The 144,179-nt window shown below is 40.8% G+C and overlaps 2 protein-coding genes across 6 annotated transcripts; one reads left to right on the top strand and one right to left on the bottom strand.

The window, feature by feature from the left end:
• Positions 1-16,605: 16,605 nt before the first annotated feature.
• Positions 16,606-59,599, bottom strand: SEL1L3 (SEL1L family member 3). Of its 2 annotated transcripts, none has more exons than XM_074904617.1 (24): positions 59,400-59,599; positions 54,676-55,243; positions 53,008-53,134; positions 50,079-50,200; positions 48,578-48,693; positions 45,804-45,859; positions 44,655-44,787; positions 43,937-44,069; positions 43,069-43,215; positions 42,438-42,640; positions 40,701-40,880; positions 39,461-39,580; positions 38,686-38,826; positions 31,505-31,567; positions 29,046-29,222; positions 27,306-27,433; positions 26,606-26,689; positions 24,748-24,838; positions 24,557-24,641; positions 22,609-22,718; positions 21,200-21,327; positions 19,340-19,442; positions 19,173-19,245; positions 16,606-17,866 (listed from the first exon to the last, which is right to left on the bottom strand). In XM_074904617.1, the coding sequence occupies exons 1-24, from the start codon at positions 59,466-59,468 to the stop codon at positions 17,700-17,702; spliced, it is 3,324 nt and encodes a 1,107-aa protein (XP_074760718.1). In that variant the 5' UTR covers positions 59,469-59,599; the 3' UTR covers positions 16,606-17,699. The 2 variants fall into 2 exon arrangements, with proteins under 2 accessions (XP_074760718.1, XP_074760717.1); XM_074904616.1 differs by having other exon boundaries at positions 42,438-42,643.
• On the top strand, positions 59,505-93,849 carry SMIM20 (small integral membrane protein 20). Of its 4 annotated transcripts, none has more exons than XM_074904618.1 (4): positions 59,505-59,608; positions 64,139-64,195; positions 91,251-91,349; positions 93,328-93,849. In XM_074904618.1, the coding sequence occupies exons 1-4, from the start codon at positions 59,532-59,534 to the stop codon at positions 93,455-93,457; spliced, it is 363 nt and encodes a 120-aa protein (XP_074760719.1). In that variant the 5' UTR covers positions 59,505-59,531; the 3' UTR covers positions 93,458-93,849. The 4 variants fall into 4 exon arrangements, with proteins under 4 accessions (XP_074760719.1, XP_074760720.1, XP_074760723.1 ...); XM_074904619.1 differs by having other exon boundaries at positions 93,638-93,849; XM_074904620.1 differs by lacking the exons at positions 59,505-59,608; positions 91,251-91,349; positions 93,328-93,849 and adding exons at positions 60,154-60,324; positions 65,499-66,013.
• The last annotated feature ends 50,330 nt before the right edge of the window (positions 93,850-144,179 follow it).

The raw sequence follows: 144,179 nt of genomic DNA on the forward strand, positions 1-144,179 counted from the left end.
TTTCACATAGAGAAAAATAAAAGGAATTGCTCAGTGCAATTGTGTGGGTCAAGGTATTTTCTGGAAGGGTTCTGCAGTGAAGGTGAGCATGGGAGAGCAAAGCCAGGGCTGTTGTAACAGCAGGCTGCGTGATGAATTATAACAAATGATCTGTGTCACTGTGTTAGGCTCAGATTCTCTCTTCCGCATGAAAGATGGCAAACAGGATATTTCCAAAATGCTCCTTATAACCCGTGACCTGAGAGACGTCCGGCCTGTAACTGGGCAAAAATATCCATCTTACTCTGTTTTTAATCACACATGACCTATGGAGCTTAAAATTAAACAGACACAGAGAAATAAAAAGTACTCCTTAAATACCTTAAGGATTCTTTAAAAAGGTTACTAGACTTCCTAACTATGATCTCGACAGTAACTGAGGAACAAGCCCCAAAAGCAACTGTCACTTTCAACTATGTCATATTTTAGTGAAACGAAAATAGCAGAAGTATTTCTTATAACACAAATATTTGTGCACTACAGTGTAAACTGCCTTATTCTGAAAATGCAGTAAGCATCCTCAGCCCATAATTTAAAATTTATAGCTTCTTGCACCCATGCAAAAATACTGTGATTCTACTTGCCATCACCCTCCATGACTCACTGTCCATCAGGAATCAAAACGCATCCAGGAAACATGCACAGGTTGTGCCATCCACCTCTCCATTTCCAAACCCTTTGCAGAGCTGCCTAGGGCAAAGTTCAGCAATGTCTGCAGGTATTTAACAGCAGGTATGTCATGAAGTGCTGCACTGATCAGAAGCCTTCGAAACATTCAAATAATACTTCAGCTAATAGCCTAGCTGATCCTGCAACTGGTCTCAGTCCTCTTCCTCTCTGCCTGTGACTTAACCACGTCATCCACAGCTCCTTCTGGTGCTCCTGTGCTTTTTTACCCTCTGCTGAAGTTTCACATTCACTTCCCCCAGTTTCAAATTCTTGATAACACTGCATTTAACTGCACCAGGCCTATCACTATGAAGATTCTCATTAATCAGAAATGCAGGTTAGATGCTTCAGCTTATTATGTAGTGAGGGCACCCAGTTAGGTCCCCAAGACAGCCACTGGCCATGCCACTGAGAAAGGCTGTTCTCTGATTTACAGCAAATTATTTGAGGGTGTAGACTGATGTGGTACCATTGGCAGTAGCTTAACCAACACACAATAGCAAAGGATCTGATCCGGTCAAAAATAAACAGTGAGCAGTACTGAGCAAAAATCCACTAGTTCAAGAGCTGCAAAGGGAGGATATACTCTATACACATACCAGGGAATGACAGGCAACACTTCAGTTGCATAATTTCAATAGGCTGTGCTTTCATGCAAGCGCTTTATCTGCATTTGGATGTTTTTTTCTCTAGCTAATGGCCAATCCTGGTGTTGCCACATGCCAAAGGCATGACACTGTATGTGTAAACCCACTCGTGGTATTTTTACGGTGAATACTTTGTAGATCTTAGTCCTTTTATTACAATTCTGCTACAAAGGAAACATGATTCATACAAGAGAGCTGAGTGTTCACTTTGCATATTGGATAGTAATTATACTGATTTCCACTGAGCTGTCCCTAAGCAGGTTTCCCCTAACAACTGAGATCTGAGTGTTTCAACAAGACAGACAAACAGCGTGAAGGCTAGCATTAAGGTGTCACAAACATTCCATCTTACTCAACACCTGATGAAATTCCCTAATTGCCATTTACACTTTTGGGGTGTATCAATCTTTTTACACAGCTCAATGTCTAAGGACACATTAGCATGGCATAAACAATCAGAGCAATTACAGCAGAAGATATTTTGCAACCAACACCACAGTTGATAGATTGGGTTTTTTTACACAATGCAAAAAGCAAAAATTACAGGACATGCAAACAATTTATGGACCAAATGCTGCCCTTGGTTAGGCAATATGCAACCGTAATTGACATTAGGAAAACTAGTGCAGTGTGAACCAGGATAGCATTAAGCCCTATTTTAACTGACTAATGCAATGGCCTCAGGCACCGGATCTCAAATGGTTGCTAGCAGAAGGCTAGCTCTGGTGTTGCTGAATGTAAATTCACATGTGTACAAACATGTGGAATTGACTCTTGCTTGTTGCTTCCAGCTGTTATATTGCCTGAAAAGATGCACTTAAAGGTACCTATCAGTGTAATTTTTCCGTCTTCCTCAAAGCCTGCTAGAACACAGCCTCAAACACTCCCCAGCGGAGCAGGAAGCATATAGCTATTCCTGCCCACTCGGCACAGAGCATCCTTTGGCCTGTGCTTGAGGACAGATGTGACACAAGGAACATTTCTGATGAAAATGGCAGCACAATGGCTTAGGTTATGGGCTCGTATGCTGGAAGTTGAAAGAAACTTAGGAGGTTTAGGTGTGTTCTCGAAAAATCTGCTTACCCTGGCTGCTGCCTTTGGCCAGGCTGGGCATGTCCTCACTGGCCTCAGAGCTGACACCTCTCTCACAGAAAGGGGAAAGAGAAAAGGAGCAGGAAAAAATCACAAGCAGCTCATTGTGACTCAGATGAGATCCCATCTCTGCTTTCAGTCCTGTGAGCTTGGGACAGCTCTTGCCCTTCACCTCAAACATGCCAATGCTGCCAAACCAAGGAACCCTTCAAGCTGATGTTCACCCAACTTGGGAAAAATAGGGGCAGGGAATAATATTTTGTTTTGTCCCCTCCCTCCCCCTCCCTCCCTCCCATTCAAGGGATGCTGGGTGTTGATGAATCACAGACAGAGCAGGACTGAGGATGGAGGAAAAGGTCTCCAAAATAGGCAGGACATCTGAGGGTCAAATGAGGTGAATTGGTACCTGGGCTGGGTGACAGGTTGGACCTGGTCATTAAATGACTGCATGTGCATCACAGCAGGCAGAGATCACTTTGGCTTCACCATCAGCAATTTCAACACTAGGCTGAAATGCAGGGAAAGGAATCTGTTTTACTTCCTTTGGAGTAAAACAAAACACGTGGTGAGCCCAGGGAGGCATCCTAAGCCTGGGCTAATGAAGCTGGCAGTCCTTCTCTAGATACCTCATGGTGATGGATGTGATGTAGCACCTCCTGTCCACACCTCCTAGTCAGGTAGGAGACCACCAGCTGTGCATTCACAGTCTCAACAAAGCCATCAATAAAGTGGACTCAATGCTTTCACTAAGGTTGCTGAGAAGAGAAAGCACTCTGGTGTTCAGGGGCACCCCATCACAGGGCTTCATCTTGGGCACTGCTTGCAGAGGGATGGAGGAGACCTCTCTCCCCCTGCAGGATGGCAGCTAGGCCATCTCTTCTCCAGTGTACACACACAGAAGGGTGCTGATGTGGTGGGTACAAGCACTGCATATTGGTGCATTTAGGATATGTATCTGCAGCTGGAAGAATGACCCACGTGTAAAAGGAGCCAGGCACCAGTGGCTATAAAGCTGAGATATATAAATCTAGGAAAACAACACTGTTGAAATCAGTAACTGAAAAACAGTCAGACAGATTAATTGTGTGCGTCATTAATGGTTGTCATTAGTCCCTCCAGAGAATGAGAGGTCTGGTTCCTGTGAATTTGGAGATTCTGTTTGTTAAGTGGTCTTCTACTGTTGCAACTACTTGTCCTATGATGGATATGGATATTGCCTAAGAGCAGCATGAACACTCCTCCTCTGTAGCAAAACTAACTTGTTCCCAAGCCATACTCAGCTGCCCCTCTTGAATGTGAGTCAGAGAAGTATAAGCCCCGAGTGGCAACTTTTAAAGCTGTTCAGATGTCTCAGCCACGTGTAACAGGTGGCAGGGATGAATTACAGCACATAGCAGTTTAGTGTAAAGCTCTGGGGCTTTCTCACATTGTACCAGCTTGTTGTGCAGTGGTGCCTTGCAGGGCAAGACCTGTAGTGCTGTGCTGGGAGGTATGTTTGAAGTTACATTTACTCAGCCATTGTCACAATTAATTGTCTGTTTCAGGACACACCACAGGGTAATTTTTGAATAAGAGTAATGAATGTGAGGTTCAGTTAATGAAAAATCTTACTACAAGGACAGTATAGATAACACTGCAGAAGCTGCTATGAGCTGTCAAGAGCTGGAAGGATCAGTCAGCTAGAGCATCCACAAAGGCAAAACATAACCCCTGTTGTGTGTTAGGGGCTTGTAAGTGGTGAAGATTCAGAAGATATGGCAGGATGCATCAGGCAGGTACATTCTGAGGGGGTTCCCCATACTCACTTCACCAGCACAGTGGAGCTGTCAGGTCCCAAGCACAACCTGGTGCCTGGGGATTTGGCCACCAGGGCTCGAGGTCTGGGGCTGGTGCAGGCACGGGGCAGCACATGGAGAGACCTCAGAGGGGGCTCCCCCCATCTTTTGCTCAGGAGCAGATTTAAGCCAAAATGTCAGATAGATCAGTTTTGCAAAATACCTGACTAGAGAACGAACACTTAGTGCCTTCACATCAAATTTAGCTTTTAAAAGGTTTAGCAATCTTTTAAAAGATGACAAGGGAGACTGGATGGCAGAATTCCTTCAGCATATGTACAGCATCTTCAATAAAGCAGAATATGGTTAATGGAAAATATCACAGTGCTGAGAACGAATTTCCCATCTAACCAGTAGAAAGGGCCATTTCAGCACCATGTGTTGACATATCCTGGCAGTTTTCCTAGATGCAAATCTCAGAGGAATTTAATATTGCTTCACCTGGGCCAGGTGCCTTGCTCACCTCGGGAACAGGCACTGACATTGGCCTCTGTAGGACACAATTTTCAGAATGTGCCTATGCCTGGACGTGCATGTTTTACAACAGGTGTTTCTTAGTCTTAGGTCTGCAAATGACTAGTAGGATAACTGATGCTGTGTAAGATATCACAAGCAGTCATAACTGTTTGTTGGGTTTTTTTTTAATAACCACATGTATTTCCACACATGCAAATAAGCAACTGAAGTAGAAATGAAAAATAATAAATAAACACTCAAAATGCTACCTAATATCTTTTGGGTTACAGATGAACACCATTCAAGATGGACTGGGGAATTTTTTTTTTCCCCTAAAAGTTTCAAGCAGCTTTTCAGCTTAGAAAAGATGAGGAAAACTGCCCTAGAGAGATAAAGTATTTCAAATAGCTGAATCAGGGCTTCTAGGGCACAGCTGGTGATGCTTTAAAGCAAAAAGAAGTGATTAAAAACAGCTGAAAAGTGACTGAAGGTTTAAGGGTATGAGCCAGAAACTGCTATGTATTTAAGTGTCTGAAGATTAGCTTGTGGTAGGCAAGGATGGTAGTCTAAGACTGTGGCTGTTTAATGAGGAGGTAAATGTTTAGGTTTTTTTATAATTTAGTACTAGTTAGTTGGTTTGAGTCTGTTGTACTACAGCAGAAGGGAATGATGTTTCTTGAGCCAGGAGAGTTTTGGGTGAAGGGGAGGATATTTTTTCTTGGGCATATCAGTGATGTTCTGAAAGAGGTACTCAGTGAGGATCTTTTTGTTGATTTTTATTGCAGGGGTGTTATTCTTTTCTCTCTCTTCCCTAGTTATGAGCTAATTTCTGTGGAGGTTTTATGTACAATCTAAGCTTGCTCTGCTAGCTGTGTAGTGGACCTGATGGATAAATGTTAGTTAAGACTTTATTTTGCCTGTAGGAGAGAAAAGGAAAAAAAATTGGGCAATAGATATCATGTACTTATTGCTCATTATTGCTATAACACTGTAGGAGGGATGGATCAGATTTTTTGTGCTTTGAATGCTACTAAATACAGACCAGAATTCTTGTCCTTCTGAAGAAAGCTTTACTTCTTGTTTGGGGGGGGGGGGGGGGAAAGAAGGCATAAAATGTGGCTAATCATCACTACACAACATGGAAAATTTATCTAAAACAACGCTGGAGGAACTGAGGTGCTGAGAGTTTTAGTTGAGACTGGATAGAGAATCATAGGATCATTTAGGTTGGAAAAGACCTTTAATATCATAGAGTCCAACTGTAAACTTAACACTGACAAGTGCATCACTAAACCCTGTCCCTAAGTGCCACGTCTACGCATCTTTTAAATACTTCCAGGGAAGAGATCAAGTGCACACTCTGTAAGTTTGTAGATTACACCAATCTGGGCAGGAGTGTTGATCTGCTTGAGGGTAGAAAGGCTCTTCAGAGGGATGGATGGGCTGTAGCCAACTGTATGAGATTCAGCAAGGCTAAGTGCTGGGTCTTGCAGTTGGCTTTGTGTGTTTGCACTTGTTCCATCATCATCCACCCCTCAACAGTACTTGTGTCTGTAGAAGAGGGAAGCACCTGAATGAGGAAAACCATGAGGAAATACCATCCCAAATCATCCTGATGCAGGTCTATTTCTTAGCTGCCTCTTGTCTTTGCTTAGGACCACCAACTAAAACCGACCCAGCTTATTCTCACCAGACCCAACTTGTGCTGTGCCAGAAGAGGGGATCTGAACCAAGCCAGTGTCACCTAGGACTCTGCAAGTCCATAAAAAGCAATGGAAATTGAACAAGCTTTGCAGTATTATCATGTAATAAAATGCTTAAAAAGATTGCAGCTTTCTCAGTGTGGAGCAGTTAAGAGAGTGATGTTTTCTCCAATGGATTGAAATGGATATGAGCCTTAACTGAGGTTGCAAAGCAGTCTTTAAAACCTAGTTTAGGTTTTAAGTTTAAAACCTTTAGTCTAAGGTTTTAATTTTAAAACCTTTAGACTCTCTCTGCTTGGGTGGAGCTCTGGGTGGATTGGTTTGGGGCTGTGCCATTCAGGGCTGATATCTGGCAAGACAGCCCACAAACAGACTAGGAAAACTGTTGGATAACAGTGATATGAGTAAATGGCCAAAAGTACTTTGCTGACAGGGGATTAGACCACTTGAGAATCAGATAGTCACCTACTGACGCTACTGGTCTCAGCAAATTACACTCCAAGATAAATGTGCAGAAAATATTACTGTAGCAAAGGTCTTGCTGTGCTGGAGGATCATAACCTGTTACTTATTACCTGAAAGCCTTTTCACTAAAAATATTATATGCAGTATACTGGATTACAGAAATAAAATGGAGTTGACAAACACTACATTAATATGGTTAACTTGAGTTTGTGAGGCAATACAGTGTTTAATATAGCAAAAATCCCACTTGTTTTGCTTTGCCTTGAATGGGAAAATTCCTGTCCTGGAAGAAAAGCTGAAGCACCACAGTTTTTGACATTAACTGCCTAGCTTCAGACATTTGAACACCTCTGTGCAAAGGAAGGAAAGTTAGGCAGCTGAGAGAGGAATCATGACATGGCATGGCAAGGTATCCATTGGAGAGGACAATGAGGTGAGGGTTAGTGCAATGTGATGCTGAGGTCCTCCAGCCTGGCGACAGGCAGCTCTGATAATCCCTACAAGTGGTGTAGTCTATATACTGGCAATACTGTGTGCATGGATTGTCACTTCCATTCTGATGTGAGGTGGCAATACTGCTTTGGGGACTTGAGGTTACTGTGAGCTAGCCTGGGTGTCTTCAGCTCGGGGCTGGCTCAAAGGCTCTATTAGAGCTTTTAGATTTAGGCAGCTGAAGTTAGGAGCTATTGGCATAAGAGTCAGGTGGTGGCTGCTTTTTTTCCTGTTAGTCTTTTGAGAAGAGCATTAAGTGCATGTGTCCCAGATCAGGCACCACCAGTAAAGAAAACCCCCCAAAACAAAAAAAAAACCACCAACCACCATCCCACCCCATTCCCCAAAACTAAACCAAACCCCCAAAAATGGGAAGTAATCCTGTTGAGGTGTCTGTTAGCCTGGGCATCCTTGCACGTTCCCTTGGCACTTTCAGCAAGCTGATGATTCTGCCTGGAGCTGCCTGTACAAAGCCCTGCGGTGGTTTCTACAGGACTAGGTAGCAACCAAGAAAACCACTCATGAATACCAGCAGTACCCAAGACACTGGTTCTGGGTTAGAATAGGACTGGAGTGTAATCTGACTCCTGAGAATGCTTATGGACTAGGAGCATTATGAAGCCAAGCTCCCATTCATATCTCCTGTGGCACAAATAGAAGTGATGTTGACAGGACTTTTGCATTTCTCTCTGACGTATTGCTAATTTATAGGGGCAGGGCAGTTTTCTACGGAGTGAGAAATGTAGACATGAACCTCCTTGGACTAAGAGGCTGTTGAGTGCTGTTGCATCCTGGGTAGGTTCTCCACTCACAAAGCTGTCTTTAGTAATAAAAAAGCTGCCTTTTTATACAAAGACAGTAGTATAATCACACAGCCCTATCAGTATATTAGGTATACATATTTTATTTTTCTCTCTATATGTAAAAAAAGGCAAAAGTAGAGTAGCAGATTCTTGAACATACTAGGCACTGGGGCACCTTCGCATAGTTTTTTGGCATTTACAGTAACCAGAAGCTGTAATCAAAGCTAGTCAGAAAGATATACCACAAGTATCTCTGACTTTTGAGTTCCTTATTGCTATTTCTCTGAGTCTTAAAGAGTGCTGGAACAAATTAGGCAAAAATAAGGAAAAATTTCAAATGGATTGGAGGGTTTATAATTGCAGACATTAGCAAAAATTAGGTTCTAAATTTCAGTTTGTGAGGCAGGAAAAGGCTTGGACTGAGAATTGAACTATTCTGAATTTGTAAAAATCAACTACCTGAGTGTTACCTTCATGTGGAAGAAAATATCAGAAATATTAATTTTTAATGAAGTTGGACACTCAGGTCCAGAATTTGACATTTAGCTCCTGAATACTCACACTTGCAAAGGCCTGTGGGCCTTTCTCCCATGGTCTTTGAATAGGACAAAGATTCTGTCAAGGCTCATATTTACAGTCAGGTCTAGCAAAGTAATTCAGTTTTCTGTCATAAAACACAAGGACAGTCATGTGATATTTCTTTCTATGGTGAGGGGAACTGCTCTGGAGCACTGTTTTATTTGCTTGGTGGGCTAAAGTTCAGTCTTTCTGCAACAATAAGCCATTTCTATGGGAAACTGTCCTGCTGAATGTGTACAATATTTCATCTGGAAGTCAAATGTCAAATCTAATTCAATATTCTTATTGGTGAGAGACAAATCCTCAGGACAACTCTTATGTTTGCTTCTAATAAGCAGAAGCTTGAAGGAGGACATCGTGAAAGGCACTCGATGTTCTTAATCTGTTGGAGAAAAATTAAATTTGTCTTGCAATGTAGATTATGGACCTCACGAATTTACTTCATCTGTATCAATATATGTATGTTGGCATGGACTATCCTCAAGTGGTTGAGATGTATGCTGGGGCCGGTGGAACAGAAACTATGGTAAGGACAACAGTATGGAAAGCTTACAGGGTACATGCCCCAGATCACAGTTCAGCCATACCATGGAGCAATTACGGGTGTCCAAACTCTGTGCTGCATTACCACTCAACATCAGCAATCTAACATGGCTTATAAACTCAAGCAGGGTTCAAGTACTGTTGCTGTCTGGAACTTTGCCCAGTACTGTTGGCTGAAAAGGGACAGTTATCTCTGCATTGAAGAGCAAGTAGAGGTTAATTTGCTGATAGCACCTGGGATTGCCCATGCAAGGAACTACCCCGATGAATCATCCTTGAACTACTCTGTCTTGACTTGTGCTACACATAGACTTCCATGAGAATATTCTAAGCCCTTCCGTGGCTGTTGTAAACAAAGTCACTATATTTATCAGAAAACTGCAGTAAAGACCCAGAGAACTGCTCTTTTTTTTTTTTTTTCTGGATAGAAGAGTGATGGAGACTGTAAAAGGCTGTGGAAGACTCTAAGGACTCCAGTGATTGTGGGGTTTGGGGTTGGTTTTGTGTGTTCTTCTCCCTTCTTCTTTTCCCCTTGCTTCAATTTATTCACAGCCAAATGAAAAATGCCTTTCTTTTTCAGCTGGCCTCACTTTAAAATATGAGACTCCGGCATGATGGTTTTGTGTGTTGTGCTGGTTTTGGCTGGGATACAGTTAATTTTCCTCATAGTGGCTAGTATGGGGTTATGTTTTGGATTTATGCCGAAAACTGTTAATTCAGGTATTTTTTCATTATTGCTCAGTAGTGCTGACATAGTATCAAGGCCTTTTCTGCTTCTCACCTCACCCCACCCCACCAGCGAGTAGGCTGGGGGTGCATAAGAAGTTGGGAGGGAACACAACTGAGACAGCTGATCCCAACTGACCAAAGGGATATTCTATACCATATGATGTCATGCTCAGCATATAAAGCTGGGGAAGAAGAAGGAAGAGGGGGGACACACACATTCGTAGTGATGGTGTTTGTCTTCCCAAGTAATTGCTACATGTGATGGAGCCCTGCTGTCCTGGAGATGGCTGAGCCTGCTGATGGGAAGTGGTGAATGAATTCCTTGTTTTGCTTTGCTTGTGTGCACAGCTTTTGCTTTACTTGTTGAACTGTCTTTATCTCAATACACAAGTTTTCTCACTTTTACTCTTCCGATTCTCTCCCCCATCCCACCGCGGGGGGAGTGAGAAAGCAGCTCTGTGGTGCTTAGTTGCTGGCTGGGCTTCAACAACAACATGTGTGGAGGAGATCAAGGGTGAGACAAATATCTGAGTTTTTAGATTAATTATTCTTCTCGTAAGTAGAATTGATATCGTGTCTTCAAAAGTTACATTTTACAAGTTGAACTTTTCTTTGTCCTAGGTGTGTGGTTGTTAACACTAACACAGTTTTTTAGATGTTACAAAGAAAATCCTTTTATTGGATTCAGTGAAAGAATCGATTGTATGTATCTCTACGTATTTGCAGAAGGGGCCTTTGTTAAAGCCAGCCTCCTATCTTCAGACTTTCAAATAGTTCTGGAATTATGAGAGGCAGGTACACAAAGCAGTGGGTAGATACCTAAATTTCTGCTTTCATCTGCTAGTGGTGGTGGGTGCCTGAGGAATTACCTGTTAGGGTTTTTATAGGCAGACTTAGGACGATAAAAATTTTTCCAACTGAAAGAGGGATCTTATTTTGTGCACATACCCTTAACAAGCATTTAATGCATCACAAGAGAATCTAAATATTCCCAGGATAATGGTATTGGGGCACAAGGTATATAGGCATGAAGTAGGGGTTTAGAGAGTAGCCTGATTTTTTTATTATTTTTTCCTGCTGCTAACTGAATTAGCACATGGGGTAGTAAAGGTTTCTCAGAAAGGTACATAGTTGTCTTATGACTCAAAATGCTGAACAAGGTTTTTCCTATCCCTGATATCAGCATCAGTGTAACTGACTATCATATGTTGTTCCTCTGCACAAACCCATGTGGAGCTGATGGTATCCAAGCACCAAGGATCTCCTGTGTATTCTCATCAGATATGCAAGACATGAAAGTGAAGCTTTTTATCTGCTTTTAACACTGGAAAGGCACAGAGGGTATGTTTGCAGAGCACACTAATGCAGTGCCATGTGGGATAGAAGAGTTTGCCCTACAAGAGCCCGAGAAACAGGCTGTGCAGCAACACCACGCTGCTAAACTGCCTCTGGACCCTGTCCCCAAGAGCCTCTGAGGGCGCATCTGCACTTGCCAAGGTTATCTCTGTGTGGCTGTCACTTCTATTGTGGAATTCTGCCTTTCTTAGAACATCTGCATTGTTTCAATGAGTGTAGATCACCACTTTTAATTCTGTTAGTCCAAGTTGGGTATGTGAAGAATGTGGACAGAATTACTCTAGGCTATGGAATATTTGGATTCATGTCTCTATTTTATGGCAGCTTTTCAGGTCAGTAAATTAACTCCTAAATATTGGCCTATTGGTGCTTCTGAAGGCTGCTGGTGATTTTAATATGTAACTTATTTTTGCTTGGGATCAGGCACAGATGAGCAGTAGAGATTTAAAAATATCTAGAGGAAAGATTTCTGATACTCTACAACTTCTCATATTTGTTTAATGTAGAAAACTCTAGGCTATTTTCATTAGAGTAGGTGTATCTAGAATTCCCCTATTGGTACTGTAACCAACAGAATCTAAATGATTAACTTGTTTTCTGGGACTAGCGTGTTGTGGTTGACTCGAAAATTAAATCAGAAGAGCTGTCCACATGCAACTGGAGCCGGCTTGGAAGAGCAATGCAACACCAATGAGCAGATGTGAGCTTCTGAACCTCATCGGCTGGGTAGGACAGCAGACAGAGGTGGTAGGAGACAAGGAGGCAGGGACAGCGTTATTGCCACTAACCAACTCTGCAGAGCAGAAGGGGAAAACTATGCTTTGGTCTTCCTGGAACAAGGTAAAGCATGAGCAGAGAAACAGATCTAGCACTTTGGTCAGTCCTGGTGTGTTTTGGAAAGACTGTTCTGTGGTCTGCAAACACTTGCTGAGCACACTGCTCTCAAGAAACAAGCCTTCAAAAAAGCTCTGAACATGTTTGGACTGCTGGAAGGCACACATTGATAAACAGGCTGGTGAAATCAGAATGATTAATCTTACAGTAGTTGCTTGGGGATGGGATGGAGTGTCACAGCCTCTAACAGAGGCCAGCAGTCTCAGTTTGTCTGCACAATTAAGCTAAACAAGGCCTAAAGGATATGCTCGGGCACTGGCTCGTGATCATCTCAGTGATTTGGTGATATGCTTCCTGGCCTAATGAGCCCGTTTGAGTAGAATCCTCCTAGACAATGACTGGGCACTGTTTGGGGGTTTTATGGACCAGGACTGGTCCCAACAAGCAGTACATGAGGCAACCGGATTTTCAGGAAGAATTTAACTACTCACAGCCAGATAGTGGAGCCTGACCTTCATTAGTTTATTAATACAAATCTAGCCAGGGAGATTTGCTTTTAACTTGCACAATTAAAAATGCTTGCTGTGTAAATCCATGACTGGCCATGCCATAACAAACAGCCAGGAAATGCCATGCAGGTTCCTGCTTTTGTGAACTGCCATAAAACGGTGCTAGGCTCTGCTAACGGACATGTGCTTCCTCCTGTTCACCTGGCAGAACTGGAAAGAGCAAAGAGCAATGCCGAGTATTAGGAGCTATCTAGAAGGCTGATGAGTGATTAAGGAGAGGTCAGTGTGGACAAATGAAGAACACCAGAAATCAGAAAATGTGAACTGGGGCGGGAAGCAAGGTCGAGGAATACGTTAGCAGAGAGGAAAGATCACCGAACACAGTTATAAATGAACCTGTTGCAGCCAGTTTTCTTCTAAGGGGTTATTAAGATGCCCAAAGGTGGATGGGTATCTGATAGCACTTACCAAACAACCCAAGTCCCTTAAATCAATGGGCACACAGCACTAGTGCACTTAAAGTTCGGAACCTCAATGCTTCAGCATATCTCATCTACTGCAAGTGGCTGGGTCTTTTGTTTTCAAACACATCAAATGCTTACTGTAACATAAAAACATACTGCAATTATGCAAATTATCTTTTACTTTCAATTTTGGTTATTCATTATTCCCAATCTTTTCTGGTTTTGATGCTTACTTATCTGTACACAGCTGCTATTAACACAGACACCTTATATTTAGGCATAGACTCAGTTACTTTTTTTACTATAAATAATAATTTGGCCTTCTGACATAGGGATTAGGTCTTTTCATAAACACCTAAGCTGTGATGAATTTCCAGCACATGTATATCCCAGTAGCTGCTTTTTCTTCATTTAAAATGTTCTGTTGATTATTCAGGAATTGCTCCTGACACCTAGATCTTAGAAGACAGCATAGGAAATTGCTCCAAGCTTGGAATCCCCTTGTCATTCTTTAGCTTCCTTACACTTGGGCTTGTTCAAAAATTCCAGCTTTTTCTTTCACTTCTGTTCTCTTTCTACATCCCAGTCTTTTAATGAAGTTCATGCATTTATGGGAGGGAGGAGAGGGTGTGTGGGTGGAATTCCTCAGTCAAGGCTTATTCAACCTGTTTTGTACCTTTGTGCTGCATTTCATCCAGGATAAGGGTCAACAGTCAGCCAGTGTTAAATGTCATAGTCCATTAGTCTATGGGGACAGCTTACACAGACAAGAATCTGCTATAAAACAAATCTCTTCACAGATAATCCATCTTTCCCATGTGCTTTTAAAGACCATCTATGCTTTCCCAGTAGCTCAAATGGAAATACAGAAGTCGCAACAGAGGTTATACTTCTAATACATCATCAGTATGCCAGGACTAATTCCCGTGCATTGGCCCCTTCATCACTGAATGAAATATCTAGTGCAAGGTATGACTTTTCAACATGTATTAATATATAACTTTCAGCACGCATTCACGCCTGTATATTGGGATGTCATGTTCATCACTGTGTGGATTGGGAAGCAGCACCATGCAGTGGCCACAAAGTCACCCACATAGGGATGCCCACATTCAGGTATGGGCTGCTACTACCTTGCTACGCAATTCAAGGCTGAACAAACTTTTCAGCATAGTTGCAAATTTTGCATAACTGGCTTGAATCGCCTACTACATAACCTTAAAGTCATTAACCACTCAGAACTACTCAACGTTGATTCTTTTTTAAGCTTATCTTCACCTCCCTCCCTTTCTCAATCTGTAGCTGGTATGCACTTCTGTTTTCATTGCACTTTGATACACTGTATGTAATCACTGCTCTCCCTTGTCACTTGCTGTAACACACATCTATTTACTTAGTTGGTGTAAACCGCATTCATTTCAGATAATTGGGCACCTATTTTGTAAATAACCACTCCAAAATTCTTTCTTGTCTCTAATTTATTTGCTAATGATTCTGGGCTGAACCGAGGGAGAAAAATGGCTATCACTTATACCACCTTAAGCATTACCTGTGTTGTTTAGATGGCTGGGCTTCTATGAAATGCGTACAAACAAGCAGCATTTTAGCTCTATACTTGTGATTTATTACTTCCTCGCTCCCACCCTGACCACTTAGCACGGGCTGTAGAAACTATAAACTTCAGTGGTCTTGTTTCAATTTACAAAAAGTAATTCTTGATATAGCAACTCCTTTTTTTTTTTTTTTTTTTCCCCCTTCCCTTCTTGTGGATGCAGTTGAACTACGTAGCTGCTTTTCTTAATTAACCATCCCCTCTTTCTCTCCAGGAATTGTTTGATTCTCTAGGCTGTCAAATAATAGCCCCCTAGATCTTATAAGAAATGAAGGATAATAATGTAACTATTATTATTCCAGCCTTAAGTAATGCCAGTTTATTGTGAAAAGTTTCTTATCTTAACATTCTTTAAATATACTTTGGTAGAACTTCTGATGTAACAGATAAAAATAAACAAAGACCTAACCATTAACTGCTGGCATCAAGAAATATATTGCAGCTTCAGCAATTGCCTTCTGAAATACAGATGTGAAATCATGTTTCTGGCAAGCCTCCTTAAATTAATTAATTACTGAAGTTGAGAACATGGGCTTACTTTGGAGAGCAAAACGGAGTCAGCCTGACTGCTAACACTTAACTCTGACTCGTACATACACAACCTAAGCCACTGCTGCTTTAAGAACCCCATGATTTCCACACCTGGGTTGCAATCATGCCACCACTGACAAACACCCATGGGATTAATACTTCACTAAGAATTTCAATTTTGCTACATATGACATACATACTAAAATACATGTTGCACATGTAGCATACTACAAGCAAGATTTGCTATATGCATGTCCAAATAGCTTTTTGTGACCATCTAACTGTACGTGCCATTTAGTACCTAACATCACACCTACATTGCGACAATTGTCTACTTGTCGTCAAAGGCTATGCTTGACTTGCTGCAATACTTCTGGGTTTCCTATCTAAACCTGCCCCAGTTTTAATATAAATGCACCCTGTTTTGTTGTGGGTTTTTTTTTATTGGGTAGTAAAATTAAAGTTGAGAGAATTTTTCAAATATCCATACACTTGTGTTACGGAATTTGATATAATCAAATTTAGCTGCACAAGTTTTTGCAATTCAGACTCAAAAATGTTGGTGATCCATTTGCAATGGATACCAAAAGCACAGCATATAACCTCTGCGAGTCAACAACAGTTTAGCGTGTAAAAGTGAAGCTCCTTTGTAACACTTCAAAATACTTAGCTATACATAAAAATAACAAAATATGTATTTACAAATGTACTAAGGACAAAAAGTACTCTTTGCACTTTTCCTGCTTGAATAAATGAACAACTCAGTAATGTGGCATACTTAATTCACTTTCTGACTATATGGCTGGAGGGCAAGGGGGAGGGGAGAAAGCTTCAACATCTGGGTTTTTTCTGCTTGCTTATTTAATGCAAGTGCTGCCTCAAAGCATCAACTCTTCTCTGAACAGTTTTGGATTTTCATTTTTCTGCAAGTGAAATATACCCTGATGGTATGTGTACATATATACATTTATATATATATATATTAAAATCTTTCTTGAAGGTTGGAGGTTTTTTCCTTTTAATTCATTCCTTTCTTACTAAGAACTCCTATGTCTTGACTGAAAGCAAAATAAAAAGTCTTCCAGGTCTGCTCTGTGAGAATGCTGTGTTCCTCAAAGAAAGCAAGGGTTGATTGTCCCATCTGAAGCTAAGGAAACAGACACCTAAATAATGTTCTTGAGAATTTGCAACAGCTACATACTATTTTATCTGACAGGTGCTTTAAAAAAAATCCTCCACATACAGGCTGAATTAGAAAAATATTTTTATTTACAAGAGTAAATAATGTAGTGCAAGGAGAGTGGATTTAACCCTCAATAATGCATAGATTGATGCAATTTATAGTCTGTGATCTACATCATTTCGCAGAGGTGCATGCACACCTGCTTTAAAGGTCAGACCTTTCCTACAGTCACTTCTCAGAGAGCTTTAAATCAGAAGGCATTTGCACTCCATACTTGTTATCCATGTATCTCATCTAACATTTACCAAAGAAAATGTCACTTAAGCAGGTGTCTGTAAGAGTTACTGTAGAACATGAAATAAAATCCTTGCCAACATTATCTATGGAAGAATCAAAAAATAAATGGTTTATTCATTTTGTGTCACCAGTTCATACTCAAATATTATTTATTCATTAGGGAAGCTAATCAGTGACTCCTAGCAGGGTGGGAAATGTTTTGTTGTGTCCACCAGGGAACTGCTAACACCTGAGAAAATTTGACCAAGGGTTAGCCAGCAGAACTACTATGTTATAATCATATTTCAAATCTTCCTAGTATTTTTCTTTCAAAACAAACCACTTTCAACACCAAAGAGTTAGGATGGAATATAAAACACCAAAAAACTATTATCGCTGCACATACTGAAGTCTTGGCTGGTGTGCCATGGAACTTGGAAAGTGTGGGTGGCTGGGTTTCATTTTTATGTAATTTCCATGCTTCCAACATGGAAAATTCTGGTAGCTTCACCAGTAAAATAAGCTCAAATGCAGTAAAGGTAATTTAATAAAATATTAGGTATGTGAGTAAAACTTCTTCATCTTCTCTCATTCTTCAATTAGGCAAAGACTGCATGTTTGCTTCCAGTCCTTCAATGAAATACAGTATGATCATGTGTTTGGTATAGTGAGATAATCTGCATTATCTGTTTGTAGTGTTAAATAAATTACAGGGATGGTTTTCCTCTATAGTGGAGAAATCAGATCTGGGAATTTCCCTACAATTCTGGGTGTTGGACTGCGTTATTAATGCCATTAATATGGTTGGTCACTAGTTCTTAGATTTGTCATTGTTCACATCCCATCTTCCTAAAGGGATATCAACCTTAAGAAAATTACACTTCAGCTTGTAACAAGAAGATTCTGAGGGTTTGACTCCTGCTGTGCTAAATCATTTGAAAAAGTAGATTCATCTTGCTGTACTAGTCTGGTAGCATCCTCATTGCTATTCCCTGAGGAAGAAGGTTCATCTGATGATGGTTCTGATCTTGTTCCAGGAGAATTATGGGCTTCAGAATAAATGTCAAAAGAAATTATTAAAAAAAATCCCACTGCATCTAGGAAGTCTAGTCATCAATATTTAAATATTATATGGATATAAAATCACATATAAAGGTAATACTCAAAGGTTAGGAAACACTGAGAGTATCTGTTAACTAACTATATATATACTTTGTACATATGTAGTATGATTCCAAAGTTACATAAGTTAGAGTTAGTAAGAAAAGAAAGCATGGTTTCAGAATTATTTCCATAGTCAGCATACTATTCACAGTTACATGTCTTAAATGCTATCTAGAAATTATAAAATTCAGGTATTCTTTTTATATTTAATAGTGTTCTGTTTTAAAATACTATTCCCTATAGGTATAGGTTGTCATGTGGAAATTACTTTTTTCTGTATTTTATTACAGAAATATGTCAGAAAACAGTATTTTCTGACATAGGTTTAAGCTGCCTACTGGAGTTAAACCACAACGTAAGACAATGTATTTAGTGAAATAAATTATTTTATAACTGATAATATTAATTTCACAACTTCCTGATCAAGATCCTGTCTTGTGATTTGGAAGTGAAACACTTGGTTGAAGCTTGCAATGCTTTTAAAATGATGATTCATCATTTTTGCATGTGATGGTAGAGGTTTTTCCCCCTCTCCTGAGCAATGTAGTCTTGCCTCTGGTATCTTTTTCAATATGCTAAGAAAATAATGGGAGTTTTAGGAGACCAAAGTCTGGCATTTGGTTTTCTGTCGCATGAGAAAAGAGAACATAGAGCAAACCTTTCTAGTTTAGGACAGCAGTAGTCTGCAAGTGCTGACTGAATGTATTTACTGATTCTGTTACCGGTCTGAAGAGGCTGAACTGCCTCCTCCTAAGTTACTGGAGTGAGTTACCAGCTCTCTGAACCTCCCTTTTTCTCTCTCATGTATCTGAATGGATCCAGTAATATGAACCAGGGAACACAGTCTCAATGCATACTGCAGAGACATCATATGAAATCAAAGTCATATAATTACTCTAACAATATCACATGTTGAGAGATGGGAAATAATGTCTTATTTCCAGTCATAATCTCCTGTAGTTAATGTTTTTATTAAGAATCTCCTTTACTGGAAATATCCAGAAACCAGGCTCAAACCTATGCCTCACTTCATCCATCCCTTCTCAATGAGCAAAAAATGAGTTGCGTGTCGAAGAGTTGCTGTTCAGAGGTACCTCTACCAAATCCAGAATTCCTGGTTTATTTTTGAAGATTTTACCGCAATAAAAAGATCACTCCTCTTTCTTTAGTTTTACTATGACAAATACTTACCAGATAAAGACTGAAAATACTGCACTGCAAATGCAACCAGAATCGATAAAAAAAAGGTTCCCATGAAGTAGATCTGTGACAGTAAGTTTAAAAACATAATTAGAGCAGTGTAAAGCCAAGGTAGCACTCCAAATGAACTGTGCATGTATCAAAGGAGCAATACTTACCAGAGTAGATTGTAAAATACTGTTCCAGAAAACTCTCATGTAAAAATAAAGCAATGCTAATGAGCATGGACTAATTGATTCTTGGTTACTATTATTCCAGCACCTACAACAAGAAGATTAAAACAACTGATTAGTCCTCCTCTGCAATTTTGTGGCATCTGTCATGTGGAAATGCTTCAAAATGGGTTTGCAGCAAATCTCAGTAAGACAGAAAACCAAGGAGATATTATCACCACTATCTCACAGGTGGTGAAGTAAAAATTCATAGAAATACCAGATTAACCTCATTAAGCACAAAATACGTTACCCTAGGAGCATATTTTTGATTTTCTTATTAGTCAGCAACGGGTCTAAGCATCCAGGCTACCCTTGCCAAGGAGTCACAGTACAAGGTCATACCCAAGACACTTTGTTCTAACTAATGTGAGTCAACAGCAGTAAGACTTTAGATGTACAAAATTTAGTTGTCTAAGCAGGACACTGGTGCCTAAACCCCCTTCAGAAGCAGTGAAGGACTACACAATGCAGTCAGAGCTTGAAGAGAGCTTTAGATGACTAGCTACGAGGTATCTGGTTGTGGGGTGAGCTGAGCAGCTTTCTCAGTTCCATCAATTAGGAGTTAGGACAGCTAAATCACAAGGCACCTATTTTAAGCTACAATTGATTCTACCAAGCTGAGGAGGGAGGGGTGAGTGGGGGTAGGTGTAAATATATATATATAGGTGTATATATATATAAATATATCAAATTCTTATATATAAAAATATATATAATTTTTATACAAGGTTATGCATGATTTATATATTATATATATTTTTTAAAAAGTACATGCCCTTCTGGACAAAAGTGTATGATGATGGGAAAACTCTGTAGCGCTGTCAACTCTGGAGTTACTCTCACTGTAAAGCAAATGGATTCAGCCCAAGGGAAGGCAGAACTCAGGCTCAAGCTTACACTCCAGATGGACCAGCTGGTCCAGAAGCCCGATTTATCCGTCTGATAATTTCATGTGGAGTGGAGGTTATTTAGGGTACAGGTTCAGGCTAACTGCAGTGAAGAACAATTTCAGTGGATTTTTGGTGAATCAACAAATGAGGTTTTAAAACTGGTGATATCTCAACTTTTTTTGTGTCACACAACACTCAGTAGCAAAACAGAAGATAAACCACCCATTCTTGGTTCACAGCTCCATGTATTAACCATTAGCTCCTCCTCCTTTAAATATCTGAAAGGCAATTCCATAAATTCACCAAATACTGTATAAGCTTTTCATTCCCACTGTGCTTTCCAACACATGTAGCTTTACCCAGGTAAAGGAAACTTAAGTTCTGTACTGGAACCAGAGGTTTCTAGGTGGTTTGTGCATGAACAGTGCTGGCACAGGCAGTTCAGGCAGCAGAGCTGTAACCTTCTCATCCATTTAATATTCTGTGCCACAACATCTGTGTCAGGCTGGAACATCTTTGCAGAATAAATAGGAAGGAATGCTATTATCCCAGTTACAAACTTTTAAGTTCTGCATTAAATTATGCTGTATTTATCATTAAAAGATTGTTTTGGACTGTATACAAATTGTCAGTGCCTAACTTTGGAAGTTGAATATATTGAATTGGAAAAGTCCTCCTGGATCATTAAATCCAGTCCCTGCCATTTCAGGCAACCACATATAACAAGGTCTCTTTAACAGGCATAAACTGAAATATATTTAGGTCATTTAAGCATTTCAAGCATGTTGACCTTAACCTGCCTTAAATCATACAAGTGAACAAAGTTAATAATTACAGGAATTGCTGTTCTACAGAGTAAATGATACTCACGTGGAAAAACAGAAGACGCTGATTAAGGGGAAAAAACACTCACCTGTAATAAAGTTCCTGAAGAAGTGACGTATTACTAGAATGCAATGCCTGATCAATTTCCAAGTGATCCAGAATGTAGGAAGGTATGGAGTTGCCCTCTTCTATGACAAGGGCCAAATTAAAGAAACCCTAATAATAAGAAAGTGTACATGCTTTTTAACCATTAAATTTTCATATGTATATTTAAGGTCCACTGTAAGCATCAAATATCCAAATAATTCTAACTGTTTTCAATAAATTAATTTAGTATAGTGTCATCTTCACTGAAAAATTATGAGACCCTTTTCTCCTAACCATATACCCAGATAAATACTGAAAATGCAAAAGAAACAGTGTTCATTTGTTGTGACACCATTTTCTTAGAAATCACCTGGAAAAAGATCTGAGCTTTCTCATTTCTAGTTGCTCTTTAAACACAGCCACAATATCAAACTATAATCTTTTATCTACTAGGGAAATACATACTGAAAGCAGAAATGGATTCCTCTCTATTACTGTTTAATTCTAGCTCTACAGAGATGAACAGTAATCTGAATAGTGAAATTGAGAGCAGAAATTTCCTCTAGTCAATTTAAGTCCTTAAATTTACAGTTTTGCCTACTTGGACAAGTCGTAGGCATCCCTATGTCTCTTCAGAGCCATGAATACACATGATATGTATTATATGATTCCCCATCAGTTTGGCTTTCATACTTCAAAGTAATTGCTCATACAGCTCTTTTTTCTGTTGGTTAGGTTAGCAGTAATGTTATGTCCCACTATCCTCAAAGCGGAATCCAACTGTGCTACCTTTAATAAATTCACATACAAGATACTGACTGGAGACATTGTCATGGGGGCAGGGAGACCAGAATATCACACCCAGCACACTTCAGGGTGGTCTGAGGGCAAGAAACTCAGTGTTGAAACACTGCATATCTTTGGTAATGTGATATAGTGTATACTTTAATTATAAGGCATTTTAAGATGAAGCTTTTGTGGGTGGAGTGAATAAAATTCACCCTAGGATACACTCAGTATACCAAGGGAAATGGGCCAGTCTTGTTAATATCCTAAAATAGCCGAGGATAGGACTAGAATACAACTCAGCAGTCTATTCATTCTTCTCCTTGCAGTAGCACAATACCAAGGTCACAATCAGTTGTGCCAAGGTAAGGTAGCACTGAATTAGGCCATTCACATCTAGCTTTCAAAACAGGACTAAACCAATTCTAGGACTGTTCATCTATGCTAGGTTTACCTTCCATTATCATGAAACAGCAACTACTGGCTCACATGGTATTTTGAGATAACTTATTCTAGCAGGTTTCTTCAGTGCAGATGTGGCCAAGCAAAATAACCAGACTCAGACAAATCCTCAGATTTTCTAAAGTCTGATGTTTTATAAACACGTTATAACAGCAGACCCACCTGTGAATCTCCCTCTAATGCAGCTTGTGCATACATCCGCATTGAGAGCTCAAGGTCTTTAGACTGGTTCTGGTAACCATAGTAGTAGAAATCGCCCATCTTCAAATAAGCTGTGGAAGAAACCAGAAGCAGATCATTTAGAGCATTTGTAGAAATAGAATTAATGTGATGGAGAAGTTAATAATAATTCTATTTAAAGCACCATATTGAAAAAAAGAAAAGGTTCTCTCTCTCTCTGGTTGTCTCTGTGGCTACCTTCCATTAGCCTGCCCATTGAAAATACTTCTGGTCTCCCTTTAATTAAATTTAGTGAACGATATTGCTACTTTTACAAAAAAATGAGACTTAGAGACTTTATACTGCATTCCTTCCTCACTTGCTAAATCTGTCTTTGGGCAACCTGTGGCCTTAATACTCAGGTTAGCCCTACTAACTTGATGAGACTTAAAAACTCCTATGCTGCATCTACACTTATCTGATCTAACCTTTCCCCAAATGGTCTGAAACACTTCTACACCTTGCCTTGTGCATCTACGGCAGCTACCTTGAAATCCCATCGTTTTTACAGTGGACTATAGCAGAGCTACTCCAGGAAGCAAGTTGATCACTGACTCAATAGTAAAGGCAGAAAGACTACATGATGAGCTGGTACAGATGCAGAGTGGAAGGCCATGAATGCTGTAGTGAATCACCAAGAGAGTTCCCCTCAACCATACCAACTGCACCATTCCAGCCCTGGCCCAGAGAGCACTCCTGTAACAGGCAGAGGCCTTGAGGTCACCCTGTGTTGCACTGATAACGTAGCCTGGGAAATCTCTGCTGCTGAGGTTAGAATCTCTGTCCCAGGCCCTACACTGGAGATTTGATCCTCCACTACTGCAAAGAGGGGTCTGAGATAAAACTGCCCTTATGTTACTCATGTGAGGAAAAGATAAAATAATAAAATCCTTCCCCTGTTAGACCCAGCAAGTCTCCTCTCCTTTACTTGAATGGAATCACAGTCTCAAACCCATGAATGTGACGTTCAGAAGTGTCTCTAATATGAGATGGTACCAGTGGATCTGCCAAAGGGTCAACCAAACTGCATCTTGCTAAGGTGTCTACAAACTCCTCATGAAAGCTAACAGGGTTTGCCCGCTCCTGTGGCTTCAGGCTATATTAGTGTTGTATTCAGTTTCTGTGCTGCTGTGTATTTAAATGAATAGCTTGAATATTTTTATACTCCACTTTTTCACGTGCTTATTACAAAGCACTTAAACCTTCTTGTAAGACAATCAGATCAATGTTTTCAAATATTAAATAACACTTTTAAAGGCACCAAAATTACTTAGTGACTAAAGTTACAGATGTAGTAAAATTTAAGGCCAGAAGAATGTAACTTATATGTAAATAAACCTTCTTTCTAACAGAGAATCCTTCAGTTCCCCAAGGTAAGCTGTGCCAATGTCGATAAACTCTGTACCCTAATGGAAAAACTCATAATAAATTAGATAAGGAATACTTCAGCCTTCATTAGTTTCTCATGACTCAATTATGATATGGAAGTATATTTGCTTTTGGATTTTCTCTTTGATAAACTAAACAGCATGAGCTTCTAAAGTCTATTGCTTTTTTTTTTTTTTTCCTTAAACCTTGAGTCAATTGCTCAGGCTCCCAAATATCTAGCCCCTTCTCAGGGCTTAGCTTTTGTATTTTATTTTATTCAAATTTTATACATTTATACATTTTATGCCATAAAAAGGTAATTCTCAGAAAAGCTGTGCTGAAACACTTAAAATACCTTTTTTCCCTCTGATATTCCTATCAAAACACTAAAAAGGAAATGTACAATAAGCAGGGATTACTCTTCCCTTAACTTGCTCACTCACATAGAAGTTGTAACAAGCATGGGGTTTGTAATTAAAAAAAAAATTAAAATTATAATCCAGAAATAATTTCTTACACATACCAAATGATGGTGCATTGACTTGAGAAACAGAAAAATTGTAGTATCTCCAAACACAATCAGTTGCTAGGTATTTCCTTGCTAGGTCCTGCAAAGAAAATAATTGATCCATTCATAACACAGATAAGAGATTAGGATCACATTATTATTCACAAGTTTTCCTTTTAGGATAATGACTTGTGATATTTACTTACTGGTCTTTCTTCACAGATGTGTGCTAAATTTGACTGTGACACTTCAATCCCAGTTTCAGCTGCTAAAACATAATGCAGCAGAGCTTCATGCCTAATGTTAGATAAAATAAATCAGTGAAAAACCTAACAAAAATAACGTGCACTTTAGTTATAGTTTAAAAAAACCCATTAAATATATTGGTAAAATCACCTAAGAGCAAAATTTTGGTAAAAGGTTTAAAAGCAAGAGGCTTGCAAATCCATGCAACAGCTACATCTACTGGCAATGCTTTGTGTAACAAACCATACTGGATCTCAAGAATTTGCAGTTTCCTCTCTTGCATTGAAGCTAGATTGGCTCCAGTGTGCAGTGCAAGACTGACCATAAAGTTGAACTGATATTAAACCCAGTTATTTATTTAAATGTTTCACATAAAACATTCTTAAAAGACTCCTACATCCTACACTTTAAAAAAAATCTGTAATTAGCTGTGTTGTCTGAGTACTCCTTTGGTGTGCTTTACCCTTTTATTTCCATGACTTGTTTGTCTTGCCTTTTTAGACTATGGGCTCTTTGAAACGGGAATTGTCTCTCATCATATTTGAATGTACGAATAAAATAACAGACTCAGTCCCTCTTTGGACTCTAGGCACCTCACTGACTGTCAGTTCTCCTGATCCTTAAGTCTCAAAGGGCAAAGAAACTACATTTAAGGCCTTTAAATCAGTCTCCGAAGATTAAACTATGATGACTAACAGGTGTGTAGAACATGTGGCTGATAACACCAATGACTGAGGAACACATATTACTTGGTCTGCTTGGCAGTGTAACAATTTACACCTATGCAAGATACATGAATAAATATTCAGAAGCAAAGATTTCAACATGAACATACTCCTAAAACCAGAGATGACTAGAATCAGTATTTATAAGCAACTACCCATACACTCCCAGTCACTGGCATCTCAAGTAGGACTCCAGCAGATTTTTCCTCCTGGCTGTTGAGACTAGACCTCCTGGGATCTTAATGCTCTACCCATCACATGCCCGGGACTTTCATGTGAGGGTATGCAGAGTGAGCTGGGTCGAGTCACAGGCTTGCACATCAGAACAGGCTACAAAAATGTTAACTGAGAGTTTTTCAGTCTTGAAAAGTGAGGTCAAGTCTCAGGGGAAATGTCTCAGGAGAAAAAGAAACTTCTAGGAATGGGTTATTCCAGAACAGTCCACTGTCAGTTTCTTGTAGATGTCCTAAGCCTGAAGCACTAATTAAGTACTAGTAGGGGGAGGCTGCAGGACAAAACGAGCCGTTGTCTTACTTACATACAAGTCTGATGCCTGCACGTACAGTATCTGATGCTCATGCCTATGTGTCACTGCAAAAATGGAGCATTAACCTGGAGGCTATTTTGAAACCTCTTGGCTGGCTCATTGGATATTGTAGCCTCTTACTATGCTTTACAGAAAATATTAACCATTTACCAAAAAAAGAACAAATCTAGTCCAGCAGCCCAAGTTTTCATAACATGGAGTTATACAGAAGAGAGAAAGCAAAGTATGGTTTTTAGAAGAGAGAGAACACTAATTAGAAGTGAAACATGTTCCTCTGGCTAATCCAGTGCACATTACATGCTACAGTACTATAGGATGAAAATCATAGACAGCAGATACAACACTATTTCACTCAATTCTGCCAGAACTTTCGAATTATGCTTCCAATCAACTCCTCCTTCCCTTTCTGTCAATGGGTGTTTTGCTACTGATTTCAGTGGTGCTGCTATCATAGTTGTGTTTTTTTGAGGTGATGGCCCAATGTTAATATCATGCTAATAAAGTAAGTGAAAAAATAGAAAAAGAACTTGAATAGAACAAACATACCATGAAAGTTCCAGATAAGCATTGAGAGCTTTCCTAATGACATGACCTAAGTAGCCATTCTTCTCTGCAATGTGTTTTGCCCAGCTGTAGAGAAGAACAATAAAAAATGAACAGCTTTGCTCCAGTAATGTTATCCCAACTCACACTGACCCCAAGGACACAAAAGGATATGGGATCACTTTCTGACTTCTTCCATAAGACAAACTATGGGATTTCACAGTAACTGCTATATCAGTTTTACAACTGCTGACTGAATGAGAACATTTTGTTCATTCATCTCCATGAGCATCCTATGATTTTTATTAGCAAAATCATGTCTTCTCTTTTTTCTTTTTTTTTTTTTTGTAAAAAATAAACATAAGTTAAGTGCTCTAACTAATTAGCTACCTTTTTCTTGATTTCTTGAAAACCACATAAACATAGCTTTGTTAGATACAACCCTTCAGAGTTGTTCGATATAATCTCTCCAAGTTGTTCTGGAAAAAAAGTACTAAAAGTACTCAGCATCTCTCAAAATTTTCTGGCATTTAAATAATAGACATGTTCATGTGGATCAAACTTTACATCAGAAGAACCTTTTGTCCAGGAGATAAGCACCATCAAGGACAAGATATTTAGACTATGGGCTTAAAAATCACCAAAAATCAGAATAATCCCACCAGAAATATATTCTCCTTTAACAAATGGTTTAATTCCTTACATTACAGCTTTTTCTGGATCTCTAGGGAAGTCTTCCATATTTCCTGTGATGTAGTACAGAGAGCATCGTAAAGTCCCTTCTATATGTCCTCCTTGGGCAGCTTTATAGAAATAGCGTGCAGCAACTGTCTGTGAAGAAACAAGACACAATTAGCAACTCTGCATTATTAATGTTTATTGAGTTTTGCTTCCCAGGACTTATTTCATTAAATTAATTAAAAGAGGCCATTGGCTAATGAGGGCAAGCCAGTTTAACTACTTTTAATGTACTCAGGTGAAATAAATTCCTTTCTTCTAATTTTTTAATAGTTTAGGCTGGAAAAAGGTTTTTAAAATCATAAATTCTGGTAATATATGGAATGTCAAATAGAAAAGCATCTAAATGTGTAACTTAACACCAGGAAGCATACAAGACTTGTGTGCACTGACAAAAATAAAATTAGTAATTCACTAGTAGGGAGTTTAATAAGGGACTCTGGAGAAGAGACAAAGATTTCCGCACTGGCAATGCCTAAGTGAAGGCTGGGGAACAGCAGCAATGCTCAGTATGTCCAGCAGTGCCCAACCACAGTGCTCAAGCTTCTGAAACTGGTTTATAAAAGATAACACAGACTGAGTAGGCAGGGCCAGAGTCACAGAAGCGGGAGGGGTGTGTGATTCTCAATGCTTTACCCTCAGAAACACTAATCTGTAATGTAAACCAAAGCAGCATACAGCCTGAAATAATTTATATCAGAAGTTTTTTAACCATCGGTATATATTTTCTGTGAGTGAGCAAGGGCTTCAGAGTATCCATCACGGTCATAACAAAATACTTCTCCTTGCCCATGGCTTTGGTGAATAAAGAAACCTGGGCACTTTTCAGTATCCTCTTATAATTGGTCCACTCTGGAATGTGTGTTTTGGTCCCCAGGGAAGGAAAATGTGTTCACCAAATGCACATGTTGGTGAGCACTGCTGCTGTTGGCAGCAGTAATGCTCACTGTCCAGAGTATATACAGATCTCAGAACTCAAAGGCCACACTGGAAACATCTTTCAGCTCCAACCACAAAGTCGACTTGCATTTATTACAGCCTACCTTACTATGTTTGTGCTATTGGTCATAAAATACCTAGTAAATGAAAAGCAGTATAACCAAAGTAGACCCTTCCTCTTGGGGGAAAATTAATTTTGCACATGTCAATGAGAAAAGTTAATAAATGGGCTGTGTCACCAAAAACCAAACCAAAATACTACAGTCTACCAGCACTGTATTAGTTACATTTGCAAGTCTGTCTTGAAGGTCCTTCACTGCAGTTCTGAGATTCACAGAAGCTATGTGAATGCAGCACAGCTGTTCACAAGTTCAGGGACAAGGTTCTGCTGCTTTCATCTATTGTGGAAAGCATCCTTTCCCTATATACTTTCTATCCTAAAACCAAGAGAAACCAAAAAGATCACACGATGTGAAAGCACCCATTATCCTGGCTGCTGTCACAGGAAGCAGAGGCAGTCCCTGGAGCTAAACCTGCACCTGCTTTGTTTCTAAATTAAAGGAATACAAACACACATGTAAGTATGACTGAGACACTGGAGTAATATCTCTCTAAGCAATCTGACTGAATTCTCCAGTAACACCCTTCTTTGTGATAAAAGGTATCAAAATCTGACTCAGAGTGAACATAGCAGTCTCAAGAATAAAGCAAAAACTTCTAAACTGGCCCCTAATGTAAGAAATAGTACTATTAAATATTTACTCACTTGATTTCTACCAGGTATTCCAGGGTAAATCCCATCTAAATAAAGGACTCCAAGGTTGTACGATGCATCTGGATTTCCCAATTCTTCAGCAATTAACCAGTGTTTGGCTGCTTTTCTGTAGTCTCTTTTAAAATTGTGGTAATACCATCCCAATCCATTCACTGCCTGGGGCAAGCCCTTAGAGAAGGAGAAGAACGTCTCAGGTTACACCTTTGACCCTGCTTTGGGTCACTTTGCAATTCCAACCTGGTGCTTGACTCTGGGTGCTTTCGTGACCTTGCCTAGATTCTAGACACCTGGCACAATGATCCACCAAAATTACACCGGTCTAGGACTAAGGGATATAAAGGTTTGCTGGCTTTTTTTCTCACTATTCTTCCTTGTGGCTTTATACTGAGAGCAAGGAATAAGACTCCAGCGTCATCTTATTCTACAGAGTCTCAGCCATGTCTGCATTCAGATTTTTACTTGTTGACAAGAAGAAACTGAGACTTTTTTCACCCGTTTCCTCTGCAAAGCCAAAATGGGGCATCTATTCTTGTGAACTCCCAGAACCTGCTTGACAGGATAAGCAACCAAAAAACCCACTTCTTTGAAACTAGAACATTTCCCTAAGAATAAATAGGAAGCAATGAACATAAAACTTTGTGATGCTGTTTTCAAAATGTCAACCAACATCATACAGATCTGTTTAAGATAGTGCTACATGCTATTACTAAGCTGCATCTTTGCATCAATAATCATAAATCAAGAGAAGAAAATCTTCCTGGGACAGTTTTTATTTTGGCTGTAGTGACTCACTGTCTCCTTGCATAAACTGGTGGGTCATATGGTGGCTGTAGGTATGCCAGCAGTTCAAATTACTCTGTACCAATAAACATGAACATAATATTTACTCCTATTTTATACTATAAGTTTAATAGCAACCACACCAGAACAGGTGAAATAAGGTAAAAACTAGCTAAAACCTCTCAGTACACAAATACAAGTTATTTGCTTGCTGCTGTTGGCACAGTCCCCTGTAATCTCTGTAGAAAGAACTACATACTACTGGCACTTACAAAGGCCCTCTGGAAAAGGATTCCTTTTTCTTTCAGATTTAAACAGTGTTACTAACTTATCCTTTAAAATGCAAAAGCAGTTAAAACTTTTCAATAATTATGGTGTTATTTTTGTATAGAAAACCTGCACTGGCGCATAAGAACATAATCAATGGAATCAAGGAGAGTAAAGAAATTGTTTTCTCTAGGATGCTTCCTGGAATCTGTTCCTCAGATCCTGAATCAAGGGAATTCTGACCACAATGTGAAAGCCACTCAGTTTATTCAAGCCTTTCCCAAACAGGGAATAGAACACATAGTCTCTCCTGTTTCGAGAGCTGTCAATGTGAGTTTAATGGTTGTACTAGATGATCTTCAAGGTCTTTTTCAACCTAGATGTTTTCATGATTCTGTGATTCGGTTTCAAATAAATGATAGAACCAACACAATTCTTTTCTGACAGCGGTCAGCAGTGAAGTCCTATTGTCATTGTCAGTAACTTAACTAGTTCTGGTTCTAGAGCTAGGAAGGTATTCAAGGTCTAGGTACTCTTACATTTTTATACTAAGGACCAGATCATGGCCTGGGTAATCTGACTGCACTTAGATCATCAAATGGAGTGAGGCTCCTCTTCTCTGTGGTGCCTGTCAATATCTCCCCCTGCTATGGAAAAAAGAGAAGGCTTTGGGACATCCAGGTCTTCTGTCTGAAGCGGAGAAGAGCTGGCCAGAGAGAGTGTATGCAGTCTTTTTCCAGTCACCAGCATCCCCTGGAGGAGTCCTAACTCTAAGCAGGAAGAACTAGCCATAAACCACCACAGCTCAGGGGTGGTGGGACAGAAAGCCACCATTCTTCTGCATTCAGCTCTTGTGCTGCAGGAATGCACCATCACTCAGTGCAGACTGCAGAAGTACAATCCAGACTTGGTCTTTAGTCTTTCTCATTCACATTACAACTTAGAGACACTCTGTTATTATAGCAAAACCTGTTGGCATGGATTTTCAAAGATGGCAGTTATCTCCCTGACTCTGGAGAGATCATGTCAAAAGCTCAAGCCTTTTGTATGAAAGTATGAAAGAACATACCTAGTATCGTCTAGAAGAAAGTGGTTAGGAACACGAGGCAAAAACCATACTCCTGGATCAATTATCCACTCTCTAAGTCACTGAACTATCATCAAGTTTCAAAAGATTTAAGTAGAGAGAATTCTTTTTCTTCCACAGAAATTTTGGCTGATTTTGAGAGGTCTAGTTTACCTTTTTGGGAAAATAAAGCTTTCACCATTCATGGTAAAGACACTGGGAGAAGCAACCAGCATTTACACAGAATTATGGTAGTATGCATTTTATACAAATGAGAAGTTATTATTATTAGCACCTGGTATAGGACTTTTACAATAAAGCATTTACTACATTTTACCTTGGCTGCTGCTTTCTTCATCAATTCCAAAGCAAGTTTTGTATTCTTTTTCACACCTTGGCCCTAGGAAATGGATATGTGAAATAATCATTGTTTATAAACACAGAATACAGGCTGATGAAAATTCACATATACACATTCAAAATTGTCCTGGTTCAGCTAGGATAGGGTTAGGTTTCCCCAGCAGAGAGAGAGGGGGAGGGGATCTCCAGCCGGGTTATTCATACCATGCTGGCGTCAGGTCCAGGGGCGGAACCTTTTTTACTTGCTCTTTGGTGGGCTTGGTGGCGGGAACCTGTTCCGTGACCATTTTGCGGTATTTCTCTGTATATCATGTGTCTTGTTCACTGTTATTGCTGTTTATTGTTGTTATCGTTGCCACTGTTGTTGTTCAGATTGTTTTATCACACTGTTGTATTAAATTTCTTCTTATTTTAGCCCAGGTTTGTGCCTCACTGCCAGCCCGACCGGCTGAGGGTGGGGGAGGGGCAACGGCAACGTGCTCTCCGGTCCCGACAGGGCCTAAACCAACACAGCCGTTATTGGCGCCCAATGTGGGGGCTGAAATAGGAATAAAAAGGGACAGACCCTGACCAGAGTGTGATAGAGCAATCTGTTGGGTGTAATTTTTCTGTTTGTATTTGTTTGATAAGAAAATGTTTGCAATGCTGGCCCACTTGTTTGCGTGGTGGGGCTGGATTACCCCTTATATCCAGTGTATGATCCCTGTGGTGGCATTTGTTATCGGTGGAAAATGTATAAAGGGTCTTATGTTGTTATACGGGCTATTGAATGCTTATGCTGCCTTTGCATCGCTGTGTGTGGGGGTGGGCCGGTACCTGTTTGCCGTTTGGGCTTTTGTTAGGGGTACCACCCCCTCTATGGGTGAGCCAGGGGAAGAGATTCTCTCGGCTTTGGGGAGTTTCAATTATCCTTGGAGCCTGCAGGCCAGTGTGATTGTGGCACAATGCCTTCTGAATGTCTGCCTGATTTCGGTTTTGGCCATGCGGCACTTCTCTAACAACAGCAGTGCCCGGAAACCTGCCCCGAGGTCAGGTAATAGTGAGTGGCAAGGGGTGTGGGTAAAGATGGGCAAAGGCCTGAGTCAGTGGGCACGCCCAATGCTTTGGAACTTCACTCCTGAGCAAATGCAGAGCCCTGAGAAGCTGATGGAGTACTTAGAAAGGGTGTGTTACCAAGCGGGCAAAACCCAGGAGACACAAATCACCACAATGTGTCGGGGACTTGCCCATGCCTACTGTGTCCTCTTTAATACCACCCACTGCCCTCAAGGGGAAGAAAAGGCCACAGAAGCTGAAACAATATCTGAACCGGGGGCACAGGCAGAGCCAGTCTCAGTTGCCTCCACCAGCACAGCGACCGAGCCAGAGAGCCAGCCAGTGCCAGTGTCAGTCTCCCCGATACAGAAAACAAAATATACCAGAAAGTCAGTTCGCAGAGTGAGGGATGGGGAAGAGCCAGGCCCATCACGGGAACAGGAGGAAGGACCAGAGGTGATCGTCTGATCTCTGTCCCCGACTGAGCTGCGAGATATGCGGAGAGATTTCGGCCGCCTGGGAGGCGAGCAGATTTGCACCTGGCTGCTCCGATGCTGGGACAATGGAGCCAGTGCTTTTGAGATGGAGGGGAGAGAGGCCAAGCAGCTGGGATCTTTGGCCAAGGATGCTGGCATTGATAGGGAAATAGGGAAGCAGACTCAAACCCTCAGCCTTTGGAAGCGACTCCTGCTCAGTGTAAGGGAGAGGCACCCCTACAAGGATGATATCCTATGTCAGCTGAGCAAATGGACCAGCATTGAGAAAGGCATCCAGAACCTCAGGGAACTGGCTGTGTTTGAGATGATCTATGGCGATCTGAATAATCAACAGTCACCCATGGACCCAGATCAGGCCCCTTGCATACACCTGATGTGGCGAAAGTTCCTGAAGAGCGCACCAGAAGCACACTCGAAAGCACTGGCCATAGTGTCCTGGTGGACAGACACCCAGACTCTACCAGTGGATAGAGTGGTTGGCAAGCTCCGGCAATATGAGGGAAATCTCCCTTCATCTCACCATTCCCTGGTCTCAGCTGTGGAGGAACTGTTTCAGAGGATCCAAAAAATGGAAGAGGACATGTCCTACATTCCACCTGCACGGGCTGATGTCTCAGCCATTAGAAGTAAACGTTTCCCCACCCAAGAGAAAGGCAGCAGAAGGTACACACCACGAGGCACCCTGTGGTTTTTCCTCCGCAACCATGGAGAAAACATGAGGAGGTGGGATGGACAGCCCACTGCTGCCCTAGCTGCATGAGTAGATCAGCTGAAAGGGAAGACCATCACAAAAGGGGAGTCCTCCAAGAAAAGCACAGCTTCAGTGTCCAGTCAGAAATCCCCCAGACAGAATAGAATGGTGAACGTTATGTCTGAACCTCTTGAGGGGACCCATAAATCGTTCTTGCAGGAAATGAGTGATGATGAGCAGGATTAGAGGGGCCCTGCCTCCAGCCAGGTGGAGGAAAGGGATAATCGGATTTACTGGACAGTGTGGATCCGATGGCCTGGCACATCAGACCCACAAGAGTATAAGGCTTTTGTGGACACTGGCGCACAGTGATGGCACCATGATGCCATCGAGCTACAGTGGGGTGGAATCCATCTGCATCTCCGGAGTGACAGGGGGATCCCAACAGCTGACTGTACTGGAAGCTGAAGTGACCCTGACTGGGAGGGACTGGCATAAGCACCCCATTGTGACTGGCCCAGATGCCCCGTGCATCCTGGGCATAGACTATCTCAGGAGAGGGAACTTCAAAGACCCAGAAAGGTACCGGTGGGCTTTTGGTGTAGCTGCCCTGGAGGAGGTTGAACAGTTGTCCACCTTACCCGGCCTCTCAGAGGATCCCTCAGTGGTGGGGCGGCTTAAGGTTGAGGAGCAGCGAGTGCCGATTGCTACCAGGACGGTGCACCGGCGGCAGTACTGCACCAACCGAGATTCCCTCATCCCCATCCATCAGCTGATCCGTCAACTAGAAAGCCAGAAGGTGATCAGCAAAACTCACTCACCCTTCAACAGTCCTATATGGCCAGTGAGAAAGCCTCATGGTGAATGGAGGCTAACTGTGGACTACCGTGGCCAGAATGAAGTTACGCCAGCAACGAGTGCTGCAGTGCCGGACATGCTAGAGCTCCAGTATGAACTGGAGTCGAAGGCAGCCAAGTGGTACGCCACGACTGACATTGCTAACGCGTTCTTCTCCATTCCAATAGTGCCAGAGTGCAGGCCACAGTTTGCGTTCACTTGGAGAGGCATCCAGTACACCTGGAATCGATTGCCCCAGGGGTGGAACCACAGTTCCACCATTTGCCATGGACTGGTCCATACTGCACTGGAGAAAGGTGGGGCTCCAGAACACCTGCAGTACATTGATGACATCATTGTATGGGGGAACACAACTGAGGAAGTCTTTGAGAAAGGGAAGAAGATAATTGAAATCCTCCTGAAGGCTGGCTTTGCCATTAAGCAAAAGAAAGTTATGGGGCCTGCAAGGGAAATTCAATTCCTAAGAATAAAATGGCAAAATGGGCGTCACCACATCCCAATGGAGGTGATAAACAAGATAACAGCCATGGCCCCACCAACCTCTAAAAAGGAGACTCAGTCTTTCCTGGGCGCTGTGGGGTTCTGGAGGATGCACACCCCGAACTACAGCCTGATTGTGAGCCCTCTCTACCATGTAACCCGTAAGAAGAACGATTTTGAATGGGGCCCTGAGCAACAACAATCCTTTGAACAGATTAAATGGGAGATTGCCCAGGCAGTAGCCCTCGGGCCAGTCCGGGAAGGGCAGGAGGTTAAGAACATGCTCTATACCGCAGCCGGGGAGAATGGCCCTACCTGGAGCCTCTGGCAGAGAGCACCTGGGGAAACCCGAGGCCGACCTCTAGGCTTTTGGAGCCGGGGATACAAAGGCTCTGAAGCTAATTACACACCAACTGAGAAGGAGATACTGGCAGCGTACGAAGGAGTTCGGGCTGCCTCAGAAGTGGTCGGCACTGAAACACAGCTCCTCCTGGCACCCCGACTGCCGGTGCTGGGGTGGATGTTCAAAGGAAAGGCGTCCTCCACGCATCATGCCACATGGAGTAAATGGGTTGCGTTGATAACACAACGGGCTCAAATAGGGAACCCCAGCCGCCCAGGAATACTAGAAGTAATCACGAACTGGCCAGAGAGCAAAGATTCCGGGATGTCACCAGAACAGGAGGTGACATGTGCTAAGGAGGCCCCACCATATAACGAGCTGCCGGATGAGAGAAGCGATATGCCCTGTTCACTGATGGGTCTTGTCGCATTGCAGGAAAACATCGACGATGGAAGGCTGCTGTGTGGAGTCCCACACGACGGGTCACTGAAGCTGCTGAGGGACAGGGTGAATCCAGCCAATTTGCAGAGGTGAAAGCCGTCCAGCTTGCTTTGGATATTGCTGAGCGGGAAAAGTGGCTGAGGCTCTACCTCTACACCGACTCGTGGGCAGTGGCGAATACCCTGTGGAAATGGCTGCAGCAATGGAAGCAGAACAACTGGCAACGTAAGGGTAAAACCGTCTGGGCTGCTGAAGTATGGCAGGACATTGCAGCCTGTGTGGAGAACCTCGTTGTGAAGGTGCGCCATGTGGATGCCCATGTACCCAAGAGTCGGGCCACTGATGAACATCGACACAACCAGCAGGCAGACCAAGCTGCTAAGATTAGAGTGGCTCAGGTGGACTTGGACTGGCAGCACAAAGGTGAACTGTTCATAGCCCGGTGGGCCCATGAGACCTTGGGCCACCAAGGTAGAGATGCAACATACAGGTGGGCTCGAGATCGAGGGGTGGACCTCACCATTGACACCATTGCAGAGATCATCCACGGATGTAAGATGTGTGCTACCATCAAACATGCCAAGCGGGTGAAGCCCCAGCAAAATGGAGAGCGATGGCTGAAATATAGATATGGAGAGGCCTGGCAGATCGACTGCATCACACTGCCACAGACCCGCCACAGGAAGCGCCACGTGCTCACAATGGTGGAAGTAACCACTGGATGGCTGGAAGCTTACCCAGCACCCCACGCCAACGCCCAAAACACCATCCTGGGCCTTGAAACCCAAGTCCTGTGGCGACACGGCACCCCAGAGAGAATTGAGTCAGACAATGGGACCCACTTCTGAAACAACCTCATAAATGCCTGGGCAGAAGAACACGGCATCGAGTGGGTCTACCATATCCCCTACCACGCACCAGCCTCTGGGAAGATCGAGCGCTACAATGGACTGTTAAAAACCACATTGAAAGCACTGGGAGGTGGGACCTTCAAAGACTGGGACATGCATCTAGCAAAGGCCACCTGGCTAGTCAACACAAGAGGGTCTGCCAGTCGAGCTGGCCTGGCTCAGTCGAAACCTCCACGTGCTGTAGACGGGGATAAAGTCCCTGTGGTGCGCATGAGGAATATATTGGGGAAAATGGTCTGGTTTAGTCCTGCACCAGGCAAAGGTAAAGGCAAACCCATCCACGGGATTGCTTTTGCCCAAGGACCTGGGTGTACCTGGTGGGTGATGCAGGACAATGGAGAGGTCCGATGCGTACCACAGGGGGACTTGATTCTGGGTGAGAACATGCCGTGAACTATGCTGTGCCTTTGTAAATTATTACTTTGTTATTGTTAACTGCTAAATGGCAGCTGGACATGGCGCAGATGGTATAGAATAAAGAGGTGGATTATGTCCTGGTTCAGCTAGGATAGGGTTAGGTTTCCCCAGCAGAGAGAGAGGGGGAAGGGATCTCCAGCCGGGTTATTCATACCATGCTGGTGTCAGGTCCAGGGGCGGAACCTTTTTTACTTGCTCTTTGGTGGGCTTGGTGGCGGGAACCTGTTTCCGTGACCAGTTAGCAGTATTTCTCTGTATATCGTTTGTCTTGTTCACTATTATTGCTGTTTATTGTCGTTATCATTGCTACTGTTGTTGTTCAGATTGTTTTATCACACTGTTGTATTAAATTTCTTCTTATTTTAGCCCAGGTTTGTGCCTAACTTCCAGCCTGACCAGCTGCGGGTGGGGGAGGGGCAACGTCAACGTGCTCTCCGGTCCCAGCAGGGCTTAAACTACAACAAAAATGCATTTTAACACTGATACTATTATTTACTGGGTGTTATTTGGCTTTAAACAGCTACAACAAAAAAAGGAGCTATGTGCTCATCCTTCATTCACAGCTTTAAAAAATCTCAATGATTCAGTCTCAGAAAAATTATTTCACCAGTCGATCCAAGTCATTTTTATGGGTAAGTATCACAGATCTTTAATTTTTAGCAGCTAAGGAAGAATGAATAGCATTCAAGGATGCATAGATTGTTCACAATTTGGCAAAGAGTAAAAGCTCTCAGCCTTCCTGAAGAGGATGACAGAGTGTCTCCAAAGGAAATACACAGATGTTAATGCTGGTGATGTCCATATAAATTAATTCCAGACATGGGCCCAACAGACTATGGGTGCTCAAAATAAACACAAGCAAAACTTAAGGAAGCATTTTGTAGAGAACAGCCCTCCACCATCAAAGGAATGAGATAAAGACCTAACAGTTCTTCACTAATATCTCTAACCTTTAGTACTGTTGAATGTCTTATGGGTGACATGACTTAGCTGATACAACTTATTTGACTCAGGTAGGGTTACATCCGAGTTTAGCCTCTGCTATCTACTGCTTCTAGCAAGGAAAAACTAACTGCATGCAGAGTCTAATTCCTACTAAAAAAAAAATTCCCAAAGATTTAATAAAGGGCATTCTAAGAAAGGATCGAACTTCACCTACATCTCTACATCAGAAACTATGCCTACTAGTTGGTTAGATTTTTGAGGTGAAAATCCATTAGGAAAACTAGGACCCACAATTTAGGTGGCATTTTGATCCTGAATCTGGTTAGGAACAAAGTGACGAAACCGCTTTTAACTTGCTCTTTTTAAAATTTTTGCATGTACTTGGTAAAACTCAACATTAGCTTCATAACTATTGGCTGATTTTTAGAGTAAATCTAAAAGCACTTCTATACACTGTCACAGTGTGTCACTGCAGATAACTTACAAACACCCATGTCACAGGAATAATTTTTTTAAAGTGAAATATGAAACATGACTTACCTTAAATAACACAATGGCATAATCATATATTAACACTGGATCTTCTGTTTCTATTGCACCCTTTGCATACCATTCTATTGCAGCTTCAGGATTTTTTGCCACTCCTTGTTGGCCCCAAAACAGCATCTGAGCCAATCGTTGCTAGAAGAAAACATAAGCACTTAATGCTATAAATGCTAATATCGAAACTGGAATTTCAGGAGCAGACCTTTTCAGGCTTAAATGCATTTTAAATGTGTGAAGGAACTAGCTATATGTCCTCAACAGTTTGAAAACAATTGGTTGTCAGGAATATTCAGACGGCTTCCCAGTGGTGAAATGTACTGTTATTACATCTATTGCAGGGTTATTTTTTACAGCTGTCAGTACCATGAAAGTCTGGCTTGATTTAAGTGCAGAGGTAAGTGATAAAAGCAGATTTGATGCATGCAAATGGCTCACTATTACAACATAGTGCTCCTGGTCTCAGGTCAGCAGCAATAATCACACTGTGTCAAATAAGAACCCACGAAAAATGATCAGAGAAGGTGGCTGCTAAATCTTGACAACTCTTCCCTTTGGCTTGCATCATTGTTACAGCTTTTCACATGGTCACTGGATATTATCAGACAGAAACATCGGAAATAATTCAAGCTCATAAAAAAGAAGCAGTTCTGGGTAGAAAGAGAAAACACCTGTCCCACTCCACTCTCCTCCACCACTTTCCTACGTAGTCTATAGATGTACATACATGACGTGTATAAAACCAAGAAAGGGGAAATATATTACTTTATACCTGTGCAGCTGCATTTCCTCTTGTTGCTTCATGTTTTAACCACATAAAGACATCACCATTTTCTTTCGTCTGAGCTTTCAGAAGTTCATCATCCATCAGCCTTATAGTTTCAACAAATGCCTGAAGAGTTGGTGAACAGGAAAGAATTATTACACAATGAATTCACAGATCTGCCACCAAAATGAAAATGTTGCTCATTTCCTGTTTATCTCAAAAAATTGGTGATCAATTCTGGGGTTTAAAATTCTCATCAACCCTCTGCTGGCCAGTGCATTAAGAACCATCCTTATATACAGTGTAAAAACCATTTACGGCTTTGTTATAGTACAAAACTGTAAGTCTAATCTGCACTGGAAAGATATGCAAGAAGTCAACAACTGAAAAAAACTCTCTCCTTTTGTAGTTTTAAATGCACTTAATAAGGGCAAAGAAGTGCTTTTAAGCCTTTTAAGGCTCTTTAGTTTCTACAGAAATCTCTTAAGAGATAAAAATAAGGCTGGCAAAATGCTTGACAAAGACCTGCCCTAGAGCACTTTTATCTAGGTGGCTGTCGGCTGATTTTTAGTTTTTCAGCAATCAAAGCCTCATTATTTGTTGCACAATAATCACTCTTTCTGATAAGCCAGGATCCTAGTAATGGCCTACCTGGAGTACTCTTTACAGATCAAGTTGTGCAACCTCCTGTTTAGGAGCTCACTCTAAAAATCACTGTACTGTAACTTTATGTCATCAAATAGCTATTTAATAGCCAAATCTTTACATGCGATTACAGAAAAGGTACAAGTAGGGAGAAGACAATAAATTTTCTGCTGAACTTCATGATGTTTGGCTATTTATTAAGCAACTGATCTGCTGTTTCAATTAACAGTTAAAAATCTGAGTGAGGAATTAGGGCCCAAGAATAAGACTTTGACTTCACTGAAAGACAGGTGAGCGAACAATTGCTGCTGGTCTCAGATCAGCAGCAATAACTGCACTGTGTCAAATACAAACCTTGCTAAGAACTGAACTAATGATCCCTACATGTAATTTGGGGGAATTTGTGACAATCATAATGGTTCGGGTTGGAAGACACCTTTAAAGATCATTTAGTTCAACACCTCTGCCACGGGCAGGGACACCAATCACAACAGCTAACACGTGTAAATCAAGACAAAAATGTTCTGGCCACATAATTAATATTAATATATGAAAAGTCATTTGCACAGAAAACATATTCAGATACTTGTAACTTTTTTACCTGTTCCCCTTTTATAGTGTGTTGATCCAATGATGTCTTTATTGCAATATTACTGTAATAAGCATACGACAGCTCCAAATCAAGTGGATAGTTATTAATGCCTTGGTAATGTTTATAGCCAAGATTCATCACAGCAAGTCTCTCATTCCCCTGAGCACCAACCAAACTATACAGCAGTCCCTGGCAAAAATCAACAGACATAATAAAGAGTGAATTCACTGCACATCTCACAAGTTTAGCACTTTGGTTGAGGTTTATAGGGAACGGTGTTCATACTGATAGCTGATATAATAGCTATACCATGCAAACAGAGTTACAGAATCAAGCACAGCCCTAAAGTAGTTAAATGTAGTCTTCTACATGTACAGAAAGGTTTGAAAGAAAAACTAGACTCTCTAAATACTTTTCAAGTACTGCACTTATTCACCATTAAGTGTGCAGCATTTTTTTAATGCCACTTTATTATAGTGTTAATTATACTCTGACACTTTTTATGCTCAGCAGTGACTTAACTAGTCTCACTGATGACAACTGAAGTTTTCACACTGAATTTAGTGGAAACATATGGAAGTTAACAAACAGCACTTGAAAATCTTACCCTAAGGACCTGACAGGACTAGAAGGATGGGACTGGTGGCTGACAGGGTTTCAGCAAAAAGCTCCCTTGAGATACATGTTAATTGGTACTAGAGATAGTCTAGGTACCGCATATTTGCCAAAACCGTTTTCAGCACTACTATTATTTTTCACCTGCACAATAATAAAAACACTGGTGTTCCATCTCCACTGGATATTAAATTATCTCCTACACTATATGGAGTAGATTCAATAATGAAATTATTTAGCCTCCGTAATTAGCAGCATGTATACTCTATAATTAGAGTATAAAAAAGGCTCCTGTCTAAGGTTTCTTGTGTTTGAGAAACTGGAGTGAGCTTGGTCTCAGGCTGGCCTCTCAGGGGATCTTCTGATCTAGTATCCTGTAACCATGTTAGGCAGATCTGCTATTCTTTATAAGCATTTTATATTACACTATTATATCACAATTAAATATCCGTTGGCAACTTCAGCATAGCCCTCTTTCAGTAATATATAAACGTCTCCCCTTTATTTGACCTTGCAATGGAATTGCATGGAATCATTTCAGTTATTTGCAACCTACCTAAAAGGTCAGGAGTTCACATGCTCTTCAGTTGCTTAGCTGAAGCATGGTCAGGGTTTTTTCCAAAAGAAAACTGTTGTACTTTGGTTACCTTTAATCATTTGACATAACATACTCAGTACCATGGTTTTGCAGGCTGTAAAATGGGACTTCTTTCCTGACTGTACTATGCAACCTTTCCACTTTAGGAGATTTGCCTGACATGAGACTTTCTTCATACCCATCTACAAATGACAGTGGGTGACTTGAGGGTTATTACGTCATCCTACCTCCCCAGTGACTGGGAAGAGAAGTATGTTCCATGCTGTTCACTTTACCACCATTTTTAGGTCTTACTAAATCACCGATTTCCTTGTTCTAGATGAGCAGGATAGATTTCCACCATCAGGACTTCATAAAGACTTCACTGCCATCAGGCTATTTAGGAGTAGCTGTATTGGGGAATCCCTTCAACCACAGCCTAGATCTGGAGGCCACTTCACATTATTTAATTCAATTGATCATAAATTAATTTAATTTCTAAACTGCCTTTTAATAAATTTCACAGACATAACCAAACATATTAAACATACTACCTTTGTACGATCCACAGACACACCGAGCCCTGTTTCAAATATAACTGCAAGGAAATAGGAAGCCTTATGGTATCCACAACAACTGGAATCCACCAAGAGAGGGACAGAGGAGCCTATATTGCTGAGGCCATCGGCACTGGACAGACCTTTTGTGACCTTCTCAAATATCCTCCGGCCAACTTCTAGAACTGTATCACTTCCATCTTCTGACACGAAAAATAAAACATAGGACGCATAGTTATTGCAAGAGTTAAATCAGGAACTGATTTCCCCTCCTTATTTTAATGGAACTGAGATAGATTCTGTTATTTCTCATGCTGAATGGTATTCTCAATGCAAACAACCAAAATTCCTAGAGATACAAGGTCCTATTGAATAGGAAGGGTAAATAAAAATCCGAAAGACCATCTCGAAGTAACTAACCACTAAAAATGTAAGGATATCCCTATTTCTTGCTACATAATAAGCCATCCTCCATTTGCAGCACAACATGTAAGCCACATGACATTCCTTCTCTAAATTAGCTGATATGAAAAAAAATGTATAAAACATGAACTGAAGTCAAAACATACTAACTTACATGACATATATTGCGGAGTTATTTAATAACAATAAAATAAAATATGATTACCATCTGGAGCACTGAAATCCATCTCTTTTAACAGTCTGAATAAAATGTGGTACTTTTCCCTGAGCTCTCTGCCCCACATGAAGGCATCACATTTGGATTTTTCTCCATATTTGTTAATCAGCTCCAAATAATAGTTTTCATAGTAACCTAGAGAACACAACACATTTAAGACATGAAAGCTGATTTGGCTGGTCTTTGAAACAAGCTTCTGGTAGAAAAAGCCCACATTTCTATGGTAAACTAAAAAATCATGGACAAGATGAGCACATCTCTTACACAAAGTAGTACTAAAAACTCATACAGCTAGCACAGACCACTTACATAAGATTTCTTCTACTCTCTTCTGTACTTTGGTCATAATGCATGCAATTGAATTCTAATTGGAAACATAAGCTAGTTTTCAGCACACATTTAAGCTATGTTACTCTTCTTTCACTGAAGTGGTTGCTTTGCTATAAACCTGTCAATTACTGCACATTAGGCAACCGTGGCAGAGACATTCTAGCAAAAACCATCCATTTTTGGGAAATGGCTTAGAATGCATGTGCCTTTAGGGTCATTTGGGAATGAAAGGCAATTGAATAGCTTGAAAGTATTTCTTTGTCCCTTTATGCATTGTCTTATAAGAGAAGAAATATCAAGAACATGATGTAAGTTTGTATTCCACGGCACAACAGTCTTCGCAGGGACAAAAATACCAGTTTTAGCTACCATTGACAAGGCTAAATTCTTCAAATTGCCTTTATTCTTGTTATGGCTGAATTTAAGTTTACTTTTGATGACTATTATCCAGATCCTGGTAAAAGGAAAGAAAACAGGTGTCCAAAGATGACAGTTTAAAATTCATATCTCACAGATCAACACTTACAACTTCTTCGTGCTTTTTCACCTTGCCTTACAGTGTATCTGTACTCATAAACTATTTCTTGAATGTCCATACATCTCTCATAGTAGAGTTCAATTTGTTCCACTGTTTCTTTGTCATGAAGAGGGTTAGAAATCTATAAAAAGGCAAATGATGGATAAATGGCATCTACAGTATCTGATATTGTCTATGTTTGGCTAGTAGGCAAATACCAAAAGGAAACAGACTGTTTACTACAATCAGCTTATCTGGCACATCATGTTAATGTGCCAGACAACCTGATGCTGGCCACAATAGACTAGGACTTTAAACAGTCAGCATAATCCAAGAAACTGTGTATGAACTTCCAAAACTGACCAAGCCTATGTGACTTTTACCATTGATTTCAACAAAACCATAAATAAATCAAATGTGTTCAATACTGGATCATCAAAATCTCTGGGAAACAAAGCAATACTGAAAATAAGTCCTTACTTAAATATAGATTTAGGAACATTACTTTACATACTCTCTTCTAGAAGTCTTATCTTTAAGCATCTGAAGTGGTAACTAAACATTCCTACATTTCAACAGAAAATGATGATATTTTGGTTATATATTCCCAAGTACTATTATGCTTCACAGCAAATTTATCACTTGGTAAGAGCTTCAGTTAAAAAAAATAAACCAGCCATAGCTGGCTGCTAATATTTAAACATTTCCAAATACTGCTTTTGTTTACCTGTTCTGTTTCCAATACATTGAGACGATAGTATTTCACAGGTCCAAAAAATCCTTCAATACCATTTACGTATCCACTGCCTCCAAGAACAAAGTATCCAGCAGTGTCATCATAATAGAAATCTTCCCTAAAACTTGAGAACACGAAAGAAAAGCTGTTTATCAAGAGGTACTATGAAAGAAAAAGAAGAAATCTGTATCTCAGAATTTCCGTAACTGACAGCTTTAAACTCATTGCCAGTATCTTTCTTTTCTCATCTGTTTACTCTCAAGATCTAGTCTGCAATTTAATGTGATAAATTCTGGAGTAAATTTAACAAACCCCATGTCTACAAACATATTTAATCAGCAGGGTGTTTGATTTTTCTGACCTGTAGGTATCTTCTGCTCTTTTATGTATCATTACACAAGCTCAAAGATTTCAGTTCCACCTCTCCCTTGCACTTTTCTAAAATTGGCACGTGAAAACTTAAGTTATCTGTCTCCTAGACACTACTATCTACAAATTTACCATTTCTAGTTTGTAAACAATAGCAGAGAAGGAACAACACTGAAGTCTGCCTTGCAATTTACTGTTACATAGTTTCCATATTAAAAGGGATTTTTTTTCAATTATTTCACAAGAAAGAGTCACTCTTAAATTACAGTGAAAAAGAACAATTAAAGATCCATTTAAAAAAATATTCAGTTGCTTACATTAGAAGGATAGAATAGAGCAAGAACATTTTTGGTAGAAATTTTCCTCTCTACCTAAGCAAAGCAGGTAACAATTTCACCAGTGAAATCCTGGCTCTCTCACAGCAACAGCAAAACCTCCCTTGACTTCAGTAACGCCAAGACTTCATCTGAAGACTGATCCTAATGCCACTGACCTTCCAATCAATTTTTAGTGAAGGTTATCGGATTCTAGTACTAGATCACGCAGCATGTTAACTCAACTAGTTCATGGCATTAACAAAGTTATTCAGCTCATGCTCACTGTAAGCACAGTAATGCAAACTAGTTTTGAAAGAGTTGAGTGGAAAAGACCACAGACATTTTGAAAATTGTTTGGAAGTTCAGTTACAAACTTGTGCTCTCCTTCTCCCATTTTCCATAACTGAACACACACACACACATATTACTTAACAAAGAGGAAAATGCTGCTTACGTAAAAGACTGATGATGATGTCTTTTCAAATTCTTCCCAACACTACTAACTTCGATCTAAAAGAACACAAAATATTAATTATAATAAACAAAATATTACAAGGTACAATTATTAATCCATTTCAGCTCACAGCTCAGATTACAGGTGCAGCTTGTTGCACTTCCTCTGCACTAAAGAAGATGGTGTCATGTATTCGATATGTGTCAGAAGAGTTTAATAGAAAGCGTTGGCACTGGTCTGTCCTGATCAACCACGAGCACAAAAAATTGCAAAAATAGCACAGATGTTGCCTACTTCAGCTATTTCATTCCTGTGCTCAGTTGCAATCTGTACTTTGCTGAAGCTTTTATTCTTTTCCGAAGTGTGAAAGGCTGTTTTGCTTTTATATAGAAGAGATGCCAAATGAAGAGAATATTGATCTCCTCAAGAAATTGCAGCTTACAGGTGAAGAACAGCCATAAAGCTAATGTAACAGGCCATGATTTAAAAAAATCTGGGTTCAACTCCTACTTCTACAGTAAGTGTACTTTCAGTAGACTTTAAGTGCCAGAATGGTTAAAGGAATTTAGATGCCCAAGAAGGAAGTCAAGATAAGATTTTCATATGCATCGGTATTGTAAAAAGTTGCCCAAGGACTCACAAACCAAAATTTTCTCAAGTGCCTAGGTACTTTTAGGGATTCATCTGCATCTTCAGATGCTCTTAATTTCTTGATGCCTCTATTTCTCAACCTCACCTAATTTATCTATTTTCTCTCAGATCATGCTGGACTAAATGTATCTAAATCAGTGGAAATAAAATAATCATAGAATCATCGAATCATTTAGGTTGGAAACGACCTATAAGATCATCAGGTCCAACCGTAAACTTAACCCTGCCAAGTCCACCACTAAGACACCTCCCTAAGCACCACATCTACAGGTTTTCTAAATACCTCCAGGGATGGTGACTCAACCACTTCCCTGGGCAGCCTCTTCCAATGCTTGACAACCCTTTTGGTGAAGAATTTTTTCCTAATATCCAATCTAAATCTCCCCTTGTCCAACTTAAGTCCATTTCCTCTTGTCCTATCAGCTATTACCTGGGAGAAGAGACCGACATCCACCTTGCTAAAACCTCCTTTCAGATAGTTGTGAAGAGCCATAACATGTCCCCTCAGACTCCTTTTCTCTAGACTAAACAATCCCCGTTCCCTCAGCTGCTCCTCATAAGACTTGTTCTCTAGATTCTTTACCAGCTTTGTTGTTCTTCTTTGGACACAAAGTGCCTAAATAAGGAGATTCTTTGTACCTTTTGAGGATCACAGCATTTAAAAACTTACTACAGGAAGACATGTCAATAAGATGGAATGGAACCACAGCTTTTATCTGTTCCAGAGAATGGGTCTAAGTATGGAAATGTTTTTAAGTCAAGTCTTATTTCCTCTTTTTTCCACAAGTGTTCATTAAACTCTTCACGGCTCCCTTATTTTGTCCAGAAGAGAAAATTTATTGACCACAGGTTTTATCTTAGGCCTGAATAAATTCACTGTGCTCTCTGGATAGTATTTTTTCTTAATTTGATCATACAAGCAATCCTCAAATTTCCAAAAAATCAAAACTAATATACCCTGTAACAATATTGACAGTAACTTCCACCATTTGCACCTGAAGCTGAGCTTCAAAATCCATAGGGTTATCCCCTTCCCATTAACTTAAATTATAACTACACTTTAAACAAGCAGAAAAAGACAGTTCTGATTCTGTAAAACACTTTTTTCACTTTTCCTTTTAACAGTATATTAAAGCATATTATATTAAAAGTAAACACATGATTCTGCCTGATTTGCTTCCAAGACAATAAATCTGCTCCCCACTTACATACTTAAAAAAAGGTGGGGCACAAAGGAACAGCTGTAGTGTGGCCTGTACATTGCTCTCTCAGTACAGCACTCTCAGATTTATCAGTCATTTACCTCATACTTTAAATTTGTTTAGTTATTCTTGCCATTAATTAGCAATTATTTTTACATTTCAGAATGTAATCTATTTAACCATTTCCAAGGAGAAAGAAGTTGAGAAATAGAGGACTAAGGTTTTTGATTATTTTCACACCTTAATATCTTAATAGCTGGAGGTTCAGACAAGAACTTGGGCAGGGAGTTTCTGTTTTCAGAGCTGCATTTGGAAGGTTTTGTGAAAAAAATCTGTGATTTGTTAAAACATAAATTATGTATTTTATCTACTACAGAGGGATACTGCAATATTTTTTAGTTTTTTAATGCTAGTCAGTCTCATGCCACTTTGGCAAAACTTGGAAACTGCACGTGCGTCCTGTTACCTAACACCTCTATGCAAGAGGCATTCTACTGTACAGAAGACCAGACACTTAAATTTTCACATGAGAATGGTAAAAACACCTAAGCCTCCAAGTGCAAAGTCCCTCAGAGCTATTCACACCATGTAACTTAAAGTATCTAGATAAGGTATCTAAGCCAGGAGTCCTGGTTGCCTGTATAGTCAGTAAAGTCTCTGGAAAACAACCATGAACCAAGATAACCACTGAATACGCAGTAATTCTAGGCACTTATCTTAACTATCTAAGTTGATTTCCCAAAGTTGGAGGGTCTGAACATCCCTGAACAATTTCTACTTTTAGATTTTTCATTCTTTTGCTATGTGAGCATGTACAATTTACAGTATTTCTCTCAGCCTCAGCTATTAAGGGGTTTGAGAGAGGCACAATCAAATTACACAAATCTCAGCCTTGATCCTGTAATTCAGTAGCACGCGTACCTGTCCACCCTTAAAAGAGAGATCAAGTCGAAACCACTGTTTCAGAGGAAGGCTGAAGCTAGTTTTCACTGCAAGGTCATCTCCTCTCATGAGGTGCATCTGAATATGCACATAACCTGACAGAGCAACAAAGGAAGAAAAAGGAAATAAACACCACAGAAATAACAACATTAAGAATGGGTTTCCTAATACATTATTGACAGTGATTCTGCCTGCTTTATCCTCTTCCTCAGCAGAAATCTGCACATTTGCCAAGCCATACATCAGCTCTCACAGAATCCCAGGGAAACATGCTCCGCATTTCACTTACACATCTCAGATGCTAATGCCCAGGCTCCGGCATGAAACCACAGATTCAAAATCACACACTAAACATAAGGCAAACAGGGAGGGTGCTACAGTTGATCTCAAGCACCAGAAAGCAGATGTGACTTGTAGCAAACAGCTGAGGGGAACAGCAGACAATGGTATCTACTTAACACTCAACTACTTGCATGTGAAAGAGCAACGACCAAGTACAAGATGACTGCCCTCCACTACTTGGACCTGCAGAAGTTTTGGTGGTTACTCATGGTCTGAGCTCTTAAAACCAGAACAGACCATTATGATAATCTAGTCTAACACTCAGAATAAAACTGGGCCTAAAACTTCTCCAAGCACACCTCTTATCAAGCTGATAATTTCCAGTTGTGCTGCCATTTCTGTTTGTTCTTCAAAGAAAAGCATACAGTTTACAAGGGATAGATTAATTATCTAGATTGGTTACAAGACAGAGAAAATAGAAATAGCAAAAATAACAGAGAGGAAACTATTAGTTGTGAAACTTGCAAAGGGGAAAAATTGTAATGTCTTATGAGAAAGCCAGGTGTTCACTTCTAAAACTCTGCACACTTGTTTCTTCTGTGAGCCTGCCAGTCAGCCCCCAGCTGCTAAATTTCATTCTCTACCAGAGGCTGAAGAGCCAGCCATCTCCTGGTAGGGATGTTCCTCTACTGCAAGTGTTGCTAGACTAAGACAGTGCTACCTCTTAACTTTTTCTGGATCAAGGAAATAGACTGTACTTGAACACTGTAATGCAGGTACAACCTTGAATCATTTGGACTTCTTCTGAGGCTATTTCAACTTGCAAAAATTTTCATGTATAGTATGTATATAAGAATTGAGAACAATATTAAAATAATACTTCAATAATAATAACAAAGGTTCTTCACTAAAATAAGACTGTTTAATCCCAGTGTATATATGTTCCTGACTTGCAAGATTCAGTCTAAGCAGACATTTTCTGAAGTTAGCTAAGACTACATGCTATCCAACTATTTCTCAGTTTTATCCTATTAATTTAGTAGCTACTTTCCTACTGAGGCACTATGGTCAAAAAGAATTTTACAAGGGATCAGTTTCACCAAATAGGTCTGATACTATATTTATAAATGTTATTCCTAGGCACAGATCTGTAAAGACTAAGTTCGGCCCCCTTCTGAAGGCTGTTAATATCCCTTACCTTCCTCATTTAGAAATACAGCAGGAGTACTATACATTTCTTTTGGATCAATAAAATAGAGTATACCACACAGATCCTTTTCACAGTGGTGGAGTAAATACAGCCAGATTGAAACGGTGAACCTGCATGAGCAAAAATAAACAAAAAATCCATGCCTGATGAGAAATCTCCCTATGTAATTTGAAAAGCATGCATTTCACTTTAATTTAGCAAACCTGTTTCATACTTGTAATCTTTAGAATAGAACACACACCCTCTGCAGTGAAAACCTTCAGAGCGACAGTAAAGACTCTAGGATCTGTGATGTCCTTTTAATCACCCACTTTTGTGGTAACAACACGAGAGGAGAGTAAGGGAGTGTTATCAGAATCAATTCCAGAATGCTGGGTCAGAGCTACTGCCAGATCCCACATCAATAGGGAACTGAAAACATGACTGAGACAGCTTGGAGCCAACTTCCCACATATGGGCTACAGTACAAAATCCTCAAATGCATGGTCTTATAATCTTGATTGCGGAAGCCAGTAAAAACTAAGCTGTGTCTCCTATACTAAATGCCAACTGTGAAAATGTGCTTGGGAGAAGCAGTTAAAAATAAATCCAGCCTTTGGGTAGTACAGATAGGTATGAATAGCTGTCACAGAACTATCACAGGATAAATAAAGGTGGAGACTGTGCAAACCATGGAGCAGAGTAAATTAAAAAAACGAAGACCTGACAACACTATCTACTTAGAAATTTGTGTACAAAGCCAGCTGAGGCACTAAATGAAGAATTTATACCACAGCATCTAATTTTAAGGAGTTCCTCTATGCTAGGCTTGATCTGCTTCAGTGCTCTTAACAGAAACTTGGCCACTTCTACTTCCACAGAAGTTAGGCCAATGCCGAACGCCTTTGAAAACTGTACCTCCTGTGTACAACCCAGCAAAGCATTACAATTATCATAATCTCTGATGAAGAAGTTCTCTTTCCTTAGTGACTTTTAGAAGGAGATACTATTTGGGTTTTGTATTTCTACAATTAAGAGAAAAAAGTCAACGTTTATAACACTTTGGAATTGGGTCAGCTTGCCTTACTTCTCTCTCAAATTGCTGAACACAGAATACCTTATATTTTCTCCTAAATTAAACCAATATAGGTTTGAAAGCCTAACACCTGCTCTCCTGCTTAAAAAAAAATTCCAGGGGTGGTGAAGTTTCCCCCAATATAGTCTACAACTTAAATAGCTAATGAAACCATATCTCCAGATATGGTACATGGGTGATATAAAAGGGTCTGTAAATCACAATCACTTGTATATTGACTGTTATGACCTACAGGCAAACACTGTACTTCCAGAAATACTGATTATTCTTATATATCGCTCTTTTCATCTTTCATCTCTGGCACTATAGCAAACTTAATGCCGCAGTCTCCATTTAATCCTTGATTGCCAATCTGAGCACGTTAACTGTTCAGGACAAATTACTTGGGACAGAGTTTGGGACAATGCTGACTCACTTCACATCCCCCATCACTGCAGAATGCCGTAAACATGGGTAATCCCTGACAGTCCCAGACTATCCTTGCTGCAGGCTGTCCACTGGTAGCTAACTCAAATGACAGTTGTCTATCTCCAGTCCTCTTTCTTTACAAATCCCAGACTGATGTCAAGCAAGTAACTTCAGTTAGATCTATCTGCTTCTGTTGACCTTTTGGTGCAGCAGGGAACCACCACTCACATACAGAGAGCTGAAGGAAAACTCTCTTCTTAACAGAGCTGCCCCAGGCTGTCACACAACTGCAACACAGAGGCAATGCTTTGCTTTAACACTGGAGACACCACCTGAAGGCAAGAGAGGGTGGGGCTGTGCGGCGCAGGTAAAGAGCTGTATAAATTCATGCCATATATTCCCAACCAGAACTTGAGTGCCTCAGCACCAGAAGCAGAATGCAGCTGGGCTGGCGAGCAAAAGGCAGCAGGCTGTGCAAATCCAGGTAGTCACTCATCCTGAAGAGGCAGGAGCTAAGAATTGCTCTGTACCTGTGACTTCAGAGCCATAGTTCGAGGGCTAGTAATTTGTATGCAACCTGTGCTATCTGGCAAGTCTCCTTTGGCACTCTTCTTGTGGTCACAGACCAAATGCAAACCAGCAGGCAAGTTCCAGTTCCTGCGATCATTTCCTATTTCTGTAATAATGTTGCTGGGGTAACAGCATCTGGTGGAAGGGAGATATATTTATATATCTCTATATATACTTTTTCCTCTAAAGTTGCAAAATATGACTGAAGAGTTGTGACAGTTTTGGGAAGGGGTAGAAGAGTAGAGAAAGATGATCTTCCCAGAGCAATTCCTCTGTAACTGAATAATGTGCAGGGGCTAAGGGGTTTTACTCCTGTGCAACTAGGAATTTACACAGCAGTGGTGGAAGGAAACAGTGTAAACTCAAGCTGGAAGACATGACTTTATCACTAGTATCACTTGTTAGCTGCAAAATAGAGCATGAATTTATAGGGAAAAAGTTGCTCCACAATGCTTGCCCTTGCAAGAAACCCTACTCTGCACTTGGTCTGAAAGTTATGTTTGAAATGCAGATCTCTTTGTAATGCAGAAAACCCCAGGCTAGCTAGTCATTGAGAGAGCAGTCTGATTATGACAGCATGTAACAGCTAACTTACCCCAACTGTGCTTAACCAGCTCAGTTACACCTACTATTGGTATCTCTTACACAGCACTGCACTAACATGCACTGTAAATATCTGAGGTTTACCTTAATCCTCTCCAAAACTGAAATCAGAGAACAGGAGGAATTGCTAACTAGTTTCGTTTTAAGCCTTTTCTCAAATTAGTAGGCAGTATTCCCTTAATCTGTGGTATAGCCTAAGAATACATTTTACAGACTTCAGTAATGGCTTACAGCCCACTTCAATTATTTGCCTATACTTACATTGGATAATCAATCTGATGTCGTCTGACTGTCTCAAGTTCTCTGTTTTCAAATTGTTCAAATTTCTTCACGATTCCTGTTTTCTCCCCACTGGAAGCGTATATAAAGTTGAGAAACTGGACACCATCTGCAAAATACAATCTTTCTTAATCTGCCCGACAACAAGTACTGATAACTAATTAATTAGCTCACACTCGTGCAGTCAAACATTTGAATCACACAACAGTTTAAAAATTAACGCAAACCTTCAGGAAGTCCTTAAACACAAGTTCACTCCCTTTTATTAAATATGTTACAGTCTTGGACTGAATATCCCACAAAAAATGAAATGGAGTCCATTTCCAGCTGGTATTAGAAACAGGCTAATTTAAATCTAAGATACTTAAGGAACCAGTTAGTAAAGAAGAAATCTTCATTTATATTATCCACTTATATCTCATCCTATCTTTGGTTGTGCCTACGTGACATTACTCCTCAGCTCTTGGACTTGCTCTGCATTTTCAGCTCTCCAGTTTACACTGTATGTATGGATAGATACCAATTCTCTTCTTAACTGATATGCCTAATCCTGTAATAAATCTGATAAAGCTGCCCCTGCTAAGAAACAGGAAAAAGATCTTCAAGGCCATGACATATCATCAGCTTTCCTAGAAAGCCCCACAAAACAAACGAAACCCAAAAATCCAAACCCCAAGCGATTTTTTTAAAAAAAGCTTGTGACAATAAATGTGAATAAAATGCTATTTTCTCCTATTTGTTGTTGATTTAATCTATAATATAATTAGATTATACATAAAATGTTTCACACTGTTGTCAGATATCACATGCTGTCTCCAGTTAAGTATTTTAGAAAGCCCCTGAATGAAGCAACATCATTGCTTGCCTGTTTGTCTTCAGAGCACTTACATGCCAGTGTAGTGAAAATAAATGACAACAATACCATTATAGGATTTTCTAAGACAGAACCCTTTAAAAGCAAATAACAATTTTCCTTTTAGGTCCTGCTCTGAATATATATTGAGGACAAAAAGAATTATCAGCAGGTGCAAAACTACAGATAGCAGACGGAAAAAAAGAAAATCACAACTCAAAGGAAATCTAGAAAGCAGAGTTGTGAGTTTCAGTAATTTATACAATTGCCAAGACACCTTTTTTAATTTAAAACTATTCATTTTTAAAACAAAAGTGCCTGCCCATGATGTACTATAAAGTTTATTTCACTACAAAGACTTAAATAAGTTTCTGAGTGTGCAGCCATCATCTTAAGGAGAAGTAGACCACCTGAGTGAGAATTATGTGTGCAAGAACTGCAGGACTGACCCTCAAACAACACAGTAAGGAACTGAACAACTCTCTCTGAAAACAAAGTAATGATGTCCACAGACATCAGTGGGTTTTAAATAAAGTTGATTGAACACACTTAGAAGGCCACACTGCTACAAATCTCCAGGCTAGCTGTGATGAAACAATCCAGTTCTGAAGGACATGATGGCTTCAGTCATTTGCAACGGTAACCCTACAGTTATGAACCTTACATATTCAACAATGTTTGTCAAGTAAATCATTCTACACAACATTTACTACAGGTATGAACTTTTTAACAGCTCACCAAAGATGCTATTTGGGTCCATTGGTTTCCTTGGGGGAAAAAAGTGACATTACACCTACCACTTTCATGAGGGCATTGAGGTATCCTGTTTGCCTGGAGCATCCACAAATAGTCAGCACCCCACTGAAGACAAACTTTGTGGTCCTTATATGGGCGTTCAAAAGGTGGAACTGCTTCTAAAAAAGTGTAATTCTTGGCAACTGCATCCTGGTAGTCTTCATTCTGCTCAACATTATAGCTGCTAACTGATTTGTGGCTAATCCATGCATATAATATCACACTGTGCACTATTATTGAGTTTCTGATGATATAATCATCTCTGTAAACCATGATGCTTGGAAATTTCAAATGTACTTGTCGAGTTCTGCTAACATAAAGGTTCTTCTCATCCTTCCATCTCCTTCTATACACTGGTACACCAGTCCTGAACTCGGAGGAAGCTACTGCTTCCAAGTTGATGATACAAGGCTTAGAACATAAATATTGAACTGAAACCTCAGAACTGTTAAGAACTTTCTTTTCTAAGATGTTTAAATGAATAAAGTCCACATAATCCATGTTTTGCTCAAGCTGCGGAGTAACTGTCGTTGTCCGTAATGTCTCCTTTCCAAAGGATGGCACAAAGTTCTGGAAAAAAACCCAAAGCCCAAACAATGTTAACCAGAGAGTCTAAGTTTACGTGACTACTAATATACTTGCAGCAGTAACAGAACACTGCAGAAGCAGAAGGTTTATATACCATACTCCAAAATACCAGGATTCTTTCACACAGCAAGTAGATGTGGATTACTGAAGAGCTACCATCAACATTATAATGGTAATAACTCCTCTATATCAAGTTCTCAAAGTTACACATGGTTCTACAAACAAACTGTATTTACAGGGTGTACCCTTCAGTCCTTCCACAAGTGGTATCCGGTCTAAGATACTGACTTACACGTCATGCTATTTACACATGATTCAAGGATCTGGCCTAAAGAGTATATACTAAAATTTACTGGCATTTATTCATCATATTGTTGTTCACTAGTACTGCTGCAGACTTAAGTTTCTGTATCTTTTTAGAAAGTTAGCTGATTTTGCTACCTTCATGCAGGTACCTGAAGGGCAGAATAACAACTAAGGCAGCTCACAGTGGTTTCCTGAAAATGAATTAAAGATCATGAGGTGTTTAGGAACTTATTATTGAAATGTTCCTATCCTGAAGACAGACATACAAATCTGAGCAGAAGGACCAGCAGGTACCTTTCGCTCAACTTTTGCTCTCTGCAGCTATGTACATTATAATATACTTTGAGTGCTTGGACATACACCAGGATTATCCTCCATGCTGAAGTTCTTGTCTCTAAGGCTTCAACCAGCTTCTTTTCCTTCTGCTCTGCAGTCAGCGTCCGGCTTGATGCACTGCCAAGTATACTGAGGATTACTTAGCTCAGAGGGCTGGCCACCAGCACAGCACTTCTGCCAGATCCCCTGATCCGTCTAAAATATTCAGAACTGGCATTTAGGATTACCAGGGAAGCTGGTTGTTAAGATTGCTTAAAATGAGAAGATCTGTCTTGGGTGACTTTTAACTTTGCTAAGCTTAAAAAAAATCAAACTGAAATTTATCTTGGATACCTACCTTGGATTGATGGCTTTTTCAATGGGAGTCTCAAGTTATTTAAAAGCTTTAGCCAGTTCGTTAGTACATTTCTAATTATCAGAATTATGTGCTGTGCACCTGGAGGACAAGACCTTGCTCATGATTAATATGGGGGTCATTAAAAATCCCTAATGATGAACTACTTTGCTTTTTATTTCTTAACAATATATTGACAGTCCTTGAGAGCTATACTGAAAAAACATCAAGTCAGCAAAACCTGTGAAGGTATAAACATTAGGAAAAGTCAGAACTAAGTTTACCTGTACTCCTTCCTTGTTACTATGATGAGGATTTTGGATTTAACTATGTGATCAAATGCTATTTTTCCCCTGGATCCCTGCCTTCTTAAAGGCCCAAAAGAGCTCTAGAGTCCCAAATAGAACACAACTGTGCATCAAGGAGATTATTTACCCCTAGACCCTGAATTTATTTAAGGCAGAAGCCGGAAGACATAACTTTTGGGTAAGAAAGCTGGGTATCATTGCTAGCAGCTGGGTAACTCTATATCACTAGATTTATTTAGTGGTCTTTCTGAAGGTGTCACTTAAACCACTTTCCACAAGAACAACTGAGTGCTCTTTATCTTCTTGTGTCCAACAAGAGACATTGGAAGCCAGATGTGCAGAACACTCAACCGTGTATAAGCACCAAGATACATGCTATAAAAACACAAAACACTCCACAGTGTCAGTACCTAAGCTTTCTACAATAAGTAGTCTCTTCAGAGTGACAGCCTTCCTCTCTGCCTCGTTTCCCATTCTATAGTAAATTGATATAGATATTGTAAAAATTATGTGTACTGAACAGCAATAGGAGGCTAGTGTCCATTGGAAAGGTTACTACCATATCATGTAGTAACACACATTCACAAATACTGATATAAAAGTTGATGAGAGGACCTTAATTTTAATACTAATTTAAATAGCCTTTGGAGTTTGACTTGACAAAGATACTATTCTTTTGTTTTCTACATTATTATTCTTTGGTTATAGATACCTCTAAAAGCATTAAAAGCACATAGCAGCAACCACAAATTATTCTAATCCTCTTGGACTTGATGGTTATCATTCACATTTCTTACATATTTTTTAATCTCACAACAAAGAGCACTTGAAAACAGTTTAATCCTTGTGATATGGGGACAATATCATCAGGAAGATGATAATATATTATGGAAGTAATGCCATGTGGTTGTCACAAAATGTAGAAGACTACCAAGCAGACACTACAAACCCTTGTGGTATCACTGTGTGCTTACCACATACACACATTTACTGTCAAAATGCACACAGCCAGCTCTCAGTTTTTTTCAGGGCTTTATTCAATACAGAGATATGGAAGCTGGCCTCCAGCAAAGACAGTGTGGGTCTGGCACAGTTCATTAACAAAGATGCAGCAGTGTATGAATGTAGCTGAAATTTTGTGGTGGGGATCCCAAGGTAGTAAGCTCTGCAACCCAAATCCAGTTTTGTAGAACAAACTCCGTGATGTTTCCTAGATCGCTTAAGCACAATGTACCATCACTACTGATGCATAAAATTAGCTTCAGCCATGCTGGTGTTACTGCATTTCCCTTAGTGCCTGTTCTGCTAACTGGGTCCCACGGAGCTACCCAGGAAACTTCTTCTATCCTTTGGTGCATAGGTATTAGTTGAGACACATGCTGCAAAAATGCATGAAGCACGTTTGGGTCTGCTGTTACACCACACCTAACAAACCCTTCAGGGGGCTCATTCGCTAAGGAGCACGGTGCAAAGACTCCTGAGCGACCTTGCATCGATGCTCACAGCTGTGGCAGAGACTGCAGACCATAAACTCTTCCAGACCGTGGCCAAGTCTCTGTTACCACTTAGTTGCCTGTACACAGTGCTCCCCAGCACACTGCATAGCATATGTATTATCTAAATGTCCCTACTCAGTGAGGAACCCTAGTTCTTCCCTCTCCGATATTTCTGACAGGGCAGCGTTAATTGTACATCAACTCTGACTACAGAGAGTGAAGATGAAAAGATTACACAATGAGTGTGATTATGAGATTTAAATATAAATGTTTCCCAGCAAAGAGGCCAGCTACGATGGATTCAAAATGTAACCATGAACTAGGCAGAGTTCAACAAGAAAGACATAGAGGCTTTGTTGTGTGGAGCAACTTAGCCACAAAAGCTGTAAAAGTTTTTTTCTTAATCTTTTCCTTAAAACCTGCTGAATCTGAATGAATTTATCCAAGTCATCCCATCAGATGTTGTGATAAAAATCAAAATGAGAGGCAATCACAACACCTGGTAGGAAAGTAAAAAATTTCAATAGTGTAATATTACAGAATGATGAGAAACCGTTCTTCCACTTGCTGGAACAAGATCGCAGCATTACTCTCCCTGAATTCACCACTGCAGAAATTCCACTTAACCCTATGAAAGTGCTCCTGTTTGCACGGAGTCTGAAGATAACAGTAGTCCTTTACCTGTGAACACCTGCCACATCATGATAGATTTTAAGACCCATGAAAAGGAAAACCAACAAAAAGGGTGCTGATCTGCTCCCAGTCATTAACACTATCGTACAGGCATAAAAGACTGTAACCAGAGTTTGTGTTTAGCAGCATAAAAGAGGAAAAAGTAGTTTAGTAGATGCCCCTAAAATGCAGTTGTTTCCGTAAGCCAGTGCAGCACCATAGTCACACGTGCACCTGTAAGCAGATGTCAGAGGCTCCCCCTTCTTTCAAACCCAGAAATTCAACGTCACCTGGCACAGAAGCTTTTTGACATTTTGATTTAACGACCTGACGTTCCCTAACTCGCTAAAGCAGGGTAACCCTGGGGGCTGCTGCCGGGGAAGCGGGGCCAGACCGAACAACCGCCGGGCTGGCTCCGCGGGTCCCGCCGCGCACCCCCCGGCCGCCCGTTCCTGCCCGCCTCCGCCCTCCGCTCACAACCCGCAGCCCCGCAGCGGCCCGGCCGAGCGCGGAGCCCCGCCGTGACGCCGCGGGGTACCGGGCAGCCCCACCCGCGGGGCTCGGCGCTCATCCGGGGGCCGCCGCCCGGCCCGGCCCCTCGCCGCGGCCACCATCTTCCGCCGCCACGGCGGCGGGCAGGGCCGGGCCGGGTCCCGGGGGCAGGTGCGGGGTCGGCCGCCACTCACCGTGAGGAGAAGGAGAAGCAGAGGGAGGCGGCGGCGGGGCGCGGCGGGGGGCTCAGCCGGGGGCCGCATGATGCCGCGGAGGCGGCGCTGCCCAGCGCGGCCGGGACTGAGCGACCGGCCCCGGCGACAAGGATGCGGCAGATCCGGCTTCCTGGAGGAGGGGCCGCCGCCCGGGCCGGGCCGCGCCTGGCCCCGCGTCGCCGCCGCAGGTGCGGAGGGGAGCGGAGGGGCCGGGCCGGGCCGGGCGACACCCGGGGGCTGAGACTCCCGGGGGGTGCCGGCCCCCCCCGGCTGTTCTGTGAGGCACCTCGGAGCCCCCCGCGCACCCCAGTACAACAGGCACCGGGCGGCGTCCCGGGAGCGGCGCGCCCCGGGCAGGACCCCGGTCCAGGGCCGCGCCCTCCCTCCCCGCAGCAGCGCAGCTCGGGGGCTCCGCGGCGGCTCCCCGCGCCCCCGCGCCTCGACTCTCCGCGGCCAGCGCGGCCCCGGCCCGGGGCAGCCCCCCCGGTCCCGCTGGCGGCCGCGGGGCGGCTCTGGGGTGGCGAGGCGGGGCAAGGGCTCCTCGCAGCTGCCGTGTGCGGCCCCGGAGGCGCCGCCGCTCGCCCGCTCAGGCGCGGCAGGAGGAAACGCGGCGGGCGTGTAACGGCACCGGGCTGTGCCGCGCCCGCCCGCCCGCGCGGGGGCGCTGCCCGCCGCTGCGCCGCTCCTGCCGCGCCAGGCCGGGGGGGCGGAGTCCGCCGGTCCCTCGCCGCTCCCCTTCCGGGGTGTCCCGGAAGCGGGACCCGCACAGCTTCCGGGCTGTGGCCGCCGGCGGCGATGGCGAGGCTGTTCCGCACGCTCGGTATCTTCGGCGGCTTCGTGGCCGTGGTGGGGACGGCCCTTTACCCCATCTACTTCCGGCCGCTCCTGCTGCCGGAGGAGTACAGTGAGTCCCGGGGCGGGGCGGGGGGAGCGGCCCGGCTGTGCCGCTGTGAGCGGGTTTGTGGCGCGGGGGGGGGCCCTGGTGTGCTGTGGGCTGCCTCTGGGTGAGTAACTCCGAGAGATTTTCTGCTTAAGACACTCAAAAAAGAGTAGTTAAACTCGTCGTACTCTTGTTTCAAGTTATTGGCCAGCATGTGATTAAGCACCCTTCAGCTGTTCTCTGAAGCGGTTATGAGGGCGGAGATGCAGTTAAGGAAGCCGTTAAAGATCAGGGGGCTGGAACACCTGCCTTTGAGGACAGGCTGAGAGAGTTGGGGTTGTTCACCTCAGAGAAGTCTGCGGGGAGACCTTATTGCAGTCTTCCAGTTCCTAAAGGGGGCTTATAAAATGGGGAGGGGATTTTTAGTAGGAGTTCTTGTGATCGGATAAGGGGCAATGGTTTTAAACTAAAAGTAAATAGATTCAGACTAGATACAAGGAAGAAATTTTTATGATGAGGGTGGTGAAACACTGGAACAGGTTGCCCAGAGATGAGGTAGATGTCCCATCCCTGGAAACATTCAAAGTCAGGTTGGAAGGGGCTCTGAGCAATCTGATCTAGTTGGAGATGTCCCTCTTCATTGCAGGGGGCTGGACTAGATGACCTTTAAATGTACCTTTCAACTCAAACTATTCTGTGATTCTTTAAGCTGTTTGAGTCATGTTTTCTAGCTGCAGTTGAAAAGCTTAACTTAAAACATGGTAACGTATTTTTTTTACCATTTGTGATGATTTGCTGGATCTGGCCTCAGTCTGCAGAGTTTTCTCTGAAGCTGACTGCTGAGGAAACTTCACTTCCCTTCTGGAAAACCAGAACACCCCACCAAGCCTGCAACTGACTCTGTAACCAGGGAGCTCTCGAACACTGTAAGGCTCCTGAAGGTTTGGGAGTGAAGCTTCGGAGGCTCCAGGAGCACCTGTTACCCCTAAACTTGCGTTAACTATAGCCAAAGGAATCAGGGAAAAGTTCTGCTATAACCAGCCTCATCCCCTCACTTTAACTTTTATTAAACCGTTGATGATAACCTGAAGATGCATGTGGTTAATCTGCTGAGACTGAAGAGATTTCTAGGAAGAAAAAAAAAATGGTAACAAACTTATTGATCTTCTTGGATGGACTTCAGCCTTTCATCAAAGCTGAAATAAAATTTAACTTGTCAGCTAGTTTTCATTTAAGGAAGCTATATTTGTGAAGTTGGAAGCTGCCCATAAAGATGGGTTTTCTACTCTGTGTTCCTATTTAAAAAACTTAATTAGTTTTTGCTTATGGTGCACTTTCCAAAAATATAATATTAGAAGTGTGACTCAGCATTAATGAAAGGACAGAACTAGTGGACAACGTCCTCTTTTATACTTGTGAATTACATGAGCACATGTTCCCTAGCAGGTTAGGGATTTTTTTAGTCTCCTTTTAGCACATAAAATGAGTGATGAACAGTTAGTGAGTTCTTAAACTTGCTATTTAATACCTGATTCTAAACTTTACTTACTGCATGCTGCTCAAACTCTCCTTTGATCTCACCTCTCTTAATTTCCTGTGTACTTTTCTTGATGCTCATCACTGCAGTATGAGAGGACAAGCGTTAGTTGTCATAATACTTTAGACAAGAACGTGGAATTTCACAGTTGTGGTACCTGAGCAGAAGAATTTTAACCTTTGGTGTATAAAGGATTTGGTTTTTCAGAGCACAGTCTGGTAAGCTGTATGACAACTTCTGGAGAAGCTTACACCCCCCCATTGGTTTGAGCTGTGCATGAATACTCAGTATTTCTGCACTTTGGGACACTGGGTCTGAAGTTGGACATTTGGATTAGCACCACATAGTAACCCTGCAAAATGCAAGAATATATTTTAGTTCACTGGAGTGACATTCAAATATGTAAACACAAAAATCTATTTTTTCTTTCTTCAATCTTGTTTTCCCTGTCCATCTCCTTAATTCTACATGAATGAGGCAGACTGTGTTCAGGAAGAAGACTTTTCTGCACAATTCTCACACATCTTTAGAGGAGTCCTTAACAGTTTAACAGTTAAAATAGAAGGTACTTGGAAAAACTGTATGTAGTCAAATTTTTAATATGAACCTTAAATTGTGCACACAGGCGTTTGACTTAATTTCATACAGAAATGCTATCACTTTGTAGATTTTGAGTACCTCGGTTTGTGGCCTTGATGTTTCTGGTATTTTCCTTTCTGCAACTAGCTCTAAAAAAGACTGTTTCCTCATATGAAACATGTAGTTAGTTTAGTGGTAGTGTTGAAACTTTGAGGTCTTCAGCACAGACCTCTTCCACTTGGATTAATCAGAACAGTGGGCTGGCAGCTGCTATTTGGATTGATATTGGGGCATTTTTGCAGTAGATTTTGTGATTTTGCTGAACTGTGAGACTCAGCTCCTTCCCCATCCTGTGAGGTGGTTGTCCTCTCATCAAGACTGGCTCTTCCTTATTGTCTTTTTTTTGGCTTACCTGTTTTCCAAGTTGTTTTCAGGTCCCACACCATTCTTCCTATTGACTGTATCCTATCTGTGTATTTCTCATCTGTTACTTCTCTGCACTGGTTTCTTTGCCTGACCAGTTAACAGCTCTTTCTGTTCACCCTAAATGCATTCCTGGACCTCTCAGATAGAGACCAAAATGATAGTCAGCTTTTCTTCTGATCTTAGTCTCTACCTAAATATCTTTCTCCTTCAGGTTCTACAATAAGCCTGTTTCCTTGCCCTTATTCTGTTTTCTCTGTCTGGGTTTTGTACCTTTTCCTTTGAAATTAGACAGTTCCCTGAGAGTTTGTCTGCTAAAAAGGATGGAATGGCAATTACCATGCTCAGTGAACAGAACTGGAGAAGCTGCATCTGCCTCTACTGCTTGCCCCCATGCCAGTAGAATTAACTGTGATATGCCTGCTAGTCTCCAGTAGTGTTAGGCTTGCACCTAGGCAGCCTAATAATATGTAGCTCCTGTGCTTTCTCAGTGGGATAGGATGCTGAAAATTTCAGTTTTAAGATGATCTTAGTTCTGAGCTTCCCCTGAGAATGTGCACCCTACAATTTTTTAAAGGCTTAAAAAGTGAAGTTGTATAGACAAAAGGCTAATCCAGCTTTGCTTTGACTTCCTGCTTTGAAATACCACAGGGGTGAAGTGCTTAACTGGAAGGGGAAAAAAGGAGAAGCGTTTAATAAGGGGGATTAATATAGTTTTGTCCATTTCTGTTCTTGGAAGCGATTGAATCTTTCAAAGGAAGAAAAGCCTGAGACAGGTCCATTGTATGGAAAAAATCCCTTTGATACTTAATTTCACGAAGTTTATAAGGAGTAATTCTATAGATGCTGTCATGAAATCTACTTGTAGGATGCATGGTCTTCCAGGGCCTGAAAAATGGGAATCACTGATTCTGTAAAGAATAAATCTTTAGAAGAGTTGTATGTTGAGCATATGAGTGATAGCTCCTAAAAGTATTAATCATCCCTTAAGTGATGGGATCATGGAGGGTGTTTTGGCATATTTTACTAAACAGTAGTTATTACTTTAAGGTTATTTAAGAATTATATTTAAGATATTTAAGAATTATCTTATTTTTGTAATATCGCAAAACAAACTAGCTGTTAGTTTCTCAGAGAAGTGTGAATGCTACATTTGCATTGTATAGGCAGATACTCACCAGAATTTTTCTTTGTAGCATCCAGAATGAAATAAATTTTCAATATTGTTTTATTTGGTGCAGTCAATATGCCTGTTGCTTTCTTTTTTTCAGTAGTGTCCTTTCTGTTCTGTTTTTCCAGAGAAAGAACAGTCAATAAACCGAGCTGGTGTTGTTCAAGAGGATATTCAGCCTGCAGGTATACTTGATTCATGTGTTTGCATTGATTGATTTAAAGACCTTGAAGTAAGACCTGAATACTTATATGAATTTAAATAACACAGTGAAGAATACATTCAAGGAATACATATATAATAAACTTACCATGAAAATTGTTTTTTCAGGCTAATGATTCACTTGAAAATTATGGATTTAATGAAATCTGTTTTAACTTGACTTAACTGGCTAAATAAGTTGCAGAGATTCTGTTATTGTTGCATTTTATTAAAGAAATGCCAGTTTCCACAACAGAAATTAACTTCTGAACAGCTCAGAGCAAATAACCATGGGTGAGCTGAACTGTAGCTGTAAAGAATACATTATTGCACCCTGGTTTTGTGGAATACTGGTTTGCAACTCAGTTGAAACACAATTTATGAGCACTTTGTCAGTACCTTCCAGCCTCATGGGAGAGGAGTAAGGCAGAAAACCATTACAGGTAAAAGCAGATTTGGAATGTAGCGCACATAGCTTTTCGATCCTTGCTGTTGCCAATGGAAGGTGTAGAAAAGCACATGAGGGGAATAAAGTATGGCAAACTGGCCTTCAGAGTTTATTGTTTCATAGGTAATGGAACTGGTGGTGGTAATGGTTGGCACTTCTTTCAGAGATGTGAGAGTGCTTGTCTTGATGAAACAGTTCATATCTGAGTATGTTAAAGTGTAATGTATTCCTATTTTTAGAAAAGTGTAACATCAGCAGCAGGGGAAAACCAAATAGGATAAATGTCATGTCCTTACTACACATCTCAGTTAAATCATCAGTGCAGGACTTGCCTTCCAGGAAAGTGGTGAAATGCTGAAGAGGAGGAGGAAGGGCATTGTGAAATAGAAGTCTGATAAACCTACCTTTTTTATTAAACATTAAAGAGGACTGGACTGGCTCATTTACTCAAGATGCAGGTACTTGATGATCAGTCCTCCTCAGTATAACTTTTTCGTCTAAATTTAGCTGCTGATGAGAAGTTACGAGATCCACTAGTTGAAAGTGAAATCTAAACAAATTCAAGTGCAAGGTGCAATTCTAGTTGGTTGTTCCAACAGTATTAGAACACCTTAACTGTGGGTGTGATAGGTTTTTCTATTATCTGAAGCTTAAGATAACGATGAGGTTGTGTTTCTAAATATTTTTGTAAGCTTAAGCAGAGTTGTGAGTTTGGTGCAGAAATTGTTAGGTTCTTTCATTGTTTTGTACACAAGGCTGGAGTAGCAGACCAATTTTTGTTTTTTTTTCCTCCAACAGTCTAGTTATGAACTGCTGGTATTCTCATATTTGATTTGTAGGGTTAAAAGTGTGGTCTGATCCATTTGGAAGAAAGTAATGTTGGCGGCTGGGTGTATTGCAAGGCAAAACTGAAGATGGAGATCTTCAGCTGTTTCTTCTTTCACTGAAGTGTGGCTTTGGGTGTCGCTGGAGAAGAATTCTGAATATGCTGTATGGGCACATGAGGAGCAACAGAGGTTACTGGTTGGAATCCCAAGAGATAAAAACATGCTAGTTTTGACAGTGGATGCTGAGGCATAGCACACAGACTGTTAGAGCACTGAATGATTCTTGAGTTTAGAATTGAAATACTTATTTTCTTGAGAAAAGGGAAGAGAAATTGTTAAATCTGTAAACACTTGTAGAATAAATTATGAATAGAATAAATTATGCAGACTGCTGCAGTTTCCTCTCTAGTTTGAAAATTACTTTTTGTGGTTTTATTATGAAAACATGATAGAAGTATATACTGAGAGGGATCAGTGCAGAAAATACAACATGGTGAGTGTAAATTTTTACATTAAAATTTCTTCATTTTAAACCAGTGCGTACTTTTTTTCATTTGTTTTGCGAGCGGGTGTGGTGGGTTAAGCTTGGCCAGCTGCCAAGTGCCCACACAACCACTCTCTCCCTCCCTTTCCTCCATGGGACAGGGGGAGAAAATAGGATGACAAAGCTCATGGGTCCAGATAAACACAGGGAGATTGCTTACCAGTTACTATTGCAGGCAAAACAGACTCAGCTTGGGGGAAAATTAATGTAGTTAATTGCCAATTAAAATAAATTTGGATACTGAGAAACAAAAATTAAAGTAACACTTTCCCACTGCCTCCATTTTTCCAGGATCAGCTTCACTCCTGACTCTTCTTTGTCCTCCCCTCCGGTCCCCTGAGTGGCAGATGGGGGAGTTACAGTCAGCTTGTAACAGTTGTTTTGCTCCTTCCTCCTCATGCTTTTTCCCTGCTCCTGTGTGGGCGCTTCATGAGCTGCAATTCCTTCAGGAAATACCCAGCTGCTCAGGTGTGGGCTCCTCCCCAGGCTGTGGTGTGGGTGTCTGCTCCAGCACGATCTTCTCCAGGGTCTGCAGAGGAGTATCTGCTCTGGTGCCTAGAGCATCTCCTCTCGCACCTTCTTTTCTGACTTCAGTGTTTGTACTGCTGTTCCTCACTTTTTTTTCCCCTCGTTCCTCTGCTTGTCTAGTGTTTTCACAAAGATGCCATCCACTTGGCTGCTGGGCTGAGCTGTGTTTTGCAGTGGGTTCTTTGCCGAGCCAGCTGGAACTGTCTGTGGCTAGCATGGGGCAGCTCCTGCAGCCTGCCTTCCTTGCTGCCAGCCTTGACTGGTACACCTGATACAGGAGGTTAGCAGCAAATGTTGGGATAGAAAAGCAGATACTTTAAAGAATCTTTTTAAAAAAGCACTGCTTCATGGTGACCATAAAGATCATTAGAACAGCCGAGTAAAGGATTGCCCATACTGAAAATCTTTACCCAAATTGAATGACTGTCTTAACAATAGGTTCTGAATAAACTGTGTGTTTTCAGATTTCAAAAGAAAGAAACAGTCTAGTTACAGTCTATAACCTGTTGTTCTTGGAACACAGGTGTAGCATGGACATTTAACTTGAATATACCATCTATAGTTATACTACCTATGTTATACTATAACATTTTAAAGACCATTGCAGGATTGTGTATGTTATGAAGAGTATTATTTATAAAGTTAGTTTGATTTTTTTTTTTGGACATCACACAGTGGTATTAAGACAGATGAAAGACTCTGTTTACAGTGTTCTTTTCCAAACCACCATTCATTCTCCTACTTGCTATTCCTTTTCTACGTGTTGTTGTCATTCCCCCTACCCCATTCAAACACGTTTCCTCTTCTGAGGTTTGGTTTTTTTTTAGTCTCCTATTATCACTTGTAAGCATTACAATTTTCTCAGTTTGCTTGCTGAGAAAATGTGACCATATTTGATTCCTTTGAGTTCTCAGGTGATTTCACATGGCTGAAGCCAGAGTGAGTGTATGCGTTCACTATAGGGATGTTAACAGAATTCACTATATAGCACAGAACACAAAGCTAATTCAGTGTTTGCTAGGAAAAGAAGAATCAATTAAACTGAAGAACAAAGAGGTTTTTATCACTTAAACTTTTCTTCAATGAGATTGCGAAAATGAGGGATCCTTGGTTTTTGTTTTCTTGAACAAAATATACTGATGCATCAGACAGTTTCAGCAAAGTTGTTTCATCTAAAATACCTTTCCAGTGGAAATACAGCATTGCTTAAATGCAGATACTCCATCTATAACTGACTAGATAAAAAACAGTTTTAGGAGAGACTGGGAATTGTTCAATAATGCTGCTTCTGTCACTTGGTGACACAAATGCTTAAAAAACATACATCATGGTAGTGTGAAGCAATTGTTAAACCACTCTTTCAGGATAAATGATGTGACAAAGGATACTGAATTACTTAGTTTGGAGTTAGGAGATGAGACATTCTCTGCTACTTGTTTACTTTGTGAAGTTGAGCAATTTGCTGAGTCAGGATCTTGCCTAGAAAAATGTTAGACGGTTTCAGAATAGTGGCTGTTGCTGGCAGGTGCTGAGCCTTTTGCCTTCTTTTTACTTAAACATTGCAAAACATTTGAGTACATGAACTCAATTATTTAACATTTATAGAACTGTACATGTCTGTTCGTTGTGATCTCTCGTTCATTCAAGTGCAAAACAGCTTGGTAAGTTTTGTAATTGCCTGAATTTGCAGCAGTGTATACCTTTTGAATACTACTGAAATGTCTCTAAACTCTGAAAAGGGTATATGTTGGTTTTAATGATCATTACTTTTCACTTGCTGGGTTCCACTTTATTAAGTGGGCTGATTGGTCAAGTCTTTGAAGTGTTAGGATAGTGAATGCCTCTCCTTCTAGATACTTAGTATCAGGTGAAGTTGAGTATACCAAATTGTGCTTCCCAGGACTCTTATCTCCCTCTGTAAATAAGAGGTTTTGCTACTTTTGTAGCCTGCAACTATTATTTTTCAACACAGTGACACAAAGTTATTAGATGTGTTTATAATTATGTATAATTTTATATAACTTTTAGTATTCGGGAGGGGCTAGTCCACCTTTTTCAAGAGGAACTGATTTGCTGGTTTTGTTCCACCTGCTCTGATAGAAAGGTTGGGACAAAACATTTGATAAAAATGCCTTCTTAGAATGTTTTTAAAACAGTTTTCTTTATTTTGTAATATGAGTATATTTTGCTTATTTATTCTAACTGCAAATATAACTTCAGCCCTTGGAGGACTGGAGAAAAGTTTTAAACAGTGGTTTGACATCCCAACAGAAACACTTGGTTGTACTAAGTTTAGGCCTGCTGTTGTATGCTGATAAGTTTTGAAATTATTAAAACTTGTGCCATGAAGAGCAAATCTGACATTTTGGTCTAAATGCAGCTTGGTTTTGAAACATTATTGACTGTTGATGCAATGAAACTCTCAAGCACAAACACTTCAGGAGGAGTAAACATGGCAAAAGATTTTGGCAAGTTGCCAGATTATACACATGAACAAGAAAAATGGGATTTTTCTTGCTGAATATTGCGCTTCGTTTATTGAGATTGTTCCTGCTGCTGAGAGGGGATTTTTTTTTTCTGTAGTACTCAAAGCACATTGAATAGTCTCCAATGATTGTTGCAGATTTTACTGTACATGTGCCCTTCCACAAAAAGCAGTCCAGAAAAAGAAGCAGTTCTCATGATTTGCAGTTTTCTAAACCAAAATAAATCATGTATTTTCCCTTCTTGCAGTCTAGCAATAATTAACTACTCATTTTCTCAGTACTGTGTACACTCCTACTGACCTTCTTCATGTTAACATGCAGACACAGCAGTAAATGAAAAGCTGCATTGGCTTTTTCCGTGGTGTCACGCAGCCCAAATAGTATGTTTGCTAGTGGAAGGAAATTATTTTCCAGCTTCTAAGAAAGCGCTGCAGAATATATACACTGTTTACATGTGGACAATTATAACAGGACAGAGCAAAAAACAAAGTGCAGGCCAAAGCATGTTGAAGCTCTCATTTTCACATATTAGCTAAGGTCCAAGGTGTATTTGTGCATAGTGCAGACTGTGTGGGCCTTTCAAGAAAAGTGGTGCAGTGTTTAAGACACTGTCTTGGAAATTAGGACTGTTGTGGTCAGTTCCCTGTCCCACCATGCTTTTGTCTGGCAGCAGGTATGTAATTTAGCCTTTGAGCTTCAGTTCCATCTGTAAAATAGCAGTAATAGTTCCCCCCTTTCTTGGAAGGCATGATGAAGGTAAATACAGGGCTGGGGGGGTTTTGATGCTCTAGAAAACATTTCCGGTTCTTGTCTGAGAAGTTTTCTTCATGGTTAGGAAAAATAGATCTGGATTTCTGTGGGAATCAGATATTCTGGTTCCAAGAACTTAAAATGTTCTGAAGAGTCTTTTCCAAAAGGAAATGACTCCTGAAACTTCCCAGAACTTTATACCACTGAAATATTATGCTCTGAGTATGGAAATTTTATATTTTAGGAGTCAAACCAGAAAACTCACCTGCTTTCCCCCATACTATTTTTTTTTAGATCTCCAAATTTGAGTATAAACTTCTACATCTAAGTTGAAATGCAACCCAATATAAATGTTACTACAGTGGCACAAAAAAGCAGAAAATTGGTCAGCTTTTGTTACTGGCCCAGGTACTTCAGCAATTTTTGGAGACTCAGCAATTTTCTATATTTTGACTTGCCACTTCCTTTGTTTACTGTGACAGTGCATCTTCCCTTCTGACCTTTGCATGCCAAAAAAGTAGCTTAAAGTCTTCTAAGAGAGCTACAAGTACCGAGCAGGGGAAGCTGAGTGGCGGTTAAAGTAGGTGAGGGAGAGCTGGAGATACTGCAGGGAAAAGTGTTCCTCCTGTAGCCCTGGAGGAACACCTTGGAGGTAGAGTGGTGGATATGAAGAGGAGACAGGACATACTGGTCAGTTGAATGGGCCGGAGCATGAGGGACATAGGACATAAATCCATTGGAATGTGGCCTTCATAAGCTCTGCTGCTCACAGAGCAAATTGGGATACCTCTTTCCCTGTTTTCTGTTTCCTTCCCAGGAGATCAGAGGTAAATATTTCTAAAGAAAGTTCCAAGACAAGGAGATTATTATGAGAAGAGAGCATTTAAGGAGAAGTTATATAAGTACTCTTCTCTCTAGCCTATCTTGAGAGGTCAGAAATCATAGAATAACTTGGATTGGAAGGGACCTCATGCTGAAAAGTATCTTTCAGGTCACAGGGAAAGGTGCTTCCTTTGCTATCAACTTCTTCCTGTAATTCAGTACAGTGAATATCAGCAATACCAATCAGGGTAGAGGAGGAAGGTACTCCCATTGCTTCAGCAGAAATTCCTGTAGGAGGAGTCCTTCTCAGCCACCCATTCACTCCCAGAACTGGATGGCTTAGGCACAGTTTAGGATGAAGAGAAGCCACTGTGGATATTAACCAGAAGCATTTACTTCCTGGTCTGATATCTGTGACTTTTGGGGTGCCAGTGATTGTAGAAGGTCAGCTGTAGATCCAGATCTCCTTCCATCTACAGATATGAGGAAGGTATATACAAGAACTCTAACTTGTGTCATTACTGGCTGAACAGCACCATTAGGAGTCCTCTGAAGCCTGGAAAGCAGGTAATCTTAGTAACAGAATCTTCACTGTCTGCTTGTAGCTTCCTCTGAAATAAGCTCCATTTCCCTGGTCCTTCTCCTACTCATCCTGTGAGTGGCTAACACAGGCTTGCTGGATGTCCCATATAACAAAGAATTTCTCATAGTTCAGTCCAAAATCCCATATCCTACATTAAGAACTTGTGGGCTATTACTTCTCCCTGCATTTTCTGTGTGGTTTTAATAGGGATTATGTGATTTTTGTGGCCTCAGCTGCCTGCTCCCTGCCTACCTCTCTCTGCCTCTGGATCAAAGCAATGATACCAGCAGTACCACTAGATGAAGGAGCCTGTAAGGAGCTGTGAGGATCTACGGGATACATTCCCATACATGAAGTCTGACAGTCCTACTAATATGTCTCAGAATTCCTCCTAGCTGTTTTCAGCTGACAAGCTCTTGGTTCATAGCAAAAATTCTTGTTATTATTCCTTATGGCACTTAGCACAATTAAGTTTTGTCCCATAGCTACCAGTCCAGCTATTCTTATGCACTGACATGGCCTCCCAAGTTGTTTAGTCAGAACATTTTGTTAGTATACTGCTATTTTTGTGCCGAACAATTATGTTAAATTTGTCCTGAGACAGTTCTTTGAGGAATGCCACCAGTAAAATCTCTCCAGGCCAATGACTTCCCGTTTGTCATTTCCGCTTTAGCTGCTTCCATACTTGGCTTACAGTTCTTGAAGCTACTAATTGTTTTCCACGTGACATTGTTCCAGATGCTTTGCTAAAGTCCAGGTGGAGTATATCCCCTGAATTTTTGTCATGTTGACAAGCTGGTTACCTGATTAGGTAGCAAGATTAATACTCTGACATTGTTCTATTTGGGGAATTTTTGTTTGTGTCCACACTTTTCATTACTTCAGAGTTTGCCATCATGCTTGTGTGCTCTTCTGGAAAGACTGACACCTAGGCAGATGTTTTCCAAAATAAATCCCAGAAGTACCCAGGTATCCTTATACTCTTTCTGTCTGAATGTATCGTAATGCATATAGAATGAAAGACTGGGTTTGTTAGAAGTACCTGAACATCATGAGAGTGACCTGCCTCTTCAGCCCAGGCAGAAAGGAGAGATGTTTGCTGGTTCCTTTCAAAAGCTCAGAAGTTTATATTCATCCTGTCTCTGTACCACTGATTATTAACTCATAAGAACCAGGCCCAGCTAATAGAAAATTACTGTAAACATAGTACAAGAATACAAGGCTGGTTTTATTTAGTTAGAAAAACCATCACTCCTCAAACTTCCTCAAAAGAGGAAGTGCAATTAGCAAGCCTTATTGAGACAGAATGTGATTAAGTGAATTGCCACATCTGCATTCATTAGCAAAATTATTCAGGGGGGTGCAGAAGAATTTACACCTAGTTCTGGTTTCCACAGGTCATTGGGTGCCTATCACTTAGAAAGGCTCCTGACAAGGCAGGCAGGACATCCAGATAATGACTGCTTTGAAGAAGATTACGAAATTTCCCTTTGCTTCAACCCTTTGGAATCACAGCAGAGATACAGATAAAGGTAAAAATGTAATATTTCAATTGTGCCAGTGTTTTTAGTGGAATGTTACTGATGGCACTTTGTGATTCATTTGTGAACTGTTATATCCTTTGGGAACTACCTGGAATATGATCTGTATGTTTTGTTGCCTCCTAGAAATTCTAAAGATGTCTTAATTTATACAATTTCATGCCCTGTTTACAGCCAGTCACTTTGCCCTACCTTTTCTGGAAATTTTCCAGTGATGGCATGGACTAGCTAAAGTTCTGATTATCTCTAAGTCTCAGAAGAACAAAAGATATTTTGTTCCTGTTATTTTCTGTCTTCCAAGATAAAATAAGTTTGCGTGCTACTCTCTATTGAGACTGTCATGAATCTTCAAGACTAGGTTCTAATTCTAGCCCAAAATCTATGGAAGGCTTCTTATCTTCTAGATTTTTTTTCTTATCTACATGTACAGGCAGACAGCTCCAATAGTAGAAGTGTCCATGTTAGATGTTCATAGTAAAGAAACACTTAATCACAAACACAGTGTCATTCTGAAGAAGCATTTAGGATTACTTTGCTTGGGAACCTGGCTCTTGGTACAAATATCTACAACAGGTATGAGGCTCCTTACCACTTAATTCTTTCAGGATTCAGCAATTTTGTCTCCTCTGCAGGTTTTGAGATGTATCAAGGGAAATACTATAGTTCCTACCTATGATATAGGGACCTTCTTCACTCATGGTCTACCTGTCTTGAAATAGATTCTGAGTGGGATTTTCAGATCCCAACTACCTGAAAATATCTTCTGAGATTTTCAAGACCGTGTTTTGGGTGAAGAGCCTTCTTTGCATATGAAACAGTTTATGAAATGTTACCTCTACTGCATATAAGCAGTGTGGTAGTATTTATGTCTGTTTCACTGATGGATGAGATGCTTCCCTGAATGGGAACAGAAGTTGTAACCTCTGTTCTTTCATGTTAGTTAATTTGTCGGCTGTCCTGTTACCATTAAACTTCTCCCTTAGAAACATGGCAGGGGAGAGCCTTTGAAACTATCTGCATATTCTAAGTGTGTGTTCTTTATAGTCAGCTTCATGTATTTCTGAGTTGGATGCCAGCTGTTACACTGAAAGTCTTCCTCGTAATTCTAATGGATTTACCATCTTGTATCATTGTAGAAAACACCACAGTAATACTTTATATAAAGTAGTGAAAGAAGGGCCACATCCACTTAAATTTGCAGAGGCTGGGCATCTGGGGAATTACTATATTTACTGCAGTGTTGTTCCAGTGTTGCTGTTTTAGGAAGTGACAGGTAGTTTTTGAAGATGAATTATGCAAAGGAAGGGACCCGAGGTGTTCCTTGGGCAGGAACACCCTTGACTCAGACCAGGTGAAAGCATAATGCCGTGTCTGTTCTGAATGTTAGGGATCTGTCCAGTGTGTTTCCACTGTGTTTGCATTTAATCAGTCACAAGGGTGTCCTGGTTTGAGCTGAGAGAGAAACTGAGCACCATGCAGCTGTTCACACACTCCTTCCCTGCCCAGCACTGGGAAGGAGGAAAATTAGTTGTGATAAGGGCAGAGAGGGATGGCTCATCCATTACAGGTCAAGGGCAAAAGACAGACTCCTTAGGGGAAAAAAAAGAACATCACTTTAATTCAAACACTAACAAAACCACTTAACAGACAGAGCAGGACAGTGAAAAGTGTTACACATCTTAAAAACACTTCTCCCCTCTTCCCAGGCTCACTTTTGTTTCCAGTGTCTCTACCTCCTTCCTGCCAGTGATGCAGGAGCAGGGAATGGGGGGTTTTCAGTTGGTCCGGCCACTCCTTCCTCTGAGAGGGGGAAGTACTCCCCTCTTCCACATGGTGTCCCTCTCACAGGAGACAGTCCTCCACAAACTTTCTCTGAGTCCCTCCCACAGGCTGCACCATGGCATGGATCACTCCCGTGTGTTGCAATCCTCCCAGTGCCAACTACAACAGCGGGGGCTTCTTCCCATGGAGTCCCGGCCTTCTTTGGGCACAGCCACCAGTGTGGGGTGTTCCACAGGCTGCAGGCAAATCCCTGCTCCTCTGGTGACCTCCGTGGGTGGAAGGGGGGTGGCCCTGCCATCTCACCACAGGATACAGGAGTGCTTTCTGCTCTGGCACACCTCCCCGCTACCTCCTCCTTCCTTCCACTGCCCTCAGTGTTTGCAGAGGTCTCCTTATCACAACTCCTTCTCATAAGTCCTCAGTCCCCTCTTAGGTTTCCCTTCTTAAATACATTATTGCAGAGGTGCGGCCACCATTGCTAACTGGCTTGGCCTTGGCTGGAGGTGGGTCTGACTTGGAGCTAGGGGAGCTTTTGAGAAGCTTCTCACAGGGGACCACCACTGTAGCCCCCTTCTGCTGCTATCATAACCCCTGCCACACAAACCCAGTATAAACGGTCATCAAGAATCCTCGCTAGGATGATGTTAACTCTAGTTGAACCCCCAGTCCCAGATCTGAGGTAGAAGCAGTCTTTCCATTGTTCCTTCACAGATATGCTGTCTCAAAAGCAGTGGTATCACAAAATCATAGACTTTATACTAGAAATGACTATTGGAGATCATCTAGTCCAATCCCCTGTTCAAAGCAGGGCCAACTCCAGAGTCAGATCAAGTTGCTGAGGTCTTTTGTCTCAGGATTACATGCTGTCTTGTAGGTAGTCCTCCAGGCTTGGATGTCAGTAACAAAACATCATCACCTCTGGGAGCACTGCAGAATCGGTACCTACTCATATGAAATCTTTGTGAAAGTATCATCGTGTGTTTTGGTGCAAAGCTCATTAGACCGTACCAGGGCCTGTGATGTTGATCATCTCCAGACTTAACACCTGTGCCTTGGAGAAAAAACATTCTTACAGTGATTCACCTTTGTCCCTTTGCTGTGTGTTAGTTAGATGGCATAATCAATGAATGCCAGAATAAGCTTCTGTGCTCTCTTGAGGGGACCAACACCAGATTCATCATGCCATGCCAGGAGGCTCCATTCCGCCTGCAGTATTTTTAGGGAACTGGTGGGTCAGAAGTCTCAGTGTTTACCTGAGTAGGGGCCTGTCCAGTGAACACTCTCATTACATGTCCATAGTACAAAGAAAAGCTAGGGAGCTGTATTTGCTTTTCCCACCACAGATGTGGAAATGGTAACCAACAGTTAGTGTCTAGTGAGGCTATGGTGTAATGGGCTTTTGAAAAGCTGCTATTTCTGGGTGAACTGGCCAACCAAGCTCCCTTTAGAAGGCTCACTGGCAGAAGGGCTTTGGCAGCTGGAAGGCAGACATACAGTGGGGAACAAATGATAATTGCACCTCTCCTTGCCCAGAAAAACAAGACCCATGGTCACATTTGTGCTAACTTCTTTTACTCATCAGCAAAAGAATGGGGGCTGCTCAGCCCAATTCAGGACAAGAAGAGAACCATCACTCCAACACACCTCAAATGGCCCGAAATATCTATTGATCTTTGGCCTAGGCAGTGTTCCTGTTTCTCTAAAGAGGGGTACTACCATTTGGAAGCTCTCTATGCAAGCTCTTGCCAAACACTCCTCTCATTTCCCTTGGGCTGGAAGTCATTTTAGATTTGCCAGCTGGGACTTGGCCCCTGGGCTGATTCCAGCACCTGAGCCTAGTTTAATGTCAGAGTGAGCTGGCTGATCCCGTGGGACATTACAGTGTGTCCTGACGCAGGTATTGCTTGGAAAGGTGCTGCCGGACTTCTGCAAGGAGGTTGAAAGTTCCAGTTATCAAAGCTGAGTGGTGGCAAAGCAGTGATTTCCAGCTCCTTCTGATGTTTATTTCCTGGTGAGTGTCATGTTTAATAGTATTCTTAATGATTGTGGTGGTAGCAAGAAGTGATATAGTAGTTGCTTTGCCTATTTCTTTTGTTTTAAATTTTAGAATATCTGTTACTAAAGATATAATTACCCCTGCACCTCAGAAGAATCCCCAAAACAGACTAATCAACTGGGTAATTGCTCAATCCTAAGTGTCTGAATATAGGATGACACTTCTGGTTTAATATTTTCTGTGCTGCTTATTTTCTATTGAAAGTAAATTGCCTTTTGATATAAAAGACATGGTTCAGTCTCTAGGGAACCCTGTCTTTGTATTCTTCTTGTGCATTATTATTTAAAAGAACCCCAAACCGACCAGTAACCCGAGTGATCACAGCTGATGAATGCAGACTTTGTTCCCAGGAAAAAGGTAAAAGGGGAGAAAAATTGTATTCAATTCTGTTATGTAAACAAAAAAAAAATTTCAGAGAAGAATTGTGCTAGATTTTCCCCCCTCAAAGGCATTGTATATAACTAACATAATTAATTATAGAATTATTCACAACCAGGAACAAGGATGTTTGATTCACCTTGTTTTACAAAAAACAAAGGATCCTTAATCTGTCGAGTGCTATGCTAATAACAATTGAAGATTGTTTATGAATACTGACAGTGGGTCAGAGATTGGGAAGTTATGGGATGAGGAGGATTGTCTCATGTACATTGATGACAACAGTAAAAGAAAGACTGAATGGTTTATCTGCCATCGTGGTTGTAGTTTTCAGTTAAAGTCTGGTTTATATTCAAAGCTCTGGCCAAACATTTCCTTCTGCCAGTTTCTGGATTATTTATCGGCTCGGATTGACATAATAAGCTTTGGGCCCATGATGTAAGTCAGATGTCTAAATCTGGCCTTGTATAAGGAACAGACTGAGTTTTCCCAGCCTAACAAGCCAGAACTTGGCCTGTCAAAGGTGTCTGCCATGAGGGACTAGAAGTCTAACTCTTGTCTGTGGAGGCTGCTTTTGAGAGTGATACTACTCTGTGGCTAGTAAAACTGGTCTGGTATCCTTTCAGCGTCTTTCTTCAGCGGGGTTGCCTCTTTCACAACTACCTGTTATGGTTCCTTTTCCAGCAGCTTCCACCTGACCAGTTGCTCTCAGCGGGTCCCCTCAGCACAAAAGGGTTGAAGTTTTTTTCCTGGGGGTGTCTGCTTGGGGAGCTAAGGGCCATGCATCCTCACAGGAGGGAGGAAGCCTTAGCTGTTGTGAGGTATGTTCCTCTGAGTGGGTCTTCATGTGCAGGGAGTTGTGCATGAATTCACAAGCCCAAGCATAGCTGGCATCTGTTTTCTCAGGTGTAAATTCTTGGCCCCTCTTCCATCACTCAGTATTTTATAGGCTGAAGAATTGAAATACTTTTAAGTTGTGCTACTGGCCAAAACTGAGGAATTACTGAGGAACTCAGGCACACTTAACTACAGGGCTCCCAGAGCACCTGCCCTGGAGGAATCCAGGTTATACTGCAAGCACTTGTTCTGGCCACTGCCTATGGTTCACATGTCTGTGCACTGTCCTGGGTGACACGTTAGCTGTAAGCTGTTTGCCTCCCCCAGTGTCTAGTGCAAATATGCCAGGTGGTTGTGTGTCTGTAGGGAATCTCCTGGCAGGCTCCTGGTTCTTGGGGAGGTAGCCCTCAGAGCCTGTAGTCATAGACTTTCCTTGTAGACACTTCTGGACACTGACAATGTTTCTTCTACCCCAGTCCCTGGGTAACTGAGGTGCTAGCTATTACATGCTTCATCTGAGATATCTCTTGGCCATTTTTGTGACCTCTCTAGAGACATCAGCTAGAAATGCTGGATCCCAGCTTACACTGCAGTTGTGAGGCTGTGCAAGCACTTGCTCCAAGGCACCATAGTCTATTGTTTTTTTCTGTTACAGAGTTTTGGACTCTAGCAATTTCAGAAACATCTGACCATACCCTAAGACAAATAACTCAGCCCAAAATATACTTCTGGGGGGAGGCTAAGCAAACCTTTCGTGATGATCTTCAGAGTAGTCCATGTGCTTTATGAACTCTCACGTACAACACATCAGTTAGTATACCAGGAGGTCTAGATCTACTGCCAGTGATCTACTTTCCTTGCCTGCTATAGAAATGATGTATTTTAAAATGGTCATAACTGCTTCTCAGGTTTAGTACATGGGATGAATGAGCCTTGGTGGGGATGCTGTTCCTCACTGGGGATGTCTCTTCCCTGCTGTGGCTGGTTTATTCCCACAGAGTTTGCTGGGTAACTAGAGTCATAGCTCCTTAAGACAGATGGTTGCACTTGTCCTTTGCCACCTGTGCTTCCTGAGGACAATGTTGGGCTCTGATTGCTGAGAATGATGGTTCTTCATTCTCTGTTGTGGTGTGGCAATAACTCCTCTCTGAACTTTCATGCCTGGGCTTAGATAGACATGCTGATAGTTTAGTCCTGTCTCTGCTTAGACTTTTCAAGACTCAGCAGCCCTTTGAGCAGGAGATGTGTGTGTCCTGCAGGAAATGTAGTTACTTGCATATTGAGTATCTGCCTAAGCAAACTGTCACCGACTTGACAGGTTGTGTGGAAAGAGCATGGCTGGTGTAAGATCTCAAGGTGAACCAGCTTGCAGGTGTATTGGGTTACCTGGTGGGCAGCTTGCTGCCAGGCTTTTTGGTGGCCTTTCTGTTGGCTGTAGACTCTCTCTAGGCACATCTGATCAGACCTGCAACCAGCATGGGAGGTCATGGGGCAGAGGCAGCTTACAGTATGAGCTCAGGTTCTGCCCTCAATGAACGTGAATGAGAGTGAGGCATGTGCTCAAAGTGAAAAATCCAACAAGTCTTTTTGCCTGGGGTAGGGTAAAAGGTCTCTTCAAGTTAATCCAAACTTCACATTTTCACTCCAGACTCCAGCCTGTTTCCTGAAGGAACAGGCCCACTTTGGAAGGATGGATGCACTGCATGCAGTGATGGAAAATATAAGGTCAACAGGCCTTTAGGGAATCTCACTTTCTATTCAGTAAACAAATACTTATTTAAAAAAAAATAAATCCCTAAGAAGCCATGGTAACCTTGTGATGACCTTACTGAGCTGCAATCCATATGGCTGCAAGGGTTCTGCAGGCTGCTGTTTTATAGTACTAAATGACTGTAGCCCACTTCAGAACAAAAGAAGGCTTTTTTTTTTTCATGGTTAACAAGCCAGTGTTAATAAACAGGCAGTCCTAGTATTTTCCCTGAAAAAAAATTCATTTTTCTCCTTGGTCATAAAGAAGTCATAAGCCGGTTCCTGCCATGCCAAACAATCAGCCTCAGGCTCCAGTTCGGCAAAGCACTTATGTGTTTAATGAAATGCTACTGTCAATGGCACTTACACATCTGTTTAAAGTTAGAAATGAGAATTTAAGAATTCGACTGAATCGAGGCCTCGGTGGTAATGCTTTTGTGTTGTAAGTCCACTCTTCCCACTGACCAGTAGATGGGGCAAGTGAGCCTCGTATAATTATGGTCAAGCTTTTTCTGAATGCAGGGTTAAAATGTAGCCCTCGTTGGCTCCTAGTTCAACAGTCTAGTTTGAAGGCTTTTTACCTTTGTACTGTAAGGGTAAATTACGTACTTTGACGCAACTGGACTATTTTCTTTACAAACATGTGTCGTAAACAATTGTTCTGTTCCTTGAAATTCTGAGATTTAAAATGATGTTCCTTTCTTTACACAGGGATGGAAATAAATCTTTTGAAGGTTTTGTTGTGCAAAGATATGGGAATGAGTGTTCCCTCCCCAAAACTAGCCAATAGTTAGGTGTTTACAACACTGGCCAGGATGCAGAGGATCCAAGTTTGAGTCCCTGGTAGTCTTCCATGTGTACCAATGACAAGATTACCTTACTTGCTTTTGGGTCATCTTCAATTCTCTCTTCCGAAAGCTGTTGTCACTCTTATACATTTATCGATGCACCAGACTTGTATAGCCTACATGAGTGACCATAGTTGCTGGCCACAGCCACTTTCTGCCCACACTTCTGGCTTCCTGCTCACACTTCATGTGAGGTACTTACCCAAAGAGACTCTGACTCTCGAATCAGTCCCTGAATACTGCCTGTTGTAAGGAGTAAAAGTTTTTTTCTTGAACCCACAGGAACGTAGAATCCTCAGTTTCCCTTTAGCCGCAATCACAGTTCTGCATGTTCTTCTACACATTAGCTCCCTAAGTGTGCTCTGCTTTGTCCCCACTCCTTGGAGCCCAGCTTGGTAGTGTGAATCCTGAAGCTGGTTGTGTTCTTGCAGGTAGGTGCAAGAACAATTTGCTGCCTTACACTGAGGCAAACTCCAGTGCAAAGCTCAGTGACAGTGGGGAGCTTTTGCTTGTAGATATAGAAGAGATACCATTCTTTGGCTAGTTGGGTGTATCTTGCCCTTGTGGAAGCAGCTCCCACTGTTTAGCTTTGAATAAAAGGTAATGATGTATCTATCCTGTTTTATTTTAGAGTGGGGCAAGCTTCCTGAGATAGTTGGGTGAGGGGTGAAGAAACCTGTATCTATATTAAACTGGATAGGCCAGGCAAATACAGCATGTTAATATAAAAGAAAACAGCTTGGCTAAAGATTTTTAAAAAACCCAAATCAAACTACAGAATTCACCTCTTTCTCCTCAAATTTTCAAAAACTGAAATGGGGAAATAGATATGAGCCTACCTTCTCAGATATGTAGGGAGAGCCTCAGCTGCTGGGCTTTAACTAGTTTAGCACAGGGGTCTATGTGCCACCATCTGTCATTATCTGTTTGTGATATCTAAAACTTTTCCATGTGGGAGGGAGCATGGAGGAATTTCTGGCTGGATTAATGTGACTTTGTGCTCTTGCTAGAAGCCATTATTTGATTAAAACTAAGATGGGCAATACTGAATACAGAGGGGTACAAGCTGATGTAAACTGAGAGCAGCTCCTTTGCAGACAGTGAAAGTAATCGGGCTCTACAGACGTCTAAACTGGTAAGAGTCTGGCTCACCTTCTCTTAAGTACATTATACAGAATCTAGGCATTACGTTAACCTATTCTATATTTTGGAGGAGCAATTTGTGTTACCTTCTTCTCACATCACTCAAAGGTTGTCCCAGCTTCTCTCTTTCACAGCCTGGTGATGCCCTCAGACCTCATTTCCAACACTGCCTCCTCCACAGTGAGCAGCCTGACTCAGACTGGGCTTCTCACAGCCAAATTCCTACAACCTGCCACAGTCCTGCTTTCCTTACTTTCTATTCAGTCTACTGACAGTTCTACGGCAAAAATTCCTTTGGCTCCTGCCATATCTACCTCTGCCTTTGAATGTTTTCACTGGCTCACTATGTTTTGAATGAAATTTAAATTCCTTTTCTTCATATCCTTCCGGGTTCCTGAAGAGATGCTCTTCTAATAAGCTGAGCAGTGTTACTAGCACTCAATCCCCCTACTTTCATGCTGTACCCCTGACCTTCCCTCAAGAGCCAATGATTTTTCTCTTAATTTTCTGCTTTGTGGATGGAAAGAACTGCTCCTGGGGTATGTATAAAGCATGGGTCAGACTACACAGTCTCCTCAGGAACATGGGTTGTGACACAAATACAGCGTGAGGCAGCTGGAAACACCTACAGCATGCGGTGGTTTATAGTAAGCCAACTGTTCAGTGACATGCTGGCCTCTGAGGAAAGCTATATGTACTGTTAGCCAGAGGTATCTCAGGAGGATTGAGAGTCTGTCTGTTATTTGGCTCCTCACAGACAGCAGATGTTCCATGAGAAGGTGAAACATGCAATAAATGGCTGTATTTACTTGAAGCAAATCAGAGCTCAAAAGGCAGTGGTCCAGCCAAGTGTGTTTACTGCTATGGGATTGCTTTTCTGTTGATGCAGCATCTTTCATCCAAAATCTTTGAACATTTTGAAAACGTTAACAAAGGTAGGCTAATGCCAGTGTTTGCAGACATATCTGAGCCAGCTTTTTACTCCCTGCTTTGGATACTGCCATCCATACAGCCTACACTGAGTTTGATACTGCTGTGGCTACTTGGCCAAGTGTTTCCTTAGCTGCATAGATGGTTTCTGCAGCTGGTGCTGAGCTTGTGCTGACACAGCTACGTTGGTAGCAGAACCTGAGTGGGCCACTGCGTGACTAGCTCAGGTAGGTACACACAAGCTGCAGTGTAAAGATATATTTAACCTATTTTTAGGAGGAAAAAAAGTCTGAGACCTGGACTGAAGACAAAAGACAAGTCACAAAGATACATCTCTCTTTTCTGCTGCTTCTTCTGAGGAGATAGAAATGGAAAAAGTGAAATACTGAGTAGGTTTTCACTAGTGAAAATAGGTTCAGGCTAGGTTGTGCCATATCTACGTGATGAGTGATGAATGTTCAGCTAATAATGTCCAATACAGGGAAAAGTCCAGTGACAGAAGGGAGAGAAGTAGTCTTTTTGTGTGCATGCGTATTTTTCTCATGGACCAAAAGATACCTCTTTGGATGCCTATTTTGAGATCTAAAGGTCACTTGTTAGTCCTTAGTGGCATATGGAAGAGGACTGTACCTTTAGGCAACAGCGGGGTGTTAATGCAGGAATTTCATATTGTTCTTCTAGTAAAAAATGTGCTGCCATATAAATATCACCTGGTTCTGGGTATGTGCCAGGGGTTAGGTGATGAGTTAGGAGCCCGAAGAACTGCACTGCCCTGAACAGTTTCCAGCAGAGCCCTGGAGACTGATAGCTCCAGGATGACGAGGGGGCTGGCTATTCCTCTCTGGTGAACTCCCAGATAATTGTGATAGATGGCTCCTCCGCGATGGTCTGGTGGTCCTCTACTCACAAGATGCTAAAGGGGGCAATCTCCAAAAATTCTTGGAATGGACAAACAGCTTATGTTCTTCCAACTTGCTTACATTTTTCACTGAGAAACTCACTTCATTCCCATCTCCTTTGCTCAGCTCACTCCTGGTGGTTTCCTGCGGACATTTCCCCCAAATGACCTTGCTAGAACTAAAGTGAAACAAAAGGCGCTATCCACATTCTGCTTCGAGTCCCTTAACTACAAAATGTTTTCAGTCTGTGAAGAGGGTTTTTTCCTCTCTCATTCTCTCTTTTCCTTGGCTGCCCACAGTGACAGCCGTATCTGTTTGACTTGAGGGGAGCCTTGCATGTGTTGTGAGTGGCTCCTTCTGCTAGTAATTTGTTCTCTGGAGCCTGTTGCCTCACAGTATAAATACATTTCTCTGTTTAGTACTTTCCCTTTTTGTTCCCCCGCTGCTGGCAGTGAGTTGACCCGCCCTGTTTTGTTTTTCAAATTTATCTTTCTTTGCCCTTTTTATATGAGACAAAATCACAAGATTAAATTAACAAAGATGTATTATTGGTGCATACTTTTTTTTGGTTGTCTTGTGCTGCACTAAAAGTTCTGCACAGAATAGGAATTCAAATGCAGCCGACATCCTTGAGCAATATTCAGTTTGGTTCTGGGACAGGGAATAAGAGTTTATTCCGCTTCAAAAAGTCTAACAGTGTGTGCTGAAGAGACAAAGTCTCTGTATAAAAAGCATTTTTCAGACATCCTGCCATGTAAACTCAGTCTTTTTCTAAACAGTCTTAATCTGGCCCATTCCATGTGTGTATGCTGCTAGAATGACCAGGATGTTTAGCACATCAGACCTAGCCTTGCAGTGGTGAATGTAGGTACTGGAAGTTCTCCAGTCCTGGTAGTATGCATGCCCCTGCAACCTCTAGCTCAGAGTAGGGTAAATATTTAGAGTGGTTGAGCCCAATTTGGGCTCTGTGCTGTTTTAACTAGATCGTTCCTGCCTAATTTAAAGCTGGTTTAGGCATTTCTCCACCACACCAGAATCGCTGCTGAGTACACATACCCCTAATTGGGTATGATGAAGGCCACAGTCATGTTTTTCATGATTCCAGGCCTGATGCTTAGAGCACTTGAGGTTGTTTTTACTGTATGAATGTGACTGCATGTGCATTTTAATACAGGGAAAAACAGACTGTGATAGACTAATGAAGTCAATAGGGTGGTTGGTTACATTTGCTTACTTTCCTGGAAATCTTCATCATTCCTGTCTTCTTTGGGATGAATAAAAGGAATCTATCAACCTAGACAATATTCTTTCTGGATATTTTTGAATCTTTTTATAGCATAAATAGGTTTCAAGTAACATAAATCAAGTGGGTTTTGCTTTCTCTTCCACTGATTTCTTCTAAGCAAAGAAGGACATCTCTGTGCACAGGGTTAAAAAGGCAAAGAGAAACTAGTCCTTTGCCATTTGCATTTTACAAACCAGATCGTGGAAAAAAAAAATTACTTGAAGGAGGGGAAATTTGTCACCTTAACATTGCAAATGATGTGAAACCAGAATGTCCTCCCACAACAGCATATGTTTGTGGTGGGTAGGCGGGAGAGATGCAGGGAAGAGGTGATGGTATAAAAATACCTTGTAAAAACAAATGTTTGGCTGGGGGAGAGAGTTTGTCACTTGAGCCAGACTAGAGGGGGGAAACCAGACAGACAGGGGGTGGAGGCGGGGGGAGAGGAGCGAGAATTTATGTCACTTCAGCAAGGTAAATAACTTGATAGTGTCTCAGACACAGCAGTCAAACAATTAGCATGAGAAGATCAGATATTAAACAAGTAGGTGGCCTAGAAAGTTAAGAGGAAGGAGTAAGAACTATCTAAACAGAACAACGAAGAGTGTAAGAAACAGTTAAACATGTGGCAAATACCCGGCAGAAGGATGACAGGTAGAAACCCCAAGATAAACTCTTCCTGCATTTTCATGAACTGAGAAGTATGATTTTTCTCATTTGTCCTTACAATAATTCAGACATGCCAGGTCAAATCCAGAGCAGGGGCTCTGTATGGTAATACGACTGCTAAATGCAGCTTCGTAATGTATTGCTAGCGCGGTGCTCTCTGCACGGGACGTTTCTCTCCACATGCCATATGGAACAGTTTGTACACTCCACAGTGTCCAGTACCGCGCAAATGTGAGCAGACACCAACATGACCACCCACAACAGCAGCCAGGGTGGAAAATGACAGTTTGCCTTGTCATGCTCAGGAGGAGTTTGTATGCTGTGGTGGGAGACTGACATCTCCACATCTTGGGAGCTGTCAAGTGTGGGAGCCGGCAGGAGGGAGGGTCAGGAGGGATGACAACTCGGTGCCCCTGCGCAGTTCAGGTTGGCAGTAGCAGCTGTCAGCGCTGGGAGGACAGTCTCCTTCCTATGTGTGATATTTATAGTTTTTATTTGGTTTTAATTGATTTGCCTCAGTGCTCAAAAAGGCGCCCAGCCCAAGGAAGAGTGGGTGAGAAAGAGAGACACAGAAGAGGTGGGGAGAGGGTAGGCTGGTGAGGTGCCCTTTACATCTAGTAATCTTTTATCCAGACATAATGTTGCCTTGTTTTACAGACAGCTTCAGATGCTGCTTTCCTTTCTGCTTCTCCTTATTCCCTGTTGCTTTAATCTCTGGAAATTTGGAAGTGGCTTGAATGGATCTCTCCATGAAAAGAATGTGCTTTGCTAAATCAGACAAAACCTGCCCTCCTGCTTGCTCTCTTATTTTGCTAGGAAGTACGCCATTCTCCTGCCTTAGTGGTGACTTCCCCCATGATGTGGGACCTGCAGAGCTGAGATGGGGCAAGCAAGACTTTGGTGCTGTGCACAGTGGTTCTGCACCTCTTGCAAGGTCTTATGGCAACCCACCCTCTGTGCTGACAGACTGGCGAGTGGAGCTTCAGAGAGGGATGGCACTGTTTCTAGTGCAGGCCAGTTTTCAAGGGTGGCATATGCTATTGAAAGCTCATTGTTGCCCAATTTGCAATCAAGGATGGAAGAAGATTCATCTCTCTTCCCTGACCCAAAGCATGCTGTTGAGGTCTGTTTCACAGGGCGGGACTTTCCACTAGTAGGTGTTCATACAAATTTGGCTATATCTGGCTATCTTTACATGTTGGTCTGCAGTCATTTCATAATTGCATTCCACAGAAAAGCAAAGGGTATTTTCCCCCTTCAACACATTTCGAAGAAAATACACTAACAAAACATTCTTAGAGAAATTTTGCACACTCCAGTCAGCAAACTGAAACCTAAAATACCTTCTGAGACCCTATCTGTGCAGCTGCATTGTTGCTTTTTCCTCCAGGGCTGACTTAGGGTAGCTGTGGGGATTAATGGTCTGAGTTCCCTGACTTACATGCATGTAATATTAATGAAATATTTTGGTGGAAATCTAGCTTTTACATTTCAGATTTGTTTCGTTATACCAGTTGGTGGATTGAAACTGCCATTACAGCAGCTGCCTGAATATCATGTAACGCAACATGCCTTGATGCCTTGTCATATTTCAGTGTTTGCTCACAACATGAACAGTCCCAAGCATTGTGTTGGCTTTTTTTTTTATGAAGGTCCAGAGTTATTGAAATAGAGAGGATCTTTTCACTCCACTTTCTCACAAATCCACAAGTTCTCATGCCTTTCCATTATGCCTTCCTTCCACCGATTTAATGATTCACCCTTTACTGTACAAGTGCTATGGGGCACTTGCACCATGATTAAGAAACGCAATACAGAAAGACTATGCAGATGCTTCTGCATACACCTTACTGAATATACCGAGGTCTTCCTTAATATACTGAGCATATAATGCTATAATAACTGAAGAGTGGATGCTATAATAATGAAAGCTAGGAGATTAGTCAAGAACTTTTTACTGGAGATGTTAAAACTAAAACCTAACACTTTTCACAGAAATTCAGTACTTATGATGAAACACTTAGGGAAATTTCTTATGTGTAGCATGCAATGTATGATAAAAAAGAAAGAGAGAAGGCAGGGTGATCTCTGAGATATATAAGCTCTAAATTCTCAGGATGAATTAGAAAAAGCAGGAATATGAATTCTTCTCTCCAGTACTGTAGATAAGTGTCTTAACTATTGGGCTTTTGAGGAGGGTGCATGAGTCTGGTTTTTGCAGCTTCTTTTATTGAAAACTCTCAGGGTCTTCGTCCTATTCTAAAATTCTTCTGTTGTTGGGTTTGTTTTTTTTTTTTTAACCTGAGATTAAAAGTTTATGTTTTTGCAAAATGGAAACCTTGTTATCCAGCCAGCTAGAATAATAAAAGTTGTCTTGTGAATGTGAGGCAAAGAATAAGAAGAAAATGTGTTGTTTCATTGGCTTTGTGTGAGAGGAAAGTCTGCACTTCATTTAAAAGTCCAGTGTAAATATATTTTTGCTAATTTTGGCTTGTGACAGATTAAGATTTGACATATTCTCATTTCTCCTTGTGAGCTGCTAAGGATTTAGATCAACTTGATCAAAATCTGCCTTTGACAGATGGCAGCAGGATTTCATGAGTGGTTTTATCTCAAGGCAACTGCCCATTTTCCACAACTAGCAAGTGGCAATAGCATTTTAAAGCAAGGATGTCAAAGAGCAGCTTGGTTTTCTCACTTGTCATCGTTATTTGTTTCTCTCCTGGCCGAACCACCAGAAGCAGGTTAAGGATGACACAAACTAGAAACAAATCACGGGGTGGAGGACAGAGCATGTGACAATGCTTTGGCTACGGTGCAAACATTTAAGCTACATTTCGAAAGCCTGGGTTTGTGTTCAGCAGAGTTCACGAGTGAAAAATAAGTCTTTGACGATAGCAATCAACAAGCTCGATCTCATTAGTGTCTACCCTTCAGAGAAGAGGCTGGAGCAGATCCCATGAAGCTGTGATTTGGTTCAGTGCACTAGGGAAGGTTCCTAGAAGCATTCCCCCAGCTTCTTCACTGAGGGGAAAAAAACAACATTTGGCAATTTGTTGTCAATATTTGTATAACTCCTGATGCCACTAAAACTGCATATGCAGGCTTTAAACTAACAAAAACAAAGCCATGGCCAAGCTGGAGAGCTGGATTTGTTTCCATGCACAATTAGGTTTATTTGTTTAGGTCTCATTTTATTTGCTTTCAGATGACTCAGATAGGAGTATTGCAATCCTTTCAAACTGAAGTAGTGTTCTGTGTATTTTGGGCATTGGGCTTAGCCAAATGTGGAAAGAATTGGCTGCTCAATAGTATTTTCCTATCCAGAGGTTTTTCAAACTTTTGAGAGGAACTGAAGGAATGTCCCTTCCATGCCAGGCTTTTTTTTTTTTTTTTTTTTTTTTTTTTTTCCCCTTTTCACAGTGTCTCTCCACATTATTGTTAAAGAGCACAGGAATTTTAAAACACTCCTCTGTTGTGCAACTGTTAGCAACTGCTCTTATTAATTGCTTTACCATTATGCTGCATGGTTAAATTCTCACTGGTGTCATCTATAACATGCTGCTGTGAGTGCCTTTTAACCCATTCCAATAAGACTATATGGATGGTGCACTGCTCAGAATCTTCCGTCTTACTAGACCAGCTCTGGCTTTGCTGAAACTGATTTCCTGCATATATAAAGGGATATTTACATTTTGGCAAGTAGCCAAGTTTTTCTGCAGGAGTTAGTCACTAAGGGCAGATTATTTTCCAATGGACATGCTTGCACGCTATCAGTGTTAAGGGAATTGTCCTATGTCTCAGTACCATGGTGTTTCTTTATCCCCCACCCCCAATCCAAAAAAGCAAAAGAAAATAAAAATGCAGGGCTTTTTTGGTCTCTTCTTCTATCTTATATGACTAAGAGGCAATGGCTTTTAATTGGTGTTTTAGACACCACTGTGTTTTGGGGGGATTTTTTTGGGGTTTGTTTTCTTCTGATCATTTTGCTTCTGGAAATGCCTGCTTGGGTGATGTTTTGGAAAATGTAGACAATACGAATAAATCCTAATTTATTCCTATTTTTATGAAACATAAAGGTTAAAGGATTTCCTGCACTCACCAGAAGTATGCATCTGATTTATGGCCTTCCTTAATGCTCTTGCCACTCACTCATAAAAGAAATATAGTAACAAAGGCTAATAGACAATCTATTTTAAAGTTTGCCCTGATAAAACCAAACTGGAACTTCATTCAGTCTTAAATGTCAATTCTAAAATTTGGAATGTTTTTTTAATCAGGAACAATAAATGTGGAAAGTGTCTCTATGGAACAGAGCTACAGCTCAGCACGCTGCTAGCCTGGTGCTGCACACACACTTCAGGGGCAGATGGAGTCTGTACATCACATAGTCCTCCCTGTGCAACAGCTTGCTCTACAAGACTGCTCGACCCCAGGAGGGACCGAACAATGCTTAGGATAGGTGATTTGTTTTTTTATTTTACTTTTAAGAGGACAGGAACCTGAAATGTACCAAACTGAGGAGGGATGTAAATCTTCAAATACAATAAAGAAGAAAGAAATAATCTAAATTTCCAAACCTGTGTTAAAAACTAGAAGTAATAAGGTGAGAAAATAGAGTAGATGGTGCCTAAACATCTGTTCCATGCTTATGATGCTTTGTTTTCCTCCCTCTAGCTTCAGAGAACTGAAACTGTCAAAATGGATGAAACTCATTTAGTGGCTTTACTTAACATGGTATCGCTTTGTAACATCTTCAGGGTATTTCAACATTGTGCCTGGAAAGTCCTCAGTTCCTCTCACAACACAGTCCATTGTGCAGGCTGCAGCTCTCCTGCCCTCTCTCTGCACACGCTGTTTTGCTACATGCAGTTCTTCAAGTCTAATTCAAGACTGAAGGAGACTGTGGACTTCAGTGGGAGCTGAGAGAGGTGGCTGGATCAGGACCTGTCAGAGCTCATATTCTATGGGCTAGTGTCATGGTTTAACCCCAGCTGGCAACTAAGCACCATGCAGCTGCTCGCTCACTCCTCCCCCTGCCCCAGTGGGATGGGAAGGATAATCGGAAAGGAAAAAAAGTAAAACTCATGGGTTGACATAAGAACAGTTTAATAATTAAAATAAAATAATAATTTTAATGAAAAGGAAGGTAACAAAAAGAGAGAGAAATAAAATGCAAGAAAGACAAGTGATGCACCATGTAATTGCTCACCACCCACGGACCGATGCCCAGCCAGTCCCTGAGCAGTTATCGGCTCCTCCTGGCCAACTCCCCCCAGTTTATATACCAAGCATGATGTCGAATAGTACGGAATATTCCTTTAGCTAGTTTAGATCAGCTGTCCTGCCAATGCTCCCTCCCACCTCCTTGCGTGCCTGCTCACTTGCAGAGCATGGGAAACTGAAAAATCCTTGACTTAGGATAAGCACTACTTAGCAAGAACTAAAACATTAGTGTGTTATCAGTGTTATTGTCATACTAAATTCAAAATACAGCACTGTACCAGCTACTAGGAAGAAAATTAACTGTCCCAGCTGAAACCAGGACAGCTAGTGTTAAATATGTGATTTGATTATCAAAGTATGTTATTGAGGTGAGAAACTGAATTAATTTGACTTCTGTAACATAAAATTAGATTTTATACACTGAAAATGTGGAACCAGTCCAGATATATATGCTTCAAGTACATAGGGAAATATAAAGACAGTACACTATATTATAGCTCCCTCATCATGTAAGAGACTTCCTATATTAAACTGATTTTTACCATGTATGGGCTCCCTTAGTTACCATGTAAAACTAAGTGATAAGACAGAGACTTTTTTTGGCAAGTTATATGTACCTTTTGCCTTTTTACTTATACCACACTGTGAGCTACAGCTGGGCAGGTTGTGATCTCAGTCTAAGATGGTTTTACCCCTTCCTTCCTGCAGATGTGAAGTTGTGCGTAGGCAGATACTCTCTGATGCCTGGCTTGTAATTCAAGTATTGAGACTTGTGGGCTTACCACCACTTCATGATGTGCGTTACAGGTAAGCCTGCAAGGGGAAGGAGACCCTGGGGAAGAAAATTAGGAGGAAAGAACTTTGAGATTTGAAAGCGCCAGCCTTGAAGCTACAGGGCAGTCAGGACATGGAAGGAAGGCAGACTGCACTTCCTCTTCCAGGTGATGAGGGACCTGGCAAGTTTAGGACTAGTTAAATCTTATGGCAGTGCCAAGCACAGGTAAAATGGTGCACACATTAGTCCTCTGTTATCCTATCCCTCTCTTCTTTTCCCTAAGACAGAATGAGATAAGTCTATGCATGCTCCTGTTCGACCTCAGGGTAAACTAAAATAGCTCACCCTGAAACACCTCTGGAGAGGTTTAAGTAAATCTCATAGTCCAGATGATACGTACACACTTTTCATTTGTTGTAAAGTATTACATCTTAGCTGAAGGTGGGGAGGAGGTGGCTACCAGCCGCGAAGGAGTAACTTAGGTCACTGGAACATTAACCAGTAACAACAGCACCAAATGCTGGGAAGCATGTGGGGGAACAAGGATGGAGGAAGATGAACCGCCAGTGATGCTCTGAGGACTGAGCATGGCGATAACCAGGAAGACTCCAAGGGCTCAGAGTATATTTTGCCCTGGTATCCTCTGACACTGAATTTTTCTCCATATCTGAGGCTTGTTGCACATAAGTTGACTCAGTCTTATAGAACAGAGGATAAACTTCAGACTGTTTTGACCTACAGGTGCTATTGTCAAAAACCACTCTTCTCCCTGTCATCCAAAAATCAATTATTTTGATAACCCATTTGATTGCTTCTTTGTGATGTTTCACTTTCCACAGATAGTCTTTATTACCTTATCCTGTTCATTTTGAACAGGACCTTCTATCCAGCTATGATTAATAACCTTATTATGGTTATATATGCTTATTTCCTAATTGCTGGATTTCGTAAAGTTGCCATCTTTGAACTCTATACTCTTCAACAAAGTAAAACATATCGGGAATCTTAATTCCAGCAAATTTTTTGTATGTGGTTTTTCTTACTATTATTCACTTCCTTATCTCTGTATCTGTAGCTATGTGGTCGCTCACCAGCAGATATGAGCTCCCTCTGCTTGTGCTTCGAGCTGTGACTGTAGTTAGCAGGGTTCAGAGCCCAACTCATAAACTTGCAGCTGTGGCTTAACACTTCTCTAACATGGCTACATAGCTTCCAGTCGGCTCTGAGTGCTGAAACATCTGTCTGCAATGTACCTTGTAAATAAACCCTGTGTGAGTCAGTGTAGTGGCTTCCTAGACAGGGGAGTATTAGTGTGCAATTAAGTAGCACATGGAGGTAGCCTGTTTATGCCACAGATGGCACAGGCTTAGGTTAGAAGTCCAGTAGAGCTAAATGATGTAATGTATGCAGGTCAAGTGAACATGACCGTCCTTGCAGTATTGAATAATAAGGCACAAGTTAACGTAAAACTGCAGGTTGTGAGATCATAGGATTGCAACTTGAGACAAACCTTCAGATATGGACGAGGAGAAAATGGCGCCATGCAGGAGAGGATCTGACCCTTCCAAGCTGACATGCAAATCAGAATTGCTGAAGAAGGCTCTGATTCATGGTATTTACCCTTTCTTCTCTCCATGACTCTCTGCCATCACTCAAAGGTGGGGGCAGGGAACTAAAACACTGAAAGTGAGTGGCACCCATGGCACTACATTATCTGCCAGCTGTGTGGGGAAAAGCCAGTGTGCTGGAAAGCAACACAGGTCTAGGGTACAAAACATGCTTGTGTGAGGGGGTGAATCTGGGGGGATATGAAACTCTGTGCCAATATCTGACCATGCATGGCCAAGCTCTCACTTCCACATGAAAGGGGGAAATCCCTGTGTTCATACGTCAAGACAAAAGTCTGTCATTTTCACCCTTCATTCATTCACCTCTTGCTAGCTTTATGACTAAGTCTCTCTCTGTTGTGTCTCTTGTTTCCTGTTTCACGCTTTGTTTCTTCTTCCAAAGCATCCCACTTGGAGGAACCGTGCAAAGTCTGCATACCCCTGCCAGAACCTGCAGTACTTCTTGGGAGCGGGTGCTGGGTGTCTCTCTTGCCTGCCTACTCTATGCACAGCCATCTGTAAATATAATCTAAGCCTGCTCTTGCACCTGCTTTAACTGCCTGTGTGCTTATTAAGGGCCCAGCTTTCCAGAGAGGCATGTATGACAGCTTTGAGTTGCTCTTGCGAGTCAGATGTTCTCTCACAGTCTCACTATGTGTCAAGGGTACAGTCATCCCAAGAGGCATTATTCCCAAATTGGCTCTTTACTGCAGGGTCTCCACTGGGATGACACTTGCTGATCTCATGCTGGCCCAGGCACAGCAGACTATGACCACTGGAATGGCCATTTCCAGCAAACTGTAGTCCACCAGTCTCTCTGAAATGACCCTTATCATCCAAAAAATTTCCATCTAAAAGCAAAAACTGAGCTGTCTGCTATGAAATGTACCACTTGCATAGCAATTGCTGCGTGTAAGGACATTCACAGAAATAAATGAAAGCCATGCTGGTAGTTGTTGCTGTCTTACAGTTCTTTCTATTTTCCTCAGCTAAAAGGGCGCCAGGATGCTTTTGTTCCCTGATGGGCTGCTGGCAAGAGCCTCCCTTTTGGATACTGCTGAATGTGGTCTGGCTTACTGCTGCCTGGCCTGGCAGCCGGGGTCCATCCCACCACCCCAGCCAGGAGAAGGCAGCTGGGGGGCACGGGGGCAGCCCCAGCTCTGCGTATCAGGCACCTTCCTGGGGACGGGCTGAGGCCAGGCCAGGCCATGGGGTCCATGGCCAGGCAGGGCATGGCTGTCGGGAACTGGAGAGCAGCACTGCTTGCGGCACCACTGGGGCAGGGACTGATGGCCCCAGGGGATAACGCAATGGGGTCCTGGGCCCTGGGTAGGGTGGGGGAGCACTGGGGGGGCTGGCAGGTCCCTGAGGGCCGCTTTGGCTTTCCAGCACCAGCACTACCTTGTGCCAGAGCCCTGCCGGCAGCAGCATGTGCAGGCCATGGGCCTGAGGAAGAACGCACCTGCCTGCTCCATGCCAAAACCTCCCCTGAGTGCCTTCTCCAAGTCATAAATGTGAAACTTAATCGAATACCAGATTTTAATGCTTTTGCCAGAAGAGGGTGGCTGCTAGAGTCTGGCTTTTTTCCTGAATAGCTGGAGATGCTTTAGAAATGCTGATGTCTCTTGGGTGTAGCCAGACAAAATTATCATTTGGCCAGGCAGTAAACAAAACCATTTGTTAAAGGTGAGTGCAAAACATCAGCACCAGACTGGACTTCAGACTATAATCAAAATGTTTATGCCCATTTGAATTAAAGTTTCCCTGCAAACTGGAGTTAGTTTACACCTCAGCAAAGCACTTTTAAATGGAAACCAAAGGAGAACATCAAGCACTTGACATCTGAAAAGTCACCTCACAGAGAGGTAAACATCTGTAAACACATAAAAGGATCCCAATGCCAAGGTTAGTTTCTAACAGATAAGTAGGAATTGAGAATAACCTGCTACTTAACACCAGCTAAGGAAAAGATGATACAATAGGAGAGACTTCAATCTATTTCAGAAGCCTGACTTTTGTCTCCATGGTCATGGCAATATTCTTCACTCGTGCAGTGTTTTCCACCCAAGCAGCAATGCTGTTAAATTATACCATTGATGAATTATTTGGTGTTAACTTCCCAGTCAGAAAAGTGAAAGGCGATGCATTTGTCATACTGAAATGATGTCACTTTGGGAAGGGAATAATGTTTTTGGACTGCAAGATAGTTAATGTCTGCTACCTCCGAGTGTTTGATTAAACTATCAAGTACCAAGTGACATCTTTGCCACATGACACTTCTTTGGAAACCATAAGCACCAGAACAGCATTTCAATGTATATTTTGGCTAGTGTGGAGCCACTGCTCCTCCCCAGGGCTGAATTTGTCATGACTCCTGGGCAGTGAGGAATCTTTGGTCTCTTGAAATAGGTAATTTCCTTTTTTGGAGAGAAATAAGAAGACACAACAAGCAAGGGATTAATACGGTTTTAGGTAGAATTCCTGCAGCAAGGAATTGAGATGGATATGGAAAAGCGGTAGGACTGAGACCTTGGGCTGTGTTGCTCAGGAGGAATATTTTGTGTTTCACAACCAGGACAAAGGGAGAAACTGTTAATTTTTTTTCTGTAGGTGCTTTAAACGCAGATAACTAATGCTGGCACCAGTAAAGTTCCTTGTATTGAAGGCATCACAGAAATTGTCTCCAGTTTTGGTGATCTTGAATAAAAATCTTTTTGCTGGCACAATGTGGAAAACAGAGAAAATATAAAATAAAAGGTGTTGAGTCAAAAGCTGTGGTTAACTGAGTTATTACAGAATTTTCCCTAATACTCTCAACTTTTATTTAAGTGTTTTATTAAATAATTATGTAACTTGATGTATCTTGTTTTATTTGTTCTAAGGATTTGTGTGTTTCTTAGCTTGCTAAGCTAGGACGTAGGGTTGGAAAATCTCATGAAATCTCTTATGGCTTCAAGGAAGGAAGTAATTTTTTTCTGGAGTAAGGTTCCCTGCTTCATAGAAAATACTTATATATCCTCTCCCTAAGTGAACTTATTTGTGTTGAAAAAAAAACCCTATTAACTGCTGTGGCTATGGCTAAGATATGAACTTATACTACTAGTACAAGGAACAACAGTGAACAACAGCCATCTTTATTCAGCTGTTCCTGTACTTTATGTCCCTGTGCCAGTCACTTTGCCACCGTATTGCATTATTCTCTAGAAACTTCGTTCATAGTTCGTGGAACAGCTCCTTGACACAGCAGCAATTGATCTAGGTCCCAGAATACTTCAGGAAATATAATAAAGTTCAAAGTCCTACCATTTTCTGGAGGTAGACAGAGTGTAATGACATTTCTGGAGTGTTTTCACTAAACAAAGGCTATACCTCAAGTTCAGTGTTGACTGACAGTCCTGCAAGATAGCTGTGATTGAAGCAAGTTTTTATGTAGTACCTGTGGACACTCAGCAACAGATAAGAGGAAGTGATGGCATCACTTTGTTGGCAATGATGTCCTAATGTCATTCAAAGACTCTTGTGGCACCTGCAGGAGGAAAAATTAGAGTTCACTCAAGAAAGCACAGCTTTTCACTTTCTTGTATGACTGCTATCAGTGAGGGTTGAATTTTTGCAGGGATTTTAAAGAGTAACTTGGATGCAAGACATCAAAAAGAAAGAGGGAGGTGTTTTTGTACTCACATGTCACACTAGTCCTATTATTGCTGTGAGTAAGTTATGATAATTTCATAAGGAAAAGAGTGATAATTTGGTTTTTTTGGAGACTGATTTCTGTTCACTGTTAAGGAGCTAAGGGATGGCAGTTTCCACCTCTGGGTATCTTATCACCAGGAGGAAGAATGTGACAATATGCAAAGCTTTGTAGGAGTCTCTGTGATCATCTCTAGGCAGCCTGTTAGAGATCAATTAATCATTTTGAATTATTAGAATTCTTGAAGTATGAAGGAATTATTTGAAGTAGTGAGACTTCACTTTTGGAAAATTTTACCTTAGTAAAGCAGAAGTGAAATGCATGTTGCCAGAATTTTTATAAGATCTGAACTTTACAGAATCAAACAGGTATTTGTTCTACACATATGGTAGACCTGGGGTGTGTCTGTGTGTCTGCTTTTGCACTGCTGAAAACATTCCCAGACTTCACAAACAGAGACAATCACCTGGTCAATAATATTCTCAGCAGAGGGCAGACAGTGGGATTTGATGCTGCACGGTCTAGTTGCTATGAACTGTTACTGCTGGCAACTGTGGGTTTAATAGGTGAATGGTTTTGGGAATTCATACTTCTCATGCTTTATTAATAAACTGTCTTACTTTTGCTGAAAGAATTTATAGCAGTATAGTTTGTTATTGTCGGTACATTGAAGAGCATACAGACTTTTGAAAATGACCCTTGTCTTTTATTAAGTGATGAAGAAGAGAGTGTATGGAGAGCTGTGGTGGAAAGTAAGGCATATCACATCTGGCTTTTTTGTGTGTGTGTGAGGCTTCTTGTGCCCTTCGCTGAAACACTTCCTGCTGAACACTTAACTGGAAGTGTTCTGGTCTAAATGAACCTTGTTTCTGAGTGGATCTGGCAATTCCTGTGCTAAATGTTAAACCTTTTCTAGAATATACAGAAAGGATCAGATAGATTATAGAATGCTATTAAAATGATACCCATATCTTTCCATAATCTTTTAATGGTGTGGAAACAAGAATACAGATATTCACAGAGTTCATAGTTTATTTCATTCTGATTTGTTATTGTATTGGAAAAACAAGTTACTGAGTCAGTGTTCTAATAATTTTTTTTCTTAGCTGTTGATAATTCCTTGATCATGTTGCTTTTGGAAGCTTTTATTCTTTACTTTATTCTCACAATCTGGAAATCATTCTTAGTTTCCAGACTTCGATCTCAGACTGTCTTGTTTCTGTAAAGTGGTACCTTGCTTCAATTTGTTCCTCAGACTGGTAGGTTATGTCAAAGATCCCCTTGTGTGGCATATCACCACTGCCCTGGTGTGTCCGTATTCTTGGAGCGACCACCACAATGGAATACAAGAAATGGTAGAACCATAACTGAAGCACTTACATGTTGCTTATTGGAATACTAAAGAATATACTGAAGAAGGCATTTCATCAACTTTTAAAGATCAGAGATTCTAGCCAGCCATGTCCTACTAGGACTAGAATTAGGTAGGATCATAAGATATCATAAGACTAGATTTTACAGTTGACTTGAAGTGGCATATTTTAGTACTTAATTTTTAAACAGTTTGGTTTCGTCTGTTTTGCTTTATTAGTATGTTGCAACAAAGTATACTAAGTGTTCATCACAGAGCAACCAGAGACCAGGGACAGAGGGTCAGGAAGAACAGATGTGGCTTTGTAGATGCAGGTTAGAAGTTCATTCAAGTGGGAGGGAAAATAGCTATGTGTCTCAATGGGACACAGCAAAATAGGAAAGGGGCAGCAAGTCATACATGTCTCCAGAATGCCTTGCATCTATAGGATGCAGCGCTCTCTGAAGGGTGGCTTTTCTGCTATTCTGAATTTCCAAAAGGCACAGAAAGCATTAATCTGAAACATGAAACCAGGCCCAAGGTCCTAAGCCACACTAAAATAGCAGTGTTGTTTCATTTTCCAGCTGAGTAATTACTCCTCGGAGCCAGGGAGAAGGAAGGGCTTGGAATGTCACTTGGAAATGACTTCCCCCACACACACCTCCACATTTTTTAAAAGACTTTCCACGCAATGAAGCCAGTGCTTAATTCTGAGGAGCACACAAATGGTTATTAGTATACAGTATGCAAGAGGAGTACCTCTTCAGAACTGATGGGGGACTGTTTAAAAGAAAATAGAAGGAGAAGGGGGAAAGCCAGTTTAGATTCCAGTTTATCAGATTATGGAGACACACTCAAGGCCCATTTCACCTGTTCTGAATCACCAGAATGGCACAAAGATGTCCCATTCACTCTGGCCCAGATACACAGGCTGTTACTCTTGTATTTTTTTTCTTAGGATGGCCCATGTTAAAAGGAGTAGGGTACTATCCAAAACTAGGAATCATTAAATTTCATTATATCCACTGTAAAACTGAGCAGTATTCAGGGTACTCAGCAGAGAAACCCATCTGCATAAGCCTGTGCATCTGCCTTTCTGTTCTTGACCACATTCTTTCCACAAGAGTAAAAAAAAGCCTTCCTTTTCCTTCATCTTCTGTGTTTATCTTCCTATTCTAGTCACCATGACACTTCTCTCTGACTACCTATGTTCCTGTTTTTATTCCTCAATACTGAACTTACCTATTTATGGGATCAGTATCGCTGTCTATCACCACAACGTGCAAATGCTGTCTCTAAAAATTGGCTAAATGCCTAGTAGATTTCATGTTGGTTTTGGTATATTGCCCATACTTTTTTTTTTTTTTTTTTTAAAGTGCTTAAAGTTCTTTGCAGGGCAGGGAAGTTGTTTGGTCTTATTTGAGACAAGCACCATGATGTGGTGGAAGGCTTTGCTGCACTGTGATTGCATTATCCCAGAGGATAAAGCAGCTGCAGAGGTTTGTTGATCAGAACATTTTAGTTTCTGGGGTCTAGTCCATTGTCTGCTTTAGAAATTAGGAGCAAGTTTTCAAACCAGCTTCCAAAGCTTCTGTAAGGGTATCTTGACACAGTGATCTGAGTCCAATGAGAAAGAGAACAGAGGAAGTCTGTTGATGCTTAAAAGTTGTTTAGCTACAGCAAATGGAGCTGCCTAAATTTGGATCTGACCAAGGCATGTGTTGATCTTCACTAAGGAGTAAGGAACAAGTTTTTCAGCAGAGCAAAGGAGGGAAGAGATGTTCTCTGATCACACCTAGTAGGGTGTCAGTTGATGCCCTGGTTCACCACTTGACTGGGATAGCTCAACTCTGAAGTTTTTGGGAGTATTTTTACGCAGTTCAAGTCATTTTCCACAGTCTGACCAACACTGACTCAGTCTTGCCTAAGTTCATCTTGAGCCAACCAGTCATGCTTTATAAAACAGCTGAATTCCTGTAGGTGTTCTGCCTTTTCAATAATAGTAATAGCTGTATCTGTTGAGATAAGTGTCCTTGCAGTGTTATCAGATATGGCTCTGCCACCTTGGAGTATCCACCAGTGATCTTGTGTAGCTATTAAAGAAAAAGGATAACAAGTGTGACCCTGCAGGTGAAGGCTTGGACAGAAGATACAACTACAAATCATTCTGAGCTGTGCTTCAAACAAGACATCACAGGTACCACAGGCAGGGTCATGTCTTTTTATCCAGCATTTCATAGCTTATTGCACCCCTGCATAGGGCTCTGTATGGGAGTATCAGGCTTTTCTCTACGTTAGTGGTAGCCGGAGTGGCAATAAAGAGTCTCTATTCTGTGTCCTGATGTGAACCCTTACTGCGAGGCCTCCAAAAAGCTGGCAGTTCTGTGCTGTTGGCACTTTCTGGTTACTGTGTTTTTAATAGTTTTGCCCTGAAATGAGATGGCAATTGCAGAGATCTTCAGGGTATAGTGTTTCTTTCCTGAGGAGTGGAAAAACGACTTATTTTTCAAGGAGCTTGATAAGTGAATCTCTCCAAGTGAGGCACTGGCTATTTCCATCTTTGGCAAGCAAACTTCTGCACTGTTACCAGAACAGTAAGCCACAGAACTGTTTCATAGTTTATGGCTCTAATTTTTTACCATTTTTTTGAGTTTTGCCATATGGATATGGGATGGGATCATCCAGAAGCGATGAAACAGGTAATGGTATCTGTTGAAAGATGGAGCATTTTTTTCCAATGCAGGTTTAATTGATTTTACCAGTCCTGTATACTGATGATTCTTCACAGGTTCCAGGGCTTCAGTCTAACATCTTAATTAAACTGCCTGGCTTGATGAGCTGTTTTGTGTTGTGAATTAACTATTCTGGTTGTAATTGTGCTACACTTTTTAAAGAGTGATTTCTATCTGGTTCATTGGTCTTGAGCCATCTCTGAAACACAATGAACTTCATATCAGTGTGGGCAGTTTGAAATTTACATGTTGATGACAATTAACATCAGGTAGTTGGGCTGCTGGTTAAGGCATTAATGAATGATTGTTTCTGTTCTCCTAAGGTGAGCAAACTTTCAAGAGAGGAGGTTCTTTTTAGAAGCAGACCTGTTTGGCGAGAAAGCTCCAAAGCACTGAGACAGCAGTGGTGAAAGGAAGAACCTAGACTTGATAATGTCCTGATCAAACCAGAAAAGTGGTATGTTGGTTTCACTCCATCAGCCACTCCTGTGTTCAATCCTGTGCATAATATCTGTAGGACATGTACCTTGTTCAGCCAGTGTGTTTTCTCTGTTTGACTGACCGCTTTCAGTGAAAACCTTGCAGATAATACTTTCCTATTGGTCTCCTGTCCAGTAGAAGATTCTGGTCTTAAAACAAAAATGCAGCCACCCTCTATTTTCTATTTGTTCATTCTATGAATTGTTCTCACAGACAGAGTTCTGTAGACTCAAGAAACATCAGGAATTGTGTCCTGGACAAGGCTAGCTAGTCCTTACCCAGCACTCAACCTGCCAACATATCTAAGACAACTGTTAGTGTAATAATAAGTAATTCTTGCACTTTATATATTACAACTTAGCTTTAGGGTTGCAGGAGTGGGTTGTTTTATTTGTTGGGGTTTTTTTTTGGTGGGTTTTTGTTTTTGTTTTTTTTGTTTTTTTTTTTTCAAATGAGAGTTGTGACTGTTTCTGGAATGTCTGAAACTCATTTCTGTTTCTTGTTGTTCATAATCCATTCCAGTTATATCAAGTATTTTATAAAATGGTAGCTGTGCATTTTTTCCTACATCATCCATTGGGACTAAAAACTAAATACACATGTTAGGGCCAGAACCTCAAGACATGTGTGCCACTTTGTTAAGCCTGTGAATATTGCAATTTACAGCATATGAAAGTTCTTTTTCTTTTCACTGATTGTATTCTCAACTACTGTTCTATTCAAGTTTAGCCAAAGCCATGTCATTCTTGTTCTAGTTCCCATTAACAAAGCACATAATTTTTCATTTTCATTCCTGGCCTCATTAATGATGGTAATGCAAGTTGCAAAACAAATATAAACAGTGAAGAACCTCTAGCTGACTGTCAAGTTCTACTGGAGGATACACACTTCAGGAGCCCCGTGTAGGCAGCTTATCTGACGATCAATCAATTCTTTCATGACTCATTTCAAACTGCTGGAAAAAGTAGTAAAGAGAAGCATTTCCCAAATGATGTGAGAAAAATAATGTTTCACCTACCAAAAATCTCTAAACACTTGTTACTCAGTACCCACAAGCAGAGGAATGTGGCTGTGCATCTACCTCTAAAATATGTGTGCCTCAAAAAGGAGTCAAATGGTATTCTGGGCCAGGAAAGCCTTCTTAAGTCTTCTTTTTTGACTCTTCCAGAAGTTGTTCAAGACACACTAGTTCTGAAGCCTACATCCTTTCTTTCTTTTTCTTCTTCTGTCACCTTTTTGTGTACGTAAACACTGAATACTGTTAGTATTGCTTCCAGAAACAGCTCTTACATTAGTGAAGGAATGCCCAGTACAAACTAGTTTGCTTACCTCCAGTGTTGTAGGTGTGGGAAAAAGATATGAATGGAAGATGCCATCCTTATTATTATACTCGATTTTTATTGTATTTTGGAATATTTACATATAAGCCTTCAAATATAATTATTGTGAGCAGTGGAGTCAGAGATTGTTCCTTCTTATGGCATAATTCTCATTGTCACTACTGTACATATTTTCTTCTAAAACTGAACTTAATCTGTGGTTTGGATTGTGGGAGCTGCTTTTTTTGTCTTTGTTATGTAACCACACTTACAACTGTGCCAAATAGCCTACTTGTTTCAATAGGATGATAATGTGAGAGCCGGAGTGAGGAGAGAGAGGGGCTGAAGTGCCACATCTGCTTGGCTTTGTAAATATGGCATCTTATACCCACAAAGCATTTGCAGATGTATAGCTAGCAGTGTAGGTGGAAGCTGTGTAGCATACTTTAGAAATTATTTCTTTTCAAAGCCTCAGAAGTCTTGTGGGCTCAAAATCTTCATCAGCATACTGATGTTTAAATAAATTACCATCTGTCAGCTGAGATGTGGTAAATCCAGTGTGAATGCTTATAGCCCATGGAAAATGTAAGGCAATTTGACATAGCTTTGCCTGGAGGGAAAGATGGCTAAACGAAGCCATACCACCCTGTGTTTGGCCAAATTAAAAGTGTACAGCCAGGTATTTCCTGGGGCTCAGCTGATTTGTGATAACTTGACCCGTGATTATGAGTCTTTCTGCACCTTCATCTGCAGCCAAATAATACTCAGAAACTGAAATCTGGAGGGATGGCTAAATATAGCCATTTAAAACATTTAATTCAACTGCTTTGGCACCAGAAAGCCTTTCAGAATTTCCTCTGGCCAAGATGCATGGAAAGAATGTTTCCCTGACAATGTAACGCTGATTATTTTATAGATTTCTACACTTTGAAGGAGCAAGCATACAGGAGGTATCCCCCAAAAAATCTTTCAGGGATCTTGTGGAAAAAGGTTCCAGAGAATAACTCAAGGAAAAGGATTCATGTGCTTGGGTTTTGTAACCTACCACTGACTAGTCTTGAAAAATTGCAGGGGGAATTCGTGAGTTACAAGTGAATAACTCATACTACACAGTGTGTTACTAAGTTCAGTACTGTCTTGCAGGAAGTAAGGTTTGAATATCACTCATGGGCCTTGAATACATTGTAGTGTGAAATGAACAGGAATTACCATTTCATCATGTATCAACTGACACTTTCCTTTGAAAATTCAACTTCCACTTGATTGCCGTATTCTTAAGGGTGGAAGAGACATTATCATCTCCTGTGCTTATCCTCCCACATGACATAGCTTACAAAAACTAACTTTAGAATTCCCAGTTGAACCAAGCCTAGAACCCCAGCAATCTCAGCACTGCAAGTTTGTAAAAGTCCATTTTTAAGAAGAGTCAGTTGGAAACCTTCGGCTGCAACACACTAACTTGAGAGGAAAGTGAATTTGATTTAGATCTGAACTTTATGCCTTGGCCTTGACTCAGTTTTTTCCAAGTAAAATTACTATCTGACAAAAAATACCCCAACCCCCTTGCTTATTGGGTAATACAGTTCACTAGTCATTTAAAGAAGTGTAAAAAGATATACTTCAGAGACTGCATTCCTTTGGAAGGATGCAGAGTACCTCAAATGCACAATAAACCCTACTAAGGTATGAAGTGCAGCAGTATTATTTTGAAAAAACAACTGATTACCAGAATTTCTGATCTAAACCAAGATACAAATAGTCCTCATTTGTTCAATCTTCACTGAGGCAATGACCCATTTGGAAAAAAAAAAAGTTTGGATTTCACTTCTATTTTTTATTTAATGACTAAGTGTAGACACTAAAGAAGGGAATTGCCTGTTTTTACTAGCTGATTCCCTTTCCTTCCTCCTTGGCTCATGTGTCTCTCTGGTGAGTAATGGGGAGGTTGCTTCTCTGGAACACGAGGGGAAAGTTTCAGTAAATTGCAAAAGCATGTTTGTTACTTGGAAGTCTTTTGGCACATTTTTGAGCAAAGTTCATGGAAACCTTAAAACTATTCTGAAGAGAGACTTAGAGGCTGAATTATCAAAAAATAAGCACCTACGCACAGGGAGCTGCTTATGAAGAGTTCATTGCAAGATCAAGAAGCTAAGCGGTTGTGCAGTCAAACAGGTGTGCATAAAATACACTGCTGCATCTGCAGATGAGGCAGTTTCCCTATCATGGAAATATACAACTCTGAAATTCGCACGGATGTCTTCATGTTTTTTAAGGGTGACTTAAATATCCAGTTTTATCTGAGAATTAAACTCTTTTCTTACTTCTTTTCCTGACCCTTCTGTTTTTCAAGTGCATTAAGAAAAAATTTATCCCTGCAGAGCAATCTAATGCTTCTAAAATGCTCAGAGACAGCACAATGTGAAGCAAGATTAGTAATAGGCTCATAGTGGAGACTCGTATGTTCTCGAAGAACATTGATCTCAATAGGACTTCTAAGTCCTCCCACCAGTAACTTGGGTTTATTTTCTTATTTCAGGAAAACCCAACAGAATCCAGGGATTTGTTGGGAAAATAAATAGAGCCGCAAGATGGCAAAGAAAGTTTTGAAAGGGAGGAGAGGAGAGGATGGATGTCCTCTGACAGGCTTTGAGGTCCAGAGAAATATGCTTGCACTAGTCTTTTGGCTGCCTGAGTTACATCTGCAGCTGCTCATGTACTTGTTTTGTATGTCTGCTTGCTGCCTTTAGTAGTCATATTAAAAAAATAAAACAATAGATTTTTCTTTCCTTAAAATGACCATTAAAAATGGATATTGCACTTGTGAAAGGTGTTAACTAGGCATGCTGGGACACCTGGGAGACTTAATAGGACATTCCACAGAACCTGGAGAAAACAACTCTAATAGGAAAAGGAAGCTTCATTTTCCATAGTCCTTTAGGTCCTGTCTTCCCCAACAAGGAAGTCATATTAACATTTTCTCTGATGATGACTTACGTGATGCAGATAGGCCTTTTCTGAGAATGGAACTGAAACTACATCTTCATTTCATACAACCCATAAAAATAGATAAAGGTTATCATTGGCAAGGTTTTAATCGGAGGCCTCATAAAAAACCTAGTTCATATGTCAGCATCATTTTCCTGAGCTTCTCTTAGTTCTTTGAACTTGCACATTTTTACCAGTCCTGTACCCATCTTGGAGAAGTTTGCAGTGTGTCGAACAGGCATGTGTCTGCATGTCTGCAACTGACTTAAAAATACCTTGGAGGTATGGCTGTTGTCAGCAGTTCTACCTTTCTTTGTCCTTTTCTTGCATACTCACATAACCTGCAACATCCTGGGAGGTTTTCCCTTTCATTTGTGATTTACCTAAAATTCTTTCCTTTATTTTTTATGAGCCATGTCAGATGTATCAACATGGAGTTTGTCTTCTGCAATACACTGTTTTAAAAGACAGGGACGCACACACACAAATGGACAGGGAAGCTGTTAAAAATTAATAGATGTGACTTAAATGTCCTGTACTGGGAGTGTATAAGAACATAAACCACAGTCCATCATCCAAAAATAAATTATATTAGCAAATGAGCGCTATGGGAGAGTTGACATAAGCAATCTGCCTAACAAACAAAGCGTTAATTTTCTAGAAATGCCCCATACGTGCTGACTGTAACTACCTAACCCTTAAAACATTCATACACATGATTTTAAACAACAGTTCATAAGTGTAACAACTCTGACACTGGGTGTTGCCTGAGAACTAATGACTGTCCACAATTAATGGCCCTCAATTGCATTTGAGCCATTGGCTCCTCCCAGCTAGTCATTAATCCCTACAACCAGTTCTCAGATTCCTGTTGTCCATTTGGTGTTGGACAAGCTGAAAATACATTGTTTTCAAACACTGAAAAAGTTTGCAGTAATATAAACTTTCAATAACTCTACTGTTTCCTTGTTTATGCTAAGGAAATTCCAATGTTTGGTCCTAAATTATGTCTTTTATATACCTTTTGATTCCCACAATTAATCACTGCACAGCACCATAGGGAAAGAGGACTTCCATGTGCTGCAGTAATGAGAAGCCTCTAAGAAATGTGACTAATAGAGGAAATGTGCAGCTTAAGCTGTGAATTAATAATTTATGTGAATTGCAAACAGGACTTTGCATATGGTGCATGTATGATTACAGATGAAGCTGTTCATGCAAATAAAAGGATCTAGTAAATAGTTGCATAACTTGGGACCCAACTCCCTTCAAGACCACATCATAATAACTCTTATGCCCTAAAATATGCAGGGCTTGGTCACGCACAGTATGTATTTAATCTGGGGCTGTGACTTTGGCTTTAGAGTGTGATTTTGATCTGAAGAGAGACACCTGTAAAAAAAGGCATGCTCATTTCATGAAATCTTCTTCCTAGCCCTATACTCAGAATCATACCTGCTAACCTTGGAGACATAAATTCTGAGCTGAAAAGCAACAGTAAGTAATGCAGGAAGTGACAGGATTGGCATTGGACCTGAGTGAGATGAAAGGAGTCACCCACACAGTTCCTTGCTTTGGGACAGGAATGAGTTAAAAACTGGGATTTCCATGTCATGGAAAATATTGTCACTTTGCAAATTGCTCTTCTTCAGAATGAAAGCAGTCTGAAACTTCCCAAGGAATGGAAATTCTGTTGAAATATTCTGTAAAAAATGTGTCACAGTGCAAACGGAAGACCTCCCCAATCCATAAAATAAGAGTTTCTGCCTTGACTAAGACACAGCTGTCCATATATAAAATAAAATATGAGAATCAGCTTATAGAATATTAAAGGTATTGTACAACATCACATGTCCTGTGAGATAGCATTGCCACACTACTGCATGAGATGTCAATAACAGCAAGTTTAAACCCCCTAAAAATAAATTACTTTTCATAACAGTTTTAATTTTTAAATGTTCATAGATTGTCTGGTTTTCATTTCAGGGCAATTTGAAGTCTTGTCAAAATCAAGTTATTTTGGCTTTAGATAAAACAAAGTTCTTTTTTAATCTTTTAAAGACCGGCACTTAGAAGAGATAAAGCCACGTCAATCCAGTACGGAGTCGCACCGCTAGTACCTCACGCAAACCAGGGCACCCATGTTACTGAACAAAGTGCCGTGTATCTGTTTTGAATTGGCTCCTGTCGGGGCGTCCATCATAATGGTGTCTGCAAGTCTGAGAATGTAAAGCTACTTGCTTTGCGGCCAACCTCTAACTACTAATAAGGGTTAGAGAGAAAGTTTCCTTGGAGGCGGTTCATCCCCTAATTGCTTGCACAGATTTTCTAAAGCCCTTCTCAGATGAAGTTGGCATTAATTCCTGTGAGAGACAAAGGTTTAGACCACAAGGACAACAGCAGCTCCTGTACTCCCACAGCCATGGCTGCCAGTGCCCCAGGGCCCACACTCACAAGGAGAGCTGGGGAGGTGCTGGAGATGGACAGTGCTGTTTGTAGAGGTAGGCTTCCATCGGGGCCAGCTGCTGGCACAGGCAAAGCAGAGCATTGTCAAGGGTGGCAGATGTCTAGTGGCAGCAAAAAGGCTCAGCAGCTTGCTTGGTCTGTTGGAGGTCCTGCTCCTTGGCTTGTCACCATGGTCTTTGGCAGGGATGAGCGGCAAGGCAGGAGTTGTTGAGCTTAGGGCCTCTTCCAACAGCAGGATGAGTAATGATGGCTCTCCCCTCAGTCTTTGTCTTACCTCTGCCTTTTGTCCTCCGTTCCAATCACAGGACAAGTCTGACTTCTCATCCACAGGGAAGCAAAATATATTTTTGTCTGCTTTGTAGAGAATCCATGAGTCCCTTCTGATGCAGTGACCTGCAGTTCCCTTTCCTAAAGAACAAGGACTGCGGGGAGGCAAGTTTGTGAACAGAGGTAAATAGGGACCTAGTATTTTTGAGATGCAGAATTATTACAGTGAGAGTCTTAACAATAACCACACCTGTCTGGAGATGGGGAATGTACTGAATATGGCCAGGTGTATTTGTGCTGGTGTAGACAGTCCAAGAGTCCTTTGGGCTAACTGAATATGGCCAAGCTCTGACCTGAAAGCCCTGACCTGTGCTAACACAGGGTATCTCAGCTTGGACATGGTTACCTGTCTTGCAGACCACAGCTGGCTCACAGCTGGCCAGGCTGGAGTATGGGCAGGATGGGCTCAGGTTTCCCTGAGTCCAGCTACCCTGGCAAACCTGTTTTAGACATCTTTTGTTTCTAATCTTTTTTTTTTATCATGCCTACAGTCTGGGTTTTTTCTCCCGCTGTCACCAGCCCATTTAGAGTTGGACCTGCTGATCACACAGATTCTAGGTAAGACACAATCAAAGAAACAAAGCTCCTAGCTTTATTCTGGGTTTTGCTAGCATCTTTTAAACCCAGTATTTCAAAGCTTTTCACAAGCATTATAAGGAAGGTCTACAAAGGTGTCATTGTCTCTGCTTCACAAATGATGAAACTGAAGGACACAGATGTTTGAAGACAGGCCCAAGACAGAAGAGGGCACGAGTGTGAGAATACAGATATCATTGCTCCAGGGTTTGGGTCCTAACCAAGGCATCATAGGGAAATGCTTTAAATGCTTTAGGCTGTGGTATTATTTATATTTGCATATCAAAAATGTTACTATCGTGATACACGCTGGGACTACTTCAATAGTATTGTAGTATCTGTAATATTACAGTTAATTAATAAAAATGCAGCATTCTAGAGATCTGAATGGCAGCCTCTGAACACATTTGGGGTAATAGGGTGGTGACAGCAGCTGAGAATTGGCAGTGTCAGGCCAAGAAAGTGACGGGGAACTTTTTAAAAGCCGAGTGGCTAAACTGGCAGTAAGAATATATAAGATAAACAAGAAGAAATCCTTTCACAGTGAGGGAATGTAATGGTTCCCATAAGATCTTTTAATACTCTCACTGTGAGCACAGTTAAATGAAGTAACTGGCAGCAACATTCAGCATAAAGTCATTCACTGTTTATTAAAAGCAGTTCTAATTAATCCAAAGTCAGCTCAGTCTAAACAAAAGAAATATTTGCAATTAATCTTTTAAATATTCTGGAGCATCTGGTAGACTCCCCGTTCTGCAATATTCTTATCTTATTACTAAGCCAGAAGTAGTTGTGGGCTCCCCAACAAGAGGTATGTTTTCTGTAATAACACATCAAAATGCATAGAAACTTACAAGGTGACATGAAAATATTACAAAGTAGTATGAAAATATTTCTTTCCTGCACTTTGATGTGTGATCAATAAATCAAGGCAAGTGTGAATCAGGTGCAATTGGGGAATCAGGGTGAAATGGTCTTTTTATGATGATTCTCCATATAAGAAGAGTGTAGGCTCAAGCAACATCACTGAGGTGGTGATGGTGGGCTGAGATTGCTGCATGAGCCTGGGGGCATGATGCCATCCTGATGTGCTTCTCATATGAGACGAGTCAGAAGTAACTAGAAGCACTGGTGCTGGAAGTGATTTTATTCAGGTGCAACTGGCCTATGCATGTCTGTGCAATATGGAAGCTGTGGCTGGAGAATTTCAACCTAAGAACTGCTTCTCAGTGGAGAAAGGAAGCTCTTAGCTAGGCATTGTAGAAACAGCAGGGTGGAAAAATTTGGACCTGAAACTGCCCAGCACTGATGCAGGATCAGGTATTCATACACCTTCCTGACAGGTCATTTTTAACTTGTCATTATAAACCTCACATGAAGGAGATTTTATGCATTTTCCAGGAGCTGACGGCAGTATTTCACGTCTCCAACTGAAACCTGTGCTTAATAACTTCAATCCCACAGCGTACACATGCAGCAGAACTGCTTTGGGGATCCAGTGTAGTAACTGCCCCGACCTGGTCCTGCCCATGTGCTTGACTGTCGCCTGGAGCGTGCTGCACTGTTCCCCGTGGTGTCAGAGGAAGAGGCTGAACCTGACCTGCTACCTTTTCCTCAGGGGTGAAAGGGAGCAGATACCTGACAACAGAGATCTCAAACAGCTGTGCATTTACGGTGCCTGGAATCCCTGGGCAGTGAGTCGCAGAGCCGCAGGTGTTTGTGCTGCAGGTGGGAAGGGCAGGGTAGGAAGGTGCCTCTCTGTGTGTGCCCTGGCATGGTGCAGCAGGCACACATCACTGCATGGGAGGGCATAGCTGGGACCTACCCCTGCTGCTGCTGCTGTGTGGGATGCAGTGCCTCAGCTGAAAGTCAGGTCAATTAGCCAAATTAAGTTTGCCAAAATATTTGAAAGTTCAGAAAAGCTTATTTGATCACAATGAAGTCCATTCAGCTCTGAAATTAGCTCATTTTTCCTCTACAAAAGATTCCAGAGTGTGCAGAGCTGGAAGGCAGGAGATTGAGAGAGCGCCATACATTATATGAACAAAGTTATGACACTTTCTTTGACAAGGCTGGTGTTGGCCAAAACTTCTTTCTTGGAAAGCAAGAAATAAATACAGTCCTTCCTCAACTTGGCTAATAAACCAAGGAGGTTTACTGTAAAACCTTTACTGGATAGAGTCCAGTGAAGGACCATGAATTTGATGAAGGTATGGAAGCATCTCTTCTACAAGGGAAGGCTGAGAGATCTGGGACTGTTCAGCATGTAAAAGGCTCAGGAGTATCTTGTCAATGTATATAAATAACTGAAGGGAGGGTGCAAAGAGACAACGGGCACAAACAATCACAAACCCTCTGAATGTCAGAAAACACTGTTTCACTGTGAGGGTGACCAAGCACCAGCACAGGTTGCCCAGAGAGATGGTGCAGTCTCCCTCCTTGGAGATATTCAGAAGCTGCCTGAACATGGTCCTGGACAACTGGCCCTAGGTGGCCCTGCTTGAGCAGGGGGCATTGGACCAGATGACCTCTGAAGATCCCTTCCAACCTCAACCATTCTGTAATTCTGTAATTACGTAAATTTTGCTTTACAGGCCTTGACAAAAAAGCAGCTTTTCGGGGAATGACCTGCTCCTATGACCCTGAGCCAGCATTCAGGAGAGAGCAAATATCTACAATAAAGCAGCTAAGTCCAGTTGAGAATTGAAGTGATTGATAGTCTGTGAGACCTCGGTGAGAGGACTCAGACGGGCCCTCTCCTACCAGTTTTAAGGATGTCAATACCATATCCAATACAGAAAGATCTACAACATTGAGACAAATTATGAAAATATTTCGGTTGTTTGATGTGCTGTCTTGTACCTGTTTATTCAGGACTCCATTTACCTTAGTAGCTGACCAAACAACTGCACTGACTCCATACAATGAAAACCTCAAATCCTGGTGTCATGTCAGGGTACATGCCTTGGTATGACCTCCCAGTTTAAATCTAAACAAAGGAAAAAGCAGCTATGGAAGTCGAAAAGAAATTTCTTGCGTGGCTACTCAGAACTGACTCAACCTGCTAGGTGTGGGACTGCTGCCTTCTGGAAAAGGGCCTTCTGGACCATTTTGAAATAGGGGCTAGCATGAAGTGACACAAGGGCCTTTTGACCTGTTTTGCAATGAATCACTCTGAGGATCTCTTTTGTTTTCATTCTGTCATTTTACTGTCCCCTGAAGCATTTTGTCAAATTCAAACAGTACCTCTGATTGTGGTAGTTCCATGTCTACTTCCCCTCCACTTTAAATAACTGGTTAGAAAGAGACCTTTAGTGAAGTTACTGCTTTTAGTTGCGTGGCTTGCTTTGCTATTTCTTTAGCATTGAAAAATCTCATGCCCTGCCTCAATGAAATATTTTTCTTCAATACAAATAAAGCGAAAACTTATTTTACCAGAATAGCATACTCCTGGCTGTGACCTATCTATACTCATGATGCATAAGCCTACACATTTCTTTTTATTATGAATGAGAATGAGCATTTTCCCTGTTTTTCTGTTCTTTCATTTTCTGTGAAATCAATAATAAGTATTTTCTGTCACTGTGCATCACTAGAGAGAATACTTCAGTTAGACAATAGCTATATAGAGTCTTGGCTTTGGGAGCCAATTAAGGACATGCTTTATGCCACTGATGGCTCCTATTTTTCTTTCTGTATGCTTGTTTTAAAGGCGTTGTGTAGAAAGCTTATTGCATTCAAAAACAACAAAGATGGACCAGAGTGTATTTTTTCAGTGCTATTTTAAACATGTGGTTATGGCTCTGAGAGACATGGTTTCACCAGCCACGCCCTTCTCCTTTTCCCAGCTTCCTCAAACAGTTCCTCAGTGCTACAGCAGATTCACTCCACGTGGAGCAATTGTGCAATCTTACATCATCCCTCCCTCTTCGCCTCCCCATTTCCCTCACCTACCATGAAAAGAGTTGCTCCAATATATTCAGGATGTAACCAGAGCATTTTTTAATCAAAGATCCTGAAATAGGCACTTCTATAATCTATTTACATGTTTTCTACCTATCAAATGACCTACAGTTTAATCTCTAACATATCTGAATTTCACAGTGGACACATTTTCAACAACACTTTTATCACTGGCAAAGATTGTTGAAGTAGACAAAGTTTTGTGAGATGATTTCCTCATATGATTTCTTCATTTCTCATGTAAATAGTTTTTGATGATCCTCTACTTTGGGTTTTTTTCATGTATTTTAGCTACAACATGTTGAAAGAAATAGTAAGAACATTATTCTGATAGAACACTGTCTAGATAAACACTATTTTTGCGATGTTTCTAGGGCATTAAGCAGAAAATTTAGAAGTTTACCAGTGGGGCATTAGCATAGGTCTGCAGAAACCGTAGAGTGGGTTGAAGTTAGGAATGAACTACGGGTATGAATGCAGAGAGCTTTCACTGTTAGTTTCAATTAATACTGACATTTTCCTAAATGCCATATTATATAGTATGTGTCACCATTATACCTGCTCAATAATACATGTGTTTTAATACACATTCCTGTGGCACAAGGATATAATTCTGTTCCATGGATGAGGAGTTGAGAAACAGAGATTAAGCAATTTACACAAAGTCACACAGGAAATGTGTGGCTAACCCCACACCTCTTGAATGCCAGTCTGGTGGTGCAACTACAGCAGCAACTCTCTGCTCGCCAAAAAAATGAGTTGTGCTAAAGCCCTGTATTCAATATTGTGAAAAATCAAGATTATTATTAGTTTTTAATATATTATGAATGATGCAATGCATAGCCCTATATGTAGTAGTTATGAATCCTAATTTACTTAAATTCTACCGGTTATGTTACTGCAAATTGCTGCTTCTCAGAATGCAGAATTTTGAAGCAAGGTCTACAGATATGGACATACCATTATGGCAAGAAGTGAATGAATGGTACTTGTTCTACTTATGTGATTAAGATTGTTTCCTTCCTACCATTGTAAAATGCAATCCTGTAGAAAACTGCTTAACTCTAACCTAACACTAGTCACCAGCTATGGTTAATGTGTGTTTTGTGACTGCCCACTTAAATGCAGAGTCCAGATTACCTCTGCCCACAATACCTCATATTTCTGTAACACCCTTGAATATGTTTCACAAATATGTGATAGGACATAGATGGTGACTGCTATTAAAAGATTATTTTCAATGACTTTGGACAAATTTTGTTGCTAAATTCAGTTGAGAAAATATAGTTGTCCATACAACTTTTTTAGATTTAGCATGTATCTTTAATATTATGTGGAAGTGCTTGTATAATAAGGACACGGGCTACTTTGCAACTTGTGTGGGTACTTTGACACATGTCCTTTCTGTGGCAACTGGAAGACCACAGTGTACAAGCATATTGAGATGACCACATGGCAGTCACACTTAAAGCTTCTCCAAAATTTATTGTTTTTCCCTTGACTTTTTATTTATATGCTTCAACTCAAGACCCACCATGTTGTAGGATACCTCCCCACCAGTTTCGTTGTGCTTCAGCTGCTCTGTCGCAGCCTCAGGAGGAGATGCCTGATGGGGATCCCAGGGACCTGAGCCTATTTTCATTCCCCCATCTGTCAAGTCTCTGGGCAGTGCACTGCTGCACAGCATCCACCAGCACCCTGGTTGGTTTCAGGGACCCTTGGAAGGGTCGTCTGTTGTCTCCTTCCATCTCCAATACTGTTTTTTCATTTCTAACCTATGACCATGAAGTCTCTCCCTTTCTTTCATTTGTTGCCCCCATCATTGTTTTCTCCCCGCTTTTTCTTTTGCTTATGTACTTTGCTGGGAGGTCATGGGCAGAGGATGTTCAGCTTTTTTAGAGACTGGCTAAGGCCCATTACTTTTGGAGGAAAATCTACAGGGAACAGTGATCAACTTCAGGCACTCAGGGAAGAGTACAGGAACAGGAGATGCAACCAACTGTATTTCACATGCACACCCACTGATCTGTAGCCTTCTGAGGTAGATACAGTCCTTGTTCTCCTTTGAATATGACGAATTTTCTTAATACTGCTTTCAGGTAAAGGTCATTCTGAAAGTATTTAGTGAGATGTGGATCCAGGTATGGGTATTACTGTAAGCCTGATTCTGGACAAAAGCATCTGAAGATCTTCTGAAGGGAACCTTCTTAATAGAAAATGAACACAACTTTTTCTTCCTAAGTTCTGGCTGTGTTAATAAACTCTCACCTGGTATTCTCTACAGGAAGATGGTGGTCCATGTAAGTTAGGTTTAAGGTGCTTGCACAAGCATCCGGTATTAGCTTTCATGCCCAAAGTGAATATTTAATACAGATTTTTAAAATCCATTACTCACCCCAAATAGTTTCACATCTAGGAAAAAAAAACCTGAGAAACTCAGCAGTGAGGCATCCAATCTGAGTGGTGTTAAGTGGACAATTTCTTCCTCTTTGATTCATTAGTTACCTGCTTGCAGAATTCTTACCATGGGTGCTTGAATATATAGGAGTAGGGGACCAGTGAGAAAGGAAAACAATTAGAGACTTGGAAAGTTTGAAAAATGAGGCTGTCAGCAAAGAGACATTGCAAGAGAAGTAATCAGGAGGTACATGGAACAAATAGGAAATAAACAAATAATGGCCAGTGCTTAAAGGGCTAGCAGCATGATTGCATGGGTGTTCTGTGTAGGTAAGCAAGGTTGGGCAAAGAATTTGGGTCCTGGAGCAACTTTTTCATGCTATGATGTTGCTCAGAGTCAGTCCCGGGGGAGTCCCAGTTCCTTCCAAGCATTGCAAGAGAGCTGACTAATAAGGGTTTGCTACACAGGCACAAGGGAAACAAAACGAGAACTTTCAAACTATCAGATTCGCATTGGAAGCTTTGGTAATAATAATAATAATATTTTTTAAAAACTGAACAGTATTTCCCAGCTGTAACCCATGTTCTTAAGGAGGTTCTAGAAAAATATGTTGGTAAGAAATTATTCAACACTGGATTCCTAATCTGTGAGGGTGTTCCTATTGGTTGTTGATATTTAGCATCAGAAATACTTTCTTATCAGCTATCCACAAATCCCATCTTTTCTTTCTCCTCTTTTGGGTGTGTGTTCATGAGGTTTGACTAACCTCGGTAAATAATGCAAGGTAAAATTGTAGTGTTTGATTTCATGACAAGAAGTGGGGAGAAGCTGTGGTTACAGTTAGTCAGTCTGAAGTAAAATCCTACCACAGCTGAAACAGTTTTCAGATGAGGTAAGAAGCCAAGCAAAGACTGATTAAGCTCCTTATTTGAAACACAGGTCTTTTGTTTCTGGTCAGTCTACCTCTGCTAGGCTTATACAGCAATAATCATCTCTTGTTATTTTGATGGCCCTCAATTTGTTTTGAGCATTTCCATGTTATCTTTTGACTACAGAGTTACTTCTTCAAGATTTCAGTTAAATACCTAATTTCTTATGTTTCTTGGGTACTTTCTTCATTTCTTAGACATTTCTGTTTATTTAAAAAGAACAGAGGTTCCAGCTTTCATGTGAGTTACCCAGATGAGTGAGGACCTGACTCTGGAGTAAAATACTTTAGATGGACTCTGTTAGTGGCCTTGTATAGGTATATACAGATGCTTAAATGAGAGGAAATTTCTGCTAACTTCACAACATAGGTGTTCTGGTTTTTTCTCTAATGTAAGTGACTTTATTAATGGTGGGGGACTGAAGACCTGGCCATTGTCCATCTGTAAAATTCTTCTGCTGATAGTCACTAAGGCATAAAATAGATTAAAAGACTAGATCCATTGCTGGCTAGTGATGAAATTGCATTGCTTTCAGGTATTTATTGGGTATGGAAAACCTGGTAAATTTAGCACTTTCTTAATTTGCTTTTTTAAAAATAAATATATGCCAGATAGCAGAAATGGAACTCGTGATGTCCTATAGCTTCTTGTGATGGGCAGTTGGTGGTTGTGCATAATTTCACATGCGGATTTCTAAGAACAAGATGCATGGTGTGTTTTAGAGAGCAAGGACTGAGCAGATTATTTAGACCAGCATAATGGGGAAAGAAGGAATATTTAGATGCAGGAGATAAAACAGTGTCAATCTGAAGACTTGGGTCCTTGAAAGGGCTAGCTGGAAGATTCCAATACCTTTCTGGAAATCATTCCTTTAAGAAAATGTTGGGTTTTGTTTTGTTTTGTTTCTCTTTTCAGTCTTGTAGTTTTGAATTTTTCAAAATGAGAAAAAGAAGTATATAATATTCCAAAGTTTTAATTCTTTTTTTTTTTTTTTAATGCGGGATTTCTGGGTACTTCCTTTACTCCTTAGTATTTGACAATGATTTAAAGGTGTGAAATGCTAACATCCCTTTATTTTGTTCAATGTTAAAAACAGAAATGAAAAGCATCTACACCTTTATTCTAAATGGAAAAAGTGGGAGAACAGCAAGATAGAATTGGAAGTTAATTATTGTTTTTATCTTTTTTCTAAGTTCTTAAAATTTACTGATCGAAGAATCCAAAGACTAGGGAACTCCTAACTAAGAAGAGGCCAAAGTCGAGTCCTTGAGTACAGTCATTTAAATGATTAATTAGATTAATTAAATTAATTAGATTAATCTGAACTTTCCATTACCTCTGACTGGGCTGAGGCTTAAACTGGCATAAAGGGGCAGGAGTGGTAAGCTGGCTTGGCCTTAATTTGTCAATTTGTTTAAAAAAATGCTAAAGAGGCACTGGGAACATACACCAGATTCGGGACTTGACGATTCCTATTTCCCACTGGGAGAACCCTTACTTTGGGGGCTGTTAGGGAGCTGCCATTCCAGAATCATACTGCATCTAGTGGAGGAGGAATAAGAAGAGCTAAAATGGAGTCAAACAACTGAATAGCTGACTTTACAGCAAAGACTTGTAGAGATGAGTTTGATCCTGTAGACTAAGTATTAATATTTTTTGTCCAACCAAAGTATTCGATTAAAATGGTGAGATCTCTATGACGTCCTCTGGAAAATTTGATGAGCAAGTTACGAGGCAATTCAACTATGTTATGAGAGGGAAATTATGCAATTTACCAAAACCTCAGAAGATTTGGGTTAATTTACTGATAGCTCCTCGCCCCTACAAGACGAAATAAAGCCCCAGCATGTTGTCAAATCCTTGAAATCTGTGTTTTCCACTGAAAGTGGAAATTAGCCCTAAGTACAAGCCTAGTGATTAGTCAAGGACTTAAAATCTGTCTTCTCAGAGTGGCTGGGTCAAGCAGGTTCTGTATTTCATCACAGGGGCAGGACAGAATCTAACCTGGATCTGACTCATAACAGTTTAAAAAAGTTTGCTGTAGAGGTAGTGCAAGTAAGACTGAATAACAGTAGTAAATGAACATATGACATGATTAGTGAAGCTAAACTGTATTTACATTTTCCACTCTAAAAAGTGAAAAAGAAAAAAAAGGGGGTGGTAGGAGTGGAACGCAATTAAGTTTTTATAGAATCCATCCATGTGAACAAAAGATGCAGCTAGTATTTCAGTTGGTGCTATAATAATTGATGTGGGGATACATTATTATATACCTCATTTCCAAATTACCTAGCTTATTCAAACAAATCTTTCCAAAATGTATCAATTAGATTAGCTCAGTGCATCAATCAGCAGCATTCAAGATTGTGCTGACTTCAGTTTTTGTGGTGTCTTCTCTGCAGTATTGTTGATCTTATAAAAATTGTTTCTGTGGTCCTTTCAGATTTCCAAAGTCAGCTGCATCCAAATTCTTCTAGCAGTGGACATTTTGGGTAGTTAGGGATAACTATTTCCAAAACCACATTTAATTTATTTATTACCTCATCCCAGAACTTATTTTACCCTAGGGCACAACCAAAACATATGTAACTAATTATGCTGAGAATGTCCACAGCTCCAGTAAGTATGGTGGGTTTTTTTTAAAAAAAATCCGCTATTTTTCATTCTTTTTGGTGTCTGTTAAGTCCTACAGAGACATTTCTGCTGGATAAACTCAGCTTTGTGTGCAAATTCATTTATGTTTCAGAATATTCTGTTTCATCTTTTGCGGTTCAAGTAATAATCTAGATCTTGGTCCATGAACTAATCTTAAGCCTCTGTCAAACATTTCAGGGATATCAAAAAAGAAAGTCACAAAATGAAGGTACCAATGTCCAGATGTAGTCAGTTTAAATTCCACTAATGTCCCCATGCCTGGTGATTCCTCTTGGCTACACACAGCTGAAGATGCAGAGCCAGCCAGGACAAAACATTAGCAAGAGGAATAAATTGGAATTTAGCCAATACAAATCAGATCTCATGTCTCTGATTTTGATTTAAAAAACAAACCACAAGAACTCTGAATTCTTCAGGATGGAAAGCTGTCTTATGAGCCTGAAGTTCATATAAATGCAGCTATTTTCACTGCCTTCCTTCCAAAAGAGGGAAACAGTAAATACAAGATACTTATTGAACTGCAGTGGAATCGTGGGAGGAATAAAGTCAGGCCATTCTGATTGGAAATCTTTTTGTTTGAATTTCCCTGATGTTTGATGTTCTGTGATGGCCTGAGTGAGTCCTGATTCTAGCACTGTGATAAGAAGTGTTTAAAAAAAACCCAACCCCAAAACAAACTAAAAAAACCCACAATAACAAAAACCTATAGTAGAGTTCGGAGAAACTTTCAGGCAGATGGATGCGAGATCTCTCTCAGATATCCAGATTTTCTGTTCTTCATTGCCATGGAATAGACTCTTCCAACTTGTTCATGGGAGTCAGGAGAGTTGCACATTAAAAGTATGCTGGCCACAGTTCAATGCAGTGTAAAGAACCAAGCCTGTTCTGTCTAAATATTAGAAGCAGCTTAATTCTCACGGAGAGGAGTTCCACCTATGTTAATTTATTTTATCAGGAAGCCTGGTAAATTAGCCTGAAGCAGCCATCACCAGATTGTCTAAAAATTGGATGTGCATAATGTAAAGAAGGTACTAAGTACTTTCAGGTCTCATTTATTTTGCTGAAGATGTGGGAGCTCAACCCATTTCATATTCAGCCTCTTGTCTAAAGGTATAAATTCTAGTATCAGGGAGGGCAGTGGCAAAGCTTCCTTGAATTCAGTGAGGCAAGATTAGCCTGACTGGGCTAATAAAGGACAGGTACTTCAACACAAGAACAGTTTCACTGCAGCATTCAGCGTACCTGACAACAGAAGATGACTCTACAGCTGAAACGTATGTAGTTCCTGGTAGCGTTACCATGTGGGAATGAGTTTTCATTGGACCAGTTTGTTTTTAATCCTGCAAACAAGGGGATTTAACATCTGTCACTTTACATTTGTAAATTCCCCTCATATTTTTTCCATAACTATAAAAAAGAATAATTTAGATGCCTGCTTTTTTTAATTAGTCAAATGGCAACAGTATGCTTCGTTCCATAAAAAACTTACAAGTCAGTGTGCCCCCAGAAATATTTATCTCCTAGACAGACAGCAAAAGAAGGTTTAATGGAAGACATTTCTTAACTAATTTTGATGCTGAGTTTCCACTAACTGTGTTTGCTGGACTTTTGGGGGACAGTTGTCTTTGGAATGCAAACTAGTTTTGAGAGATTTTATACAGAAACATATCCTTCATGGTCTTACTCTGTGTAAGTCATTTATTTTACTTGTTGTCCATTGAATAAGTCTATCATGAGCCTGTCCACCAGAGTAAACATAAGATGATAAAAATTTCCCCATTCAGACCCTAACTCACATCTCAAGATATGTGACCAAATGTCGGACATTCCACTCAGAAGTCCAGATGAGCTCATCTCAGATAACTCACTGTGTTTCCATCTGGTTCAGATTTGAAGAAAACTATTTAGCTGGAAGACGAAAAATACATTTTGTATCATTTTAATGCTGAACAGATTTAGTGACATACTTGCTTATTTAATCTACAGCATTGGAGAGGCTAATGAACTGAGTAAGATACATATCTTGGCTCCAGTTCTGTTCTAAGATACACTAGAGAAGCCCCAATTGACTTAAATGGAATAGCATCTTTGTTAATGAGTGCAAAATGTATTCCAATGAAAAAAAGTGTACAAGCATGTTATGAATATATGTATTTCAAACTATTGGAAATTACTTAACAGTTCATCTGCATTTATGTCTTGTGTGTGTTTTTTTAGAGGAACAATACTGTTTAGTCAATAAAATAGTCTGGTTTTTTTCAACTGAAGAATTTTAGCATGTAACTCCCACTCCCAATAGCTGGAGAAATAATAGATATGTGAATCTTCCAAATTCTGATGGGAGAGTGAAATCCAGTGTTGTTCTGCACATCACACACTGCTGTTGTGTGTGCCAGACAGGTTAACTTTGATATAATACAGCCTTGGCCTCAGGGATGCCAAGCACCTATTAAAGAGCTCATGGCCATCTGCTACATTTCAGGAAAATGGGTTTTCTTAGGATGGTCCAAATGCTTCCTTTCTGTTGTACTGTAAATGCAGAGGGACAATTGACATACATAAAAAATAGGTCTCCCCATAACCCAACTTTTATAGGGAAATTCGCAGCTTCTGGTGACCTTATCTGGAGAAACTACGAGGTAGCAGCAAATGCCATAATCCTGCTTAAACTGGCATTGCCACTGGAATAATTTTTTTTTTTTTTTCTGTCCATCCCCAGCTGCTAATTCATTCCCAGTTCTGCTCCATCCTTTTTTACTCTAGCACATGCTTGGGAGGCCTCATGGTGAACAAGATCAAAGGAGAAGCTAGGCTCAGGCTATCCTGTTGTCTGTGTGGGAATGGATCATATAGAGAAGAGATGAAGGTGGGAAAGAGAAATATAAATTGCATCAAGGGTAAGATCCATATTTTTAGTGGCAGTTCCATTTTATGCCTGTTAAAGTATGTCACAGTACACTTGAGGGCATTTTTTCAGCTCTCACAGGTGAATGGGCTACTTTGCTAGTTCAGCTACAGTAAGAATTCATTTTACTGTCTCTGGTCCAAGCTTCACCTATAGCTCAGTTGTTTGCAATTTCTTTATTTTTTTTTTTATTTTCCATACTAAGTAATGCATGTGAAACCCTACAAGTAATACTGCAGAAAAATATAAGGGTTCAGAGAAAAGTGAGTCAAATTTTTATTTATGAGTTGGGTTTGTTGTACAGTTCAGTTTTCTTAAATGTTGTGCTGTTGTTTTATTTTTCTACAGTTGTGTTGTCATCAAAGTTGTGGGATAAAAGACTTGATTCTTAAGTGTCAAGACTGGAGTGCTGTTTTCAGTGCAACTGATGAGAGAAAAAAATTAGAGGTCTGCTTCTTTTCAAAAAAGATTATTCAATAATGAATTGTACAGGGAACGTTGTTTGGGCACTCAACTATAAAACATTAGGAGTCTTTTGACAATTTTTTTTTTTTTTTTGTCAGAAAATGTCATTTTCGTGCAGCATTCAAACACTGAAATGTCAGTTCACCAAAATTTGGCAAAATAGCTTCTCCAGATGATATATGGAAAGAAGGAGAGATCAAGTTAAGAGAAAGGTCTTGGCTTTCTCCCAGGTGTGGAACTTTCCAACCCCAGTCTGGTTAGTGAAAGGTCTCCAGAGGGATCTCTCCCTTTCTTGGGGAGTGTAGCCACTCTGAACCATCTCTGGGGGCTTTGTCACAGAGTTGTGCTTTGTTTTCAGCAGAAAGGTCATGGATTGCATTTGCATGCATATGGAAAAAAATTTTGAAACTAGACGCAGTTTAATGAAACAGAATTCCAATTTTCCAGTCAGCCTTCCTTGCTATGCTTTGTCATCAGCTGAACTCAATGAAAAAGGAAGTAAAAAGTAGCCTTCTCTAAAAAGAAACAGACTCATGGGAACATATTTGAAATAGGCATAAATGTCAAATTTCCATTGACATCAAATGATAAAGGAGAAGTTCTGTCCCCTTCATTATGGACAATCTGAAGGTGCGGAATTTTCTTATAAAGATGCCAGAACATTTAACTGCGTTTCTAAATATCATATTAAAGCTAAAGTGTGGATTGTGCCATGTCCACTGATTGCAGCAATGGCACAAACAGGCAGTCAATAATGGAGGCAGATGCAGAGGAGGCACATTTGCTGTGAGTTCTTTTCAGCAAAATTATTTGGCATAGAGGTTTTCAGGTGATCTTCTCTTTTATGGCATGCTGACCATCACTGTTAATAACCACTTGGACATTTTTGGAGACCTAGTCAAAGAAGGAGAAAGAGTTAAGCCTTCTTCATTTTCCCTTCCTATTTAGCTGTAGCAAGTTCTAGTGAAGATTCCTTCACTCTCTTTTTCTGAACATTTTTATGGTGTTAACTGTACATTTGGTAGAACAGAAAAAAAAGGTGATTTTTTAAATTCTTGATGACTCTTAGTTTCTTGAGGACAACACAAGAGAAAAAAACTTGAGAGGGAGAACAGGACAACAAAGCAGCAACAGAGTCCTTTTCTCATTCTATTTCTTCCAATCTTCCTACTGGAGAAAGAAAAAAAAATAGCAGAAAGCCTTATCAGCCAGTCTGAGACCTGGCAAATTTACACTAGTGCTGGGCTATCAAAGGCAGTGCTCTCGGTTATCTTGCTTGTTGCAAGATTTCAGCAGTGTTGCAAAAGCAGCAGTTTAGGACAGACTAACTAAACTAGATGGCAAGAACAGAGAAAGATTAACTGAACTGGAGAAGGAAAAGGAGATAGCAGGGAGAAGTTGTAACAGGAACCTTAACCCCATGTGCATCCTGGATATCATCCAGAAGTTAACAGAAACTAGTAGAAATAGGATTATCTTTTGGATCCTTCCCATCAACTCTGCCCACGTTGTCTCTTAGCACTAGGAGATCTAAGGTCCAACAGTGCCATAAAGAACTCTCAAGTCCCTGCAGACAGTGGGCATTTTCTGCTGTGAAGGTAAATCTGACTCCTTTCAGACCTCATGGCATCAAATTATGGACACAAAAGGGCAATAAGCAAAAAAGGATTATCTTTTTGTTGTTTGCCAAGTAAGCCATATTTCCTGCTTGTCAGTTTTAGGCCATTCCTCCCATTTGTCAGATGTAATTTCACCCAGCACTTCATTCAGCAAGCATTTTTCCCTGAACTTCTTAAGCCTTTTTGTCTGTAATCTCTCCTGACTTTATAAACTCTTCTATGTAACAGAGAGAGACATTTTATTATTTGGACATTGATGTGTCCATGCAACATACCTTGTTAGTTTTGGATTAGCAGTTTTGGTCCAGTGACTTAGCCACTATTACTTTCCTTTAAAAATAAATAAACTATTATTTTACAAGGATTTTTTCACTGTCTTCTAATAAACCTGATATTTTCTGCTATCAGAAAGGGCCTCTGAATGCTGATACACCAGTAGTTTTAGGGCTTCTGAGATAGTGGCCTGCCAGTTTCTGAAAGTATATTCCTCTCACAAACATGCCTTGCAAAATATGTTGAGACCATCTGATGGAAATCACTGTGGAGGTGTCATTGTGCTATGTGCCTGTCTCCTCCTTAAAGATTCATAATAAACAGGAATAAGTATATATTCAGACAGTAGTCCAACAGAATCAGTGGAAGATGCTAGCTATGACCTAGGCAGTGTATCCAGTATTCACAAAAGTGATCACGCAGTAGCACAAGGTTCAGCCTGGGCATCGGGAACTACCTGGGACCCTGGCTAAAAGCCATGCAGTTGGGTCCTCAGCCTTCATGTTGGCCTTGCTCTCTGAAGGAAAGCTAACTTGGGCCCACCAAGTCTTGCAGCAACCATTTCTTCCTACTCTCATGCACAACGGGAGTAAGAAATGAGAACATTATGCAAAGAACACTTCGGGGAACACTAAGCAAAAATTGTTTTACAGTTGGAAAAATGTTATCATCAGATTTCCTCTTTTTGCTTCTGTAAATTGCAGCACTAAGGAGAAGGGGGGAAGGGAGAAGGAGAGAAGCAGGCTTATGGCCAAATTTTTATTAGCCATTTAAATAGTAGTCCAAACATGGACTAAAGTCTTCTGTTAAGAAATTACTTTTTCAAAGTTGTCTCAAGTTCTTCAAAGTTTAATGCTGTGTTTTATTACACTGTTTGCCTCAGTAACACAATCAACTCTGAAATGGAAGTAGTCACCCTCCAGTGCATATTACCTCTCCATGGTGCAAAAGAGTACCCTGTTACAAACGACATTTCATTCTGAGAGGCAGAAAACTAGTATTTTGCAAGCCGCATGTTTTTTAATTCATTTGGTATGCCATGTAGCTGATGGAGAAGCTACCATAAAAATGGCCCAAAGAAAGACAAAATAAGGAGATGGAAGGAGAAGCCAGTAGTGTTTTCATATTGAATTTTACACACTAGAACTTTGAGTGTTCAGGATCCTGTGACTCTGAGTCACGCCTGTGTTCTCCGAGATATGTTGGCACCCCTTCCAGCTCCGCTCCTCCACATCAGTTCAGTTACTCATGTTACATCGCATTTCAAAAACCCACTTTCTTCCTCTACTGAGTGCTACCATGTGCACTATTAATAAAACCTAATTAGTATGGCTGCAATGCCATGAGGTGAGTCTCATGACCAGAACATGAGCATCTATGGCAGCAACTTCGTCTGGGCAGATGGACTGGGGTGAGGAGGTGCTGCATGTCACGGTGGGCATGGCCTGGTTTGCTAGTCCTGAAGAGGTCTGACGAGTACTAAGCCTTACCTCCACATGCAGCTTGTATCTGAGAAATTCTGAAAGAGGAACCAGTGACTACCTTTTACAGACCACCTGGTTATTTTGTGCAACTGCCTGGGACATGGACATCTATTTGGTAGTATTAAGAAGAAGAAAAAAATAATCTTGTGTGACTTCAGTTTGGATTTGCTAGGTATCTAATGCCGAACTCTAAAAGAGACTTTAAAAATAAGAATCAACTTTTAAATACAGAAAGCCTTGCACCCGGGATGACTTAAAACAAGAGCCTGGTCTAACAGAGGAAAAGAAGTGCTCTATGATTTTGTTGCCTTATGCAATCAGAATATGGCATGAAATGATTAAAGGAAAAGAGCAAACCAGTTCTCTGAAGCCTAAAGCAGTTCTAGGCATAGTTACTTAGGAACAGAAACAACATGAGAAGTGTTAATGAAAGTTGAGAACTGTTCAAGTATCTACTACTGCTTTGTCCTTGCCCAGCATAAAGAAGTAAATGGAAACAAGACTAAGTTACAAGTCAACATATACAGGTGATAAATGGCAGTCAAAAGAATAAATGGACTGTTCAGAGGCATTTCTGTCATGTTTCAATGGAGCAGGAATACACATTCTCTCAGCTGGGCAGCACACTGTGCCACTACTACCTCGCGCATGCCTTCAGCATGGCGTGCCACTCACTGGAGCTGAAGCATGAGCCTGGTGCATGCTGAGCATACGGGAGGAAATCTTTGAAAACTAAATTTCAGTTCAACAGGCCTGATTAACTCAAGGCGTATTTACTGCCCTGTCACTGCAAAGTACCAACCTATGTATCTAACTACCTCCATCACTTACCACCTTTCTGCTCTCTTTTCTTTCACCAGTAAAGGTGAAATGGAAGGAGAGCAAGGGAAAAAAACACAAATCAGAAAAAAAATTGAGAACCCAAAAACTGTTGGCAGAAGGGAGATTATTTTGAAATGTTTTCTGTGAAAATATTAATATTTTTCCCTGGCTCTAGTGAGTCCATGAAACAGGCCTGCTATGTTCTGGTGCTTCCTACACCATTCAGGTTGCAGCCAAGGGGAAGTATGGCTGGCTTTTTTTGCTTGGGGTTTTTTTGACAGGATTGGTTAGTCTTCATCTTTTTATTTCCATTAGAATTTCACACAGAGCAAACCTTAATATTTTCAAGCATCTCCTTAGTAACTAACACTTAAAATAGAAAAATGTCCACATTGACCTCATTGCTTGCTCTCTGCCCTCCAAAACTCCCAATGGTATAGAGGATTCTAAGAAGAGGAAGCGAGATGTGCAGGCATGTTCCAAGAGAGGGATCAGCTCTGTGAAGACCTGAATCCAGGAGAGAGGCTGAGCAAATGAAGGTCCAACAGAGAAGCTGTCTCTCAGCTGCTGCTGTATCCATGCAGTTGTGAACACCACTTTTTCTCTTCTTGCAACAAAGCTCTAATAACAGTACTATCTAACTTCCACTTTTTGTGTTTTCTTTGGAGAGAAAAACTGCCAAAAGGAAATTCTTTTGCCTATGGCCAAGTACTGTTACTCAAAATTCCTGTGTTAGACGGGGGTTGCTAAAATCCCTTTGGAATCTCCCTTGTGCACTGTTTCTGTGCAAACACAGCATGGCACTATGTTAAATCACCACGGTTGAATGATCACTGCAATCCATGAAATAAAGAAAATAGACTGATCATATGGATTGAATCACAATAGATAGGAGAGACTAATACAGAACATATCTTCTTTAATTAGGAAATCTTTCTGTCTCAGGTACTCAAAAAGTGAAGTTAATTCATGTAAACATTTTACATCTGGGCAGACTTAAAAATGCATCAGCACAGAATATTTTAAAGTTGCAGCTTCCTATGGGAAATTCAGTATTTTTTAGGGCCAAACACTGAAGCCAGTAGGATTTTCCTCTGTAGAATCAGAATAAAACAAAACAGCCCCCATATCTCCCCTCGACTATTGATGACAGGCACCAGAACTCCTCAAAGGAAAATAGAAAACAAGCACTAACGAATTTTGAAGTGAACTTGCCAAGTTACAATACTGTCTTCATTTAAGTCTCTTCTAAGAATTTTTCCAAGGTATTCACAGGAAATAAATAGCTTATGAAAACAGCAGTATAATGTCAGTGGAACCACTGACATACCCAGGAGCCCAAGTCAAAGCTTTTTCATGTGAGTCTCCATAGCCATTGACAGAATAGCATTCATTTCATCGGTTTGGGGGTTAGTTTGGCAAACAGATGTGGGTACAGTTGCTTGCTCTGTCCTGAGTTCCTCTAGAAGTCTTCAGTACTTTTAGGATGATCCATTCAGCTCCTTTGGGTACTCTTCCATGCAGGGATGACCAAGCCAACTCTGACCCTTTTTGTACCAAGTTTCAGATATTAAAAGATAGTCCCTGAATGAGCAGTCCTGGTTTCTGGAAGCTGGATAATCTCATTAGCAAGGCACAGGTTGCTTTCCAGCCGGGTTGACTAGCCAAGCAAGCATGGCTGTTGTTTTCCCAGTGCCTGTTTTGCTGCTACATGATTAAGTTGAGTAGATTTATGTGTCTCTGCACCGGGCTGATTAGTTATAACCATTGGGTCTCAGTGCTTTGGGTGTAAAATGAAAGCAGTAATAGCCTCCTCCTGCCTTGCACACATGTAAAGGGGAAAATGTTAGAAGACAGAAAAGCATGTGGGTGTTTCTTGTGTTTCTTGTAAAGGGTAGTAGACCTGCCTACTATGTCAGATCTCTCTTTCTGACAACTTTGTGAATTTTGAACCTGATCGATGCCAACTGGCCGATTTTATAACTTTATCCACAGTCCTCCTTTTATCCTGTTTCCCTCCTATTAGTCACATCCATGTTTGGAAGGTACAACAGTCTAGAGGGATGGTGAGAAATGGGAGAGACAGAGTTATCACAGATCTGATGCTGGGGCTTGGTGAGTTATAGAAGGCATTAAATGCAGAGGAAAGCTGGCTGGGTGAGAAGCTTCCCAGCCACTTCCTTTTTCTGCTGCTACCACAGCAGGATGTGAGATGGGAGGCACCCTCTGTTAAGACCTATCCTGAAACTCAGATGATTCTCCCTTGACCACTTAATATGTTTCTACTGGTAGATCGTCCTGGCAGTGCCACTCAAAGTAGTCATACTAGACAGCAGGATGTTGTTGCGTAGCCTGCTCAGTTAGAAGATTGGATACACATAATGGGTTTTGGTTTATGAACAAAGAAATATGCTGCCCTGCCAGGTACAGAGAAAGAAGCTTTCAGAGGTTGTTAAAAGTGCAGGCAAAACTCCTCTCCCTATCCCCTCTCCCCTTGCGTGGGTAAGATGTCTCACACATGATATATGTTCCACATGTTACTGACTCATTTTCCTTCTCTTACTAAGATCCCTTTAAAGCAAAATTTCAGTCTTTAAAAGCAAGTCACTGCCCTTTTATATTTAGCAAAAGTAAATGACTTCTCTAAAATCTGTCTGAATTTCTCTGCAGTGGGTTTGTGGAGGTTATATCACAGATCTGACAGTCATAGCGAAAGAGGAATATGACCTGCTCCATATATGAACCAGGAAGTCTACTCTTTTATGTAGCATTAGTGAATTTCAGATGAAAGATCTAAATAACTTCCTTTTTCCACTTCATACTAAAAATAACAGAGTCCAGCCCAAAAGCCAGAGGGATACAGAGGGATGGGGATAAAGTAGGAGACTCAATCCTGTGGCTCAGGAGGTCAAAGCACAGCAAGAACGTCACATGCCGATACTGTAAACCAGACCCAACGACAGTCTTGCAAGTGCTTATCATACTATTTAAACATACCCTTAAACCTTTCTTCATTGTTACCCTGCCTCTGTCCCACTTTGTATTAGCTTTTTTAGCAATACATTTTCCAGAAAAGGAGGTCTTGATGTAAGGATTGTTAATTGAATAATCTCAGCCTGGTGCTATAAAGAGTCAGAACTGTCATTTTTATTGAAGTCAGTTACATTTTGCCTGCCCTTCATGTCTAGTTTTGAGAGATCTCATATTGGAAGGTGAAGAGACTGTGGTTTTAATCTGTATTTCTAGTTGTTTTCTCTCTGTGAGCCATATGTCTATAGTTTTGGGCCTCTAAACAGAGTCTGAATGGCTTTCTGGATATGTTTAAATTCTACAGCGGGTACATGCTGTGAAGCACCTCAGGGTGGCCGTTTTCTAGTTGTTCGCTTCAAGCATGTGGCTGACGTGTGTGTTGGCTCCCACCTGCACACGAGTTCCTCCCAGGAGCTGGTGGGGAGACAGTGAGCAGCCAAATCTCACTCAACTGCAACCCGGTATGTGGATGTGCGGGTCGACATGTCTTTTGCATGGCTGAGGAGCCAGTGTCTCATATCTGTGGACCTCTGATGAGGATCTCAGAGATGACTGATAATCTCATTGATTATTCTCTGCCTCTCAGCAGGAGGGTGGAGCCAAGTGGTGGAATTCCAACCTGAGAAGACAAGCAATCAAGTTGGCTAACAGTTTCTCTAGCTGGCATTGCTTTTAACAGCTTATAGAATACTGCAGTTCTTGCTTTTACCATTCAAGAATGATCTCTAAAAGTTGGAGAGAACTCAAAGAGGATCCACAGCAATGGTTAAAGAACCGGAGGATGTACACAGACTCAAAGGAGCTCAACCTATGTATTTGGTAGGTGATAAAGTTAGGGGAGAGTCTGCAAGTCGTATTTATTGAGGAAGAAAATGTTTGATGATAAAGGGCTTTCTGATCCAGTAAACGGAAGTACAAGACCTGGAAGATGTGAGCTGAAGTCTCCCCTAAAAGCCCAACAGAAAAGAAAGCCTTTCCCAACAGTTCCACTTTGGTCCAACTGAAATGTTGGTGGAATGAACTGTTCCTTCTGCTGAATCCAGGCAGACACCCTCTCCAACAAGACAAGCTTTGGCCATGGCCCTGATTTTGCCTCAGTGGCAATGAAATGCTATTGCATCAAACACATTGTGCATTAGAGAAGAAGCCAGGCAAGATAATGGCTATATAGCTGACAGGTCACCTGTGAATTGCTGAGAAGATTCTTCAGAAGTCTGGCCTGATTTTAAGTATCATGTAGTGAGCCTGGTAAAGCAGTCTTTTTAATATGTATTAATTATGATTGAGCAAAGAGGGCAAAAGAAGGAACGATAAAAAGGGAAACAAACTTAATTTTGCCCTTTGGAGAAAGAACTATTTTTTTAAGTTTTTGGGTGTTCTGATCATTGAATTTGGCAACCTAGGGTCAGAGGCAGAGACACAGAAATCCCATGATACAGCTTGCTCCCACAGATGTCTGACAAATTCTGGAGCAATAAGAAAATTATTTCTGCTCTCATCATCACTCAGAAGCACCATTTCAGGTAGAAGAGGGTTAGAAAATTTCAGATCTCTAGCCACTAACTTTGTGTAAAATGCTAAAGAATTTTCTGTCACATACCACTTCAAACTGATAACAGATCCTGCCATCAAAGCTAGCACTGATCAAAACTCAGGCAGCAGACTCCCAGTGACTGCAGGAAGTACTGGATTTATAAAACTGGGTGAAATTTTTCTTGTAAAGTAAAGAAAAAGGACCACTTACTTGTAAAACATTTTCTTTAATTTTCTTGAAATTACTAGATTTGGTGATAAAAAACATACATTTAACTGAGTATACACTGGAAAGGATTTCTGGAATAATGAAAGAACTTTTAGAGAATGTTAAAAAGTTATCACAAAATCTTTAAAGAAACTCTATATAACACCATCTGTACTGATGTATCACTTCACTGTGGTTGTCCTAATGTAAAGCAAGCTTCCAAAATTATATTCTCCATATCAAGGGAAAATGAAGCAAAATCAAGTGCAGAATATTTATTACCATTGCATTTTCTCCGTTGGTTTATGGAAGACTAACATTTAACTGGTCAAATTCCAACCTGTAATTAAATCCCACCTGAAATCCACCTCTTGCCTAAACTGTTCATACCTCAGTGCTACCTGCATTCCTTTACCGAGTACAATAGTAGTGATGTGCAGCTGGAATGTTTGTTTGCTTGTAAAACACTTCTGAGTTCTTTAAGGAAAAAGTTGCTCATTGAAAGGCAGTTACACAAAAAGTGCAAAAATTCCTCAGATTTAGTTTGATGCAAACCTAGTTTATTAATAAAATAGTCACAGAAATATTTTATCATCATCATAGTGGGGAAAAAGATAAAATCTGTGGAATGAGTACATCACAGATGATAAGCACACATAATAAGTACATACTATATGTACAATACCTTGCTATAAGTGCAAGACCCTTAAATTATTATCAATTAACATCTTTAACATAAACTTAATTTTTATAATGTGATTCATAACCCATTTTCATTAGCAATAATTTACAAGCACATTTTTTCCTAAAATAAACTTGATGCTAAAGTGAAAGTGAAGACATTTAATAATGGATACTTAATTGGAAAGGTTTTCTATATGTATCTTCAAAAAGTATATATTACTATGTACATCCTCAGTAGTATGGGCTCTTTTGTCTCCTTTGTCTTCTTTGTATTGCCTTAAGAAATAATTAATTCGGATGTTAAAAATTAAGAAAATATCCTTGGTTCTGAGTAGGAGAGGATAAGGGACAATTCCCAGAAGTCACAGATACATTAATTATAAATGTTAATATATCTATATATAAAATCAAGGGCCAAAAGTAATGACCGGAGAGGACCACAATGTATTTAGCCATTATTAGAGGAAAATTAGAAATAATGCAGAAAATCTAGAAGTTCAGTAAGTGGTTTTGTTCTTTTCTAGGGGAGGGGGAGTGCAATACTGTATTCATATCATCTGTTGATGAAATAGTTTCCACTACAGCAGTTTTCAAGGCATCTCTATTCAACATACAGAAATGGGAGCTTTTTGCTGCTCATTTATCCCACCTGTCTCAGACTCCTCTCTCAGGACAGACTGATTCACTTGCTGAAAGTGCCTAAAGACAGAGGAGATTAACTTCATCCTCTGAGTCAAAGTTTATGAATTTCTGTTCTGTTGTGGTGTTCTTCATCAGGGCACAATTAAAAGAAAAAACAAAACCCCAAAAAGGCTAGTCAGCCATAGGATGCAGTCAGAGGAACAAAGTAACCTGAATGCAAAGAGGGACAAGTAGTCTCAGGGTGAATAAGGTGAGGGAAGTTCTTTTTTAAAATGGAAAAATATTAATGCTATTTGCCAAGACTATTGGTAAGATGTTATCTGGAAACTCTGTTCACTCATGTTTGAGAATTCAAACTTATGCATAGGTAGAACAGGCACCTGGACGAAATGGGGAAAATTGCTGTTGTAGAGGAGGCATGAAGGAGCTTGTCTTGTTTATCATAGCAAAAGAAAGGCTGAGATGTGATATGATTGCTTTCTGGAAATACATCAGAGGGCTGAGCACTGTAAGAGGAGAAAGATATGTGAACTAACAGCATATACAGGAAATGGAAGATCAGTAGGTAGATAGATAGATGTACAGATAGATAGATAGGCATATTCAAAGTGACTCATTCCTGTAGCAGTCATATCAGAGGCTCAAACAGTTGGAAGCTGAAATGAGAAAAATTCAAATAAAACAAGATGAAAATTTTAATTGTGATGGTGGTAATTGTAGAAATTCACCAGTTTGCAGTAGATTCTGTCTCGGTGGAAACTTTGAAATTAAAATGGCACATTTTCTCTAAAAGATATATTTTTATTCATTCGTAGTGCTGTTCTTGAATCAGGAAATGATTAATGGAAATCATACGGCTCTTATTTTGCTCTGCATCAACTAGATAATTCCCATAGTGCCTAAAATCTTGTTGCTATCACTCTACCTATTTACTTTATAGATACCTTTAAATTGCAAGATCGGTGTAATAATGGAAATAAAAATTGGGTCCTATGCTTCAGCACTTCTGTGAAACAAAAATCCATTGCTTTATATGTCTTTAATCTGTCTTCTTGAATGGTTTTATTTCATACATGATAGCTCAGCAGAAGGCTGTTGTGAACTCACAATAATAGATTATATTCCAGTATTTTTTGTGTAGCTTCCTTTGCTGAGGAGGCCAGCCTCTAGGTTAAATTCTGGAAGTAACTTTGGAAACTAATTTTCAGGCAGTGCTCCAAGAAAAAGAAGCACATGTTGAGGAACTGACATAACTTTTTAACACCACAACCAGCATATTTCTTCAAGCAAACCCAGCCAAAACAAGTTGCCAAAATCAATATTGATCTAGTTCTTCATCCAATCAACAAATGCCATTGTTTATAAGATATGACTTTTCTTGGTTAAAGTTCAAAGCTAAACGCCAAGGATTTTCAAAACTATTAAAATGAGAGGATTTAGGTTTCCAGAAACTCTGGCTTGCTCTTAGCCTCAGTGGGTATTCTGAGCCATCAGAAATTATCCAAAGAACCTCCACAGTTTTTATGTAAAACCTAATAGTGAAATGGCAGCAAAGAGAATGTGAGCATATGCACATGTGCATATGTGTGTGATATATGTACACAAAAAAGTACTTTACAAATCTTATCTTAAAAAATGGCACTCCAGATTTTTCTGAATCACTGAAATTTAGTTTGAGACCAAGGAAAGAGAATTATGCAGTACGATTCAGTGAAATCTGCAGGATCTCCTGTGTGTTGATAAAATGTCTGCTCTTTCAATCCAGCAAAATAAAAATTGTGTTGGGTTCAAAATTCCATGAGTTTAGGTTTTATAATCGTAAATCCATTAAATAATTGCATAGGCATGAGATCTATTTAACCTTTTCCTTTACCAGAACCGGTCAGATATTCCTGAATTTTTCATGGTAATAGTATGCCCAGAACTACACAAATCCAGAAGAGGAAATGCTAATGTTTATCTCTCTTTGCAAGAGATTTAAAAAATTCCAGTCAGGGATTATATTCCAGAATCTAGGCTTCATTTTGTGAGACACCCTATAGGAACTTTAGATAACATGTAGACAGGTAGGCCATATGGCAAAAAGCCAAGTTTTCAACTAATCTTCAGAAACGTCAAGAAGTGGGAGCTGCACTTTTGAGAGTTCTGAGTGATAATCTGTGTTCTAAATAGCACCATCAAGGTGTTCTTTAAATATTTCTGCATACTGCTAGCTTTGGCAGGCCATTTAGATAATGATTAGCCTCTTTAAGTATTGAATGCTAAAATTTGATTTATTTTCATAACCTTTAAATTCCTGGAGCCATAGCGTGGACTGATTTTTAACAGACTTATATGGTACTCTGAGGGTGCTGCTTTGCTTTTTCCTTAGATTTTTTTGTTTCCGATCTTTAGGGTGAAGTGGTTGCAACCGGTTATAATTTCCAGTGCTAACTTCTAAAATAACCTGTATGTGCCTATTTGCTAAGAATTCTGGCTATTAATTGTGCTAAGCGGGGATAGTTCTTCCTTCTCCTCACTTTTACTATTTCAGTGGCCCAAGGCAGTCTCTAAAGCGTCACAGCAGTTCCTCTTTGTGCCTCCCCATACTTAGTTTCTATCTTGTGACACAAAAAACAGCAGTAAATTAAATTCCCTCTACTGAGTGTGTTACATGGTAATCCTGGATATGACAGGGGACTGTGCCATTTTCTTACTGTCTGAGGTATGTTTTTTAAAGAGGAATGCCTCTGATTATGACAAAATGAATGCAGATTGCATTAGTTTCACTTAACTTTTTTGAAGTATTTGCCCTAAAAAATAAAATGGTGGATTATATAGTCTGGTATCTGGCAATCAGGCTGTAAGATAAAAAACCTAGCATATTACAGAGTGAGAATTTGGTACAAAAATACTGTCCTTCTAGGTATTATGAGAGTCCTTGAGGTCTTATTCTAGGCAGAAAAAGAAGAATTCATACTATTTACTGATGAACACTCATAGAGGATAGGTCTTGTTCTTTCAGAAATTGTGCATTATTGTGGTCTTAAGATATTCCATGCTTTAATTATTGGGTTTCATAGTTCTAGCATAGACTCTGTGGCAGGACATACATCTCATGCAGCTAGTGTCACAATTTACAGAAAAACCCCAAACCCCAAATCATTTTGTCAGAGAAACCCCCTTGTCTCTAGGGGCTCGGTTATTATCAAACTAACTTTTAAGTGTAGCTTCAAAATGAGCATCCCACTCAGATATTAGTAGGCAGAGAAGTACCTGCAAAGATAAGGACCTCTTTTTCCACCCCACCAGCAGAGCCAGCTCTCTGTTCAACAACATAGGCACTTTCTGTCAACCTCAGCCCAGAACTCTGCCTGGTCCCACAAAACGAGGAGTAGGTTGTAGTACCACGAAAAGCTCCCAGCAGCACCTTGGTTACACCCCCACCCCCCAAGTATTCAGTGGGGAAGGGACAGACAGGAGCACAAGGCCCTACTCTGAACTGGTCAGAAGGAACATTTCACAGCAGGAGAGGGCTCTTATGGCCAGCTTGGTTGGTAGGGGGCAATCCAGCCTTCTGCTGTGGTTACATATGCTGCCTTGCAGATTGAGTGGTTTGCATTGTGGTGTCCTCATCTGAAAGTTTCACCTTCTTGAAAGCAATGAGTAGACGCTGCTGTCATTTTTCAGTCCTTATGGTTGTTATGAGCCAGTTGGACCTGTGAGACCTGGACAGCAGTGCTGGACTGGGTACATACCAGAGTGCGGCTACACTTACCAGGGGAGGAGTTTCACATTTATTTCCTAACAACCTATTATGAGTTGTGTCTACCTGTTCTTATTTAATTCAGGGTTATTTAAAGGGCTTCTAGTGAATTTATTTCACTGCGATTTATAAGAGTGCATTGGGTTCATTTGTTTGGCATTTTAGGATCAACTGTGTCTGTACAGCAAAAGCGGAAAACCCTACCCTTTTCAGGCTTTGCTTTTTTTGAAAATCTTTCTGGATCTTGCTTAGAAGTAGGTGTACTGTTCATGTTTTTTCTCCTCTCAGATACAGAAGGCCATTCTGGAGTGGACATCCAATGATATATTTTGTTTTCAGGGAGATGTTTAAAAATATTTGAAATCTATTGCCAGTAAATATTCATAATATTCCCTGCAGAAAAGCTTGTTCCCAGAAGTTGCCATAGGTGACATGGAAGTTCAGGAATGATAAATGTTTCATTTTGCTGATGATTTCACATTTTCTTCTTGCTGCTGACATTTAGACAAAGTTTTCTGCTGACATTAGAAAAAAAAAATCATTTTCCCTGTCCAGACGTTCCTGGCCAAAACATCACTTTTGTGCTTGCTTTTACATTCTTAAGTTCCCAGTTGTCTTAAACGAATTCTTTTTTATTGATCTAATCATTACTAGGTTCAAATTCTCCCTGATTATTCTTTCACTTTATGCCTTATATCTGTAGCTATAGTAGGATAACTCAGCTGTTTCATTTTAATACTTTTAGTAATCTTCCTTTCTGTCTGCCTAGCCACACAGTAACTTTCACTTGACTTTAGGTTAGTTAATGGCAGGTGGCTGCACAAATTCATGGTGTTTTTTTCCCATCTCTTCTGTAATCCAAACTGGTGATACTTTCCTTCGCACACAATTCACAAATGTTCATCTACCCCACCTGTTTGGTGCCTTTCTGTGTTATTTTCCAGCAATATGGTTGCAATTTCTTTACCACTCATATTATCAGGTGTCTCTATTTCTGTGATCACATCTAGCATTGTCCATCCTCTTGAGTTCTGGGCTTGGCTTCTCTCTTAACATCATACATAATGTTCCTCAGTTCTGTACAAAGTCAACTCAGGCCAAAACTGCTGGTTGCAATGGCCACAAATGAATATATTTTGAAATGGCCTTAGAACTAACATTCAGTACAAGCCTTATTAGTTCCAGATTTGCACAGATTTTTAAATGCTGATAATTCAGAACTTTTGCATTTACTTTTGTAACACTTAAACAATTAAAAGCAGGCCAGACAACAATGAACAAATCTGGGACTTGTTATGACACCATTGTTGTTATACCAGTTCTTGTTGTTTGTATTTTGAAGTGAGAAAATTGAAAGTTATTCTGAACAAAACCAATGCTTGTGAATGCTAAACTTTTAAACTCAATTTCCCTGCCTTTAGTTTTTCTACCATGGAAAAAAAACATTCCTTAAAAAAAAAAAAAAATCAGTTCTTGAGCGTCATTATCTGGCTGCCAATCAATAAGTAAGCAAGAAGGGCACAAATCTGCAATAACACAAGAAAAGGAAAACAAAACATGCAAGCCAAATCCTATCAGATTTGAAAAATTAAACCAATCTTGCCTCAAAAGCCAAAACAGTTGGGGAGAGGTAGTGAAAACCTTCTGCAGAGAAACCTACTGCACTTTTGTAAGCTGGAAAGATTTGTTCAGTTTATTGCTGCCAAAGGAGAGGGAAGAGAGGACACAGAAAATTTTGCAGGAAACACATGCTTGTGCAGGGTTTTTGATACTCTTTTTCATGTTTATCACTTAAGACTATAGGAACCTGTACACATCTCTTATGGTGGTAATACAGACCAAGAAATATACTTTGGTTTGGGTTTGTACCTTCATTCCCTGAAGAAAAGCCACAGTACAGACACCTGCTGGTTGCTGGTTGCTGGGGTTCTGGATTCCTTGGATCCGCACCAGTAAAATAACCCTTTGACTGTGGAGCAAGATTGCCCATTTCCATGCTTGCACCTTGGCAAATTCAGATGCAGTTGGTACCAGTAGTACTGCTTTGCAGTAAGAGGACCAAACTATACTTTCTCTCCTGCTAAACACTCTATATAGCCTTTATTCTGCTGACTATACAGGGATGGGAGGCATCACATGTAATGAAGACACACTTGCCAAGAAAATTAAAATATTAAAGAGGCTGAAAAAATAAGTCTACTAATCACAGAATTACAGAACCATTCAGGTTGGAAAAGACCCTTGGGATCATTGAGTCCAACCATCAGCCCTACTCTACAAGGTTCTCCCCTACACCATATCCCCCGGCATCTCATCTAAATGACCCTTAAACACGTCCAGGGATGGTGACTCCACCACCTACCTGGGCAGCCTATTTCACTGGCTAACTACTCTTTCTGTGAAAAATGTTTTCCTAATGTCTAGTCTGAACCTCCCCTGTTGCAGTTTAAAGCCATTCCCTCTTGTTCTGTCACTAATCACCTGTGAGAAGAGACCAGCACCAACCTCTCTACAATGTCCTTTCAGGTAGTTGTAGAGAGTGATGAGGTCTCCCCTCAGCCTTCTCCTCCTCAAACTAAACAGTCCCAGCTCCTTCAATCTCTCCTCATAAGATTTGTTCTCCAGGTCCTTCACCAGCTTTGTTGCCCTCCTCTGCACTTGCTCCAGCACCTCGGTATCTCTCTCGTATTGTGGTGCCCAAAACTGGACACAATACTCCAGGTGTGGCCTCACCAGTGCAGAGCACAGGGGCACTATCACCTCCCTACTTCTGCTGGTCACACCATTTCTAATACAAGCCAGGATGCCGTTGGCTTTCTTGGCCACCAGCACACTGCTGGCTCATGTTCAGCTGCTTGTCAATTAGAACCCCCAGATCCTTCTCTTCCACACAGCTCCAGCCACTCCTCCTCAAGCCTGTAGCCATGCAGGGGGTTGTTGTGGCCCAAGTGCAGGACCTGGCACTTGGCCTTGTTGAAGCTCATCCCACTGATGTTGGCCCACCGATCCAATCTATCCAAGTCTCTCTGTAGAGCCTCCCTATCCTCATGCAGATTGACACTCCCGCTTAACTTGCAGTGTCATCTGCAAACTTACAATTTTTAGCCCCATCATCTCACAGTGCCAAATACCATTCTGCCATACCACACTGTTCTCTTCTTCCTTAACACCCAAAAGAAATATTCTACCGTGTCTTGTTTACAGCCTTGGAGTTTTAAATATCTACAAGGTTTAAAGGGCCTATTCCTGATGGGTTGGTTGGAGGCAAAATAAAGACCTGAAAGCACATACAGTATGTTGAAGGTATATTACATAAGAGACTCTTCCCTGCCCCCTCACAAAATTCCTTTTAATAGAAAAAGGAATGAGAATTTGTAGCAGAATACTGTCATCCGAAAACTTCCTCATTGTGCTTTTCTCTTCATCCCACTGCTAGTACCCATGAGAATGGAGCAATGGAAATGAGAACTGGTTCAGCTTCATGGAGATATCATACTTGATATGCTACATTTCAGTTAAAAACTTGACACCTTGCATTAGGTGACAGAGAGGACTATGTAAATAACAGGAAGTTTCCTGCTAAAGCAGGAAGCTACTTTTCATTTTTTTCGGAAGCCCTGCAGAGAGGCATGGTAGTTACAAAGCACTGATGCTTTGCTCTGTTTTTCCTACTCATCTGACCCAGCACAATGACTGCAGGAGCTTCCTGGCTTGGAAACCATAGCACCCCAGAATCATCTAAAAATATACATTAACTGCGGTTAACAGTTTTTGTAACTAGTATGTTGTCTTAGTTTTAGTAACCAGTACTAAAACTAAGGCAATGCTAGATGTTCAGACAAATGTTGTCTTTGGAGACTTCTAAAACTGCATTTAGGTATATCCTTAAACTACGGTGTAATCCCAAGCTTGAACAGGTACCACTGGGAACGTGCTTTCCTTCCCAACACAATTCTGTATTGTTCGGTTGCAGGAGTGCAGGAAGTTTAAGAATTAGGAAGCTATGGACTTCTTATGCATCAACATTAACTTTTTTTTTTTTTTTTAACGAGCAATTAAGTGCTTGTCCGTAAGCCTTAAAGGGGATATTTTACAAAACAGCCCACAAAGAAGACCATTAAAAATTGCTGGGCAGAGTCTTTACCAGAGTTGAAGAGGGAGCAAAATTTACTTTTCTGAATTTCCAGTTTTTGTTCAGCTTTGTTCAGCATCTTTCTTCAGTGAAAGAATACAGAAAGCAACAGAACCTGGCTACAATCCCTTCATGGGATGAACTTTCTCCAATTTTAAACATAAAGAAGATGGACCTTATCAGCAGAGCTCTACCTTTCCCTCTGTTAGAGTAACCCTGCTGTATTTTAAGAGAGTCTCACCATTTGAATCTATTAAATCTTTCTTGGGATTTAAATACCAACATTTACACTGGAGGTGGCTAAATCCCAGAATATTTGAAGGGATGAAATTCTGGCATTTTGAAATTTGTTTATATGCAGATTAGGGGGGAAAAAAGACTGTGAAATTTCCCACTGAGCAGGCAAAGTGAAAAAAATAATTCTGGAAATACCAACACACATAATTTCCAAAATGAAAGGTACTCTCTAGGGATCACAGCAGCAGTTTTGAGAAAGCGGCTGCTAATCGGGGTAAGCAGTAGTGAAATCAACAGGAATCATGTCAGCCTGTGCCACGGCTTCGAGGCTCCAGGCGGACTTGGACTGAGAGCCTGCAAACCCTGGGACCCTTGGCCCAGGTCAATCTGAATTAGCAGTGAACCTCTGCAGCCTCCTCTATGGCAGGACGCCTGGCAAGCAGGCAAATTTTGGCTTGAGCTGAGGTTGCAAGCTGACTGCCAAAATGAAGTTAAAGCCAGAGCTTCGAAGGCTTCCATGCTCTTGGCTTGAGTAGGATTCCAAACCCCCTCCAGCCCCTGGCCCCAGGATTAATTGTGCAGAGGGCTGTTCTGGAGCTGTGAGCTCTAAGACCACAGGCTCCTAGATAGAAACCTCGCAGCAATGCCACTGCAGCCCACCAGGACCAGGAGAGAGCGCTTCAGGTTTGACAGATTTGTAGAAAAATTAACTTTTTTTTTCAAACCAACGAGCTCACCTCTGAACCAGTGCTTTCACCCTGGTCACAGGGATGCAAGCTGTAAGAGGAAAAACAAATGCCTCAGACTGAACAGACTGTATCATAATTTCACGGAGTTAGTAATGTTTCTCTGAAATGCCAGAAGAGGCATTTGCTGTCATGCCATTAATCCTATGGCTTTTTAACCCTACAAAATATGATAAAAACTCTTCCTACTCATCTTAATTATCTCACTGAGGCCAAGGGATTTTCTTTCTAATGACCAGGTCATAGGACATTAACAATTATCTGTACATCATGTATCAGTTGGAAGTGAACTAACAGAAGGACTACAGTGTAAGAACTTGCCTGAATCAGAAACCCCAGTGGGTCACTTTGCCTTCGAATTTACTATCACTATAATTAACTTTTTTTTTTTTTCAATGTCAGTGTTCAAAGGACCCAATTAAAGCAGGTCTTCACTTTGACCTGGGAACTTAGTACAAACTGAAGAGCGTTTGTACTCCTGAATCCAAACTGTGAACTAAGCTGGCACACAACACGCAGTTTTTTAAGATGATACGGTTGTATTCTTGCATTGAGACAATGAAAACTGTGTATCAAAACCATTATGAAACATCACATTGAATACATTGATTCAATTTAAGACCTAGATTGGCATAAATAGAAAACAGATGCTAAAATTGCAATTCTTGTGGATCTTGGTTGAAGGGTAAGCCAATAATCTTATCTCTGAAAGTAGCCAATATCAGTTTCTCTGAAGGTATAATACTCTGCTGCTTCTAATTTCATACTTCTGTAAATAGAAGAAATTTTGTCTTCACTGAGCTAGTGATCAGCCTGTGAAGCAGGACTGATGCTTCCAGAGTCTCTACCCAGCTGGTAGTGTAGCAGTGGAAGCAGATGCAAAGACATTACAGAATGTAACATCCGTTAGTTTATTGACTTGTCTTTATTCCTTTGGTATTGGTATATGAACAAATATGCAAGAAACACTGCTCTAACAAACAGAACAAGTAATTAGTAGACAAGAGGAAGAGCTGAAGTTCACATGCAATCTTAGTTCCTTTTTTTCCCTTTCCACAAAATATATTTTTTAAAACATGGACCAAGCTCATTATTCACATGCAACATGAACCCCACACTGTAGTCTCTCTCCCCCCTTCCCCATATGCCTATAAAGCACAGAGTGGTGGGAAAATACTGTGACCGCTTCTTACTGATTACTGTACATTTTTCTGATAAAATGGTTTGCAGGACTATCAGGATGAACTCCAGCTGACTGCTTTCAGTCCAGCAATATTCCATATATTCAGGAACTAACCCTTGAAGCATTTCCTTCTTTCCTTGAGCTCTGCAGAGAGGAACACTGGCTAGTTATCTGTATATCTTGAGTGTTTCTCTGTATTTCTTTAAAGCAAGACAAAGAGGCATTCAATAGGAATTTGCCTGTATTATATAGCTTCTACTTCTGTTTTTGCCATTACCACATATCAGCTCTTTTTTTGTTTCCCAGCCAAGTTCTTTTCATATTTTGCAGATCATTCAAGTGCCGGCACCCAGTGCCCCAACAAGGTTTAATGAACAAGTCAGTATTACTTTTTAAGCAAGCAATTATTTCTGATTAATCTCTTTTCAGATCTGTAAGGGAAACAGTCAATTAAAGAAACTAATGGAAAGGAGTTCTTTTTGCGACTACCATGTGTGGGCTCTGAGCCAGAGCCTGTCTAACATTTGCAGGAGTCATGAGTGTGAAATGAAGGTGGATGATGGCTTTTCTGTAAAATGATTAACAGTGTTAGTCCACTTTCACTCTTCCCATGGAACAAAGTCAGACAAGAGCTAAACTCAGAAATATTCCCAGTCAGCCTGCAACAGGGAACCAGGATATCCTCAGCCAGAATTAGCTCATCCAACCTTTCCCCCTACGCACAAATGTGTAAAAAGTTCATAGACAGGGGTATGTTTTGGGGTCTGGCACCAATGATTGTTGCCATCTGAAGTAACTCAGATCAGGATTAGGTCTTTTGGATGAAGGTATGGGCACCAAAGTCTGTTTATTTCAAGGGTGTTTTCTTTCCCACTTCTGTTCATCTGGGATACCTCCAGATATTAAACTTCTGCATGCCAACATCCTACCATTGTCAGTCTTTAGGAGAAAACATCTTTGTCCCTCTCACAAGAAAAATACAGGAGAAGCTGGTAGTTTCCACCAAGTTCTGACTGAATAGCATAATTTGTTCCCTTTCAGCTTTCCTTGTTATCTCTCTGACATCTCAGCCTACAAGCATTGCTTTGTTTTTCCAGTATCATTGACAACTTTTTATGTCTTGTATTGGTGTATTGGAGCATGTGACCAAACAGCCAGAATCTGTGATGTGACTGTATCTCTCGTGGCCATGGAGAGCAGAGGGAAGTAGCATATGCTATAACCTGTAGGTAGCTTCAGCACCTAACAGGTGCTCTTTGGTCTTTCCCTTATCTAGGGATGACACAATGAAACTAGAATCCTAACTTTAGTCTCCTCAGTGTATCTCATTTAGATGTCAAAAGCAGATAGCTTTTGTCACTTTTCTACATGCTTACAATGACAGAAGATAATCCTTGTGTTTTGGTTTTACATCTGGAATCTGATGCTGGACATGAATTGAATTTATCACTGCCCTGCTTCCAATGCAGCATTACAACCGTCATCCTTGTGCTCTGATGACTAAGATGTCAGAAGAAATGCTGATGCTAATAACACTGCATCTTCTCACACAGAACTTGTGCTAGAGCTCTTTATCACTGTGATTGCTTGCACTTGAACTTCCTTTTTTTTTTTTCCTCTCTGGATGATGCTAGTGTGAATGTCTAATAATTAATATTAAAGTTTACATTTTATT

The sequence above is a fragment of the Athene noctua genome, chromosome 4 (genome assembly GCF_965140245.1).
Source record: "Athene noctua chromosome 4, bAthNoc1.hap1.1, whole genome shotgun sequence".
NCBI lineage: Eukaryota > Metazoa > Chordata > Aves > Strigiformes > Strigidae > Athene > Athene noctua.

Coding starts and splice junctions, on each gene's coding strand:
- SEL1L3 (XM_074904616.1), bottom strand. CDS start 59,468: ATGCGGCCCCCGGCTGAGCCCCCCGCCGCGCCCCGCCGCCGCCTCCCT. Junction 40,881..42,437: donor TGTCTGTGGATCGTACAAAG/GTAGTATGTTTA, acceptor GATTTTTGCCAG/GGACTGCTGTATAGTTTGGT. Junction 22,719..24,556: donor AGTCAATGCACCATCATTTG/GTATGTGTAAGA, acceptor TTTCTTCCACAG/CTTATTTGAAGATGGGCGAT.
- SMIM20 (XM_074904618.1), top strand. CDS start 59,532: ATGCGGCAGATCCGGCTTCCTGGAGGAGGGGCCGCCGCCCGGGCCGGG. Junction 59,609..64,138: donor GCCCCGCGTCGCCGCCGCAG/GTGCGGAGGGGA, acceptor CTGTTTTTCCAG/AGAAAGAACAGTCAATAAAC. Junction 64,196..91,250: donor AGAGGATATTCAGCCTGCAG/GTATACTTGATT, acceptor TCCTTCCTGCAG/ATGTGAAGTTGTGCGTAGGC.